The sequence below is a fragment of the Vigna angularis genome, chromosome 4, assembly GCF_016808095.1.
Source record: "Vigna angularis cultivar LongXiaoDou No.4 chromosome 4, ASM1680809v1, whole genome shotgun sequence".
NCBI classification, from domain to species: domain Eukaryota; kingdom Viridiplantae; phylum Streptophyta; class Magnoliopsida; order Fabales; family Fabaceae; genus Vigna; species Vigna angularis.
The window spans coordinates 35,759,336-35,901,331 of NC_068973.1; the positions used below are offsets into that span (position 1 = coordinate 35,759,336).

A 141,996-nucleotide genomic window follows, 5' to 3' on the forward strand; every position below is an offset into this window, starting at 1 on the left:
TTTGGATTTAGGGTTTAGACGTCGGTTCCCCCAATTAACAGACGTCTAAAGTGCTTTAGAAGTCGGAGTGGCGGGATCAGACGTCTAAACAAAGTCAAAAAGTGACTTTTTAAATTTCTGAATTTAGGGTGTAGACATCGGTTCCCCCATTAACAGACGTCTAAAGTGCTTCAGAAGTCAGAGTGGCGGGATCAAACGTCTAAATGGAGTCAAAAAGTGACTGTTTAAATTTTTGGATTAGGGTTTAGACGTCGGTTCCCCCAATTAACAGACGTCTAAAGTGCTTCAGAAGTCAGAGTGGCGGGATCAGACGTCTAAACAAAGTCAAAAAGTGACTTTTTAAATTTCTGAATTTAGGGTGTAGACATCGGTTCCCCCATTAACAGACGTCTAAAGTGCTTCAGAAGTCGGAGTGGCAGGATAAGACGTCTAAATGGAGTCAAAAAGTGACTGTTTAAATTTCTGGATTAGGGTGTAGACATCGGTTCCCCCATTAACAGACGTCTAAAGTGCTTCAGAAGTCGGAGTGGCGGGATCAGACGTCTAAATGGAGTCAAAAAGTGACTGTTTAAATTTCTGGATTAGGGTTTAGACGTCGGTTTCCCCAATTAACAGAGGTCTAAAGTGCTTCAGAAGTCGGTTCCCCCAATTAACTTTTTCGTTTAGTTTTGGCGTCTATTCGAGGGAGCCGACGTTTATGAGTATTTAGACGTCGGTTCCCCCAACTAACAGACGTCTAAAGTGCTTCAGAAGTCGGAGTGGCGGGATCAAACGTCTAAACGGAGTCAAAAAAATGACTTTTTAAATTTCTGGACTTAGGGTTTAGACGTCGGTTCCCCCAATTAACAGACGTGTAGAGTGCTTCAGAAGTCGGAGTGGCGGGATCAAATGTCTAAATGGAAAATGCCACCCTTCCATAACCGATGTCTAAATAGTTGTTTTATTTACGAAAAATGTCACCGGTCATTTTTTAGGTTGGATATTCGAGGGTCAGACGTCTAAAGGGTGACGTTAAAGGTCTTTTTTGCACTAGTGTCATTTAATATCTATGAGGAACATCTTGAGATTCATAAACATGTTAGTTTGAGATTCATTTAATATCCTTTGTCATACAATTCCTATGGAGGCTAGCCATATGTTGCTCAAAATACCATGGTAGTTTGATATAAAAAAAAAAAGAAGACCAACAACATGATGAATACACATTTCTTCACTAAGACCCAAAATTCACTCTTATACCTTTGTCACTAAAAAAGGTTTATGAATATCAAAATAAAATGAGAGAAAATAAGTGAGAAAAAAATATAAGAAAAGCAAGAAAATGCTAAGAAAAATGAGAGAGAAAAATAATCAACAGGAGATAGAAAAAAGTGAAAAGAGTGGAGAAAGAAAGCAAGAAAACAAACTTTCTTTGTAAAAAAGTGGTGAAGTGAGGAGGACATTTTTGGCCAGAAATCAATGTACATTCTTTATAACATAGAAATTATTGCCATAAATACTAACCAAGACAAATGTATGGGTGCATTTCAGAAAAGAGTGATTACTAACATAAAGGAAGTTTAAGCTTATGCCAAGAGGGGATAGTCCTTTTAAAGTATTGGCCAAGATAAATGGTAAGACCTACAAATTAGATTTGCAGGGTGAGTATGATTTTATTAGCATTTTTTGTTGTAATTTTTATCTTTTAATTAAATATAAAAAATGATGATTCATATGATAAAAACTAAATGCAAATATTAATGGATATCAGAGAATATTTATTAATAATTAATGTGAGATTCGATGGTCTTGTCTAATTTATCATATTCAAGGACATACTTGTAATACAAAATTTACATGTATGAAATGAATAGAAAATTGAGTTTTATGATAAGAGTTTTAGAGTGATGTGAATATATTTTTTTTGACCTAAATATCAAAACTATCCTAACCTGATTTATCATTTATCATTATAAAACATTGCAAAATAATGTTTATAATGATCACATGATGCTAACATCTAGCAAAAACATTTATTATGATATTACAGTGTGTTGAGTTTGAAAGTTAATTCAAAATGGGGTTTTACTCCTTATAATAATTCTTTGAAAAAAACTAAAATTTATATTTTTGGTTTTAAATAAAAATCTAAATAACCAATCTACTTTTGGATTATTTGCTAATAAAACCACTATTTATCATTTTTTTAAACAAAATAACAGTTATAAGTTATAACTCTGGGATATTCAGATGCCAAATTAGACAAAGTTAGATGTTTGAAGGTCGGAAAGGAACAAAATGAAACTATCAAATTCATTCAATGCAAACAAACCACTATCCACTACACCAATTTTCCAGATCCCCTTGTCTTCCCCCAACGAATTGCAACATATGATTCATTAACATACACACAATCACCGAAAAAAAATTCCAATTCCAAATTCAGTTTGAGTTTTACCCGTGTTGTTCACGTGTGCCTGATTACTTTCACGGATCTCAGATTCCCGGAGCCAACGATTCCATTGAATTTCCAAGACGGGAAAAGAAAATGTACGTGAAAGCGGCACAGTCATCGTTCCGGGATCGGACGCATGAATTCCACAACATCACTGAGAGGTTGAAGAAGTCCGGATCAGGGCCCACTGGACCCAGCAGTAGCAGTCATTCCAGATCGGAGGAACAGCGATCGGCGATCGCAAATCAATCGGATTTCAATAGAAGGGCTTCCAAAATTGGCTTCGGAATTCACCAAACGTCTCAGAAGTTAGCCAAGCTCGCCAAGTGTAAGCAAATGACGATACGTTTAGTTTAATTGAATTTAGGTTATAATCTTGTGATATGAAGTTATAATCCTGTTTTCATTGATTTTAGAACAAAATCATAGAATGTAAAATTACGAACTTATAAAGTTATAAGCCTATTTTTGTTGATTTTAGATTAAAATCATTGGATGCGTGAGGTCATGAAGTTATAAACCTACTTTAATTTATTTTACTATAGTATAATATGATATGAAGTTATTATGAACGTTTCTATTGTTTTGATTCGTAGTGGCGAAAAGGACTTCTGTTTTTGATGACCCTACCATGGAAATCCAAGAGCTTACTGGTGTTATTAAGCAGGATATCACTGCTTTAAACTCTGCGGTGGTGGATCTTCAGTTGCTGTGCAACTCTAGGAATGAGAGTGGAAATGTTTCTGTGGACACAACGAGCCATTCGAGCACCGTGGTGGATGACTTGAAGACGCGGTTGATGAGCGCCACCAAAGAGTTTAAGGATGTTCTCACCATGAGAACTGAGGTACTTTGTGGTGTTGGTGGTTTATGGTGTTTGTTTTTGTGGCTTAATGTCTAGCTACTAAGATCGTATTGTGTTTTGTTTTAAGAACATGAAAATGCACGAGAATAGAAGACAGTTGTTTTCTTCTTCTGCTTCTAAGGATTCAGCTAATCCTTTCATCCGGCAACGGCCCTTGGCTGCTAAGGCGGCAGCTAGTAGTTCTAATGCCCCTGCTGTTCCCTGGGCTAACGAGTCACCATCTTCATCTCAGGTGTTTCCCAAGTAAGTAAAGTGTTTTTATTTGTATATTCTTTTAGTCTTGTAGTTAAGCATCTGGTTATTGTTCTCTTGACAATTTTTGTGTAATGCATGTAGACTAATTTGTGTGATGATTTTAATTGATGTTTTCTTATCACATGAATGTGTGTTATTATGTCTGATAATTATTGAGTGTATGATTTTTGTTGGAAGAAAGGAATTGGTGAATCTAAGTAAGACTAGTTGGCTTATTAATTAATATATAGTGTAAGTGTGGTTACAATTTACATGGATTTCATTATTTGTTTTCCTTGAGATGTTATTGAAGTCCAACTGAATTTTGCAGTTTTTTTTGCAACCACTTTAGCAATTTTAACTTCCAACTTGTGAACTTTGGCTATCCCTTTGATGCAATTGCATCAAACAAGCATAAGTTACATCCTATGGACTTCAATTGATTGTTTGGTTACAGTTATACTGGTTAAACAGTTTGGCCCTTTCAGACCTTTGGTGGCCTAAACTGACCCAAGAAAACTCAAGTACTTATAAATTTTGCCTGGCGAAGAGAATTTTGTTGGTCAAATAAGCCAGGCCAAAATATAAGTAGGAAAGCAAGCTTGCCATTTTAGCCATTTTCCGTTGTTGGCTTGGCTCAATTCAAGAGATGGGAGTTGAAGTGACACGTATACCCCAAAAGCAGTGGGATCTTGGTCCGAATCAAGAGCATGGTTACTGGGCATGATTTGCGGATCCTTTACATTTAATAATAAAAGCTTTTGCTATGCTCTAATGTTTTAAGGCTGTTTCAGGTTCGGTCAAGTTCTGGCAGGAATTCTGGCTTCTTCCCAAAACTTTTATACTTTTCTCATAGCTTTTAAATCTGTAGGAAGCGAATGGACACGGAGAGTCAACCATTGTTGCAGCAGCAGCAGCAGCAGGATGTAGTTCCATTACAAGACAGCTACATGCAAAGCAGAACCGAAGCTCTTCAGAATGTTGAGTCCACTATTCATGAGCTTAGCAGCATTTTTAATCAGCTAGCGACGCTTGTTTCCCAACAAGGAGAGATTGCCATCAGGTATTTCATATGTCTCAATTGTGTCATGCCTTACTGTTTAAATTGCTTGTTTTGCTGCTTACTAAGTAGAGAAATAGCTTGCATAATAATTTATCTCCTATAAAGTACTAGCAAACTCAGGAGAGTAAAACATAGGTGGATTAGGTTATCTGTCTGCGGGAGATGATTGAGCTGTTTATTTCATGCTGACTCTAATGCTGGATGCCGTGCCATTTAAATTGCTTTCTACTACGCCCATGGTATCTTAGCGTTCCCAAGTCGAAGTGGAGAAGAAAGTCGTGTTAGGCTCTCATCAACGAACATAAAACTACTCTCTCTCTCTCTATATACACACACACACACCTAACATAGATCCCTAATGAATTTTGTTTGTAAATTTGACCTTTAAACAAATGGCACCAGGTGATCTGTGTAGCTGACCTTACCTAGTAGGGTAAGATTGGTTTTGCCTTTTGTTGATGTTATCTCATGATAACTTTATGAACATTCAGATGCTCTTGGTTACTTAGAGGACTTAAATAATACGGTCTTCCTTCATTGCTTGAATTAATTATATATGAATTTGGGCATTCCTCCTCCCTTGCCCCAAAGGGTCTGGTGACAATTAAAAATACTCTCACATCCTTGGTTGGTTGGTTTCGGGGAGGGGGCCTAATTAGTAATTACCAATGAAAGTTTATGTGTTCACTTTGTAGTTTCTTTTCTTGTCCCTCCTTGTTTATGACTTTTTTAAGAATTGTTTTTGGTTTCTTATTTAGTTGTTTATTTCTAGAGTATATTTTGGGATATCTTGGACGTTATTATGCATGGACATTGGAGTTGGACATTGTAGGCTAATTAGTCTTTTCCAGATTTGCTTGTTTAATCTTAAACGGAGACTAGTTTCATGATATCAACTGGTGAAAGCACTAGAGGCAGTGACAGCTTAGTTTTTAATACGCGTGCCTGCCAGTGCTGGGATTTATCTGGTTACATAATTCAAGTTTTGAATACTTCTTTATCAATTTCTTAGTAATAGTATATGTGATTCCTGCTTAAAAGAAACAAACTAGATCAGCACCCGCGCTTTTGTATGGTAGAACAAAGTAAAAAGAGGGAGAGAGAAAGTAAAAACAGTAGGTGCAAAATCAAAAGAAACAGTGAATGGACAATGCACCATATAAGGACATATGGCAACGGTTGGACAAATTCTATGTTACTATAAATGATATATCAAAGTAGAAGGGAGAGAGAAAGTCATGGAACCATGTGTTCAAACTTATGAATTTACCTGTAAAACATGTGTTAACTACATGTATACTTCGATTATTAACATGGTGAATTAACTTTTGCTTGATTTTTGTTTTTATATTGGCCAATTGGGACATAGTGTGGTTAATAGACTTCATTAATATGCAGGATTGATGAAAACATGGATGATACATTGTCAAACGTAGAGGGAGCACAAGGGGCTTTGTTGAAATATCTGAACAGTATATCTTCTAATCGGTGGTTGATGATCAAAATTTTCTTTGTATTGATATTTTTCCTTATGGTTTTCTTATTTTTTGTGGCATAGACATTGGTATGGCAGAGAAATGAAAACAAACACACGAGTGGCAGCCTTCTGTATTTATTTAATTATTGATTTCATATTTATTTCTCCTAATATATATATATATATATATATATATATATATATATATATAAAATCAAATTTGTTTCAAATATATTAAATTGTTATAATTTTATATTTTTATTTTTATATTTCTTCTAAAGTAGGATTTCTTAAATAAATTTGAATACTTTTTCTATTTTCAAATTTGTATGAATTTCAATTAAAAATTCTATATTTTTTATATTTTAAAATTTCTATTTTTCTAGTTTTATAAATATTTAATAATTTTCTATTTTAAAATTTTAATAATTTTCAATTAAAAAAATTGATATTTTGTTATTTTTTAATTTTGTATTCTTCCATTTTTTTTTTCTAAACAGAATTTCTATATTTCCATAGTTTTAAATATATTTTTTATATTTTTTCCAAATAGAAATTTATATTATTTTAAATAAAAAATTAATTTACATTTACAATAAAAAGGTATAGTTGAAGAAATAAAATGCTGTGAGTCTAGTGATAATAAAGATGTGAAAAAGTAACAAAAATCAAGTAAGTAATCCAAATAATTGTGTATGATTTATTTATAACGAATGAGGTGTATGTTTGATTTATTATTAAAACTTTGTATTTCATTTAAATTAAGGAATTGTTTAAAGTCAACAATTATTTGCAGTTTTTTTAATTCAAATACAACTATACTAGAAATCATTAAGGAAAACATGTCACATATATATTTCAATAAGTAATAAAAAACAATCAAAAAAATATAGACAGATCAGCCACATATTTCAATTGATTTTATAAGGTTGAAGGTCAAAAAGAGAAATATTTTAATAAATGAAAGAGGGAGTTTTGTGAAGGAGAAATATGAAAGTTTTTCACTTGTTGACACTTTAGGATTTTCCTATGGAGAAGAACCGGAGAGAGTGTTGATAAATTTTGAGACTTCATTTTCATTTTTACATAGACACATTAATCTGGTAAGAGTTTTTATAGTCATAAAATTTTTAGCAACATTATAATGAAAAGTTAATCAATAAATATTATATATATAAATATAAACTTAGCAAAATGTAATTTTACAGGCCCAATTCAGCCCAATAGCTTTTAACCCCTACTTACCTTAAGCTAAGTTGATTAGTAACGCGGCCGGTCGTCCTCGCGAGACTTATCCTCATGATCGGCCGGCCCTGACGGGTTCACGGCCTGGCCGACCGACTTCGGGCGAGTTATTTTTTCTCCAAGTGTCAAGCGGTAAGGTTGCATGATTATGGGCACACAGGCATCCGACCTACCATACCCAACCCTTCCTATCAATAAGTAGAAGGGTAGTTTTCTAGATCCCATATGGTGGCGCGAGCGTCCGTTCCGTACGACGCCTGGTCCCCTGCTAGTATATATTGTAATTGTCTTTTTCTTTTTTATATATTTCCCATCAATAAAAATAATTTATTATAACACTAAAAATAAGTGCATTTTGCAGTCTATTTCACGTGTTAAAATAAGAAAAGACGAAACAGTTAACAATAACACGAGATCCTATCCCGCGAGGTCAGGGTGAAATGTCCAAACAGAGCTACAGGTTTTGCTGTAACGCAACATTTTCATTTCTAAAACTCTCTACTGCATAACTCTCCCAATTGCTAATACGATCCGATTCCAATTAGATCTAGGGTTTATCTTTCTCTGTAGTTCGCCACCTCTCGCCGGAAACTATAACAGAATTTCCGGCGCCGGCTTCAAGGATCTTGCACTGGTGTCTGATACACTGGCAAAATGCACTCCAAATCGGCGCAGTCATCGTTTAGGGATCGGACGCTTGAATTTCATAGCATTGCGGAGAGGTTGAAGAAGTCGGGATCAGCGCCGAATGGACAAAGCAGCAATTCATCGAGATTGGAGGAGCAGCGATCTGCAATTACAAATCAATCAGAGTTCAACAGAAGAGCTTCCAAGATTGGCTTCGGGATTCACCAAACGTCTCAGAAGCTCGCCAAGCTTGCCAAGTGTAAGCAAATAAAAGCCTATTTTTAATTGATTTTAGAACCCTATGTTTTGATTTTAATTGCTCTGCAGTGGCTAAGAGGACCTCGGTTTTCGATGACCCTACCATGGAAATCCAAGAGCTTACGGGGGTAATTAAGCAAGATATCACTGCGTTAAACTCTGCGGTTGTGGATCTTCAATTGCTTTGCAACTCAAGGAACACGAATGGGAACGCTTCCACCGACACCACTATGCATTCAACAACGGTGGTTGATGACCTCAAGACGCGGCTGATGGGCGCCACTAAAGAGTTTAAAGATGTTCTCACCATGCGAACTGAGGTACTGTGCTGTGTTTGCGTTGTCGTACTTCTCTGTGTTTTTTCTCTAATTGCGGACGACACTGATGCGATGCTGATGTTTTTGTGAAGAACTTGAAAGGGCACGAGAATAGAAGACAGCTGTTTTCGGCCTCTGGTTCTAAGGATTCTGCAAATCCTTTTGTCCGGCAACGGCCGTTGGCTACCAGATCGGCTGCTAGTAGTTCTAATGCCCCTGCTCCACCATGGGCTAGTGGATCATCTTCATCTCAGTTGTTTGCTAAGTAAGTTATGCTTCCTCACCTGTCCCTTTTTACTTGTGTTGCTTGTGCAATAGTATGTGGTAAAGTAAGGGGCATAACAAAGATAAAAACGTGCTAAAACGAAGAAAGTGTTTGATCTGAATTGAATAGATAAAAATTGTGCATGAGCGGATGGTGGGGAATGGCGGAAAGCCACCATATCATATTGCAGATAACATGAAAGTATCGCTGGCAAATAGCAGAATTTGCATAACTGTTTTACGAAATCAATCATATCTATAAAAAATTGTTGTATGCAAATAACAACAGGCTTCATAAAAATGGTACAATATTAACTCAGAATGTTCAATTGTTAAAGATATAATCATGACTGAAACATTAAACAGAGTGGGGATCTGGGACTGGACGAGGGTGTAACATGTAGTTCTACTTCCTGGCCTCTAAGCCGCTGTGGCAGTTGAAACCATGGTACCCATTGTGGTTGCCTGAGCCGTTTTTTCAGATGCTGCGCAGTGGAGTTCCAATCGTGGATCAGTGCATTTCTGCAATGTCATAGTGATGCTACAGTAGCTATTAACACCACCGATAGGAAGACAAGAAATTTGTACTTGGTTGTGAAAACAGTCATGTTTACTTCAATTATGCAAGATAAAAGCAAATATAACAGAATGCAAAGCATATAAAAAATTGAAACTTTTTAAACTATGGTTGACCTCACAAAACTGAATTGGTAAGATAAGATCTACATCTACTTATTATAACTTTGTGATATCTCTAATTGATATGAAATCTTTAACAAGCCTCCTCACACTAAGACTAAACATCTCGAGTGTGGGAATAATAGGAGATCAGATAGTAGATGGCACATTAGGTCCAACAAACTTCATTAAGATAAACTTTGATAGCATCTTATAAAATAGGCTTTAATTCTAATTTAATCTCACAAAATCAACTTGAAATAAGGTTTATATCTACTTATATATTATAGTGTTATCAAATATTTAGTTGATGTGAGATCTTCAACGCAATTCAAATGACATTGATTGTATCGTCTCATTAGGAGCAATACCATTTACCTGACAATCTTCTCTTATAATATATAATTAGGTATCTCTAGACCATTACCCCCTCTCAACTATTGGATTCTATCATGAATCTCCCAAAGTATTAGTTGTAAGATTTTTTTTTCATACCAATGTTCCGTACCTTCCAAATTCAATATCTCATAATTGAATGTCTGGAACAATTTTAAAAATATCTCATAAATATGATAGTTTAATTTTCAATTCAAATACCCATAAGTAAAGCTAACTAGGGACCTTCATGCCAAAAGGTTTCTTGCTTGTGGTGCGAAAGTATGAGAGAGGATCATTGTATGCAACATTATCCTTGCAGATTCAAATTCAAACTTGTGACCAACTGATCACTAAGGTGCAACTTTTCCATTGTGTTAGGGCTCACCCTCTTTAAGAGACCCATAACATAAAAACACGAGTGATTATATGAAATATAAAAGTTTTGTCCGCGATGCATAACATACTAGACATAAAGATAAATGAATATAGTAATCGCAAAAACTACGACATCTTTTCTCTTCTATTAGTATCTGCTCAGTAATATAAATAGAAACTTAACCACTTTATAACAAACAGGATAGTGTGATGAGAAACCTTGGAGACTTACACCACAAAAATTAGCAGTCTTAGTCAGTGAGCCTGAGCCCAAGGCCTTATAAACCCCATACCAGAATTCCATCCATTTGGATCTTAAGTACAAAACCTTTTCAATTAGAAGTTGAAATGTTAAGAATGACCCACAAAAATGTTGAGCCTGGTTCTAGCTGAGAAGCGAGAACTACGGTTACAAGGCACAATTTGGACCCTTGTTTGAACAGTGGTCACTATTATTATGCTCCAATATCAAGGCTGTTTTTGGTCATGACGAATCATATCTGAAACTATGATCTCACACAATTTTCTGGTGGGCCTTTTGAACCTGCAGAAAACAGGTTGATGGGGAGAGTCAACCGTTGCTGCAACAGCAGCAACAAGAGGTAGCCCCATTGCAAGATAGCTACATGCAAAGCAGAGCTGAAGCTCTTCAGAATGTTGAGTCCACTATTCACGAGCTTAGCAACATCTTTAATCAGCTAGCAACACTTGTTTCCCAACAGGGAGAAGTTGCCATCAGGTTTTTATATTTCTCACTCATGCATTGTATAGATGCATATTTATTGTCCTTTGTTGCTTTATTTAAATTGATATATGATTATATTGAAATTACAAGCTTACTTATTTATTTGTCCATTATGATCAAGTGAGCCTGTCTGTTATATTGACTTGACACTGATAAATTTGGCTTTTGACTTTTAACTTATAATATTCTTTGTAGCAAAGCATCACTTTGTTTTAAAGTATATTGGCTTTCAGATATATGTAGGAATGGATATTATAAACTAATTATTGTTTTTCCTTATTAAACCTGTAACGAGTTTTGTTATGATGATATGTTCTGGTGAAAGAGCTACAGGAAGTGAAAGCTTTGTTTTCATTTTTAGGACTGTTCCATCTTATGCGTGGATCTGTCTTTGATTGCATTCTCCTGATTTTGATGCTGCTGTTTTATTAAATTCTTAATCTATGTTTTTTTTTCTATTAAAGAAAAAATGATGAGCAGAAAAGTAGAAATGGGGAAAGTCCAGCAATCCATGTTGTCGAGCCTAAGGGGATGCTTGTTTTAAATTTGGGTAGAATTAATTTTGATAAAATGTATTCTGAATTGATAAATGTAGTTGGAATGTGTGTCCAAATTAATTTCAACTACAATTTTTTTCTTTGAAATGCTTGTCTTATCACGTTGAGAGAAATTGATGAATTTCTGAAGAAGTTCTGGTAACTGGTTTTAACATGTAATTATATCTGTAAAACGTGCTAACTTATTCGCAAAAGTCCATGTTCAAACTCAAGGTAAAGTTTGTAAAATGTTGAGGATGATGAATATTTTCAATTTTTAAAATCTTGCTTAACTTTTTCACTTTTGGAGTTTATACTCGCTTTCTTTATAATTACGAAGATATTGCTAACTACTTTTTTTAATTTATTGATTTTGACTATGATATCAATTTTTTCCCAGTTAAATCTTTGTAATGATTTTTTGTGATAGATGTCAGTCTATTATTATTAGTTCATCATGTCAATTCGCATGTCGGGGTGCTTAATGGGCTATTGCTCAACCTAACTCCAACTGCACCCTAGCCCCTAGGGTTTTAAATCGAACTCCACTAGAATTTAGAAAAATATTAGTAGAATCCGCACTATGCCATACCTGCCCCCTTAAATGGTTGAAGTCAGACAATTAAAATTAATCTACTCTCATAAAGTAATTTCTGTTTACTACTAGGGAACGTTTTGTAGAAAAAAAGTTTGTCTTATTCCGAAAATATAAATTGGGAAAAATATGTTTCGTATGTTTGGTTGACTTTTAAAAAGTAACATTCTTAACGAATGATATTTGGTCAAGTTTTCCATAAAACATTCTGAGGGAAGGAGGCGATATTCTAACTTTCCTGAGTTAAATCATGCGTGGAAACAAGTTAAATATTTTAACAACACTACTCTTTAATTTCTATAAAAAAATATAAATATTTTTGGCAATATTTTTGACAAACCAAATAAAATTTAGTCATTCCTAAGAATCATAATTTCCAGGATTCATGATTTCCAAGAATCATGATTCTTCTGGTGTATGGAAAAAATTCACCGGTATGAAATGTTCTCTTACGCTGTTTCGTTTTGAAGAGAGAAATACAGGGAATAGAAATAAATCGAGAGAAGAGAAATAGGTAAGAAACGGAATTGAATGTTTAGTTGTTTGGTAGAGAGCATAAATAAATGAGAAATAGAGATGCTTGTTTTTTAAAAGTTGTGTAATTTTATTGATTGGATAGGAAGTAAGGAGAGAGATAGAGATGGCTAGAAATAGTGGGTCGCACTATTTTTAAAAATTGTTTCTTCTTTATTCCTCCCCACCCAGTGGTTCTTTCTCCACTCAACCGAAGATAGCATTAGTGTTAAACTACTAAAGGAGAGTTAATATAATTGACTTTTAATATGTTGATACGGGCTATAGGAACCCTAAGTCCACACCTGACCTGTCCCATGGCAGAGAGGGTTTAAATTCACCAAACCCTCCCAATGCAGGTGGGGCAAATTGGGCACTCACGGGTCAGGGTTGGTTAGCCATTAACTAAGGTAGGGGTGTAAGACATGAGTGTGCCCTTCCGTGAGCTTTCTTGTTTTACGACCTTGCTACAATATTTTGAAACTATTCTAATTTGATGTGAACAATTGCATACGTTCTTTGATTGATGATAAGGTGAACCGACTTTTGCCTGTTTCTTGCTTTTATATGGAGACATTGGTGGGGTTGATAGAGGTACTTAATTTGCAGGATTGATGAAAACATGGATGATACATTGGCAAACGTAGAGGGGGCTCAAGGGGCTTTATTAAAGTATCTGAACAGCATATCTTCTAATAGGTGGCTGATGATCAAGATTTTCTTTGTATTGATATTTTTTCTTATGGTTTTCTTATTTTTTGTGGCATAGTAATCCCGATGACAGAGAAATGAAAACGAGGACACAAATGACGCCTTTCTTACTGGTGATAAGCGTTTTGTATTTCATTAATATTTCTTTCTCCAAATCTATATTCATTCCGGCAGATTTTAGCGTAGGACCAAGTTTGTCAAATGTTATACTTGTACGTATCGAGGTTGAGAACTTGGTGCATTGCATATTGTCCATTTATCTTTTTGTGAAGGATCGTGTTTTTATTAACGTAGATATCTTATTTTTATTTTATATTTATCTTTTAATTATAGTTAGTTTGATATTATTTTTTTTTTTATATTTTGAGTTTAGTTTATATTTGTTTTATTATAAATAAAGGACCATGTATATTTAATATTAATCTCATACTATTTAATATATATACATATAATAGAGACTTCATGTCACATTTGTTCGTATATTTATATTTCGAACAAGGAGATTCAGTGATAATGTCTCCGTGAGATCACAGCAAAGATGCTGTAAAATCAGCTTGTATAGCTATACGTAGAATAATAGAAAATAACATATCTTGCAATTTCTTTTACAAGTTAGCTTAAGTGGTGATGTCAAACTTTTCTCTTGGTTGTAAATTAATAGGCATTTTGGATGGCTTAATGTACACTGTTAAAACTGTTTACACTTTCTTTGGACAAATATACCATAAATCCCATTCTAGTGTCAGCTGATACATGGACTCACATGCTGAAACGGTTCCAAACACTACCATGAAAGTGTATGAAAGAGTTTAAATGAAGATTGTTTGGATTTAAGAGAAGTAATTGTTTTTACCATATATTTTTTTTGTCAAATTGCTGTTTAAATGGAGTGATTCTAGTAATATAGGTGTCCTAATTTTATAAACTTATTTTTTGTATTAAACTCTAAAAACTTTTATAATTCTTTTTTTTATATTAAACTTGAATAACAGCATATACAATTAGAACAGTTGTCTCGTATAGTTTCAATTACTTTTTCAAAACTTTATAAAATAACTTTATATTATTTAAGATACTTTAATGAAAAGGGGTTATAAGATTCAAATTTTAAATTTGTGAACTTTTATATGATATTTGCAATAAAAATGTTGTAATAGATTTTTTTATATGTAAATAGAAAAGTATAAAGAAGTGAAAAGTGCGTATATAATGAAAATAAACTAAGTATTTAATTTGTTTTTTATTTTTTTTGGCCTAATTTCTAATTTGGTTCTTTAATTTTATTCGAATTTATAAAAAATATCTAATTATTAATTTTCTTAATTTAGTTCTTTAGTTTTTAAAAAGAATTACATTTAGTCATTTTTTCAATTTGGTGTTTGTTGGTTTTTGCTTGATCATGAATGTGGTTAAAAAAGAATAAATTTAAGATTATGGTAAATTGAGAACAGAAATAACAAATGATTAGTTGAAAATCAAAAGATCAACAAGCAGTCAAAAGAATCAAATTTCATGTCTTTAAAAAACTAAATGACTAAATTTAATGTTTTTAAAGAAATTAAATGATTTGATATTTTTAAAAACTATAGAACTAAATTGGAAAAATCAATAGCTAAACGTCTTTATTTTAATTTAAATAAATCTGGAAAATCAAATTAGGATTTTTTTTAATGTTTCATAACTATTTTTCGTTATGGTGGATATTGTAATAATTAAATTTCTGAATTACATTAACTGTTTTTTTATAATCATACAAATGTATCAACACAAATGTAATAGAGTGTATATTATTGTTAGTATTATGTAAAGGATATCAACAATACTAATTCATGTTATTCAACTGCATGTTTTCCTCACAATATATTAACAACGTTATGATTATTTTTAATTTCCCTGAATTAAATACGTTAGTATATAATTTCACATATGTTTAAATTCCTCAAATTAAAAAGAAGTTGATTTTAATCCCTGAAACTGCATAATTGTAGATCATAAATACTAAACTCGTTTTACTCCTTTAAACCTAATGGTTAGTAACTAAAATTTGCTTTTCAATTTGAAGAAACAAACATTATTTTTCTTTTAACTTTAAGGGCCAAAATCAAAATTATTCTAACTTTGAATGAATAAAAATATAATTAAACCTTAATAACATTACTGCTATTATTAATACAAAATTATCAATAACATTGTCGGTACTAATAATATATATAACTTTTTCAATACTAGTGTGTAAATTTGATGCTCATGATATATATATATATATATATATATATATATATATATATATATATATATATATATATATATATATATATATATATATATATATATTGATATGATCTAAAATAGTGATAATATATAATGTAATCCATGTGAAATGTGTGTTATTTTTCTATCTTAATAAAAAATGATAAAATTATTATTATTATAATTATATAATTAAATAAATTTGTTTAATTTTATTGTAAATAACTTTTATTATTTTTGTAGGTAGTTATATAATTAAAAAAATAATTAAGTTTACAAAGACATTCAAGTGAAAAAATATTAAATTTAAAGAAGCGACCACTTAAAAATATAATTAATAAAATAATTATTTAATTTTAAAAATAAATTTATTTAAAGGATAACATTAAGAAACAAACATAAACCTAAAATAGAAGAATTTTAGTTAAAAAACAAACTCCCGATTCATAAAATAAACATACTTTTATTATTTTAATAATTTTTATTTATAAAAAAACTATCTTTAATTTTAAAACTTAGAATCCATATTTTTGTCAAATAATATAGATAGGAAGATAATTTTTTTTTCTATTTTATTTTTAATAATATTTTTAAATCATAACATAAATTCACAGTGAAAATACCAAAATTTAAAATGTAAAATATATAAAATTTGACATAATAAAAATAAAAATAGAAAAAAAAAATCTGAAAATGACTTCCATGTAGATAAAAAACAATTATTTATATTTTAAGTACATTAAGGGTACGTGTTTCAAATACTTTATTTTACATAATCAATTTTTTTAATTACAATGTAACTTTAATATATTGTATAATAAATAATATGTTTAATTATTATAGTGTTATACAATAAATAAAATTATATAAAATAAAATAATTACTTAACAAAGTTAAAAAGCTAAAGTAAGACAGTTTGAGTTATAAAGTGAGTCATGTAATTAAGGATTTCGTCTTATAACTGGGTTAAATATGTTTTTAGTTCGTAAACTATTGATCATTTCTGGTTTTAGTCTCTCTTTCAAAATAAGGTACAATTTGGTCCTTATTTTTTTCGAAACTTTGGTTTTAGTCCTTGAAAACTAAGACCGTTAAAAATGTGCTGATGTGTCTAACGTCTTTGTTCACATGTCAGCAAAAAAGCAATTACACGTGGACAAAGACGTTAGACACATCAGCACATTTTTAACGACGTTAGTTTTCGAGAATTATTTTGAAAGAGAGACTAAAACCAGAAACGAACAATAGTTTAAGGACTAAAAACATATTTAACCATTCTTTTATACATTTTCTTATCGATTTTACCTTTATTTATATATATTATTTTATTATTTAATCTTTTAAATTTATAATTTAATTGTCTATAATAAAATTATAAAAATTATTTGTTTTATTTATTATATTTTTAATAATTATGATAAAAATTAACTTCCGTTGTTATCATATTATAAAAAAGTAGATATATATACACGTAACCAAAATGTATTTGGATATAGAGAAGATTGGTTCTGTAACCACTTTACACTTATGAGTGTTTATTAGTCATCATTATATAATAATTATTTAGAAAAAAAAAAGTTTTCGTGTACATAATTTTTATTCTTTTAAAAGATGATTTTAAATTAACATAGTTATTTTATCAATTCTATTTAGTTTATTTAATTATTTTTTAAATTAAAATAATTATTTATTATTTTATTCCTTTTGAATGATTATTTATTTAAATTTAACAGTTTTCAAAATTAAGTTAGTTATTTACATTAAAAGAACATACATAATAATAATAATACATGTTAAAAAAACATATTGACCTAGGAGTAATTAACTGCTACTTATCTTATAAAGAAACATTTATTTCATCGAGTATCTTATTGATTCGTAAGTTTAAATAAAATAAATTTAAAAAGTCAAAATTCTATATGAAAAAAGTTACAAGTAATATTAAAAAATACAAAAGTAAAACAAAATTGAAAATAAAAAACCCTATAAAAGCTCCTTTCTGGGGCGTGTTCCCTTCATTTCGTTATCTTCTTGTATTGTTATAACCCTAGCTCGGAAGAAGAAGAAGAAGAACTCGCATTTTTCTTCGTCCTTTGTCTGCGTCTCACTCATCCTCTCTCTTTCTCTCTATATCTTTTCTTCTTCTCTCCAAACCCTAATCTCCCGATTTCAATTCTCACGGTCTTCGCCCACAGCCAGATCTCTAACTGGCACTCTCTTTTCATCGATTAAATAACAAAATTTGGCTAAATTTCATTTTCATATCCTAAGCAACTACTAACGTTTTCCGCTATTTTAACATTCCAGAGAGAACTTAGTTTCTTCCGTTGCTATTTTTTTTTTTTTTTTTGTTGTGATTAAGTTACTATTCTGATTTAAATCGACAAACGGAGTCTGAATTTGGAGCGCGTGAGGAAAATTACAGGTGTTAGGGAAATCGCGTGTTGCGTTGTTGAGGAGTGTTTGATCCGAGAAAGAAACAATGGTGGGAGGTGGAAGCCGGAGGGATGAGGGGTCGTTGGTGTTGAACAACACGAACGTGTTTGCGGCGCTGGATACTCTGAAGAAGAAGAAGAAGTCGGATAAGGAGAAGACGAAGAGCAAGGGCTCGTCGACCAAATCGCAGGGCCAGGCCACCAAAACGGAAGCCCAGGTGTTTTGGGCCCCTGCACCCTTGAACGCCAAATCTTGGGCCGATGTCGATGACGATGACGATTACTATGCCACCACAGCGCCGCCCCAATCGGGGTGGGGCATTTCTGAAACTCATCACAGCAAGGATGATAAACACGGGAATTTTGAGGTCCGATTATTTATTTATTGTTTTGTTTATTATTTATTTCACTGTGTGGTGTGGATGGATGGATGGATGGAAGCACTTGTGTCGGTTCTCTTGAATTCAATTGGTTGCCTTTGTTGTTACAAGATATACTGGTGTTTAGGTTGTGGATGGTATGGGGGTAGATCACATGCTGAATTTACAATGCGAAAATAGAGTCTGAAACATTTTGTTGTTATCACTAGAATTATTGTGCTAGTTAAATTCTATGTGAATTGAAGAGTTAGAAATCAAGTTTAGGATTTGGAAGCTATGACTGCTAGCTTCCTAGTAAACATGACAAATTACATCTGGGATGTGGAACCAAACATGTTATGTGTATAAAGGTTTTGTTATAATTATGCTTTATCATTGGGTAGAATACATGATTTGGTTCTTTGTGCAATTTAGTTTGTCCTGGATTACTTGTTTCATTTGTTGGAAAAATAGAGATTCTTTGAACTTTGGAATGTATTGCAGGGTTTTTCTTTTTGAGGTCAATGTTAGCATGTAAGTATGCAGTGCTGTGTGTGTATATGTTTGCGTTGTATTGTTTATGCATGAATGGATCTGGTCCAGATTTGGTGCTTTATAGTTCATAAGATTTCTGATTACAGGATAGTGAGAGTGAGGAAGATATTTTGGATGAAGGGGATGATGAGGTGGAGGACGAGCATGATCATGAACAAGAAGAATCGGTGAAATCTGAACCTGAAGTTAAGAAGGATGCTGAAGCTTCTGCGCCTCCACCAAAGGAGGCAGAAAGACAGCTCTCTAAAAAAGAAAGGAAGAAGAAGGAACTTGCAGAGCTTGAGGCTCTTCTAGCTGATTTTGGAGTAGCACCAAAGCAAAGTAATGACGGTCAAGACGAGTCACAAGGTAAATGTGTATACTGCATGCCAAATGGTTTTCAAGATTATAGTTTACGTTTTTTGTTTAAGCAATTTGCATTCACAGCTTTTTCTATTTAACTACAAAAAGACAACTTTTTATTCAAACCTCTTTAATATATATTTATTTATTTATCTGAGAAAAATAAATTTTATGTGCGTGTTACGATATAAGTACTGAAGGCTGCTTATTTTTTATGAATCTTGCTCGACTAAGATTTTCCGAAATCGCATTGGCAGGTGGTCCTCAGGATAAGAAAGGTGTTGAGACTGATGGAGATGGAGAAAAGAAGGAAACCAATGTAGAGTCCAAAACTTCCAAGAAGAAGAAGAAGAAGGATAAATCTTCCAAGGAAGCGAAAGAATCTCAAGATCAACCCAACAGTTCAGACACAAACAATGGGCCTGATTTGGCCTCGGGCACTGATAATGTGGAGGAGGATACATCTACCGTTGATGTGAAAGAGCGTCTTAAGAAAGTTGCTTCTACAAAGAAGAAGAAATCTAGTAAAGAAATGGATGGTGCTGCACGAGCTGCTGCTCAGGAGGCTGCTGCAAGGAGTGCAAGGCTTGCTGCTGCGAAGAAAAAAGAAAAGAACCATTATAACCAACAGCCTGTGCGGTAAAAGAACCCTGCTCCTTAACATCAATACAGGAATTTGTATTTCTTGTTCATATGATGATGCCGAATAAACTGTGGGCTCTAGGCTCTGGTGAGAGTGGTCATGACTCTAGTCGTATTCCAGTGGACCTGGGAAATTTTCATCTAGTTTTTTCTTTTGGGGGGAAATTAGTGTTGTTCAGTTGTTCTGGACTTGCTATTTTGGCACAGAAAATTTTAGCTTTAAATATTACCTGAACTACATTGTTGTGTATTGTAGTTCTTGTATGTCCTTGTGTCTGATCAGTGGTGAATTAGTTATGACTGCGAAGTTTATCTTTTATTATATAGAAAGTGCTGTGTTGTTTTATAGAGGCTATTTAACCCCATCAAATCGATCTAATTTGTTTAGGTCCTGTTTTGGGTTCAATAAGAATAGTAGTGGAGAATGTGTTGTCTTAGCCACCGATTAAACTGAGGTGTCAAAATTAGAATAGAATGTAGTTGGTGCAAAAAGCTTGAAGGTTTGTACTCATTAGATGGTGATGCGTTGCATTAAGTTGTAAGCTAAGCTTGGGTGGAGTGATTTGATTTCTTTCATCTAGGGTTCTCTTCCATTCAGGGCATTTTGGATTTTATAATCCTAAAGTGTTTTCCCCATAAATACCATATCAGTAACAACTTGTACCAGAACAAGCTATTTAGACCTGTACTTAGTAATCAAGCTTGATTTCAACTAATTTATTTTACGTTTTACTTTGACTAAGGTTAATTTCAGATCTATGAACACATTAAAAAATAGTTTGATATATATTATGTAAATGATGTATCGTTGTATATCATAAGTTATTATAGTAAAATTCTAAACCTAGGATGTACTTTGACGAAATTAAATCTTCAATTAAATAATATATCACATAAACAATTTAGCATTAATAGAAAATGAAGTACCAACTCGTGCATTACTCGTAAGTGATAATTTATTTCTATATTTTTATTGAATGAAATTGAAGTGAAATTAATGAGATGACGACAGACCCTTTTAGATACGAGTTTTCGGTTACCAATAACATGTTTTTCGGACTGAGGCGTAGTTCCTTTCCTCTAAATTTTCATACAAAAGAAAAACATTGTTAGATAATTTGCTTTATTGTACTTTTAAGAAGATAATATTCAAAACTTATATTTTCCATTGTTAAAGAAGACACCTTGAATACAAAAAAATGTTGAATTATGTAAAAAATTTGTTTTTATCACAAAATCAAGTAATACCGTTTTTATTTGTCACGTACAAGTATACATATGACTTACTATTCTACTTAATTAAACATCCTATGAATAAATATAAATAAACTTCATACTTATATGTAGTATTAGAAGAATACAAATCAAGGTCTGGTAGTTAAAATATATTTATATTTTATTGTGTTTGTTACTAGCTTTCAATAATTAATTTTCTACTATAAGAAACTACATATGAACAGGGAAACATTTAGAAAGATGAACCATATCACTAGTATTAATCAAACCATCAATTGACAACAGTGTAATAAAAGCAATTAAAATTTTATTTATATGAATCACATTCTTTATTGTAATTCGTAGTTTGAAAATTTATTTTAGGAGATGAAATTCCATGACAAATATGAACTTGACTTCCAAATATAATAAAAACATTTACTGTCTAATAAAATAAATACATAAAATAACACGACTTTTAAAATATTTTAATTATACGAAGTTACGTACAATACATATATTCTAATTTATGGTTTTATTAATAATAAGATAAAAAACACGTATATTTCATTATTAAAATATACAAGTTTTCTCACGATTCAGTGTCTATAGTTTATCAAATTTATCGACATTGTGATTTAAATAATAACCTAGTGAAAACATAGATATTATAGCTTTTGTTTCTACGCATTTTGTTTTTAGTTTTAAAAAATAATATAAACTATTATTAAATATTGCAATTAAAAAAAGTTATAAAAGTATATATATATATATATATATAAGATATATATTTGAAAATATTTTTGTTTGTTAGTTCGATATAAGTGATACTGAAAAATAAAATAATGCAGAAACATTATTTATATCCGTCTTGTACGTAGAATAAAATTTTATTTTAAAATTTTGTATACACAAATTGAGAAATTTTATTATATATTGGTACAAACCATAATCAATAATTAGATGTATACACATTTGACACATACATGATTAGATTTAGAATTAAAATATTTGAAAATATAATATTTCTTTATTTTTTTTAATCTAAAATTCTTCCTCTTGCTTCTATAAAAGTGGTTGGAATTGTTAGTTTAGAATAACTTTTATTAACTCCGTTTATAGAAGTTTTTACACGTTTATATAAAATACAAAAATGTTAAGTTATTTAATTTGAAGCAAAATTTAAATAGTTTAAGTAAAATCTTAGATTTTAAATTTACCAGTACTACACAAACTATATGTTTTTCCCTTTGACTTTATTTCAAATATAAGATTTAAAATTTTAAACAAAAGGAAAACCTTTGATTCTTTCTACCTACTACTAGTATGAGTTTTTTCGTAAACGACAGCGTTAAAGGCAGTTTCTTTCTTTTTCATTTGATTTCCCTCAAGAGAAGCAACGTAATATTCTTAGTGTCTCCTTCGATTCTTGTTCCTTCTTCTTACCACCTTACTCACACACACACACAACTTCATTGTAATGGTTCCAACTCCACAACCCACAATCAAGATCTCTCACTCATTTGAGCCGACAAAGCAAACCACATTGATTACTGTTCGCTTCACTTCTCAAGCTCCATGTTCCATTTGGCATGCGTGTTTGCTACTGAATCCTTAAAGGGGCAGAAAACAACAGCTTCTCTTGGTTTATGAAAGAAGGAGACAATGAACACTTCATTTTTCGGGATTAAGCTTCGTGTTTCTTGGGAAGGTAACAACACTATCAAAATGATTTTCCCCAGAAGCAAGAGATGCACCGTGTCTGTGATACATGGTTGTTACCCATTGAGGCAAACTTTTAGATTTTGTGGACAAAATGTAGACTTGTTGAGGAAACACCATGTTTCCGCAAGTGGGTGGAGGTTTAGATGTTTCAAGGAAAAGGAACCACCTTTTTCTTTTAGTGTGAGTTATTTCACATCATTGTGGAAAGAGGGGCTCTTTTTGGTGAGGGCCTCTGTATACACTGTTGTTATCTCTGGTTTGTTATTATTGGTTTGGTTTGGAAGGAACAAAGCCAAGGGTTTCGTTGAAGCTAATATCTTGCCCTCTGTTTGTTCAATGATCAGTGAGTGTATTCAGCATGATGTTTGCTTTGGCAAGGTTACAAAAATCTCGCCATTGAGTGTAACATTGGAGTCGTGTTCGTTTGGGCCACGTGAAGATGAATTCTCCTGTGGCGAGGCTCCCACTGTTAAAGTTCGTTTTCGCCCTCTTTCGAGTCTGTGGAGGGGGAATTTTGTGTTTGATGCAGTTTTGTCACATGCGTGTGTCATGGTGGTGCAGAAGAAGGACTATAGTTGGTTAGGGATACCGTTGTATCAAGAGGGCACTCAGAGGCGGTTGTCAACCGAAGAAGGACTTGATCACCGCACTCGGGTGAGGAGGGTTGCACGTGAGGAGGCGGCAGCAAAACATGTGAACGAAAGGGATGATGCAGCCAGGGAAGCTGTAGAGATGGGTTACTTTGTTTCTGAGGAGAATTGTGGTCCATCCAAGGGTGATGATGATTTAAAGGAGATTGGAACTCATTCAGCAGAAGGAACAAACTCCAAGGGTTTTTTCTGCATGAAGGAGGGGGAACATCATGGTCATCGTTGTGTGGACACAGGTGTCGATTATGACATGAAACATGGTGATTTGGAGAAATCATTTAGGGTGAAGTTCCCCGGAAAAGGACTAAAGTTTTGGTCAAGAATCATTAAAGGGCATGAAAAACAAAAATGTAAAAGAAAGGCTAAAAGGAGTGACATCAGTGCATCTGGTATTGCTCTTAGAAAAAGAATTCTTGAACGTGGTGCATTTGCAGCAAATGCATATTTTCGCAGTTCATATGGGAAGTTTGAGCAGCCTTCATCATCTTCTAGATTTTTTCGTTCTAGAGATCATGATTCGCAGTTGGTAAAAAGTGATGTTGACAAAAAAACTGTATCTGTTGCCAGTACTGACGATAATAGAAACAACGATAACCAAAATGGAACACAACTCAGAGATCTGGGAATCTGGTCTCCTTCTGCAAATGAAAATACCAATGGTCATTCAAATGATTTAAAATTTTCCAGTGATCTTTCTTCAAAAACAAGTGAGAGTAAACACGAACTTTTACAATCTAGCAAGGATGTCTCAGAACATGCCAATGCAAATATTCGTACAGAGAAAAAGGAGGAGTTGGGACATCACGTTGCACAAAGTCCAATTGATGTTAGTGCAATTAAGGGCCAAAAAGGTTTGGTTTCAGTGAAGCAAATGTCTCAGTTGGCTACATATTTTGAAGTTCCGTTCAAGACTTTGATTAAAAATTTTGGCTTCGCCTCTTGTTTAAAAAACATTGAGGGGTTGACATCTTTCTTCCTTTCTGGTCCCATTGAAAAGTTGAAATCTGAAATGGGTCTCAAAGTTGAAGATACTGTTTCAGAATATGTAGATAAGGTAGATGTTCAGCAGTCTGAAGGCCTAAATAAAATTCTTCCTGTTGCATTTGATTCTGTTCATGTTAGAGGTGCAACTGTCATGCTGCTTGCGTACGGGGACAGGGAAGTCAGGTGAGATCTATTATCACTTATTATGAAAATGAAATGATGAACACAACTGTTTACTAACTTATAGTTTTAATATGATATAGGTGTTTAGAGAGGTCACGCTAATTAGTAGAAAGAGAGACATTGAGTTAAACTGTGTGTTCTTTGAGACAACACGAATGCTTTATTTATAGTGAGAAAAAAAATCAACATACTAAATAAATGAGATTTGGCATCCTTTTAATAGTAAAGATACGATATAGGAATAAATAAAAAAAGTTCCTAATAATACGTATATAATTTGGATATTCTTAATTATGTAGAATTTGCTCCTTTTTTCTATAATTATAATAGTGTTCCTTGTGCTGAAACATATAAGTTGTCAGTGGCTAACTTACTCCAAATATAATCAATCCTTGGTCCTCTTAGAGACTTGGTGAATATGTAACCTTTCACTAGAGTTGATTTTAAGCTTGTGCCTGGGAGGTGAAGTCATAGTTGTAAATATTTAAGAGCTGGTTTAAAATTGGATGTGAAGTCTTATTTTGGCTATTATGATCGACATTAATTTAATTGTTCTCTATGCTTTACATTCAGGGTGATAGAGAATGTCAATGGCCATACGAAGTTTCATAACCACTACAACTCTATAAATTTAAAACTTAGTGGAAATTGCAAGACTTGGAGATCAGATGATAAAAGTGAAGGTGATGGCTGGTTGTCTGTTGACGTTTTTGTTGACACTGTTGAGCAGAAATGGCATGCTAATTTGAAAACTGACCATCTTTTTGTCCCGGTAAGGTATATATATATATATATATATATATATATATATATATATATATATATATATATATATATATATATATATATATAGTTACTTTGAATTAATTTGTCATCTTCCTTAATTTCAATTAATTTGTACGGCTGGCATGTAGTTTATGTCTGGATCATGTTCTATGCAGCTCTTTGAAAGGATACTAGATATTCCAATTACATGGTCTAATGGGAGGGCCAGTGGTGAGGTGTTTCTCTAACCTAAGTTTAGATACTTTGAAATTTTATTTGGAAGTGTTGTAATGTTGATTTCAATTTCAGTTGTGATTAAATTTTAGTGTATTTGCTGAGTAATACTTGTTGCCGATTCTCAGTGCTGCTATAAACCTAAATCTGCCTCCTAAACTAGAATAATTTGTTTGAGTAAGACCTGAACAATGGCTTTGTTTGCTGTGCTTCTTTCCCTCCTTATTAGCTTTTATCAACAAAGTAAAACATAGTGCTTTCAACAACATATTTTGGTTTACCTAGATCCTGAAAGATATGTTCCTCTGCATTAGATTGGAACTATGATTTATCATTGGTGAGGCCAACTGAATCTTCAGTGTCCTTGGTTATTACTCTGGTCATATGGTTATCTAGAAAATAGCTTTCTTTTGGTTATAATCTCTTTCAAGTGTATTAAATATTTAATACTTAAAAGCTTAAGGAGTGTTTTATGCCCTTTTATAGCCTTCTCTAACCAAGCATGCCTATATTGTGGGGGTCCTTTGTAACTTTTTCCTGGATATGTGAATGGAAGGTGCTTCCCTTGTCAGCTTCACAGATTCAACTACATAGTTGATTATTATATATTGTATTTATGTTGTTTCATAAACACATCCATGTTATATCTTTTGGCTTAGGTTTTGAAAACTCAAGGATCTGATGTTATTACAAGTTCTTCATACTTTTGATTATTATCTTGGCAATGACAGGCTGCTGCTTGCTAATAACTGGATTTCACCTGCTTGATATATTGATTCCCTATATTTAGGTTCACTTGTGCATGTCAAAGGGTGAAGCTTTTCCAAATCTTTATGGACAGCTTGATGTAACGGGGTTGAACTTCCAAGTGTCAGATGCTCCATCTTGTTTTTCTGTATGACTTCCTCTCATCTACACAAGAATATCTTGTGAAATTCTTTTTTACCACTTGAAATTTCTTGTGGTATATTTTTTTATCCTTCGTTACATATTCGTTGTATTATATATTACTTAACAAAAGTATGCTTTATATCAAAGATGCACTTGAGAAAAATGAGGAGAGAGCAAATATATTTTAGAGATCTTATTCAATTTTCTCTTACATACTCATATTTATTTAGAAACTATACATTAATCTGTGATACAATGAAAGAGAGAAAAATGGTAAAGACAGTTGTTGGACCCTTGGTACATTTATCTACAAGTGGGACCTTATGTACAACTCAACATTTTAATAAAGCCTATTCTAACACTGTTTCTCAAACTGGAGCACACAAATTTTATATACCAAGCATAAAACAAATAAGTTCAATTCAAGGCTCCCTCTAGGATTTTATTAACACTTTTGCAAGTTGATGATTAGAACAAAGAAAGGGAAGGGAGTAAAGAGGTATTACCAAAAATATAACCATAAGCACCTAAGTCAACTATCCATGAACTTTGTCTTTACAAATATTGTAAAATGCAAGCTGTTGACCAACTATGGTTCGTAGATGATTGTGCTAGGTTGTTGGATTTTAACCTCAAATATTACTGATATTCCTCACTAGAAAACTTTGGTTCAACAATCTTAGATTTCAAGATATTGACTGTCTTCAGCAAAGCCATAGAAAGAGTAATAGTTTCTTTAGTATGACCCATTATTTTATAATGTTGAGGACGACTCCTACCACCACCATCAGGTCCTCATCTAATGACATGACCTCCTTTTCCACATGCAGATACCATAGCACAGGATTTAGCAAATTCTTGAAATTTTCTACCTTTGAGAGCTATAACACGAAGAATTCGTGTTCTTAAGCTTTCAATGGTTTAAAGTTCTTGACCTGTTAAGATATGATCCCTAATATAATCAAAATTTGGATTCAATGCATGAAGGATCGTGAACAACTTCCAAGAACATCTTCAATCCTTCAATACCAGATTAACCTTCAATAATAAAAGACATCATATCATGATCTATTTGTTTAAGGGATGCTAGCTTTTGTGCAAAATCATAGAGCCACTGAATGCCATTTGCAAAATTACTCTAAGCTTTTTTCCAAGAGGTTGTGTATGCTTTGATAGTTGAGGGTTCCACAAATTTCCAGAATAGGGCACAAAGTTGAAAGTCCAACTTTTGTCATTATGCAGTATTTTCTTATGAGAACTCGCTAACATTTTTTTCCGAGTGATCATGAAACCAAAAGCCAAAAAACCAAAGTTCGATAGAGGTTGTCCAAGATAAATAATTTTTCCCATTAAGCTTTTCTAATGTAATGGTTGAAGAACTTGAGAAACAGTGTGTTGCCCATAAGTCATTTATGATAAGAAAAGAGGGGGTAAAGCAGGAACTCTACAAAGAAAAAAGGGGAGTCAAACAATCAATCCGTGAGGAAGGGACAAATAGGGGCTGGAATGGGACATATAGAGGGGACAACGTATCCAGCTGTGCTGCACAATGTCACTTTGATGGTTGGAAGATGGCACGTGGGCAAAGAGGCTGTGCATAGGAGGTGGAACAATATGCCCAGGAAACAACAAATATCACTAGGATAGACTCTAACCATGGCTCTGATATCATGTTAGAAGTGGACTTTAAGCCTAACTCAACACTACAAAACCGGTTTGTAAGATGAGGTTTGCATCCACTTATAAAGTATAAATTGGCCTTATCTGTAGTCGATGTGGGACTTCCTACAGTTTCTGCCTTTGAGACCCATGGGTTTGGCTGTCCCCAAAGAGACTCTCCTGATTTGGTGGTCTTTGGAGGAAACTATGGCAGTTTGAAAACAGTAGACAATAGCAGGCAGTGGTTGGATAACATTTTCTTTGCCGGAAAGACAGACAAGCAAAGTGGGATCAACTTGCTCCAATCCCAACTAAAAAGAGACTATTTTTTATAGAGCTTATCCAAGTCTCTCTTAGGTTCTCATATTTATATAGAAATGGTAGATTCATTTTAGATACATTGAAAGATAGAAAGATTAGAAAACAAGCATCTCTGGGCCTAGGCACAACTCAAAACAACTTTTTGATAAAGTCTATTCTAATAGATGCCTAATGAGACTTTTATTTATTATATTCTATATGAATATTAGAAGTGTTGTTTACTTGTTAAATATGTGAAATTGTTGTACCAGAAACAATACTTTAGTTTTGGACAAACAACGATATTAATTGTGAAGACTGGGACGAAAATAACAACATTTGTATGGGTAATTGATCTATCTTATTTGATGTGATGCACTGAATGGATGTCTGAAATTATAATTTACATGGGATGAGGGGTCATGTTTGGTACAAACCCTAGCTGTGTAGGTTTATTTTAGTTTTTGTTTCTGCTAATGAGTAAATAGCCTGCTCCAATTCTTGGTGTGCGACTTTGTATTATCCTAAATGGTTTTAGTTGAAATTTGACATGGTATCAAAGCCTATAGTTAATCTTGGTAAATCATCTAATCTGGCAGGCATATGTGGAGGGTTTTTTTTGGGAAGTCTCACGTGTCTGTCTCAATTCTTATAATGTGACATATCTGTTGAGCAACTTCATTCGATACCAATGGGTTTTAGATTAAATCTGACACATACTAGTAACTGTTGATGATTACTGGACCTTTGGTCTCGTATAAAGTGCTTAGGCATATTGATATTCAACAACTACATATTTCTGTTGCTGGCACACTTTAAATTAAAAGATGTTTTCTTCTCTTGTTTATGTTCTTGCACTTGCAGAACACATCAGGAAGTTTATGTTTTCGTGGTCAAAGTATATTTCTACACAATACAAGTGGCTGGTTTGGCAGTATTCCTCTAGAAGCATCTGGAGATTTTGGCATCCATCCTGAGGAAGGAGAATTTCATCTTCTGTGTCAGGTACTCCCGTATGTGTGTGCTTGAGTTCATAATTATTTATTTATTGTTAGAAGATAGCATGGTTACTGATAGAGGGCTTGGTTTTATACTATGACTTGATCCTATCGGTAGTAATATAAATAACTGCATTAGGTTATTGGAAAATGTGAGTAAACTCTGATAACACATTACTAACTGTCATTCTTGCATTTTTCTAGTCTAAAATTTTAAAAGTTGACATGGTATCAAAGCACTAGTATTCACCTTGAAGATTATTTCTCCATTCTGCTGTATTAGGTCTCTAGAACGTAGTTGTATGTTCTCCTTGATGTTTTTGAATTTAGAAAAGAAAAATAAGAAAAAAATGTTGGACAGGAAAAATTACCGTATTTCTTACTTGTGGAACCCTTACAATGAGAGTAAATAAATTGAGATACTAGGCTGATTCTGTACACTGATTTGAACCTAAGAATCAAGTCAAAATGATTCTTGATAAAAATATTGTTCATACAAGAGGAGAGAAATTATAGCATATCCTGATTCTAGCTGCACCAGAAAATTGCCTGGTTCTGTTTGATTGCACAGTCATCTACGCTCTCCCTGTATTTTGGTGATAGATATCTTAGGGGATTTCATCTTAGAATTTGGACTTAGGACCTATCTCAACCTTACAAAACCTGTTTGTAAGGTGAGAATTGCTAAAGGTATATAAGTTCTATTTAAGCAATATCTCTGGTCAACATGGGACTAAACCACCACCCTTGAGACTACTATTAAAGGATACCCCAAAGTCATTAGTACGGTGGCCTAGGAGTGACTGCAATTAAGACAACTTTCCAACACTTATATTGATGCAAACTGGGTTGAATTTCTTGTGGTAGGAGGTCCACCTCTTGGTAACTCTTTGGAGGAAATCCAAGTTCATTGTAAAGCAAGAACTAGCATGTGCTTACAAAGATCAAGTGCTGAAGCTAATCCTAAGCTATGACTCTCACTAAAGGTGAATTCATATGTTTGAAACAACTTTTAAAAGTTAAAATTGTGTTGTGAGAGTAAACCTATGAAGCCAATTTGTGACAATCAGACATTTCGTCTAACCCAATCTTCCATAAACAAACTGAACATGTAGGAATTCACTGTCACTTTTTTAATGAATACTTTTGGAGAACTTAGCACATACTTCGTCAGGTTCAAGTGGTCTGAGTGATACTGGACTCTATGCTATTAAGCATTGCCTTAGGTTTGAGTCTTATGGATGGAAAAAATGTGGTTAGGAAAAGTAATCCCACAGGTGGCCAGTCAGGTTTTCTGATAAAGTAGTCATTGACAAAGCTGGTAGATACTTCTTACTAATAATATAGTTATAAAAAATTATCAATTGGCTGATTTGTTCTCATGGGGGGGGGGGGGGGGGGGGACCAAAAATATTTTATATCTGCACTAAGCTGGATGCTTTTGATTAAGGGGAAGTGTTGGAATCATAGCTAACTCGATTACAATTAGATTTAGCTCGCTTTAATGCTTATGTTCATTGTAATCTAGGAAACTAAAATAGTTTAATTACCCTTTCTTGTGAACAGTATTCTTTATTAATTATTTCTGTGTAGGTGTATCATTGAACTGAGTATGAAGCGTGCACTCTATAATATTCACGCATAATCAGTCTTCTATTGTTTTTGTCTTCAACTATTCTCACCTCATTGAATTTGAGGAAAAAGTAACAGTTTTTTCATCTTCCCTGATACATTGTTGATCAATTTTCCAGGTTCCTAGTGTTGAAGTGAATGCACTGATGAGAACTTTCAATATGAGATCTCTCTTGTTTCCTGTACGTTTTCTTCAGTTTGATGCATTAACTTAGACATGTTCAAGTTTTCTAGTAGATTGATCATTTCCATTTCTATAATTTTTTTCTTTCTTTATATTGCAGTTTTTAAATCTGAAAACAGTACCATTAAAGTTTTATGCAAGTTTGTCTTAAAGTCATTCATAAACTTAGTTCATTGCTTTCAATTTTTCTTTGTTAATATTTTTTAATTGTGGTCCAACTGTACCATTATTTCTTTATACTCACTATATTTCATAGCTAACACATGGCTTTTGATAAAATTTAGGTTAGATTTTCTAAAGACTTTTGTGAAGCAGTAGCTGTCTATGACTTCTCATAGAAGTTAAATAGAATTTCAAAATTTGAGACATAATGTGCCTGATGTCAATTTCCACTGTCTCCTAAAAAAGTAATTGATTAAATTTGGTCCCCAAAAGTGTCTCGTTCTTTTGTTTTAGTCCTTTGTAATTTGGTCTGAACCAGTTTAGTCTCAAAAGCTAGATCATAAGGTGTGAATTGCCTAAGCCTTTATAAGCTTTACTCTACAGGAAAAATGAGATCTCAACAAGCCCCTACTTGAAAACATTATTGTTAGAGCGGTACAACGAAATGATTGCGTGTTAATAATAAACCAAGAGGGCTGAATTGGTTTCTTTTCGAAAACGTGTGTTTTTTAAAATTTTCTCTCAAATTAAGCTTACTTAGCAGATAATTAAACAAATAAAATAGAGTAAGGGAAGAGAGAAATTTGCACAAATAATTTTTATACTGGTTCGGATCAAAAAAATCCTACATCCAGTTGCTAATCTCTCAAAGAGATTAATGTTCCACTATCACAAAACCAATAAACCTTACAATCACACAAAAAAACATGTTTAAGGTTTAGAAAACATCTCTCTTAAGACCACAAGAGATGATACTCACTTCTCCTGAACACCACAAAGGATGAACACCTCTTCTGAATGCTTCACGAAGGATGACAAACTTCACTTAGCAACAACAACACTCAATCATACCTATAGTGAAAGTTCTCGCTCTTGCCCACACCAAGTTACCAAAATCCCTAGTTTCTTACTTCACTATCGTTCAGAATAGAGTTGTTGTATCTTTGAATGAGAATCTAAAACTTCTATATAAAGACTTCACTCAAAGACACCTTCAAAAATTCGTTGTCAGACTTTTCTCATTGTGATAATTGATTATCTCACCTAGGTAATTGATTATGCATTTAATTAAAGTACAACGACCAAAAATGTACTAAAAAACTCCAACTGCTAGTCGTGATAATCGATTATTTTAAGTCATAATCGATTAGCCATAATCGATTATCAAGTCCTGATAATTGATTATCCAGATGTCATGTGAGTTTTTAGCATTTTAACAAATTTGCTTCGCAATAATCGATTATCTCTTTAGTTAATCGATTATTGCAGAGTCTTTTTGAATCGAAGGAGATTTTAAAACATAAGATACACGGAAACAAAAACTACTCTAAGTCCTATACAAAATTCTACTTATTACAAAACCTTTCCACACACAATAAAAGTCTTCGTATATCTTCTTGCATGTGTGAGTTCAAGACTGGATTTGGACATCATCAACACTTTAATGCTTCATCATTTTGCTAACACTTACAATTTGATCCATATATTTTTATAAAACTGATCCCATAATGCCGTTAGAGTATTCTTCGTGCAAGGACCAAAACAAAAAAGGTATGTGATGTGTAGGGACCAAAATATAGTGTTTCTTGCAAATATGAAACAAAACGGAGTGTTTTTTTTCTGTCTAGAGGTTAAAAGGAAAAATGGTGTTACGATGGACACCATATTTAACACTGTTACAATCTAAATGAACAATAGGAATTGATTCATACATGATTTTCCTTATGGGAACCAACATGTTAGGTTATATTGGGACTAAAAGAAAACTATGATGTGTGGAGACCAACTTTATAATTTAACCAAATTAAGTATTAGCTTATCCAATATCAATTCTTGTATTTCTAATTCTTTTAGGAGTGTTAGTGGGTTGGGATGGGTGGCATTTGGGCAAACCCACTACCGAACCCACTAAAAAGTATTTTGGGTTGGGTTTCTACATTTTTTATGTTAAACCCTATGCAACCCAACCCATTTTTTAGTGGGTTGGGTCCATTGGATTAAGATTTTGAAAAGTTTATTTTCTTTTGTTACAAGTTGTAATTTTCAAGTATCAACCTGATTAAAAAATAACACAATCTTCACAAAAATGAATTCAAGGCTTCGAGTAAGCCAATAAGTCAAGTTATAACAAGCTTATCCAAACTAATTCAAGACATGAAAAGAAAAACATAATGCAATTTGTCCATAACACAAGTATAAGAGTGAGTCTCGAGTCACCCATACTAAACTCATTATCCAACCCGTATAAGATTAAGTTAGTTTTGGTTGGGTTGGGTTTGATCCAATCATAAATGAAACCCCTAACTTAATTTAATTGGATTGGATTGGGGCAGGCTGGGTCATCTGGTAACCCGAGCCAATGAACACCCCTAATTTTTTTCATAATCAAAGTTTATTGATTGCAGCTTGCAGGATCAATGACTGCTCTATTTAATTGTCAAGGCCCTCTGGATACTCCTATATTTGTGGGAACTGGGATGCTTTCTAGGACATCCTCTTCTTTACATGTGGACACTCCTACAACTGAAGCATCTGAAGTACTTGCTAAAAGTATGGAGGCTGGAGCATTGGCAGTATTTGATCGTGTACCTTTTTCACATGTATCTGCCAATTTCACTTTCAACACTGATAACTGTGTAAGTTGAAAGTGATAATAATTTTGCACTGGGTGGTTTAGAGTTTTGACTAGTTGTTTAGGTTTGGTAACACTTCCACTGCATAGCACAGATTGCTGATTTGTATGGAATCAGGGCAAGCCTTGTGGATGGTGGTGAAATTCAAGGGGCTGGGACAGTGTGGATATGCTCAGAGGTATGTTACTACCTGTAAACTATTTAATAGCATTTTTTTTTTCTTTTCTTAGCCATGAAGTAGCATGCTTTTATTTAGCAAATAGTCACCACTTTATTTTTCCAGTTTCCTAGAATGTATAGATGTGTTACCATGTTAGTACAATGGTGGATCACCAACGTTTTACCCACTTTACGATGTTATATTTATTTTTTACTTATTTATGTTAGAGGGGACTTCTTGGAATTTCTCACATGAAAGGTATTCACAAATCAGGATACTAATAGGTTTCATTGATTGGCTAAAACAAAATTTCAGAATGCGTGTATCTTGTCCCATGTGTATGCCTCTGCACCAGTTTTCTGTACAGATTTCCCTCACCCTGCTAGTGTATACTATTTTGTTCTCAGGCTTTGGATGATGACACATCAATAGATGCAAACTTCTCAGGAAGTTTTAACCTTGAGAAAATTATGCTTCGCTATGTTCCCAGTTATCATCACTTGATGCCACTCAAATTTGGGGTTTTGAATGAAAACACAAAACTTTCAGGATCTCTTTTAAGACCGTAAGATTATTCCTTTATCAGCTTTGATTGATTAACATTTAGTAAAATTGTTGCTTATTTCATTGATATTATCAATGACTTCTCCATTTCTTTATTATCAATATTTCTTGTTCTTCAAGTTGGCCTGTCCCAACTTGTTAATACTGCTTTCCTTCTCAGTGAGTTGTTATATAATTTTTTTATTGCAGGAGGTTTGATATAAAATGGACTGCACCGACAGCAGAAGGGTCTCTTAATGATGCTAGAGGAGATATCATAATCTCCCATAATTTCATAACTGTTAATTTTGCTTCAGCTGCATTTGATTTGTATGTGAAAGTTCAAACTTCTTATTCTGATGATTGCCCTCTTAGAAGAGAAGAGTTTAATGCATCGAGAACCATTCCATTTATTGTCGGTGGAGTTGATTTTGATTTGCACATGCATGGATTTGAATTCTTTAGTTTGGTTACTCCTTATATGTTGGATTTTCCAAGACCTTTGGCTTTGAAAGCAGCAGGAAGAGTCAAGTTTCAGGGAAACCTTTTAAAACCTAGTACCACTATTATTGAACAAAATTTTGACAAGAACAAGAAACATTTGCATATGTTGGAGAAAGAAATGCAGATAGTCTTGTTGGTGAGGTTTCAATCTCTGGTCTCAAAGTTAATCAATTGATGCTTGCACCTCAGTTATCTGGGTCGTTGAGTGTTTCTCCCGAATATATAAAGGTGATGAATAAAAGTTTCTCCTCGTAAAAGTTGTTTCATTTTGAGATATTATGAACTTAACAAACTTCCTGGTATTATCAAATTGTAGTACAGTTCTGTTTTTTTGGGATGGGGAGAGGTGTGTTTACAAAATCATGGACTAGGGTTCTAGTAAAGAGATTTTAATTGAATAAATATGGGTGGGGATGGGGGATATAAGTTCTTAGTGAAGGGTTTTAAATTCATGAGCAGTTAATTGGCTAATGACTAATGTGTTGAAAGAGCTGTTAACAAGTAATTGCTTGTTGACTTAATGAAACAGTTGAATGGTTAACTGTTCCTTATTAGCAATATTTGACCACGATTCCTTTTTGAAATATCTATTGATCATTATGTTTGATATTTTGATGGATGAAATCTCGAGATCTATTCCCATACAGTGAATATGTTTCAATTAACTCTCACTCTCCTGTCACAACCAAAATCGTTGAGGATGTTTGGTATATAAAGCCTGGTGATAAGCTTCCTGAACTTGATTTATATGCAAGTGTTAAGTTAATTTGTAGATTTTCGTTGGATCTTGCTTCTTTCGAAAATAAATTTAAAAGGTTGAAGTTGGACTTCAAGGTGAAACTCTTCCAGAGAATTATGCAGGCCCCACTTGCTTATGATTTTTGTCACTTGGTTAAGGAAAGTGATTGATATGAACATAGAGTTTTATGTCTAGGTCAACTCATCCACATATTGATGTGAATTATCTTAAATGGGATATTTCTCCTTTGTACAATTTATAATATAATTTATATTTGTATTTTATTTCAAAAGGATTTTTTCCTCCTCAGATATCCATATTTAAAAATATGTAGTTATTTAGTTAAAGGTATACATCTTTGTGTCTGTAAGTTTCAAATATCCTTATGAGAAACAATTTCAAATTGTCTGGCTTTATTCTACATGTATTAGTTTTTCTAACTTCCATTCTTTATTGGAGTGTAGTTGAATGCCTCTGGTAGGTCTGATGAAAGTCTTGTGGTGGATTTTGTTGGCCCGCTACAGCTTAGTGGTGAAAATGGTCTGAAAAGTGGAACAGTGTTGTCCGTTTCCCTTCATAAGGAACAATTGAGGGCTAATGTAGATTTTCGACCATGTTATTCAGCTAGCTTGGAGGTACCTATATTTAAATATTAGGTCAAATGATTGAATCTAGATATATTTGATTCTATGCTGGCATATTTTCAGGCACGCATTGAGCCCAAACGTTGATGTTGATTTTTTTTCGTTTTTCTTGTACTTTTAGGTATGTCATTTTCCACTTGATGAGCTGGAAATTGCTTCTCTCAGGGGAACTATACGTAGAGTAAGCCATAATATTACCTATATGACTTCATAATTATTTATCATTCTTGTCTTTGCTCAGTCCTATGCATATTTTTATCATATGAAGTTGACCCAGTTTTCTCAGGGTATTATACGGTTTTCAGTGTTCTGCATGAGTTTTTCATGTGACTCAAGATCTTTTAAAGTAAATGCAAGAGGGCTTTGAGGACAATAAATGACTATTAGTAAGATACCCATCTCCAATGCTAGAAGATCAAGCATGAGTTATTTCTAGTTAATATCTCTAGCATACCTGCTAATGTAAATAAAGTCATTTGGGCTTAAAGGATTTAATCAAAACAGTAGGTTCTAATCAGTGTCATCGATCATCACCCAAAAAGCTCATATTATTTGGAGAAACTGTAATATTTTTATTAATAAGGAGGTATCATTGATGGAGGTAAAAGAAATGTACTTTTATTTAAGTATATAAAGGCATTACAAACTTATAATATTTGAAAATTGACATATACACCATAGTTTGTAAAATTAATTTTAAATTAAAATTCCTAAAAATAGGGAGTGTATCTAACATGGGGTATGTGGTGACTTTAAATTATTTTCTCCTGTTTACAATTAGAATAAAAAGCAAACTGGATTTTTGGAAAAGAAAAATGGACATCAAATGAAGGAATCCCTTTCTATAGAGGTATGGGTATTTGATAGGTTCCTAATCAGAAACCTATGAAAAACACACTCCACGCACTCAAAACACACCGCCAAGAATGCTGTATAATCTCTTTGTATTTACCGTCAATCAAGAATACAAGTACAGAGAGCTTAACCTCCCCCTTCAGGACAAACAAGTTCCTGACAATCTGTTATTATCCAAAACCAATCCCCTCTACAATTAAACCCAAACCTATTTATACAAGTCTCTCTCCGCCTTTCCTAACTGCCAAGGCAGTTAGGCTAACTAATGTCTCTTCATTCTCTCATAAACCAATAACCTCCTAACAGTATTTTTAAGATAAAACATAGCAAAGGTGCTCATAGACGAAATATGGATACATTGCATAAAATTTAGAGGAAAGTATTTCTAATATGCAACTTTGTCAATTTCTATCAGATTTGTTGTTTTTTTAACCTTTCGATCTCTCCCTTTTTCTGTTCATTCCTGCCTGAATAATTACATGGTCAAAGCATTATTTAATAATTAATGAAAATAATGTAGTACGTTTTAGCTAGTTGCCTTTTTTCTTTATTTCGGGGAAATATGCAACTTTTGACATTTTTATTTGATATGTTGCTACTTCATTTACCTCTTCACTTCTGCCTTTTTCTGTTCAGTCTTGCCTGAATGATGACTAGGTTGATGCGTTATTAATGGTCATGAAATAAAAGTAATGTGGTTTCTATCTGGTTGCCCTTTTCTTTTTCAGGCAGAAATCCAGCTAAATCTTCCAAAAAGAAGAGGACATGGAGTCATATCTATACTTTGTCCAAAATTCGGTGGGGTGAACGGTGAAGCACTGGATGTGGCAGCTAGGTGGAGTGGAGATGTTGTGAGTTCCTAAGTTCATTCTCTTAGGTTGAGAAGTGAAAGCAGGCAATGTGACTGAATGCATAGTGTATTTTTATGTGGAGTGGGTAACAATTACAACAAAAATAATTGGCTAATTTCTATAATTCTTTGAATCCTCTAATTGTTTTGTTAACCAAAGATATCTATAATATGTGACACATTCTCTCAAGTTGAAGCATGTATAAATCATACGCATTGAGCTAGATAAAAACATAATCAATTATAGTACCCCTCAAAGACTTAGTGAAGTCGTTTGCTGATTGACTATTGAAGTTGGCAAAATTAGTCATTTCATTTTGTCAAATTCAATTTTAATGTAGTAAGAATGGCATTAACTTGTGGTTATGTTGCACTAGTATCTGAACTGCACATTGTGCTTTTTTTTTACTGATTGTCACTTGATGTTCTATTGTTCAGATCACAATTGAAAAAACTGTTTTGAAACAAAGCTACAGTTATTATGAAATACAAGGAGAATATGTATTACCTGGCACTCGAGATTGCCCTGTTGACATAAAAGGAGATGGAATTTTAGAAAGGTTTTTGTCTGAGCATGTTGGTAGTGTTATATCTTCAATGGGTAGGTGGAGAATGAAACTTGAAGTTCCCAGAGCTGAGGTTGCTGAGATGCTTCCTCTTGCAAGGTTTCTATCTCGAAGTATGGATCCTGCTGTTCTTTCAAGATCAAAGGTTGTATATTATGCTTTATAATATATGTCATTAATTGACAGATTCTAAGTCAGTTGATTTAGATACTTTGCTTCTGATTCAATCTTTGTAACATGTAACTTGGTTAATTCAGGAGTCAAGCTGCATGGTTTATTTGTTACTCTTGAAAACCATAGATTACAAAATATTCACATATAAAGGTTTCAAGTTGATTAGAATATACTTTGGCTTCTCTGCTTCACCAGCCCTAACCCACACCAAAAACATTATTTTTCCAGAAAATTGGTAGATATAAAGCTAGAGGAATCCAAATTCAATTTTAGGTTCTTCATGTTGTTGACTTGTTTGTTTATCTTGTGGATTGAATTCAAATCAAGCTCGAGTTTGTCAGTGGTATCTAATTTTTTCTTGTTGAAAAATTTTAAGTCCTTTGAACTTTTTTCCTTGACCTGATAACAAAATATCTCTATTGATTAAAAAATGAATGTTGTTGAAAGGAGTAGTGACAAAATAGGTGACAATTGTACCATTTTGGTGCCATGTTCAGAAGGGAGAAACTGAGAAGGAGTGTAATGAAGGGATACACACATGTATATTCTAATTTATCATGAAGGGATACAATAATAAGGAACAATCAATAAGTATTTATGAGAAATATTTGGTTAGATATTTCTCTATCAAATCATATCATATCGTATACCTATTTAATGTAATCAAATCATCTCTTACACTCCACTCCCCTTGAGCCAAAGCATAGATTTGTTTCAAATGTCATCAACACAAAGTGGTTTGCGTCTAACAAGTGCAAACCTCATCATATATATGACAGTTTTGTAAGATTAAATTAGACTTAAACTACTTTAGTCAATGTGGAACTTGGGTTAGTGGGGTTAGTTCATTTCCATCCATATTTAAGAAGTTATTTGATATGACATTTTTAAATGGGATAAAATTTTGGAGAAGTTATTGAAAAACAAAAAGTAACTTGTTCTAAATAGTTTTACTGAAAATTTAATTTTTGATAACCATTAGCATTAAGTATGCCATGTAGCCAACCCAGTTGAGTGGTGTAAGGCGTGGCTATTATTGTTGTTACTGATGCAGTAATGTTGCTAGGACTTTCTTTTCAGTGAGTATTGTAAGTAGTTGAACCCGTTCAGTTAGGATACCGATTCATTGTTGCAATATTGTATTGCTGAAACCTTTGTATGTGAAGTACTGGTTTTTGGAGGTTTAGTGTCATCATATTGTTATTAATTTCAAGAACTAGATGATGGAAGCCAAAATTAAATCTATTTACTTTACTGGACTTAAAGAAAGTAAACCCAAAAGTAAGAAAATGCATACCTAATTCAACTTAGTCAACAAGAATACACTATAGGATTGAAGAACCCCGAGTATATAAGTACTATATCACTATGCTTCTGTTTCTAATCAGCCTCTGTTTTGTTATAATTGTAAATTAGTAGAGCACTCAAGTTCAATAACATATTTGAAGTACGTTTTTTCCCTGTAATTGTATGTTATATATATTTTCAGGTATGCATCTGCTGAACACTTTAATGATTGTCAGTCACCCATTACATATCTAGACTTTGTGAAAGATTATATTTTATTGCTTGTCATCTCAAAACCTGCTGTCCATACTGTATACTTATATTTTAAGAAATAGAATTCTGATTGTGCATGTTACAATGTCCCTTGTAGGATCTTTTTATTCAAAGTTTACAGTCAACAGGATTATATTCTATGAGCACACAAGAACTGCTTGAGGTATCATCGAACAATCATTATGTTGTATTTTATTTTCAAAGGGCACAATGCTTCATGCATCCAAGTTTGTATTCCCAACATGAAGGGCACATGTAATGTTTATTTATTGAGGACAGAACTTAGATGTACTTCTTCAGGTGCTTTTGGAGCTATTTTTCAATCCAAATTTGTGTTTTACCTCGGTAATCTATGTATTAAAAGTTTGCAACAAACTTCAATATAAATTACTGAGATAAAACGCCAATTCTAGTTAAAGAATAACACCAAAAGCTCCTAAATTGTATCTAAGTTTTGTACATATTGATTCATAATATTCATGATCCAAATGGCTTTCACTGCAAAATTTGATTTTTTTTGTCATTAATGACATTTAACTTGCAGTTAATAAGGGAGCTTCATGTTCCGTTGAATGATGTTGTTGAGCATTTGAGCCTTCCTGGTTTACTTGACCTCAAAGGTTGCTGGCATGGTTCCCTCAATGCCAGTGGTGGAGGGAATGGAGACACCCTTGTAAAAATTTATTTGTTTTTGCATATTGGGAGTTTTGCAAAATCTTCTACTTTTTGAAGATTGCCTTTCTATTCCATTTCAGGCAGAATTTGACTTTCATGGTGAGGATTGGGAGTGGGGAGAATACAGAACTCAGAGTGTCTCAGCAGTTGGTATTTATAGTAACGATGATGGTATACACCTGAAGAAATTTTTTGTCCAGAAGGATAATGCCACAATTCATGCTGATGGAATTTTCTTAGGACCTAAAACCAACCTTCATTTTGCTGTCTTAAATTTTCCTGTTAGTCTGATACCAACACTTGTACAGATCATTGACTCTACAGCAAATAGTGTTGTTCATTCTCTGTGGCAATTGTTAGCACCCATTAAGGGGATCTTGCATATGGAAGGAGACCTTCGAGGAAGTATAGGAAAACCAGAATGTGATGTTCAAATTAGGCTCCTTGATGGTATCATTGGTGGAATTGTTCTTGATCGAGCAGAACTTGTTGCCTCTCTAACCCCAACTAGTCGTTTTCTATTCAATGCCAAATTTGAACCTTTGATCCGAAATGGTCATGTACTAATTCAAGGATCTATTCCTGTTAATTTTTTTCAATGTAAAATGTTACAAAAAGATGTAGAATTAGATAAGAGTAGAGATACTTGGGTTCCTGAATGGATGAAAAAGAACATAGGGACCACAACCACCAACCATGCGAGAAACAAAAAGGTTTCTAGGCAAAGAAATGAAAAGGATTGGAATACTCTATTAGTAGAAAACCTTAAAGGTTTGAATTGGCAAACTTTAGATGTTAGGGAAGTCATGGTTGATGTTGATATCAAAGATGGGGGAATGAAGCTGGTAACAGCTTTAACTCCTTATGCCGACTGGCTTCTTGGCAATGCTGATATCATGCTTGAGGTGGGTGCGGTAAATATTTTTTTTTCAAATAATTATTTGTATTTCTCTAAAGTTTTGACTAATCATTTGACCTAACAGGCCAGAGGTACAGTTGATCAACCGGTGCTTAATGGATATGCATCTTTCCGTAGGGCAACTATATCTTCACCTGTGTTCCGAAATTCACTGACCAACTTTGGTGGAACTGTGCACATGAAATCAAACAGGTTATCCATCACCTCACTGGAGAGTAGGCTAGGTAGAAAGGGAAAGCTACTAGTGAAAGGGAACCTTCCTCTAAGAACTAAGCAAGCAGCCCTTGATGACAAGATAGAGTTTAAGTGTGAAGTTCTAGAAGTGCAGGCAAATAATATTTTAAGGTTGCTTCTTTAACTTATGGCACTAGCGATCTAAATTGTCTTGACTTATTAATGGATGCATCTAGCTGATGTGATCATTAAATCTCAAATATAATAGAATTTTGATAATGTAACTTTTATTTTGTTGTATGTTATTTGCTTATATGATTTTTATTTGAAAAACGTACTTTGTCAGTGGTCAGCTCAACTCCCAGGTGCAAATAACTGGTTCCATATTGCAACCTAACATTTCTGGAAATATTAAACTTAGTCATGGAGAAGTATATTTGCCACATGATAGGGGTGGTGCTTCTACTAATAGATTCCGATCATATCCATCTGCACTTCCCAGTGGCGGCATTGATAAATCATTTGCTTCAAGATATATTCCACGGTATTTTGGCTCAGAATCTGCTTCTCCAATGGCCAAGATTTCTCAGACTTCTGGCTCTGGTAATACTTTACATGCTTGTTGGCTTAGCATGTAGTCTCTACCATTTCCTTATAATAATTCTCTAAATCAGAATGGACTTGCCTATTATTGCAAATGTATCCCTCTCATGCCTCTTTCTATAACATTATAGTTGACTTTGGATTTCTGCACTGTTACATAATCTAATGACTGCATTTATTAAATCTAAATCATGCATATTCTTTTTTTCTCAAATTATTTTGTTGCTGCCAACTATGTGAAGTTAGTATTGTGAATTTGTGATCAATGTAACTAAACAAACACTAGTGAAGCACCACCAAGAAGCTAAGACCATTCTATCCCAGATTAGCAACGTTGGCAAGAAGCTGTCCTCTCTTCTATTGATTTTTCTCCAACCAAAGGCACTGAATTTCTTCATACGTAGCACATTTTGAACAAATTATTAGTATTAGCTCTGCCGATTATTGCAGTTGTCCTCCCTCAATATTCTCACACAATTGAAATCAGTTTATGCATCTTAACTTTTTCATAAACTTTCTCTTCTAACTTTTCCATAAGCACTCACAAACTTAATTGAACTTGAATATAACTACAGGGTTTACAAGTTAATTTGCTGACTATTTTTTTGCTATGCTGTGTAGTTCATGATGCATTTGGAGATGCCAAGATCAATCATTTATGCAAGATAACAGAGAACAAAATCAAGATTAAAAAATAATCAATCATAGTAAACACCCTATCTTATACTCTAAAATATAATATCCTAAAAACATCTAACTCATCACAAATTGATTGCTTTTTCTATACATGTGCTTGTGTTATTTGAAAAATTAATCAAGTTCACTGTGTGTTATTTTTAAGATTGGTTACTTTTTTTGGGTTATGATGATATTTTCCCTTGAAAAAAACCACACGGAAGTCAATGAATCAATTCAGGTGGAAAAGGATACGGAGGAACTGCAGATAAAACCAAATATAGGAATCTGCCTTTCTGATTTGAAGCTTGTGCTTGGACCAGAGCTGAAGATAGTTTATCCTTTGATTCTTAATTTTGCTGTTAGTGGAGAGATTGAGTTGAATGGTCTTGCCCATCCCAAATGTATAAAACCTAGGGGCAAGCTGGTATTTGAGAATGGTGAAGTTGATCTAGTTGCAACACAGGTTTGTGTGATGTTTAATCTCGCAACTTTTATGAAATGTAACCTGCAGTTTCTTCCAGACTAGTTTTGTCTCAGTTTCTTCCCTTACTTTATGGACTCAATTGTTTAGGTTGATAAAATTCATTTAAATGCAGGTGAGGTTAAAACGGGAGCATCTCAACATTGCAAGGTTTGAACCTGATTATGGACTAGATCCAATGCTAGATTTAACCTTGGTTGGAGCTGAGAGGCAATATAGAATTCATCGTCGAGCTAGCAATTGGCAAGACTTTATTGAACAGGATACACTATCACCAATTGAGGTAGATGATAGTGCTCTCTGTCATCTTGTATTAACACATGCAGTAAATCAATTACGAATTTACAAGCATTGTCAATGGCAACACAAAAATTCACTCCTCTCACAATCATTAATAAAAAGAATGAAATATCATAATTGTATGAGCCAATTTAGTTATTTTGTGACCAGTTCACTAACTAAGCATTATCAATTAAGAGTTATAAATTGTAATTATATTTGAAGCTTGAGGTCCCATATCCTCCTTATTGGGTTTAGGATTCAGAATCAACTCGTCCATGTTAGTTTTGGAACAGACCCTTGAGTTGATTAAGCTAAAAAATTTCCAGTTGAAGTGTCACGAGTTACATTGATTGAGGACCACTGTGTGGACAATAACATTCACTTTCACAGCAAATCTCTATGTGCTGCCAGATCCCAAAGCTTCTCTAATTAATTTAAGTTTTCAAGTTGGTTTATAGTTTCATCTGTGAAAGATCAATACTCATGATCTTTCTTTCTAGCATTTCACAGCAAATCTCCATGTGCTGCCAGATCCCAAATCTTCTCTAATTAAATTAAGTTTTCAAGTTGGTTAATAGTTTTTTCATCTGTGAAAGATCAATACTCATGATCTTTCTTTCTAGCAGCATGGTCTTGTTAATTGTTTCAACCCATGCAGGTTGCCAGAAGACTTGATAGCCAGTTAGCAGAATCCATTTTGGAAAGCAATGGTCAACTTGCCTTTGACAAACTTGCAACTGCTACTCTTGAAAAACTAATGCCACGAATAGAAGGCAAGGGAGAGTTTGGCCAGGCTAAGTTGAAGTGGGTTTATGCCCCTCAGATTCCTACTATACTTTCTGGTGCTACAGTTGATCCTTTCACGTTACTTGCTGATAATTTAACATTTGGTACTGACGTAGAAGTCCAGCTTGGGAAACGTCTTCAGGTAGTTATAATCAAATTACTTCATATTTCAAATCATTGCTTTCCAAGAACTGGATTTATTCTTGTTTCAGCCAAATTCTCTTGTCAATAAATCCATATCAGTGGAGGGAAATTGTTAGTTGTAGTACTTCTTTAATAATAAAGCAACAAATGGCAAACTTTATTTTGAACTTTTTAGATATTGTTAGTCACAATATCTTATATTTATCATATTTATGTGTATTTGCCATATTTCCCTGAATTACTCTTCATTATAATATAGTATCCGGTCTATTTTCTACACAAGGGGGAATTACTCCTATGCCTAATTTTCACTATATTCAACAGAACATAGTTAAAATTTAATGGATAAGAACAAATAATGTATATATTAATACACAAATATATAGTATAATTTCTGTGCTCTGTCTAATATATTATCAATCAGTAAAAAGTATGATAGGTATGGCCTTTAAGGTAATTATTGTGAAAGTTAACAAACTCACCAAACAAGACCATTTGTAATTAGATATAAAATATCTTTACATGGTCAATGCATGCATTATTTTCTCACGTCTAATGGTATAGGATTATTATTATTGACTCTATTGCATGATATTCCCTGAATTCAGTACTTCTTTGGTTATCATATCTCTGGTTCTTCTTACATCACACGTAGAATCATCCATTATTTGCTAAATTCTTTCAATGTTGGAACTACAGACTCTAATCGCACATTTCACTAGTAAAAGCTTGTTATTATCTAAACCGATTGTTTGTCTTCTTGCAGGCCAGAATCGTTAGGCAAATGAAGGACTCACAGATGGCAATGGAATGGACCTTGACCTATCAACTAACAAGTCGCTTGCATCTGTGTCTAAAGCATGGCTCATCCAAATGCATTCTTTTTGAATATACTGCTACATCCCAGGACTAACTAACTAACATCTGCACCTTCCTTGGGAAAATTAGTCTCTACCTTGGCAAATGCAGCAGCTTAAATACATTCCAATATCAAATTTACCTCATATGTTATGTTCATAGGTTGGGACTTTTGAGGGTACTTTGTATTTGTAGAAGTATTTTGCTAAGGTTGAGCTTGTTAAAGGGTAGCTGCTAATTTAAGTAATAGTATCTCCCAACTTAGTTTCTTTTTGTAAAGAAATTCAATTGATGAAGAAAGGCATAGACAATTAGAATGAGGAATGCAGTGTAAGAGGTTGTTTCTTTCAACCTCACGAGTAAAAAACCATCGTACCATTTCAGAGATTCGAGGCAAGTGTAACATTTTTCATGAAGAAAATTAAAAAAAAAAAACAATTGTTTTCACATTTAATTTTTTTGACAAAATCTTAAGAGACTAATAATTATAGCTTTTTTTCAAGTAAAAAAAAAGTTATACAATTGATAAGTCTAAATTCAATTTTTTCTGCCCAACCATTTTAGGCATGTAAAAAATTGTAGTTTCTCTTGAATCCTCAAATGTTTAGGTCCTTGGATTGTGGACTAATGGTACTCAAGCATATCCTGTCAAAGATATTTGGAAAGTTTTTTTTTTTTTAATTTCATTAGTTTAACAATTAATTGTTCGGGTTAAATTGAAACTAATTAATTCTGATTATTTATCTTTAGTTTCAATCATTCCTTTACTTTTATTGTTTCAATTTATTATAAATTCTAAACTACCAAACAGGCGAAGAATACAAAATATAACCGATTCCTTCTTTTTATACTAGTAAATTTCAGAACTTTTATTACGACTTAGTATTACGAAACATTACTTATGAAAAGTCTTGTTGATATTTTACGTGAATAACAATTAACCTAAAAAGTGCTAAATATGAAATTGAGACAGATTAAATGATAAGACAATTGCTTTTCCCTAAAAAGTTCACATAATATTACAACAGTTTACAGAATATATATATATATATATATATATATATATATATATATATATATAGTAACGCAATCAGTTAAAATTAAGATTTTAAAACCTCTGTTTTATTATCTAAATTGGATTGCTAAATAAACGATGTTAAAGTACATTTAGGAATGATAAAAAAGAATAGAAAAAACAGAAATAGAAGGCCTCATGTTCTGCTCATCTCTTTCAGAGAATCTATTTCAATTTGCCTTTTTGGACCAACAATTAAATGAAACATAAATTTCATGCCTAAAAAATCACATGAATACGATAAAATAAAAGGAGTTTTCACCAAAATCTCCAGGGATCTTTGTAGGGAGGAACATAATTTTCCGTTGGACTAAGGAGACGAAATGAACCCACTGCCTTTTCAAGGAAAGGCCCCAGCTGCATTAAATATATTCTATGGTTAGAGCTACACAAAAGATAAATTGTTTTAAGAATTGTAGTAATACTTTGGGCCATTTTGAATAAACTACTCCACAAATAAAATGAGTCATAAAAGTAACATGTATCAAACTTCTTGCCCAAATCACAACTTGGTTCTGATCTCTTTAAGAATTCCTCTGGTAAATTAGAAATCAGAGACTGGTCTTCAAAAGGTGAAAGCTAATAAAAAAGGAACTTTAAGTTTAATTACTACCAGAAAATTATGGAACAGAAGATTTCATATGCATGCATTTAGGTAAAATCAAACCATTTGCATTCTTTTTACCTCTTTTAAACATACCATACTGTTTCTTTTTTTCTAAAAAGAAAACCTTGACATTAATTCTCAGGTTGTATAATCACCTTTGATGGATGAAAAGGAAAAAGTCTGACATGTTCTCAGTCAGACCATTGTCAACTTAAAGAATTAGACATGCTTGATCATTTGACTGAGGCAGTGCAAGAAAAGATCATTTTATACTGCTTTTATAAAATGTTGAATCTAATTCTGTTTTTATACTGCTTCTACAGGTTCTCATATATCATTTGAATCAATGAACATAAACATACACCAAGACAACAAAAGAGAGTAAGAGAGAGAGAGAGAGAGAGTACCTTTTCCCACCGTGGGCTGATGGTTGAAGCACTGATAGAGTACAAATAACCTGCAAGCAAGTGCTTAGTAGAAAAAGAAGAGAAGTTTTGAAATGCAACACCAAAAGAAAGATATAACTTGAAAACCTTAAAAAGAGAACAAAGAAAAAAAACGGCGTGTGAATTAGCTAATTGGTAATCCCATAAAAATATAATAAAGAGATATTTCATTTTATCTTGTTTTGTTTTTAGCCTCCATGGTAAGCCGAAACAAGTGTGGCTCTAATTGAATGAGAAATAGAAAATAGAACAAAATCATTTAAAAAGTAGCTTCGAAGCACTTTGCATGCATATACAGAGGACAGTCTCATATTAGATACACCAAGTTAGAAATAATCTATACCAATGAAATAAAATAGAAGATATACCATCTCTTTCAGCTGTTGAAGCAAGATAATGCCGGTAAGTGTTTGATTCATCAGTCTGTACAAGCAGGGTTTATAAACCAAAAGTCATTACACATACCACATCTTTCCATGAAAAAAAACTTCTATCAAAAGGCAGTACTTACTAGTCTCAAAGGTGCTTTACGAACAAGGTATTCATAATACCAGTACTTCTCACCATCAATCTGAGGAGAAGCAAATAAGCTCACTATGCATAAACTTCAACCTAATATATATATATATATATATATACCCTATATATATATATATATATATATATATATATATATATATATATATATATATATATATATATATATAGGGAGAGAGAGAGATCAAATATTGGAAACAAAGAAATAAAGATTGTTTTATGAGGCTTACTTCACTAGAATGGGTATTGAGAACCGAACTCTCTTCTAAACGCTGAGTTGACGTAACTCGCTGCAAAATCTTGTTATCAGAATATGCAGCAGAGGTCAACTGTATTTTAACATCTTGGAGCACCATTTCTCGTTTGTAGTCAGTGAAAATCCTCAAAACAGAGAAGATTAATTTAATTTATAACAAAGTGTTTTACATACCATCCAACATTTATGACCATATACAACTCCCTGAGTTCCAGGTAGGGATAATCCCTATTAACTGGTGAATGATAAATCTCTGAATTTTAATCAATACTCAGAACATTAGTAGTGGCATCTTGTGGTTTGAAATTATTCAAGAAGATTACAATTTTTTGTTTCTAATAAGAATAGTGTTAACACAAAAGCCTTTATTAACAAAGGAGTGGCCAGTTACCAGTGAAGATCTGTCAGCTAACACTGAATCAGCAACATCTTTTGCAGTCCATGTACTCTTATCCTTTGATTTTATATAGCTTGCATTTGGTGGACCTATCTGAATTTAGTATAAAAAACATGAATAGATAACTAAAACTCCTTCAAACAAGTATTAGGTTGAGAGAATACCGTGACAGAAATGATGACATTATCAATAAAGTCTACACGCTCGGACACAATGCGCAGGCGTGCATCAGCTACATGAAATTTACACAGAAATTTTTATCCATAAAAGGAAAATTATGAAGCAAGCATCCAGTATCTTTATGCACAAGATCAATATTCACTAGTGAAAATTTCTACCATTCAAACACTTTAATCACAGAGCTGGTGGCAGTTGTTTTGTAACAAGCTCACAATGAAACATGACCTCTATCCTGAATTATTTGATGAGAGATTTTTGCCTAGCAAAGGAAAAGAGAAACTTACGAGAAAGTGGTGCAGCTGATGAATATCGCTCTGGCTTTCGGGATTCTACCCTTTAAATATATGGAAAGAGTTAGCTTATATAATGATTAAGGAAAAATTCCAGACAACTAGTGGAGATGTAAGCCAAATATAGGAATCTTAGATGCACTAGCACTAAGTTCTATCGGATCAAGTTCACTGAACAAATTAATGTCTTACTGACATTATTAAATGTAGTAAAAAACATTAGATAAAGTTGGAAGTTGAAACTACCCTTATCATTTTGCTTACTATAAATAAAGATATATATAAAATATGAGAAATGCTTGTAACATATTTTCTAACACAACTTCTAACACACTTTTACAGAAAAGTATAAAATCATAAGATTCCCTAAATAATATGTAAGACTCGCATTTTTTTGTGATTTCTAATTCTAATAAATTGTAGTGAATAGTAGTATGTTGGAAAGAGTGTTGCTAGCATTCTCATAACATGCATTTACTTGGCATACCATTTGAGGGAAATATTGTTGGAAGGCGACTCAACAGGGTACAGATAAGAATAGGCGTTTATTTCATCTAAAAACGAAGCCATTGTGGGCTCTTCTTCAGCAAGAGCCACTGCAAGACATAAAGAACAATGATAAAGCAAATGTGTCTCAATTGCATCACATAATAAAACACATGTCAAATGAAATCACACTAGTTCTCATAATCTCATCAAGCAGAAAATTCTCAGAGAGAATGCAAGAGAGGTACCTGAAAGTGGCCATCTTAGAGAAACCGAGGTCAAGCCTAACAACACCAAATCCCTTCTAAAAACCCTGTTTTGCGAAGTGGGTTTTAGAGCACAACATGAAAAACGTAGTCTTTCCTTTGATAATGGGAAATTGTGTGGGTTAAAGATAGCCCTGTTGTTGTTTCTGATTAACAAAAGCAAATGGGTTTAGAAAAAAGAGAGCAAATATGAACATAAACTAAAATTATTGAAAAGGGTTATGCAGAAGAACCTGAAGATAAGGTTATTAGGAAGAAGTGTAGAAGTGGGGAAGAAGAAGGAAAGGGAGAGAGAAGAAGAAGGTAAAACCATTGGTAGCTCTCAGTTGTGTCATCCACCACCACACTGTAACATTATCTCACTTTCAACACTTCCCTTTTATTACAACTTTTTTCTTCTGACATGTTCTTAGCAACACACGGGGAAATAGTTCACAGTAATATTTATCAGATACTATTATTTAATTTAGTTTGCATTTTTTTTTAAAATAGTGATAAAAATCAATTTAAATTATTATTTTTTCATTGTTTAACTTTATATCAACGTTTGGATACAAATGCTTTTGCCATAAATATTTTAACAGTAATGATATAGTTTTGATGAAACAACTTGGTAAGCAAAACATTGCAACATATAAGTAATAGTGAAATCTTGTTTGTAATCTCTTTATTTCTGTAAGCGAATTTTTTTTATGATTTAAAATACATACACACACACACACATATATATATATATATATATATATATATATATATATATATATATATATATATATATATATATATATATATATAAAGAACTTGTCACTCGTTCACCAAAAATCATTTGTGTCACTAGTACTACCATATATTTTTTGATAAAAATAATTATAAATAGTTTGTTTTTCATTTGAAGCTTCATTTAATGTTAGTCAAAATTTTCCATGACTGATTTTCAATTAGATTGAAAATTATACAAAGTTAAAACAAACACATACTAATCTAGAAAATAACAGGACAGAAATATTTTTAGAGTTATCTTTATGATTCCTTATCCATTATAAGAAAAAATATGTATATTTAGCGAACTAACATAAACAAACCATTTCCATGTTAATTAATGCTAATTTTACAAAATTTCCTTTATATATAAACATAAGTATCACCCCAATCGATATGATTTAAAATAATTTAAAAAGTATACTTTTATTATATTAAATGAATTTTATTATTATTATTTTTAACTAACTTGAAAATAGTCAATTTTGCTTATAAATGGCGGTTTATAAATAAATTTTGTGAAAATAAGTTTTTTATTTCACTCACCACAATTATATTCTTTTTAACTAATTTTAATTTTAATTATATACGCGTTTCCAGGGATGGATTGCCGCCAACACAAAGTCCTTTAAAACCCTTTCCTTCTTCCAAATTTCTTCACGCTTCATTTCATTCCTCAATCCCTTTCAGAGTTTCGCGTTCAACTGGTTTGATCTTCTTCCCTCTCATTTCCAATTTCTTTTTCGTCTTTCACGTCGGAGCTAAATTTTTTTTTTTCACGAATCCGTCTTTTACTTGCATTGCCTTGGAAAAAGGAAAAAAAATAACTTTATTGGGGGTTTTGGGAATGGATGTGTTATGAAATTTTCAATCTTTTTGGTTTCTTGTAGCTGAAGAACATTGTAACTTAAAGTTCATTCAGGGTTCCGTCGGTAACGACTGAATTTACTAACTTTGTTGCCTGAATTTCCTTGTTTTTGTGCAAATGGGGCTCCTAGAATCAAGTCTACAATGCCAGGAAAGCCTAATTTGAATCCACCTACACTCTCATGTGTTCCAGTCTCTGGGACTGAAGAAGAACTAGATTCCAAGAATCACAAAGAAGGTTCCGGTAATCACGAAAAAGAAGGTTCCATGAATCACGAAGAAGAAGGTTCCAAGAAACACGTTGGGAAAGACTCCAAGACTCGCGAAGAAGGTTCCAATAGTCACGTAGAAGAAGATTCCAAGGATCACGAAGAAGAAGGTTCTAAGAAAGAAGTAGAAGAAAGTTCAGAGAATTATGAGGAAGAAGGTCCTAAGAATCAAGTTGAAGAAGGTTCCAACAATAACGAGGAGGAAAATCCCAAGACTCGCGAAGAAGATTCCAAGAACCATGAAGAGAAAGATTCCAAGAACCTCGTAGAGAAAGACTCCAAGAACCACAAAGAAGAGGATTCCAAGGATCACGAAGAAAATGATTCCAAGAACCACGAAAAAAATTATTCCAAGAAACAGAAAAAGAGTTCTTCCAAGAAGCTCGGAGAAAAAGATATCAAGAAAAAGCTAGAAATTCCGTTGGTTGAGACCCTTATTCAAACTCGTGTCAGAAAACTTACCGAGTCTTTGCGTCAAGAGGAGCTCGACCGAAAAGCTTGGGTTTCTAAACATATGGCAGAGTGGCATGAGGCAGAAGCTGAAATGGATATTCGATATCTAAAGAAGTCATTTCCTGATATTTCTCAACAATCCCTTAGAGATGTATACCTTGTCAACGGTGGTGATCTGGGAGATACCTTGGACATGCTCAGCCTGCTTGAGGTATTTTTTTTTTATATTTCATTATTTTGTTCAGACTTCGTCATCTCGAAGTTTTGTGGCTTTATGCATTCTTTTTATCTGTGTTGTGTATATTATATGTTGCATGAATCATTGGTTACGGTATGATGCTGAGTGGAAGTTTATATGTGAGATTATTTCTGGGTGGAAATACTTGTTCACAAAAATTACAATTAACTGATACTACACAATCCCATCCCCCTTTATTTTTGAATATTTTTAATTTCTTCCTGAAGATTTTCACATTCAGTTTCCACTGCATTGACACAAAAATTATTATTAAAACTCACCTTGTGATTTGATTTTTCAAATTTCTTTCTGTTTTCATTGGAGATATCTTTCTGTGCAAATGCCTAATTCTGTATCCTCTTTTTGTGATCTTGGGTACTTTTGTACACTACTTTAACTTTCTGTATGATTTATTGTGTTTGCATGCATGGCAATGCTTATAACTTGACGCAACGGAAAACTTGTGTTCTGTGCAATACATTCAGATGATCAAGGGAACTAAAATGTTAAGAACATTCGTTAAAACTTCTCTCACCTATATGTGTTGCAGTAATGTGTTTCCCAGTACAATTAATTGCCAGAATTTTCACCATATTGGTTAACTTAATTAGTCAAAGTCACTTCTCAATGTAATATATGTTCTACTTTTTGTTGTAATTTCTGTCCATTAATTACATCTTTTCACCTTACAGAGTGATGACTTGGGGCCTTCTGAAATACCGGATATCGATGATCCTTCAGCAGATGATGATTCTACTTCACCAAAAGAGAAGCAACCTGAAAAATAAGCCAGTGCTTCGCCAAATCTCAATAAAGCAATCAGCAAGTGTAAATGTAGGAAAGTTTATCTTTGACAGCACATTTTTTTTGTTTGTTTACTTCTGAGCTGGTTGAATATTATTTTGCTTTTGGTAGCGAAAGTGTTAAATTTTGCACTTTTCTTTGTGAAATAATTTTGATGTCTCGCATCGGAGATAGTATAATAAAAGTCACGAAGTTGCAATGCAATTCACCTCACTCAATTCTTGATTTTTTTTTTAAATCATCTCATATATGGACATCTGAAAAATACCCTTTAAGTCAAATGTTCAATTACTATCTAAAAATGTTTGTTTGTTGGACTTTTTCAAACTTAATCTAGATTACTTTTTGAAAATATATCATGGTGTTGATTGGGGGTTAAAATAAGAATAGTGTCATTTTTTCAACATTTTCTTACTAATTCTTCTACTTTTACATTTTATTTCCATCTTCCTCAAGAGGTAAATTTTGACACTAAATATGATCTCGTCTTTTCATGGGATTTTTCATTGTGCTCTTTCCATGGGAATTTGAATTTTCCTTTTATATTTTGTCAATAATTTTTTGGGGGTGAGGGCGTATAAATGTAATTTTTGATTAGAATTTTGTTTTCGCGTGCATTTCATAGTTTTTATATTTTGAAGACATTTAATTTTATTTATCTTTTTGCTTAATATTTTACGAACTTGTTTTTTAATTAAACTTAATACGGTTGGGATTAAAATAAGAGTTTTTCTTCTTTTTCTGTAATGAAGGTGTTTAAATTCTAGTTGGAGAAGGTGGTATCAGTTGTTAAATATATTCTTTAGCAAAATTATATTGGGATGCAACTAATTATGGGATTTTTTATGCAAGAAATAATATAAAAATTATTTATTCTGGGACTTTTGTTTCATGTTAATTTTTCTTTTATAAATTGGGAATATTTCTTTGATGTTTGTTTATTGCCCGTAAAATGTTTCTACCACTAGATATATATGTATATCAGTAGCATCCTTAGATATATAATATTTCAGAAAATATAATTTTGGTAAATAAAAAGCATACCATCAAAGAAACATTAACTAAATTACACTAAAACTTTTCAAATGAATGAGGTTTATTTGGAATTTAAGAAAAATGTTTATGGTTTAAAAGATTTGATAGTTATTCAAATTGAGTTGTGGTTTATTTTTGCCGTGGTTTATTTAGAATTCCCCGTTTAATTTCAACCAGCTCGTTGAAAAGAAAAGAAAGAATACACGTGCACCTCCACCCTTGGAACTGCATCCGAAATTTCCCTTGCAATCGCAAACCGACACTTCAATTTCTAGATTTTTTTTAAATTGTTGTCATTTAATTTGATCGAGCTTTTTGTTCTCTTTTCATGTCACCTCGCATATTCAATCAACCCTCCAAGTAAGTTTTAAACTTTGGTGGACGAAGGGTTGTATATCGCAATCGGGTGTCTGTGAAAAGAGTCTTAATTTGAAGGTATTTGTTGCAATAATAGGGAGATATTCAAGTTTTTTGTGGAAAAAGAAAACATGGGTGTGGATTACTATGATGTGTTGAAGGTTAACAGAAATGCTACCGAGGATGATGTGAAGAAATCATACAGAAAGTTGGCCATGAAATGGCACCCTGATAAGAACCCCAACAACAAAAAGGAAGCTGAAGCCAATTTCAAACAGATTTCAGAGGCTTACGAGGCAAGAAACCTTTCATGCTGTGTTCTTTTTAATGTCAGTTTTTAGCCATTAGAATTTAACAACTCCTGAAATAATTTGGTTGGTGAGAATAGGGAGGAAAAAAGAGAGAAATTAACACACGTTATTTCATTTTTTTTTAAATGCTAGTAATGTCATTAGGATTGTGAAAGGCGAATTGGTGATTTTAAATACTAATTGTAGAGAAATTAAATATTGAAGGTTGTTCTTTTGTGGATTCTGCATCTAAGTGTGTTCATAAATTTCATGAAAGTGAACGTTTTCTAATAGATTGAGAGCTTTATGGCGCTCAATTGTCAGTTTTTTCATCAATATTACTTGAGATGGAGTTATTTTATCAACATCCACGCTAAAAGAAAAAAAAATGTCATTGTTTTTGTATGTTGCTGGAATATAATCCAGAAGTAAATCCTTATCAGTTTGATGCATGTTGTTTTTCCTCAAACTGTAGATGTAATGGGGCTGGCTTTGGTGAATTCAGGTGCTGAGTGACCCTCAGAGAAGGTTGGTTTATGATCAGTATGGAGAGGAGGGGTTGAAAGATAAGCCACCGGACGAACCATCAAATGGGTTCAACCCCAGAAATGCAGAGGATATTTTTGCAGAGTTCTTTGGAAGTAGCCCTTTTGGATTTGGATCATCTGGGCCAGGGAAATCTAAGAGATTCCCCTCTGATGGAGGGACTACAACATTTGGTGGATTTAGTGCAAAGGATAATAATTTTCGATCATATAGTACTGGACGGGGGAATGTGCTAAAGAAGCCACTGCCTGTGGAATCCAAACTGCCTTGCTCTTTGGAGGAATTGTACACTGGCTCTACTAGGAAAATGAAGATCTCAAGGAAGACCGTGGATGCTAACGGGTATGTTAAAATTATCTCTTCTCTTTAACATTTTAAAATAAAACCATTGTTTGATAGATTTCTCAACACAATCATGCGATGAAAGAATAAAATAAATATGAAAAATTGCAGATGGACAGTTCCGGAAACAGAGATATTGACCATTGATGTGAAGCCGGGTTGGAAGAAAGGGACAAAGATTACGTTCCCTGAGAAAGGGAATCAAGAACCAAATCAATTGCCAGCAGACCTTGTGTTTGTGATTGACGAGAAGCCTCATGATGTGTTCAAGAGAGACGGGAATGACCTTATTGTGAACAAAAGGGTATCATTGGCTGAGGCCATTGGAGGAACCACAATAAACCTCAACACGCTTGATGGACGAATTTTAAATGTTCAAGTCACTGACATTGTGAGTCCTGGATACGAGATGAATATTGCAAAAGAAGGGATGCCAATAACAAAGGAGCCTGGTCATAGGGGTGATCTCAAGATCAAATTTGATGTCAGTTTTCCTACAAAGTTGACCCCAGAGCAACGAGCAGGACTCAAGCGAGCACTCACAAGTTGATCATTCTTTTGAATTGAGGCCATTTGGAAGTGTAGTCATCTATTTATCTTCGTACCTGTTCTTCAATGTTTCTCATATTTGCCTACAAAGCTCTTGGTTTTCTTACCATTTGTCTGTTTTTCTCCGTCATTTGTTATAGTTGTCCGTCGTTTTTACTTTTTTTGGGGAGGGGGAGGGGTGTTCTAAGTGGGTCTTTCCTTTGCTGTACTTCTTTGCTGAAGATGTAAATATAATATAGGTTCTAAATTTCACGTAACGGTGGAAACTTAAGATTTGGGTATCTCTGGAACGAATCATGCCACGTGATGGTGGATTCAGATGCTTAATACTAAATCATGATTCTTTTATACAGAGTAAAATGTTGTTTATTGAGACAGCAATACGGAATCGTAACAAAAAAATAGACAACGAAAGGATATGCGAACCACTTTCGTTAATTCAGAACCCGAGTATACCTTTTCTCTTGTACTTTTAAACGCACACGTATATTCATGTATAATTCGGGTGATTATTTTACATAAGAGATGCCATAACTCAAATTAAGTCAAATTTATGAAAATATCCCTAAGATCAAGAAAGGTAGCAACTACAAGTAATACACAGACTACGTTCATGTTTATATTCTGTTCAAAACCACGTTCAAAGACGATCCTAAATTTTCTCTCATTTACATTTGAGAATATTCTATATTATGCAAATGGGAAATCAGAATCACCCTGTATGATTGCTATAGCAAGCAGGGACCGAATCGATAGTCTGCAACTTTCGTTGAATCAGTCAGAGTAATGAAAGAGCCATGAAAATCTAGAAGTAACGTAAAAACTAAAGCATGAAAAATTGTTATGTCCCTCGCATTTATTCAGCGGAACACCTGTCGGTAAACAGAAACAGCAGAAAAATGGTCATTTGTTTAATCTACGAGGTGAGGCTACCAAAAAAAAAAGTTGGAGACCTTACAATAAGCTTACATAATACAGATAGGAAAGACATTAAAAAATTAAAAGAGGACTGAAGTTTACTGCGAAAGACACTAAAATCCCCTACTTCTAGACACATTTTGAGGCCAGGTAGTGCCTTGAGAAGGCGCTCCGTAAGGAGGTCCACCTCTTGGCGGTAAATTGCTAGCCTGGGGAGAAGGAACCCATTGAGGGTCAAAATTTCTTTGGGTATGAGTCACATTCACCGGGGGTTGCAGATATTGTGGTGTCATAATAGGCTGTTGTTGTGAACCCGGTAATGATTGATTCATATTGTGCGGTCGAAGATGAAAGTTATGCATTGTCTGTTGGGGAAGAAACTGATTCTGGGATGTTTGGGGCTGCCATTCAGGTATGTCATCATCATCATCATTCCAGGGTTGAATTGTCCCCCCAAATTTATCCTGCCAGTTTACTGAAGGTGCACTTGGTTTGTTTTGCCCATATTTGTATACAAGTTCTCTCATTTGTTCTACAGGACGTGCAGGTGGTGGGGCTGGGTTAACCGAGTGTGATGTAACCATATTTGATAGTTCCTTTGGTTTTTGGGCTAAGTGTGGTGGAATCGAACTACTGGAGAAATTAAACTCCGGCAGGTCATCCTCGACTCGGGCAGCAGGTGGCCCAAATCCAGGAGGAACATCATCATCGTCATCATTCTCATTCTCAATGGTCTTAAGGTCCGTAGAGGGTACTGCTTTATGGGTGGAATTGGCATTCACATTTATATCTTGCTGTCTCCTACTGAAGTATTGTTGTCTTTTAGAGCTGTGTTTGTGGTGAGTAGCAGTGGTGGGTGATATAGACGTTAAATTAGTTTTTCTCCATACAATAATACCAATTAGACCATTATCAATAGAATTAACTGCCTCTATTTGTTCCTTTGGAAGTATGTTGCTCAGCATTTCAACTGTTTTCTTATGAGGTGGGCAAAAGTAAAGTTCTACTCCATGCACAGGCTCTGCAAATCCTACTCTCTCGTCCGAAATATACGAGTCAGCCACCTGCAAGCAAAAGTATCGTCTCATAAATAACAAAACTATATGCGTCTATGTAGAGATGAGAACCAAACCAACAAAACTATCATTACCTCGCGTAGAGTTGATTGCTCGTCCAACTCTTTCGAAAGGAAATGTGAAACCTGCAATAAAATGAAAATTTTTAATTTCACTTTGGCTCAGAAAGAAAGTGACGCGATAAAGTTTCTCATCAGTTACACAGATTTCCTTCAGAAAAAGTATAACATCAAACTGAAAGGAGTCTAACTCAGTCATTCAGCGTATTCAAATCAATTAGCCACGCTGGTGTATATTTATTCGATGTTACGACATCTTTATGGTCCCGAGCATCTCATCGAGTCACAGTAAGTTTGGTCTTCCACTAAAAACAATAATTTTTGGGAGACTTTTCGCATTATTTTTAATACAGAATTCTTCCTTCATTTTTTTACCCCCTTTTTTCGTTGCGTCAAAATATTATATATACATACATACATATACATATGCATACATATACATACATATATATATATATATATATATATATATTTATATATATTGAAATTTTCGTAGCATATCGCCCAAAGGAGGACATGAGAAACTTAATTCCAGCCACTAGAAATCGTATTATAATTACCAAAATCGATTCAATCACGTAATACATATTCTAACAGTGACAAATTTTCAGAAACTACACAAACACATTTTCATGGTTTAATTACTTGTCACTGCAAAGAAAACCTCAACCTGCCAGTCTCACCAATAAGTCGTCATTTCTCATGCACAATGCCCCACCATTTCACTGCCCCCTTTATCCCATCAGCAAGGAAAAAAAAGCAGAATAATTGTATAACTCAAGATACTTCAAATTAAACAAGTGGTATAAAGTAGCATCAAACTGCGGCATATTTCCCCCATTTTTAATCACTTCTTTCTGTATGGATGGTGGTGAGATTAACAGACAATATTCAAACAAAGCTCTAGCACAACAAAAGGAAACTTGTGATACCATGATTGCACGACTCCTAGACAATCGAAGATCTTGAAGAAATTTCTCAAATGCATCTAGTCGAACCCTTCCCTTGATCTCGAGAAACCCAGGCCAGTCTTTAGCAGCAGTTTTCTCGCCACTTCATAGAGAATTATAATGTAGGATCAGTAAAAATCACAGAACATAAGTATTAATTCTCTTTGAACAGCACAAATAAAGTTCAAAACTATATTTTCCAATATAAATAAATAGTGACAAGTAGTCATCAAACCAAACCCATCCAACTCAACAGATAATACAGTACATTCATCAAAAGAGTTGTTCATAAACTGAAGTAATACAAACCAAAAACCAAAGCAAACAAACTAAAAATCTATTGAACAAAAAACAAATTTATCTTCTTGGATTGGATTGAGTTTCAAATCTAATTTTAAAAACCAAACTTTTGTAAACTTGCATAATTTTAATTATAAATTTTCCAAATAATTCATACTTGGAGAAATATATTAAATTACTATTTCAATTTATCTTTTCATTAGTTCATTATCACACTTACATCTCATTACAATGTATTTCAACTTTATATTTAAATTAATACTGTGTTTATGATTACTGTGTATTTATTGATTTGTTAATTCAGTACATGTTTAATGGCCACAAAACATGAGAAACTACAAGACTTTTTTTCACAAATATATAAACACAAGATTAATTAATTGAACTGAGCTCAACTTGAATATAATTTTTTCTGGTCCAGAGAGAACAACAAATCACATTAACGTATAAAAATTTTAATGCAAAAGTATATGCAGGCTTAAACAAATATGTAAACATTAAGTCCAAACAAACTTGGAAATAATGGAAGATGATTACCGAAATGGATCCGTTCTTAAATTTCACCTCTTTACTACATACACGGTTTAAGAATATTTGTTTCATACGCTATAGATTAAAAGAATGACACTATCCAATTCACGATCTTCACTATCTCAGATGACAAAAAGGAACAATCAAAACCCATATTATCCATGCATTAAAATTCACAGCTATGTAGCAACTTATCATAAAGATATAATCAAACCATTAGTAGACTACCTCTTATAGAAGCTTATGACAGACTGAGTGGTAGATATATTGGGTTGAAGCATTCCCTCCCAGAGGCATTCACCCTTAGTGGGGACTGCATCCTTCGTATATTTATTATCGTTACCGTATCTCCCTTCGGCATGAGACTGATTGCCTTTGAATTCAGTATCGCTGGGTGCAGGCTTCACATTTTCGATTGGCCTTTCCTTGGTACGACCATCAGTTGACTTCATGTCAGCTTGACTCCCACTATATCTCGTATCAGAAGAAATGGTTCCGGATTCAGTATCAGCCTTTTTCTCCTTTTCAGCATCTGAATTTACACGTGTGCTTTGAAACTTGTCAGGGGTGACAACAGCTTGCTCATTTGAAGTTAAATCAGAAGATTTTGATTTAGATCCAGCCCCTGCATCATCCTTGTCTAAAGCAGGTGTCACTTTCCCAGATTCTAGTGGTAAATTTTCAAAAGGTGGCTCAGAATGAAGAGATTCCATGAATTCATCAAGAGAGACAATTGGTGGAAGAAAATCAGGGTCCTTCAAGGCATCATCAGTCATAAGGCCCTGCATTGGATCGGTGCCGTCAGTGGATGAAATGGTAATGGAAAATGTATCATCCTTCTGTAAATTGCGCTTATCAGCATTAATGTTCACATCAGGTTTTGAAGAAGTGCCTTCCACATCCTTTTTTTCTGTTTGGCTTCTAGCCACTGAGGTTGTGCCACCGGAAACCACCTCAACGGATACATTGTCTTCATGTTCAACTTCCACTTGAAATTCACCTTTATGAGTCTTCTTGACCAAACGCCTAAAATCAACATCTGAATTAGGTAAAACCACCATTTGAGCAAGCTCCTCAGCCTTGGCTATACGCCACTGAGAGAGCTCTTTTGAAGCAAGTTCCTCTGCAGTCATGGAACATAATTGTTCAGGAGGAATTTGACCAAACATAACCCTTTCTCTAAGTTCAGGGTTATTGCGATCTTTTAAATTAAATAAAAGAGACCTCCCTTTCTCTTTGTACTTCTTATTCACACCTCCAAACAGTTTGAACAGTTCTGCTTCGATTTTTGAAGCCAAAAGTTCAGGTAAAGGGACCTCCTCCTTGCAACCTTCACCTGTTTCCTCAGGTTCTGATCTCTGCTCTATATTAGTTTGACTTTCCTTTTGATTTCCCACGTCAACCATATCAGATAATACCCAGGAAAGACCATTTCCCTGCAAAAGATCATCTTTCATAAAGAAACTGTCACTAAAAGGAACATCATCAGTAGTCAAAGTGTAACATGACTGGAAATCTTGCTTATCACAGTTCAAGACTTGCATAGAAGTCAGTATGCTTTCATTGTTTGATGCATTTGTGGATCCTGCTTCATAGTCCTTGTATTTTTCTGGAAAATCTTCTTTGAATGATGTACTCTGCATGTGCTCTGTCTCCACCCGCCCAACTGAATCAGCCTCAACAAAAGAGGAATTCACTGATTGAGAAATACTTTGCTCCAGTGGACCATTGATGGATGTAGGTGTTGATCCAGAACATTGAGCGTTGTTCTCTAATTTACCTTGAGTATTGGTAGCTTCACCAGTTGGTGTATTATTGTTTGGGATCTGAGGTTTACCTTGTTGAGAAACCAAGGCCAGAGCAGCAGCTAATGAATCCCTCATCTTGGACCTAACACTTTCAGTTGATTCAGTTTGAACCTTGGAGGACTGCTTTATCTGAGTATTCTGAGTTTTAGAATTCACAGACCGAGGTGTACTGGCTTTACCGGAGGTGCTATCAAACTGTGTTTTTCTCTTGCTAGAAGCTGCCGAATGCTGTGTCCTGGAGGCAATTGACGAGGATTGCATCTGCGGAGAACCTCTATTTGATGCATTAGGTACTTGCTGCAACCAAGGTCTGTTTCCCATTTGTACAGCCCGCTTGTTAAAGGAACTACTGGATGATAGTTCCGTTGGTGCCTTGCGCTTGGGAGTTGCTGGCTGCTGCTGCTGCTGAGGCCCTGCGCTATTTGGAAGCCTCCCCATTTGCATGGACTGTTGGTTAGGGGAAAAAATTCGATGCATTCCTGGATTAATCGCTTGTGCTTCTACTCGCCCACTCTGCATGGTGGAAAGGGGCATGCCCTGAGACCTAGATTCACCAGGCACAGCTCTCAATAACCCAACATGTTCATTTGAGGTTCCCATAGGCTGTGAAACAATATCACTGGACACAGGAACCAAAATCCCCATTTCCATCTGTCTACCTGACGAATCAATCTTGTTCATAAGCGGCTCCAAACGAGCTATTTGCATACTGGGCATGGGCTCTGAAACCAGATTGTTAGACATTCCTGACCAGTACCATTAACCATAAATTGACAAACACACCTGAAACTGAAACAGTTTATAACACGTCACACACCCTTAACCAATAGACCATCAAATAAGCCACACAACAAACAAACAACAGATATCTAATCTAACCTAATACTACAGCAACCACAACAACAGTCTCGTTCAACAGAATACACAATACCAGCCCTAGTGTTGAATCAATGAATTACATGGTGGAACCCAGCATCAGAGCACCGATGAAATTAAATTGCGAACCACAATTAATTAATCGATTGATAAAAGCTTTAATTGAATAAAACCTAAAAAGAAAAACAACTCTTATCAATTTTCTCAGAAACGAATTCTTGCAATTCAATTGAATGTCGTACAAGCGAAAGAAGTATTATGAATGGCACAAACAAGTGTTACAAGCGAGAAAAGTAGAAAACCAATCGATAGAAGAAAATGAATAGAGAATTACGACATACCTTGATGAAGCAATGTTGTGATGAAGTGAACGGAAGTGGTATGTATGAGCGGCGCTGAAAGCTGAGTGCAGCAGTGAAAACCCTAAGAGGATGTTGAACGGAGAAAGAAAAAAGACGATAACGAAGATACCCAAAGAAATAAACAAGTCACACAATATTAACCGCATCTCAACTTCCTGATTCTTCTAAAGTTTACCCTTAAAACGCATCGTTGCATTGTCTTTTTCATTCATTTTTTAGATTACATTTTAAATAAAAGCCTTCCCGAAGTATTATATATTATTACATTTTAAATTATACCTACATTTAATTTAAATAATTTATGCATAGCGTTTAAATTTTGTTAAAGTTTATATCTGAAAACAAACAAAAATAAAGGGTATGATTATATTTTATAAATAAATAAAACTATGTGATAATTTATAAGCATGTAACATTCTTATAAAATTATAATAATTGTAATATTAATATTTTTGAAGTATCAATAAATACATCAACTCTATAAACTAAATAAAAACATTTTTTTATATATTATAGATTAATTATTATTATAGTATTGTTATTAGCAAAAATGTAAGAGCCTGAAAATGTAAGGCTATTAGGCCCTACAGTCTGGCCCAAGAAGCTAAGGACACTAGGAATTTAGAAAAGGTCTCATTTTCCAGCTCTGAGTTCTTCATCCGGTTTCTTTTTCTCTCTCTAAGTTCAGCTTCATTCTCTTCTTCTTGTTCTGACTTCTCTTTACTTTTTCACCACTTCCCACCGTTGAAATTTCAAATAGGTAGTGTGCTTTCGTTCACGGAGTTGAGAGCTTTCCCTTCATCTGATTAAAATTTTGCTTTGGACGGGTAAGTTATCTTTCTTTGTTCCTCCCTTTCCTTTGAACCTAGGACATGCAATTTTCTAGTTGCATGAAATCAATGGATTTCCTCTCAAGATTCTCTACCTATTCTAACTCTAAGAGATGTCTCTATACCCAATTTGACGTTTTGTAGATCCGATTGAACTTGCTTCTATGCAAGAGTACTGATTTGGGGTTTCCTCTAAAGAGTGATGTGCTTGTAAGGGGAGCTAATTATTTTTGTATGAATTTATTTTATAAAAATATATGCATATGAATGTTGAACTGATGTCTTGTGAAACTGTTTTATGACTTTTATTGTATTGGGTGTTATAACTGAAACTGTGAAATTGTGCATGTGTTGTGATGTGATGAATTTAATCTGTTTTGAATGAGTTTGTTGACTGAAATTGATCTTGTTGGAAGGTCTGGAGTAAGGGTTATCTAATAGCATGTATATGGGCATCAAATAGATGTACAGGTACTGTTTGAGGTTGCTGTGAGAGGAAGTGAAAATATTAAAATTGAGCATTTCAGATTTAGAGCATAAGATGCATAAAGTTATCATGTGTTAAAGTTAATTTCTAGTCAATTATAATTTTAGGAAATCAGTCACTGTGTGTTTGAAATTTAAAGTAAGGATCCATATATATATATATATATATATATATATATATATATATATATATATATATATATATATATATATATATATATATATATATATATATATATATAATAATATAAGGTAAATATATATATTTATAAGATAAAATATGTACTATATATATATATTAGTTTAATGGTGCATTGGTATTTCCAAAAAATAACTCCAATATCCATTTTGCACCTTATGATTTACAGGGTGGGCAGTTAGTTATGATTAATTTAGAATCGAGAGTAGCCTTGATTGCAGCAAAACAGGTGCCTGAAAGGAGAGTTTGATATGCTTCTAATATAATATAAATATTTATATTTACAAGATACTGTACGTATCATATATATATATATATATATATATATATATATATATATATATATATATAAAATAAAGTAAGGATAGTTGTTTCTTATATTGAAACGTGAGTGTTAATCAATAATTATATTACTTGTAGGTATGTATAAATTAATGCATTTTATGAGTTGTTATGGGTTAGTTAGAGCTGTTTGGTTCTTGGCATTGATTAACTTAGGTTCAATTGTGGAGATGTTATTTTTATAATTTGTGAGTGGTGAGTAATGTATATTGTTGATATTGTGTATATGTTGATTGTGGCAGAAAGTATATGATTACAAAGTGATGAAAGTATAATCCAAGTTGTAAATCAAGTTCCATTTGTGTAGGATCTCTTGGTGAGATCCTTAGTGTTTTAGAATGAAAGTAGGAGCTCAGTCTTGGGAGTCATTGGGCAACTTACAGGAAGTATAATCCAAGTTGTAAATCAAGTTCCATTTGTGTAGGATCTCTTGGTGAGATCCTTAGTGTTTTAGAATGAAAGTAGGAGCTCAGTCTTGGGAGTCATTGGGCAACTTACAGGAAATATTGACTGTCCCCACACATCACCATGCCCCTACACATCACCACGAGATTTTCCAATGTGATTACTCCAAGCTATTATTATTATTATTATTGTTATTATTATTATTATTATTATTATTATTTTGCTACCAATTACTAATGTACCGTGTTTAGTAATTTCAATGCCATCAATTATGTCAGGTTTATTTTAGTTTTGTTTTTTTGCTCATTTCTTTTTCTTTGCAAATTATTTTATTGACATAATAAATAATTTAATCTACGTACCAATGTATACTATATGTTATATTAACAGATTAACAATTGAAAATTAAAGGAATAAAAGACCAATTTTATTTGTGAGAGGAACCAGGTCAATGATTTTATATAAAATTAAATCACTAACAAAATTGGTAGAAGAGAGAGAAGAAGAATAGTAGAAGTGAAAAAAAAAAGTTGTTGTGTTACACAGAAAAAGTAGAAGAGAGAGAAAAATAATTAACGCCGTTTGTACGGATTTAACAGAAGGGATTTCATTCATATAAATTTGATTAAGTAAGGACGTAATTGACGCACTTCTTAAAGTATGGACTAATTTGACATTTTCGAACGAAACTGGGGACAAAATAGGGTATTAAACCTTAATGTTATATTAAAGTTATATCATACAAAAGAAATTATATGAAATCAAAAAAATTAACAATTATTTTTAATTTACATGATTCTCTTAATTTTTATCTGCTCTCTTATGTTCCATAATGTTTTAAATTGCTTTCTTTTTATTTTATTTTTTACGTCAGCACCTCTGATTGTGATTTAAAAATATTTTTATCGTAAAATAAGAAAATAATTTATGTATATGAAAAATATCAATTATATTCATTATATATTATACTCTCTTCAATGTTAATTTAAATAATTTAGGTGTACATAGAGGAGAGAGTGGATGGATTATATATTAGGAAAATAATTTTAATATGTTGTTAATTATTAATTATATTATTATAATAATAGTTATCAGTTATGTCATAGTGTACTGCACAATATTCAGAGTAAACTCGATAAAAGTTTTTTCGTATATAATTATATATATATATATATATATATATATATATATATATATATATATATATATATATATATATATATATATATATATATATATACGTATAACAAAATTTAATTGATTTGTGATAAAAAGTTATTAGCAAATGATTGCTTTCCACGTTACATGCGTTATTTGGTAAACTTATAGCATTCTAAAAATTAATTTATCTTATACTATAAACTTGTTAAAGAATATATACAAAATTTATAATTATATTTCTAAAAGACTGGAGATACTAATATCTTATTTAAGATATAAATTTATAATTGAATTTCTATAAATAATGAATTTAATATAAGTTCTTCCCGACCTAATTTTGTACAACTAAACATAGTGTGCGAGAATTCTCACATGGTTTATCGTTCATGTTATCTTGCTATTTGTTATTTAATGGTATAAGAAAATATTTATTAATATATAACTTACACAACACGAATCACACAAACCATACAACAATCAAATATATTTATACTCATTTTGTATTTTATTAAAAAAAACATATATATTAAATAAGTTAAAGAGATCGAAAAAAAATAGCTTTAATGAAAATTAGACAAAAATTGAGTTGAATTATGGTGTTATTTTAGTTTCAAGAAAAATATTACTTAAAATCAAGGTTATTTTTAGCTTTATTTTAACTTAAACAAAGAAATATTTCGCTTGAGTAGATATGAAAACGAAAACAAGACCTCTATTACATTTTTTTTCAAGTAAAATTCTTTTAATTGACGAAAATATCATAATAATTAATCGCAAAATTAATCGCCTTCAAAGCTATTTTAAAAAACATTTTAAATCATATAACTGCTTAATAGTTTAGAAGATAAGTTAAAAACATGATTGACTCATATATCATCTTTTACTATTTGAAATTAATTTCTTTTCCTTAACTCATGATATGCATGTTCACACTATAAGATATGTGAGTGGATGATGAGAACATGCTAGGTGTTTTTTTAAGAAAGAGTATGTTAAAGTATTGTGTAGGTAAGTTGGTGAGAGTTATTTATTGGCCAAATGGTCATGTGTTCATATTCTATGGGGTTCATAAAATGTTTTATTTTTGTTTTATTATGTCATTATTGATGTGTGTCGCGCAAATTGGATGCATATGATGATGTGTGTATGTTGTGTGTTGTAAATTTAGAAGTAGTTATTTGTGTCTATAAGAGGTGGTAGAATTATTGATGTAGTGTCTGTTGTGAGCAACAATAAAGTTTTTACTTATAAGTTCTTAAAGAGTAAGAAGATAGGTCCAAAATTATGGTGAATGACAACTCAAACTGTCTTGTTTTGGTTAAACAATTGTACTATTTTTATGAACATATTTTGTACGATAGGATACAAGAGAACGACACATGTGTTTGGAACTGGGTGTTTTAAATTCCTATTTATACGGTTGGCTTATTTTAACACAAATAATTGGTCTTATTACTTTACATCCATCTACTTTTAACATGCTATTTTTTGGGTTCTTACATCAATGCTTTCAAATTCAAATTTGAAAAGAAAAGAAGATTTAAGATGAAAGATAAGATTTTTTTTAAAAGGAAAACTCATGTGTGTTTTTTTTTCTGGATTATAAAATTTGTATGTTAAAATATTTTTTTAAAAAAATAAATAAAAAGCGGAAAATATCAATAAATAAATCTTCAGCGACTAAAATTTAACAAATATAATTGTTTTCAAAATAACATTTTCAAGTAGTAATTAATATATTTTCCATAAACAATTATGATATTAAATTTTTATTTAATGTAATTTTTTGTACTTGATAATTAGTATTATTTAGTCTAATTGAATAATGAAGAATTAATACCTTATTTTTCTTATTATTATTATTTAAGGGTTCATATTATTTGTAAAATTAATTAAAATATACTAATAGTGAAAAAAATTATTGAAAACTCATAAGAAAGGTTCTATTGACTGTGATTAATCAAGCATTAAAATCAAGTTAAACCCCTTTAGTTATTCTTATTTTTGTGGGTTTTTCTCAGTTCAATCTCCTTTTTATTAGAATCTCCAGTTTAGTCTTAAAAAATGTTAATTTGAGTTAATTGGACCCCTACCGTTAAATTGGCTATTAAGTTTTTGATGAGCCGGGACGTTGATGTAGCTAGTTTTTCCCACATCACTCTTGCCACGTTAGCATCATCAACCGCATAAACCCTAATAGGGATTTCGAAATGGGATTAGGGTGGTTGTGTAACACACCTTACGGAGTGCCACTAGAAAATAACAAATCCGAAATTTTACGCCAGTTTTTTTTTTAACATCGCGGAACTAAACCATCATAAGTCTAAGTATCTTAAAACATAAGGTTAAAACCTTACAAATATCAAATTATTTATTCAAAGACATAAAATTACTTTTAAACATGATAAGTCCCCCATAGTATTTCCCATAACTCTCGTCGTGCTACTTCATCTCTGCCTCATCTGCAACGCCATCTACTCTCGTACAAGTACGATCATCGTAGGTGGAAACCACAACCACAACATTTCAGGGTGAGTAACGAAGAACCTAACATAGCATATAATTTCAATATCAAAATATCACAACTTAGATTTTCCTAGTCACAACCTTACATTACAACGCAATATTCAACTCATAACTCAAATCATCACCACTCAGACTATCAAAGTCACAATATTAATAACTCAGATCATTACCACTCGGACTATCAAAGTCACAATATTAATACCTCAGATCATCACCACTCAGACTATCAAAGTCACAATATTACAATACATCACAGTATTAAACTCACGACTCAATCATTTACTCAAGCTTCTGTTGTTTCCTTGAATTTTGTCGTACCAAACCTGTTTCGCAAAACAGGACGATTCGAGTCGTCTTTCATCGCAACTTCAGACCTATCTCCCCGACTCCTCAAGGAATTACGAGTAAAAACTTCAGTTAGGCGCACCCACCGAGCACTATACTCACACGAGCCGAAGTCATTAGGCGAGACATCCAACCCTCTCTAGTCCCCGCGCATGAGGAAAGGGTGACACTCGAATCTCAGTCTCCACAGAGACTCAACACACTATCGTATCGTAATACGAACACCATCGATTCGACAAAAATTCTAAGGAAATGACAGAACACTTGCTCTCACAATTTTACCATCACAACCATCACCATCATATATAAAGTCAACTAAATTCATTGACTAACAAATAATTAAATAACTTAATTTAATTATTTATCCTACTGCCGCACCCCTCTGAAATTACTAATTTCACACTTCCATCAACTATAACAACATTTTTAGTGCACCCCCACTTTTTACTAAATTCCCAAAAGCACATAATTCTAATACACCCCTTTTTCTCTAAACACACTCCCTTCTTTCCTCTTCCAACAATGGAAGAGAATTCCCAATACCCTCTTACCCACACTCTTGGTTAAAGAGTGTAGATAAGTGCTCCCAACGAGTAAAATTGAATGTTGTCAACACTGACTTTTGCTTGTTATTTTACTCATAATTCTTTGTACATAACTCCAAATGAGTTTATTTCTTTTTTATTGGAAACTAGACTCAAAAATATTTCTTTGGACACCAAACTCGAAATTTTTGGACAACAGGTCTAGCTGCAGTAAAATTATTAAAATCGGAAATTTAACCACGCTCTGGTCTGCTTTGCTTTGACCTTTGATGACTATTTTGCTCATTACTCCCTCTACGGAACTCCAATTGAGTTGATTCTTGATTTGTTGGAAACTAGACTCAAATATATTTCTTTGGACACAAAACTCGAAATTTTTGGACTACAGGGCTAGCTGCAGTAAAATTATTAAAATTAGAAGTTTAATCACGCTCTGGTATGCTTTGCTCTGACCTTTGATGACTATTTTGCTCATTACTCTCTCTACCGAACTCCAATTTAGTTGATTCTTGATTTGTTGGAAACTAGACTCAAATATCTTTAATTTGACTACTCATACGACTATTTTGGACTTCGGGAAGGGTCTCAAATAAATCTCAACATATTAACTTTAATCCCAACACACAAGGAAGAAAGCATGCAACAACATTATATTGTTACCTTCTACCCATCATACACTATGTTATATCCCAAGTTAAACCCCTTACCTCAATTCCAAGCTAGCTTCCAAAGGCTCTTAGGTTTCCTTTCCTCACTAGACAACAAGCTTCCACTTCTCTTGGTCTCCTACAAGTAATGTCCAAAAACTCCAAGGCTAGGGTGGCTCTTCCTTTCTCTCCCAACTTGGTTGCTCTCCAAAATCTCTTTTCCACTCTCCATGCACACTCACATCAACCACTAGACCAAGCTCCATCCACTGATATAATAGCGCAAACAATTATACTTAAACACTCTTTCAAACTTTTTTTTTCGAAATTTACTATGAAACCAATATTAATTTAATTTCCTTCCCTTCCTTAAATATTTCTCAACATTGTTTTTCATCACAATTTATTATATAATACCACAAAATAAAATACTTAAGGTAAGAAATCATTTTATTTATACGGGTCTTACAGGTTGCGCGATTTGATGATAGCGACACTGGAGCACTGTGTGTGGAGGAATCTCGTGATGAAAGAGGAACTCGCGTCTTAGGGTGGCTGTGCGATTTGGTGATAGCAACACTAAAGCGCTTCTGCGTTGCGACGGAGGGGTGGTTGTTCATTGCAGGGTACGTTTCTGGATGAGGGAAGAACTCGCGGTGGAGGTTGAACGTCGTAGAGGGGATTGCGATTAGGGTTCTTGGCATCTGGTTTGAAAGAGGATAGATTGTTTGCAGGTTCTTGGATCGTGGTGGTACGAGAACACTCACGGTGGCTGCTTGAACGTTTGTTGGCCTTGTGATGTTTGAACGGCAACGAGGGAGGTTGTGCGATTTTGGATTTCTTGGCTGATTGATTTTCTGACTCTCGGTGGTAGATGGTTTCACGGTGGTGAAATTGTTTCAAAGAAGAAACAGTGGTGGAAGGAGATGGAGGCGTTGTGGTGGTCCGAGGATGGCGCGAATCACGACCATGAATCTGGTTCTTTCTAGTTGTTGAAGGTGGTAGCGGATAATGGGTTTCTGCGTTGCACAACATATGACAATGGCATATGAATCTAGGTTTTTATGTGAACTGGCTAATACTAATAATGGCATATGACAATGGCATATGAAAAAGGGGTTTTTGTGTGTTAAAAGGGGGTGTTTCTCTTTCTTTTTGCCTCTACTTCTTCTTCATCATACCAACTTTTTTTTTCTGCATCATAATGATTAATGATTACACTGGATAACATATGGGTGATTAATGATTGCAATAAGTGCCTTTTTAAACGAAATTATTGGTGTATGCAGAAATGCGGCTTGCTGGGGCAAGGCGAACGAAGAGTGATGATATTGGTGAAGATGATGCACCAAGTACTTCAGGAAGGCAGTGTCTGGAAGGTGCAGATGGTGACTTGCTTCATGTAGATGTTCCAAAGGTTGTTGATGGTTTAGTTCCTTGTTTTTATTTTGTTGGAGATTCTCTGCTAGTTTACAATTAAAGCTTGTTGAAACATTATTGATACAGATTTTGGTTTTATTTATTTATTTACTTGGATGTGCAATACATTGGTCAATCTCCCCTTCTACTTATGAACCAACATTTGATTGGGAAAATGAGAGGGCACTAATATTTGGACAAAGGATACCATAAACTCCTATATCGCAGTATGACATTCGTTAGATGTTGTTTGTGAGTAGAGTATATTTTGATCTTCATTTGCTGTTGTTTTGACACGGTGCTTTGTTGGTGAGGAAGATGATGTTAACGTGGCGGGAGTGATGTGGCAAAAACTAGCCACGGTTCCAGCTCATCAAAAACTTAACTCTGGTAGGTCAGTTTAACGGCAGGAGTCCAAATTGACTCAAAAAATTAGCATTTTTTAGGACTAGATTAAAGATTATAATAAAACCGATATTGAATTGGGTAAAATCCATAAAAATAGGAACAACTAAAAGAATTTAACCTAAAATCAATTATTAATAAATTTGACATATATTAATGAAATAATATAATAATAAAATCCTTTTTAACCGTTACTAGTGAAAAGATGTGATATAGATATGTATGATTATTTATTTTTTGTTTTAATTATAAACTTAAATATAAATATTTTTTTATTTATTTTATTTGTAGCTTTATGATTACAAATTTATTAAATTTTTAAAAACGACTAAATAAAAAATAATTAAATTCAAAGAAACAATTACTTAAAATTGATAGTCATCATTCTAGTTTAAAAAAATATTTAAAGAGTAAAATTAAAAAAAAAAAACTGGGACACCAAATATATATATATATATATATATATATATATATATATATATATATATATATATATATATATATATATATATATATATATATATATATAAAAGTTGATTGATTGCAACAGTTATTTTAAAAATCATATATAAAATGCTTTTTATTTGTTGATGGTATATAAATCTTTATATATAATACGCATAAACTAATAAATTTATCCATATCAAATAAAATTAGTAACTGTAAATCGTAATATTAAAAGATATTTTAAGAAAAATGTTATTAAAAATTATAATTCAATTACTCAATTTATCTATGAATATTTGAAAAAAAATATTTCATACCCTACTTCCCATAGTAACAGACACTATAATAACCATAATAAAATAAGAACCAAATTTTTAGTTTAGATTTTACTCGTTTTTTCCAGGTGAAAAATAAACTGTTAAAGTGCTGACCATTCAAAAGACAAATATTTAAGGTTAGATATGCTTCTTATTATGTCATAAATCCAAGTTTGTAAGGGGATATTCTTATTGGTCTTTATTATATATATGTGACTATCCCTTGTATGATTATTTACATATATTCTTTTAAACTAGTAAAAAAACTGCTTTTTAACTCGCGTTATAGGCTTCGGTTTAGGTGCAACCGAAGTCTATCAAAATGCGGTGGCATTTTTGCAGTTTAAGCCAACTTATACGCCTCGGTCCAAAATCAACCGAAGCATATAAGTCATATTACCTCGGTTAAAGTAATGACCGAAGCCTAAAAGCCCACCTGCCCCTGACAGTCTCTGAAATTTGAAATAAGTGCAGAGCCTATGGCTTCGGTTCGTTCAGAACCAGTGTAAAATAGTGTTTATGCCTCGGTTTAAACGGAAACCGAGGTATATAATCATTTCATATTTTTTTTTTCATTTTTTTTAAGAACTATAGGCCTCGGTCAGGTGTAGAACCGAGACCTATACGCATGTATGGCTTCAGGCGAGCAAGAACCGAGACCTATTCATTTTCCAGATCTGATTAACAGTCCCTCGCTCTCCCTACCTCGCTCCCTCACTCTCCCTCCCTCTCACTCGTTCTCCCTCACTCTCCCTCCCTCTCACTCGTTCTCCCTCACTCTCCCTCCCTCTCACTCGTTCTGCCTCACTCTCCCTCCCTTTCACTCGTTCTCCCTCACTCTCCCTCCCTCTCACTCGTTCTGCCTCCCTCTCACTCGTTCTCCCTCACTCTCCCTCCCTCTCCCTCCTCCCTTGCTCTCTCACTCCCTCGCTCTCGCTCCGCCGCTCCCTCGTTCTCGCTCCGCCGCTCCCTCGCTCTCGCTCCGCCGCTCCCTCGCTCTCGCTCCGCCGCTCCCTCAGTCTCGCTCCGTCGCTCCCTCGCTCTCGCTCCGCTGCTCCCTCAGTCTCGCTCCGCCGCTCCCTCAGTCTCGCTCCGCCACTCCCTCGCTCTCGCTCCGCTCCCTCAGTCTCGCTCCGCCGCTCCCTCGCTCTCGCTCCGCCGCTCCCTCAGTCTCGCTCCGCCGCTCCCTGGCCCTCGCTCCGTCGTGCCTCCCACCCCGCAACCCCAACCCCACCACCAATCGCCACCCAACCGGACGCGATCTCACTCCACCAGCTGACGCGATCTCAGATCTAGTGTTGTTCGTGGACCGCCTGGTGCGGCCCGTGCCAGTGGTGGAGCTGCTGGCCTAGCACCCGGTCCAGCCCCCTTCCGAGCCCTCAATCACCGTGGATGAAGCTGTTTTGGGACCGTCCGGCTCCGCTTCGAAGGCCGAGGATGACAACGTCAATGAGGATGAAGGCTGGGTTCTACCAATTGAAAAGGTGACTTCTTTGTACTGGGAAATGGGGGAGAAGGAAGGAGCTGGGAAATGGGGGCCGAGGATGGCAGCGTCAAATGAGGATTTTCTTTCATTTTTTTCCATTTGTTATGCTGGTTTTATCTGTTCTTAGATGTATCCTTACTCTGATTTATGGTTTTATCTGCTCTGTGATGTATCTTATTCTGATTTTTGGAGTTGGTTTGCGTTTTGGAATTATAACTGAAAATGCTTGAGTTCGAATTCTGCATTGAGACATGTAAGAGTATTTATGGATATTTAAAAGAAAATTATAAACTTATTTAACAAACTATTTTGATCATAAAAAATTATTAAAAAAAAATTCGTATAAAAACATATAAAAATGATACCAGGTTATAAAAAATTAAATAATTATTAAAATCTAAAATAACTTTATAAAAATATATATATAAAATTGAATCTTCAATCAAAGTTTAAATAAATTCAAATAAAATACAATACATTATTATCATAAATTTCAAACAAATTATAAATAAACTTAAATTTATATAAATTCAAATAAAATTAAAAAATTAAATATTAAATCACGTTTAATATAATAAAAGTTTTTCTATTAGGTATTTCGATTAACAACTTCATTTTGTTACATTGATTCATGAAAAATAAACAAATCAAAAATACTATATTATTATTTATTTTTTAATAAAATATTAAAGAAATTATCAACTTCATCAATGTTCATATTATATAAAGTTCCATGTTATCCATTTTTAATCTTGAATAACAGGAAAAACATAATAAATTTATTAAAAATACATACGAAAGTATTTTAATAAATTAGATATTAACAAATATTATTATCCGTATTTGTTTTATTAACAAGTGGATATAAAAAATACTTTCATTATTTGTGAATATTTATTTATAATATTCATTTCTTATTTATTACTAATTTTATCCACAAATATATACAAGTATCAATTTTTTTGACATTCTTAACCATAATTAAGTCAAGTAGGAAAACTCATTTATCATAAAAAAAAAACACAAAGTGAATAATGAATATAGTATCTAATTCAGATAAACTTGGAAATTAAGAATTAACACATTACTAGTGTAGTAAGTAATGAAGTATTATAATAGGTAATATGTAGTGATTAATTCCAAAATTATAGAAAAGAAGATGTTTTCCAAGACAATTTTCTATTCATGAACAAATTTGAAAAATCTAGTTTTATAAAAAAAGGTGTTTTTTTGATAGAAATAAAGATTGTTCTCATAGAAATGGTTATCCTGTAGCTAGACATTGGACAAACAATATGTATCAGTGCTAGAAAATGTTATAAATTTTTTGAAGCATCCAGCATAATACTTATTGCATCTTCTCCAAATATTCTACACTCTTTTTCCTTTCTTACAGTCATAACTCCACCTTCACCAATAATCCTTCAAATATTAAATCCAATATACAACCAAGTTGTTCTTTGAAACTCAAGCAGAAAAATCTCTAACTCAAGCAAGCCTCCCTGGAATTTTCATCAAGTTGTTTTGGAGCTTTGGTGCACATTCAACTTCTCCTTTATTCAAAGTCACCGAGAACACCAAAGTGTTAACAAGATAATAGATCATAAGAGAAAACTTTTTACTTCTTGAAATTTGATTAATCACTCACTTATCATATAAGAAATAAGTGTTGAGTTCTTATCTTTTGGTTAAAAACATTATCTGATACATTTTATTCGTTTAAAAGCATAATAACCCAACCTTAATACTTTAGATTGAATTGTAACTTGATTCACCCAACTTAAGATATAGACAATTAATATCATTAACAACAATCTCTTCTTTAATAATTGTCCATTTGAGAATCAAATTTATAAGCTTAGTTTTAACACCAATTTTTGAATAAAGTGTTTATTATTAAGCTAAAAGTTATAATTTCTATTTAAGAATGATAAGTGTCTAAAATTCGTTAATTCTTATATCAGTTTAGACATTTATCATGTATTAAATGATTATATTTATAGGAAAAACAACCATTTTACTTTAGAATGAGATATTAAGAAGAAGAAAAACAAAAAAATTGATGAATTTTTTATGATTTGCAATAATTTCTCGAGGAATTTAAGGATGATGCATGATAAGTGTGAAAAAGAGTTGTTTTTATACTTATAAATGAACTCAATCTTGTAATTATTCATGTTGTTCCTCATTGAAAAGTTGTAATAGGTAGTAGATTGTTATGTAAAATATTGTACAGGAAATAATGTATTATTTAGATTCTGTCAGCCAATTTTCGCAAAGCGAAAGCCAAAATTCGCACTGCCAGAAAAAGAAAATTCGCATAGCGCACCAGTACCTGTGCGCTGAGCGAATAACATCAGTTAAAATACAGCAGTTAAGAAAATTCGCATAGCGCACCAGTACATGTGCGCTAAGCGAATTAATGAATTTAAGTGGCTTTAAAAGACGTGACAGAGCGACAGAAACATTCTCTTCTAACAGAAGCTCCGGACAAAAGAAAGAAACGAAAACATCTCAGGAACTTCCAGAGACTACTTCAAGGCATCAAGACACCATTGTTGCAAGGGATTGCTTCAAATGTGTACGTTTTAGATGACTAGGAGTATTTAAATTTCTCTTTCGTTGGGATTGGATGTAATGAATTCACTGTGATGCAATTTTCCTGTTCAATATATCGTTGTTCGTTCATATGCTCTATCTTGAATTTATTATCATTGTATGAAAATATGATGTTATTTGAATGTCTTTGATTACTGGAAAGTAACTTTGAACATGAACGTAGATAGGACACTTAAGTGATTTGGGATCTAGGGATAGACTCAATAACTTGATCATTCTTAACATTGGACTTAATGCAAATTGTATATTAAATTGACTAAGGGATTATCATTTTAATATATTAATTTAGAACTAGTTGCTAAGGGATTAGGACTAGTATGCCTTGATCTGAATGTTTGAATGAAGTAATGAAATATTGAACAGAGTTTTATATTCATATGATTCATGACATCCAATTCCAACGAAGTTTCTTTTAAATATAATTCCTTGCACACCAACTGTTTGATAAAAATACCAAAAAGAGTTTCTTGTGTTTTTTGTACACTTTCATGTCTAATTGAGTTATAAAAGGAAGAATTGTCATGTGTTGCACAAGTCCCTTGGGAGAACGATACTTTAAACTTACTCTATATTACTTGGAACGATTTGGTATACTTGCCAATAAGTTATCAAGTTTTTGGCGCCGTTGCCGGGGACTTGTGTTCCAACACAAGGCAATTTGGACATTTATGACTCTTTTAGACTTTGTTGTGAATTTTCCCTTTTTAATGTTGTTGTGTATGTAGTTGGCTTTAGTTTTTTAAGACTTTCCATTGATTTAGTTTGAACTTAATGCCTGTCTCGGGGTACGCTTTAGAGCTTGATGTTGTTATTGAAAGTTCTTAGGAATGAGATTTCAGTAGCGGAACTAACTAAATCAAACCAGATGTGCAAATCACCAGGGATGGGGTTGTGTGTTTGGATTCACTGTTTTTGAACTTAAGGCAAGTTTGATGGACGTCTTACACCAAGGGATTGGGTGAGGGTTTATCATACTTAGGTAGGCACAACAAAAGGGATCTGAGTGTTCTAACTTTAGAAAATAGGGAAAGTGGAATTCTTTGCCAATTGTATCTATGTTTTGTTTGTGTTTCTTTTATGCAATTTGCCTACAGATGTTTCTAGTTGTTGGAAGATCCTAGGGATGGGCTTTCAACAGCTGAAAGGGGAGTACTAAGTGATCTTGCAACAAGAGGGATCTGAGTGAGGTTATTTAAGAAATCCATTTCAATCATTTTGCATATTGGAATTGTTGTTTGGTTGGTGTGCTCATGTTCTGCAATTTTGTTTCTTCTATTCCTTATTTCTTTGTTTGTGTTTTTATTTTATTTTCCTATTTCACTTCTCTCTATGTTACTTTTTGCAAGTGCAGGTGCAGATAGAGTTATCTTCAATGTTTAGTTATGTTATTTATGTTTTGTAATATGTTTTGAACTATGTGTTAGTTGTAAAGACATGTGACTTTGTGATTTAATGGTTATGCATTGTCTTGATTAAGTTGATGTGATTCTTGAAAATGATAACACATATGACTGTGGTTGCAATGTGTTTCATATATTTTTATTTGTGTATGAGTATGTATGACCAGATCTGTGAGTGTTGAGAGCATATATTGATGGAGAGATATTGAGTTGTCTAGATATGAAATTGGTTTTTGCATGATTTTGATTCTACGTATATACACACATTTTTTGGTTAAGGATGAAAAAGGCCCTGTTTATTATTGATTATATAGCTACTTGGCCAGATAGCCAACCTTTAGACACTGTGATACATTTGTGAACCTTTTTGAGCCTTGAAAATTTTTTCCTTCCACCTTGAGCCTATTAGATGATATCCTACCTTACACCCTAGAAGAGAACATGTATTATGCTTTAAAAGAAGTTAAGGTTGAATTCAAGTTTGTGGAAAGAAAAGATCAATAAAAAAAATATGATAAAAAAAAAGAAAAAAAAAAGCTCAAAATGAAAGAAAAGGTTGAGTCGTGAAAGAAAATGGTATGTGATGAATGATATATTTTGGGATTTGAGTACTGGATTGGGAATTGAAGTTGTTCTCTTCTTAATAGGTGTCTTTGAATCCAAGAAAAACCATGATTCTTTTTCTAGCCAAGCCAAGCCTTAACCTGAAAAGACCTTTGGACTTAACCAATAGTGTGTAAAGTGTGTGAATCAAATGAAATGCAAAAGCTGATGAAGTTCTATGTCAATTCTACTGTCATGTGAGGACAAACACTTGAGTGTGAGTAATGATAAATGCTGATCTGGTTGTTCATATTCTATGCACTGATGATTTTGTGAATGATGCACCATGTCATACTTGTTTGAAATCTTTGGGAACGCATGTGATTATTCTGCTGTGCGGAGTCATTTTATCAAAATTTCAAATGTCTGTTGTGATGTTTATTTTCTTATGTGATTTCATGAGGGCATGAAATAGTTCAAGTTTGGGGGAGTTGATAAGTGTGAAAAAGAGTTGTTTTTATACTTATAAATGAACTCAATCTTGTAATTATTCATGTTGTTCCTCATTGAAAAGTTGTAATAGGTAGTAGATTGTTATGTAAAATATTGTACAGGAAATAATGTATTATTTAGATTCTGTCAGCCAATTTTCGCAAAGCGAAAGCCAAAATTCGCACTGCCAGAAAAAGAAAATTCGCATAGCGCACCAGTACCTGTGCGCTGAGCGAATAACATCAGTTAAAATACAGCAGTTAAGAAAATTCGCATAGCGCACCAGTACATGTGCGCTAAGCGAATTAATGAATTTAAGTGGCTTTAAAAGACGTGACAGAGCGACAGAAACATTCTCTTCTAACAGAAGCTCCGGACAAAAGAAAGAAACGAAAACATCTCAGGAACTTCCAGAGACTACTTCAAGGCATCAAGACACCATTGTTGCAAGGGATTGCTTCAAATGTGTACGTTTTAGATGACTAGGAGTATTTAAATTTCTCTTTCGTTGGGATTGGATGTAATGAATTCACTGTGATGCAATTTTCCTGTTCAATATATCGTTGTTCGTTCATATGCTCTATCTTGAATTTATTATCATTGTATGAAAATATGATGTTATTTGAATGTCTTTGATTACTGGAAAGTAACTTTGAACATGAACGTAGATAGGACACTTAAGTGATTTGGGATCTAGGGATAGACTCAATAACTTGATCATTCTTAACATTGGACTTAATGCAAATTGTATATTAAATTGACTAAGGGATTATCATTTTAATATATTAATTTAGAACTAGTTGCTAAGGGATTAGGACTAGTATGCCTTGATCTGAATGTTTGAATGAAGTAATGAAATATTGAACAGAGTTTTATATTCATATGATTCATGACATCCAATTCCAACGAAGTTTCTTTTAAATATAATTCCTTGCACACCAACTGTTTGATAAAAATACCAAAAAGAGTTTCTTGTGTTTTTTGTACACTTTCATGTCTAATTGAGTTATAAAAGGAAGAATTGTCATGTGTTGCACAAGTCCCTTGGGAGAACGATACTTTAAACTTACTCTATATTACTTGGAACGATTTGGTATACTTGTCAATAAGTTATCAATGCAGTTGAATTCTAAAATTTGTAACTGAGCGTCAATAAGTGGCTAAAAACAGATATGAAATGTGACTTTTACATCTGAGCTACAAGAAAATGGGGCTCAACATTTAAGGCAATGCATGACTAAGTTATAAGAAAGTGGTGGGCTGCAGAGAGAAAAGAAAACCCTCCATGGAAGAAAACATTCTTAGCTGAACCCCAAAAGTTGGACTGAGCATCGCCTAAAAATCTTTACAAATAAAGACCCGTGTTCTCATTTTATAATTGAGCAAATGATTAAATAAGTAGTAGTAAAGTAGGAATAGGTCTGTGAGCCTAGAGAGATATGTTCTTATTGTAAATTATGTCTAGATGTTATTGGAATTGTAATGTAATATTCTATGAGTAGATAAACTCTCTTGTGTCCAAGTTTGATGTAATCAATTCTAATTCTATGTACTTCTATTTCTTGGATATTTATCTATGCTTTCATTCAATAGTTTGTAGTTTGATTTATGCTTAATGTTGAATTGACAACTCATTTATTTAACTGGTTTAGATTGATTTGAAAAACTGGTCTCAAATTGCAGTTTAATCAAATCATCACACCCATGCTAGAAGCTCTCATAAGATATAAAGGGTGTGCTAGATCAAAAAGTCCTACATTGCAAGAAATTCATTCAACCAAAAATGAAGGAATCACATTGAAGCTATTAGGTTCTAGTGATTTAGGAATGAACCTGAATCTACCTAGAAGAGTACTCCCAAAACATTGAATGATTTGCATATTAAATAGATAAGATAATAGGTACAGTAGAAAAAAGATGAGATGAAATTCAATCATAACCTTCTCTCCACTTAATTTATATCATTGTCTATATTTACATCTACTCTTTATCAAAATCCAAAAAAACCTAAAAGCTTATTATTAATATATTTATTAAATGGATAAGAAATACCACTATGTGAAATTGATTACTAAGAAAACCTCATCAAACAGGGTAACAATCAAAACAATATTATTCAATATTAACTTGACCTATTTAACCTACATCAAGATATTCAATGTCACCTGGACTAATAGATTAAGAAGCGACACTCTGAAAACAAATAAGAAAATGGTTCACCACTTAAGATGTGACACTAAAGATAAAAAAGTAACATATATTTTTATTCAATCAAGTTATCAAGATTAATACAAGAGTTATATGTACATAGAAAGATTGTGGTATAGAAAGATTGTGGTGGAAAGGAACTAGCTTTCATTCCCAATCTCATGTCCAAATAATTAGTATTTGAAACAACTAACTTATTCTTGTTAAAATAAACTGTTCTTTTTGGATAGCATCACATAAAAGTTGGTCAAAATATTTACCAGTAGAAAAATATACTAACACACTGGTTTGATCTCAAGCAATTCACCTTATACACTTAATTGTTGAAGTTTGTAAGGTATTAGATGATGACGACTTTTAAATTACTTATTTGGATTGCAACATCAACATTAAACTGTCTAAATTGTCTATGATGTATAATTTAAGTTTCTATTAAAATTGAAAATTTTATATTATATTTAAAATGTTTATCTTGCAAGAATCTTCTTTCTTTTGTATTTTTTTTCCGTCTTAAATCTTTCTTTTAACCTAATCTTTATCTTCTTATTTCTCCTTCAGATTTAATTCTTAGCTTTTTTACAATATAATTAAGTAACTTATGATTAAATAAATTTTGTATTTAAATAATTTTTTCATCATGGAACATTGGCTTGTAACAATAACACAATTATATTTATAACACAGACAAACTCTTTAGCAGAAAATGCAGTATCAGTTCTAGTAAATGTGTGGTTGGTAGTTTTCTGTGATATAAAAAACCACTCAAAATTCATCTTATTATATATATACTAGTAATGGATTAAAAAGATATTTATTTATTAAGATGAAGCAGATTCAGTTCATTAAATGACTAATAAACATAATTTCAAGTGTGTACCCAACTGTGCAATACTTGTGTGTGTTTTTCCTAATTTTGGTTTAACAAGTTCCTAGAAACCAATAATGATCATGCTTAAAAATCACTAATCATAACATTAGGAGGTAGGTATAAGTATTTAGATAACTTAGGAAATTACCTAGAATAATTCATATGATTTGGTGTAAAGAACGAATAATTTGTTAAATAAATGTATATATTTAAGAGATAAAACTTAAAAGCTAATCAGAAACAACATCAGTAAGTGAAATAATTGTTAACAAAGATAATCATTCATGCGTATACTTTCATAGATTTAGACACTCAAATTTACTTTTCTTTCACTCAAATTATATGTAATCATCACTTTAACAGATGACACATAGCTAAAATTACTTTTGTTTTAATCACAAAAATAAGGAGATAATTTATCTCTTAATTCTCTCAAACTTAATTAAAATGAATGTAAACTTAAAATGAATTCATGTATATATATATATATATATATATATATATATATATATATCAGTTTTGAGATGAAAACTTATTTGATTTACATGTCAGATTAAAAAAAAATCAAATAGACTAAAATTTGAGTAGATAAACATATATGAATTAGAAAGAGTTTATAAAACAAGATTTACATCAATAATCATGATTTGCTATTATTAGAACCATAATATCCAAACAAATGCCTTTCTGTAATTTTCTCGTCTGCAAGAAACCATGTCAAGTCCCTAGTTTTACAGGCTTTTTTGCCTTTTCCTTACATAGACACAGTTACACGTGTTGGTGTCCAAATCCTATTCAAGTTTCTGATTTTTTTTTTTCCTCCTTCAAACCCTAACAAAATAACTAAACTTATAGATTAAATTAAATACATAAAGTGATTAGAATTATAGAATATTAGAAGAAGTGCCACTACTGTTTGATGATTTGATTAAAGGCTCCTAAACAAGAGAAAAGAAGTTAAAACCAACCATTACCTGTAGTTTTCTTGTTAATTTCCGATCACATTATTCAACAACAGAATAAGAAGAAACAGTGAGAGGATTTCATTATCTAAAAAGTTCACATAACAAAACTTCGTGATCTGCATCTTCTCTACATTCTCTCTAACCATTTGTGCCCTAGAGAGAAATTAGAACCCCCTCTTTTCCCCATTCAGTATTTTACAAATTTTCTTTCTTTCTTTCTCACATTCCCGAGAAAAAGAAGATCCCATACGCCGAGTTTCTAATGATAAATCGTTAATTATTCCTCATCCTTTTTTGGAAGATGTATTTCATTTGCATTCCTTAACATCTCTCTCTTTCACAATCTTCAAGATTTGATTTTTCTTCAATGCATGCTGCTAAATAGCAAATTTTTTCTGGACCCTTTTGAATTTTTCTTCTCAATTTCATGCAACCCGTCTCACATTGTTTGTAATTTCTCCTACTTTCCTTGACCGAGATCTAGGGTTTCACCGCATGTTTCTCCCTCATTCTTCCCCTCAAGCAGAACTCATTGATTTTCGCGCTACATTGATTTGTCTTCTTTAATGGGTTTCGTCTAAAGTTTCCAAATTTACAGTTTTCACCTTCCGGGTCGCCATGCTGAAGCAATTCCTCAGCAGACTCCCCCGCAAGACACCAAAATCCGACTCGGACGAGTCATACCGAGCCGACCCATCACGCTCGGACGATTCCCCACGCGCCGCCGGCAGACACAATCGCACGCACGGCGTCGCCGCCGCTTCGAATGCTGCGAAACGGACATCCTCGTCCGCTGTTTTTCCGGCGAGCACGGTGTCGGTGATAGAACCTCTGGTACCTTTCAAAGATGTCCCCAGCTCGGAAAAGATGAACCTTTTCGTGAGCAAGCTGAGCCTGTGTTGCGTGTCCTTTGATTTCACGGACCCTGGTAAGGACACGGTGGAGAAAGAGGTGAAGAGAAGAACCCTTGTTGAACTTGTTGATTTTGTTTCCTCTTGTGGGTCCACGAGGTTCGGTGAACCTGCTATTCTTGCTGTGTGTAGAATGTGTGCTATTAATCTCTTTCGCGTTTTCCCGCCAAATTATAGGTCCAATCGTGGTGGTGAGAATGATGATGATGAGCCATCCTTTGATCCCGCATGGCCTCATTTGCAGCTCGTGTATGAGTTGCTGCTCAAGTTTATAACCTCTAACTGTCTTGATGCTAAGGTGGCCAAGAAGTACATCGACCATTCTTTTATCTTGAGATTGTTGGAGTTGTTTGATTCGGAAGATCCTAGGGAGAGGGACTGCTTGAAGACCATTATGCATAGGGTTTATGGCAAGTTCATGGTGCATAGACCCTACATAAGGAAATCCATTAACAACGTGTTTTTTAAGTTTGTGTTTGAGACTGAGAGGCACAACGGGATTGCTGAGTTGTTGGAGATTTTTGGGAGCATAATTAGTGGGTTCGCGTTGCCATTGAAGGAGGAGCATAAGATCTTCTTGTGGAGGGTTCTGATCCCCTTGCACAAGCCCAAATCTATGGGGGTATACTTCCAGCAGTTGTCTTACTGCGTTACACAGTTTGTCGAGAAGGAGCCTAAGTTGGGGAGCATTGTCATCCGGGGGATGTTGAAGTATTGGCCGATAACGAATAGTCAGAAAGAGGTGATGTTCCTGGGTGAACTGGAAGAAATTTTGGAAACAATTAACATGGTAGAGTTCCAGAGGGTCATGGTACCGTTGTTTTGGCGGATGGGATGCTGCATTAACAGTATGCACTTTCAGGTACGATTTTTATTCACTTTTTAGCTAATTTAGTTATTTTCATGCTTTTATATAGGAATGGAATCTATGACTTTCAACTATAGTTTGCATGGTGCTATCTATTCTGGCTAAGCACATTAGCAAATACTTCTTTATAGTCTCTACAAGATGTGGAGTAGAACCGTTGCTATAATATAGGGATGCGTTTCACACCCAGCTAATACAGACTCACGCATCAGTGTCATTTTTGCTGTGTTGGAAAGAACAATGGGGGATTGGAGTATGTACCCATTTGCTTTGTGATGACACAGAAATCCTGTCTGAATCAAATGACACATTGTTTCACTGCCTGGCTTTTAGTATAAGCTACTCAACAGGCTTCAGAGTCTGGTTGATCCATCCTTAATGGGATTGATTCAGGAATATGTACATCATAGAGTAGAGACTAATAATAACAATGCTTAGCCTCAGGTTCAAAGTTCAAAACGTACTGCAACCTTTGTTGGGAGATTTTTCTGCCAAGGTTATTATTGAGTTGATTGCATTAATTTTGTTTTAGAGGTCACTTTATAGGATGTGAAACTGAAGTAGTTTGTAGTCATTCTTGTTTGATTAGAGCTGTCCATGTTTTCTTAAAGTATGTTTGGCAACTTTCTTGTCTTTTCAATATAGGGACTGGCAACGGATCTAATTGCTGCAATTCCTCTCCATCTTCATTTGTTTTTGTATCTTCTGAGAATCACTTTGTTTCCTGTGACGTTTTTCTTAACTGCTGAAACATAACCCTTTTCTGTTCAACATGACTTGTTTCAGGTAGCTGAAAGAGCCCTTTTCTTATGGAACAACGATCATATTGTCAATTTGATTGCTCACAACCGACAAGTGATCCTGCCAATCATGTTTCCAGCCTTAGAGAAGAATTCTCAAGGCCACTGGAGCCAAGCAGTGCTCAACCTAACTCATAATGTTAGAAAAATGTTTGCAGAGATGGATGAGAAGCTATTCCTGGCTTGTCATTCTCAGTTTAAGGAAGAAGAAGCAATGCTAAACGCAGCAGAAGAGAAGCGGAAGGAAGCATGGAAACAACTAGAACATGCAGCCAGTCTCCAGCCTGTGATTGGAAATACCGCAGTTTTAGTGTCTCCAATTTGATAACCTGTAACTTATGTATGAATGTATCTATGTCAGAAACTCAATCCCAATCCCTTTCATCCTGATACGGTGGAAAACCGCTAGAAAAGTGGTAAATGGCTGTTATCTTTAAGGTTCCTACATGCATTTGATGCTTCTAGCAGCCAGATGTTGTACCTCGTAACATGCTTTTGATTGCCACTGTATGGTAGTAATTTATCTGCCTCCTTCTGATAAGTGATGTGAAGGACTATGCAGTGGATCAAACCATTTTCTGTATAAGCCTATTTCCAAAATCTGCTGTGCTTCTGAGCCTTTCTCCTTAATCACCAGTAATTTCCATACAGGCATTGCATATTAAGATATGTTAATAAACTAATGAATTATATACATTTGATTAAGGTTCCACCTCGTTAGTATTTAAGACTTGTGTTCCAATGTCACGGTGATGTAACAATTTTTTGTGCACTAGGAAGAAGATACTAAAATGGAGATGGAATCTGCACATAGGAATGATATAAATTAAAATATGTTAGTTTTTCTAATGTTCTTGCTTCAAATTGAAAAGTAGAAAACAGTATTTCCATAAAGTGCGACATTTCAATCATTCACTTGTCTTGTCTGGTTCTTCTGATGAAAACTTTTATAAATCTAAAGTTTCTTGAATACACGCTTTTATAATAATGACATGGTTATTGTTTCTGATTTCATTTCTTTAATAAAAAAGGCTTAATTTATAATGTTAATTACCAGACAATAAGTACAGCAGAAAACATCAAAATTGCTCGAAGATCATTGAAAATAAAGTTTGACTGAAGCCATTAGTTATTCAGAATAAAAGTCGGTCGTAATTTCAGTCAAACTATATTTGCAATTTTGAAAAGAAATTAACCAGCGACCACACTTGTTGGATCAGTATTCACGAAGAGAAAATTATGAATTTTGCAACCCCACCAGCGAAAAGCTTCTTTTTCTTTGGCGTTAAAAGCAAAAGCAGGACTTACATTACAGTGGCTACTTGGGTCCAGTATATTCTTTTTTATGGACCTACACTGGAATAAGGGGGGTCTCAATTCCTGAAACGTGTTTTCAACAATTTGTCCAAATTTCAATACTTAAAGATTAAAATATAAAGCAAGTGCATGGTTTAAGAGACTCAATGTGGATTAAGTCAGATAATAATTACAATAAAGCTAATGTTGTACGATTTATAAATAGAAAATAAATTGTATGTAATTTAATTTGCATTACATACATAAATGTTTGTTTCGGTACAAAATATTGAGACCAACTATAGGGCTTTGTTGCATCATGACAACCTTAAAATGAAGCCTACTTGGTGTTAGTACATCAACTCACTCTTTGAACTGTATCATCGGCAAAAATTGTTTTACAAAGAAATCTGACCACCTTAAACATGTAACAATTACGGAACAGACAGCAAGTGGGTGATTGATGACAAAAAAGAATGGTAAAATATATGCAACTGATGATGATTATCAAGCATCACTGCCACAAACTGTGAAGTCATCCATTAGTCTTTAGGGAACAGCCAAAAACATTTACACTTGGCCCTGGAAGAGTGACTGCACCGGTTTTGGGGACAAGTTTGCCACACAATTGAACTGTCACAGGAAACAAAAGTCACTGTTATTTAATTATCTCAACACCTTTTTTCAGCAACGATAAGGACGTGCATATTATTTTGCCTGTTCAAACGGGGAACAATAAACAGGTAAAATACAGAATATGAACCCCTTAAACACTCCATTTTCCAAATAATTATGTAACTTGACATGGATTAAGTAATACAGATGAAGACTATAAATTGGTCCTGCCATTACCAAAGCTATACTTTATACATTTTTTTTTTCAGTTGTTACTTGGAAAATTTTAGAATTAATTTATTCACAACATATAGAAAAAAAATCCATGTTTTCATCTACTCAGTAAACATATCTTTTTCGTTTTGATCCCTACGTAAAATTAATTCTAACACTGCTACAACTTCAACAAATGGTATTTACAACATACCCATGAAGATATATTCCATACTGACATATTTGACAATGACAAAAAAGGTGCCTGGAAAATGAGTACAATAATATTATGTCTCGTGATCTTTAGCAATTTTGGTGAGGCTGAGAAGTGGGGTTAAAAAGTTTAGTCAACTGAAAGAAGAGTGGTTGAGATTTTCCGAAAATATTTACAGAGAATAAAGTAAACTATTAAAATGATTTGAAATTTTCTTCTAAGTTCAAATAAATTTGATTGAACTTCTTCCAAATTGAAAATACACAAGTTGATTTCATTTTAACTACTTTTCTTTCTTCTGTGGTTTATCTAAACAGAATTAATTAATGTACAGAATTCCAACCTTCTGTAGTTTATACTTATCGCGAACAGCATTGAGGGGACAGCCTTTGGAATTAAGTTGCAAATCTTGCAGTTCAAGAACAACAGTTTTGAGCTCTGAAGCTTTGTAGTTTGTATAGTGCTCCAAAGTTGGATTCTGCAAATACATGCGTGAGACTTTTAAAATTTGTTTACTTCTACATAACGGTCAAAGGTGAATATTTAAATTGCAACCAAGCAATCAAGAGTTCATACCCATGGATGTTCTGAATCGTTCAGGGTCCATCTGGCAAGGAACACGGCAGATGCAGCTACAAGGGAAGGAAGAAACTGGAAGAAGCTATATTCAACAAGAGCAAGCTCTGCTAAATAATTTGCCAAAAATTCCAGTTCAACACAAGGAGCCTGTATAATAGAACGAAATCACCAGTTCATGACCTTTTCAATGTTTAATAAATTGTGGATAAATAGTGTATAACAACTCTAGTACCTTGTAAGAAGATTGTGCTGCTTGGATGTATCTCCTGAAAACCAAGAAAAGATAGTCATAATTCAGCCAAGGGAGGTTTTCCAACAAAAAATGGATTGATGAAGCATCTCAAGAGAAAATTGTTATTACAGTAAGATATACCATATTTGAATTACTAAGAGGATAAGATAATTGCACATGACTTTAATTGGTCATGTAGCTAAAGACTAATGATTTCAATTAAACATTTCTACTTTAATTCTTATGAAAAAAATTAAAAAGTCATACGATCTTAATTTTTTCTTAAGAAATGATAAAAAAAATACTCAAAATTAATAATATTCATTATTTAAAAATAAAAAGTTACAGGTACCTTTAACGAAACATACAAATAAACACAAAGTAAAATGCAAGCATTTTAGGAATCATCAATTATCTATCAATTTTGTCAGTTCAAGTCTTTCTCTATATCATTCACTACCGTAATCTGCATTTTTTAAAACTGAAATCCCAAAAATAACTCTCAAGAAAATCTTAATGCCTCTGTTTTCTTTCTTTGGAATCAACACATGAATCGCTATTAAGTTAATTCTACTATTTGATTTGATATGACTACTACACTAATGCCACTATAGCGGGCTACTTAAAACCATGTGTATTCCTATGTAAATGTAAATACTGCACACATACCTCAGAAATGTTTTGATTGTGGGAACAGATAACAGAAAATGAATCACATTCAGTACTTCTCTCTCCATTTTCAGTACCTGTCAGATAAAGCCAAGTGTTTGTATATATCAATCATCACGAACACTACACAATAAAGAAAAAAAGATGAAAGATTCAAGCCGTGCTACCAAATACAGTACCTCTTCCTTTGTGTATGTGTTATCTGTGATGAAGCAGAATTCTTCCACTCGAGGTGGGCACATCTCTTCGTACTTTCTTCAAGTCACAAAAGAAAAGAAACACATCTAAGATCAATTTTTGATTTATATAAAAAAAATAATAATAGACATGATATCATAAATTATTATACTTATCAGCATCTCCAAGTACACTCAATCAGAATCAAGTGTTGCATGAATAATATTAGAGCTTCATTATGTATTTATGAATGTCTAAACAAATAATCATTACCAGTATGTTAGCCAAACTACAGAGAGAATAATGAGAATAAATTACACTGTCAAAAACCAGTAAATACTGACATTGTACTTTTTAAGGCATCTCAGTTTTATCAATTTAAGGAGAAGCATCAATATGTATGTATCAGTTTGAGCTTGGAAACTTCAATATTAACCAGAACCATTACAAATTTCGGTACTTACGATGCAATTAGCATGCTAGTAACACCCAGCAACTGTAGTCTTTGCTTCTGAATGAATTTAGTTGATAGATACCGATCAATGAGGTTCACTGTCAGGTAAAGGGCATCTGGAACCAATCTGTATTCCTCAGAAACCTGAAAAGAGATAATAATAAAATTACAGATTGTGTATTTCAGGAGCATGATGATGAAATGTAGATATTCATCTTATTCCCAAAGTCCTATAATTCACCACATTTGGATTGAAATGCAGTAGATAAAATCCATCGTATGTACTCAAGTTTACAAATCTACATAATGCTGCAACCATGAGACTAACCTCCACAAGCCAATCTACCAGAATTCCACGCATGCTTGGATTAATATCTGTCTGCAACTTCTCCATGTAGTTGGTCAATGGTTTCCTTTCAAGCTGAAGTCATCCACCAAAACTCACTGTCAATTTTGTTGTGGTCAAAGTATTCTTCTCTTAGCATTATAAGAGTGTTACTTTGTAAAGTTCTTTTATCAACCAATATTAGTTATAATAATACTATTATTTTACTAAGTGCTATCCAATAATACTTGGTAACAGTGGATGTATTCTGGGAAAACAGTATTATAATGCAGTCAGACTGGGACAATAGCGAAAGCAGCAGCTTATGCTTATATAACCATTCATAATATTGTTTAACAGAAGCTACTGAAGTTGTCACCAGTTAGTTACATTAACTAATAGTGGCAACCCATCAGAAAAAAAGCAATTACATCACTACATCACAAACCTCTGAGACTCGAATGTTGTTGTACATGTCAGAGGCATAAGAACTCCAAATTTGAGGATCCCTTAACTCTGAATCAATGTCCACTATATCAAGGGAGTTTGAGGTTCCTGACTTCTCAGAAATCACATCTACATCTGTATAATCCAACAAGAGAAAAAAACAGTAATTACAGGATCCTAACTTAGATAACTATTTTTATTCAATATCAAACGAGCAATCATGTAAAATAACACTGTAACTCTTTGAAGTAGAAAATTCTTTATATAAAAATACTATTGTTTCCATTCTCCAACTGTAAGGATAAGAAATGCAGTTCAAATAGTAACCTATGTATACAGTAAATTAAGTCCTTGGTATGTTCAATCAGAGTTATAAAAAAGTCCATTCGTACACTTAGAGATTTAGTCTGTCTTATTACACACCTAAAGTCTGTTGCATACGGGCAGTAACACTTGAGATTTTGGAAATACCATTTTTTGTAGAGCTCTGGACTTCATCGGACTTCACAGAATCTTGCATTGACGGCTTGGTGCCTGGTATAACACGTTCACTTATGGAGTCATCGGATTCTACCATCCTTATTGTTGATAAATCTTCAACTAACTTTGCTCTAACATTCTCTTGTGTTGATGAGAATTCAGAGGTAATACCTGAAGCTAGTTTTGTGCTTTCCTTTGTATAAACTCCTTTGGCCTACACAATAGATGGTCAACCAGCATCACCAACATAACATAAATGATTTTCATACTTTCGTGTAGATGAACTTACAACTTTATAGAATTATAAATATTATTTTGTCTTGAGCAAATAAACGATACTGGATCAAATGTTTCTATTCTTTCTAAGGAGAATAATTCAACAGAAACAAATCTTTACTTCCCATATCACTACAGTTGTAAAATATTCATGATTTGAGCTCTATCTTTGATGACAAAGTGAGTGGTGCATGCTTACCATAAATTTTGATGCATTAGTACACTTATCATGTATATTTGTTACATCTGTCAGAACTGCCCTTCTCTTATTTTGGATAAGAGCAGGAACAACCACAGAAGTTTGATCTCCAGAAGCGGCTGCTCTTTTGGAATTTGCTCGAGACATGTTTTTCTGTTCATTTCCAGAGGAAGGTCTTGAGGGGGGAGGAGGAATTCCTCTCATAGCTCTAGTCTTTGCTCTGGTGATACGGATTGGACGTTCTTCATCTTTGGCACACGCTTTATCTACTTTATCCATTGCTTGGGCCTAGAAGAAGAGCAACCCAATTGTCTCAAATGAAAATCTAGCTCATACCTGTTCTTCAAACACCCATTTAACATCCCTTCGTCAGATAATACCAACATTTTAAAAAAGTACATAAGAATAGCCTAATGTTATAACATGAAGCACAACAAAAGGCTTAATCTTTGACTTGATTTTGTTTAAAACCACAAAACATTGTGAAATGGTAATTGTTCCACTATGACTACACTCCCCTGCTAAGCCACAAGTCAAAGCCGAGAAATTCCCACAAGGTATGCCCCAGATCTTTTTGTCTTAATATTTATGCTTTCTCGTGACACAATTTTCTTCAGCGTTGAATGAAAAATGCTGATGCTGACAAGTTGTTGAGAAAAGGTGTATGAACACATTCGCTCAACCCTGACACAAATACAAAAGTAACCACTGAAAACAATTTTCAAACAACACGCGATCAAAAACAAAATCCCTCATCATCTTCATTCTGTTTAGTATTTCACTCGACTCAAATCCGAAAAATTATCAGAAAAACACCCACATGCTTAAAATCTCCCCCAAAGGAAAAAAGTAATCAAATTTACGTAAATTTAACAAAGTAATGCAGCTGGAACCAAGATCCATGTGGTGAGACAGAACATCCTTAACAGACTGGAATAAAAACCTCAAAAGAACAATATACTCATAAACATAGTATAGATTGAAGAAAGAGAGAAATAATTATAAATAAATGATACAAGGTTTGTTACCTTTGAATGGGAAGTGAGTGTTGAAGAAAAAAGCATAGTGGTCGAAGGAGAATGAGAATGGTTGATATATTATATGCAGAGGAGCGTCAGTGAGAGCGGGCGGGATAGGGACACAGTTCAAAACTTGAAAAGTGGCGACCTTTCACCTTTTCTCATTACGTCAAATCAACTAAGTAATTGAAATTTCTGAAAAAGACAAGTTTTGTTTGTGTAATAGTTATAATTTTCTACAACATTTATTACACAGCTAAAACTAATAATATTATTAATTGTTAATCACAATACTCTTATGAAATGTTTTTAAATTTAATTAAAATGAATGTATAATGTATAAAAATTATACTTGAAAATGGCTGTGTAAACTGGTTTTATATTATCATTCAACTTCTAATTATTACATATTAAATTTTGTAATCATTACTTTAAAGTCATGTCAAAATTGTTTCCATTAAGTTGGGATGATCGTATCCTAGAACATGAAAATTGAAAATATAGTTTTTATTATGATGTTTACCTAATTCTAAAAGGACAAGTGCATAAAATATTAAATAAGATATTTGATATTATAAATTGGGGTATAAAAAAATTGAATTAACCAATATTTTTATATCTATTTTAATAATATTTTATTTCTACGTATAATGATTTTTTATTTATTTGAAGAGTAATGGTAAAAGCCAACACTATTCAATCACAACTAGTTTGTTTATTTGTTGATTTTAAGAGTGATTACAAATTAAAATTCAAGTGAACATTTTATATAGAGAAATATTTTTTAATAATTGTTAACTCATTTAAGATTTATAATTAATAGGACAATTTAACAAGATTTTCTTTTCAAAAACACTGAAGGAGTTGTTTCTTTAAAAGTTATATAGTTTTAATTTTAAGTTAATATTTTATTATTAATTATTTAGTCAGTGCTATAAATTAACGTTTTTGTTAACGTGCGTGTAAAATTACGTTAATTATTATTTGTTTTTATGAAAATGTCTAGTATAATTGGATTTTAATTCTTAAATAATTTATTGAATTATTGAAGTAGTTATTTTTTACATTTTGACTTGTTTTATACAATGAATAGTGGAATTATCCAACTTTTTACGGTAATAAAAAACTAGTTAAAGCAATTATAGAAACAGTTCTAATAAAGTAGTTCTCAATGTGAAATTATAAGAAAATGCGTAAAAAACAGTTACAAAATGTGTATCACACCATGCTCAATTGTTATAAATATTATTAACAAAATAATTTAATTTTGAATTATACTAAGGTCTCACCTGGAAAATTTTGTAAGCTTCAATTTTTTTTTTATAATTTGATATATTTACCCATTATTATACACATTTTTATAATTCAATTTGAGTTTGGACCTAGCAAATGCAAACATTTCTTATAACGAGTTAAAAAATGGATTCTAATTAACAAAAAATATTATGATGTTTTTCTTTTTTTTTATTATGGATTCTTCAAAGAAAAGTACAAAAAGTTAATATTCATAAATAAACTATACAACAAATTTAAACACTGGTCCCAGACAATCCAAAATTTTAAGTAAATGTGTTTATGAATCCATAACAAGAACTCGAAGATATCCAATCCTTTCATATTTTACTATTTTCTATAACAATATATGTTATATCCTTGTGTTTAGTGTACTCGTATCATCTTATTTAATCATTAATTATATTTTTAACAAAACACGGTTTTAATAATTAACTATTTATTATAAATACTAAAAATAAATATATATATATATATATATATATATATATATATATATTAGATATATAAGTATATATATATATATATATATATATATATATATATATATTAGATATATAAGTTTTTAGTCAACTTTCTGTTATATATTAGAATATCGCGCTCTCATCTACATTTATATGTCAAAAAACAACAACAAAAATTAATAAATTACTCATTTTTAAAAAAAGTAATTTACATTGTAAACAAACATATTCAAAATCTCAAATATATATTAGTAAACAATATTTAGAATATAGTGTTAAGTTTAAATTTAAAGAGTAACACACAAAAACAAACATATGATATATTTTTATATAATAACAAAGACTAAACGTATATTTTTATATGTTTTTTTAACAATTTTAATATATTTTTTTAATATATTAACTTGGTTATATGCTGCTCTTCGTCGTTGATGATGAACATTAGGTTAGGGAGACAAAGCATCACGTGGTAGAAATTTTTCCTTTTTAGAAATTACTTAAATGTGATATATTTTTTAAAAATTACGAGAGTGAATAAATTGTATAAAAGTGACAAAATTTTGTTATAAATAAGTTGTGTCATGCTATCAAAACTTTAGTTCAATTATTTTTTAAAGTTGAATTTTTGTTAAATTGATACAATTTCAATTGAAAGTATTTTTAACTAAAATCATATTAAATTGACATATTGTTTATCAAAAATTATTTAAAATTGTATCAGTTGATATGATTTCGTAATTTTTTTTTAAATTTATCTCATTTTGAAAAAGAAAATACACCATTTTACAGTTTTAATATTATTTATTTTTAATTTAACTGATTTTAAAGATTTTAAACATTAAATAATTATATTTAAATTTTTTTATCACAAAAGAGATTATGGCAATAAAAAAAGCTATCACAAAGTATGAATCCAAAATTATACCATTCAATACAAAATAAAATAACCCAAATTTAACAGTTAAAAACAAGTTAAAAAAACCTTGTTACTAATTAGGTACTATAAGATTCAGATAATTTTAAATTAAGATTAAGAGGACGAGAATGTAATATCACCCAAGTCTTTATTATCTCTTGCACAAAGGGATGCCTAATGTCATAACAAAACAGTCATAATAAATTTCTAATTAATTAATTAATGTATCCAATAAGATAAATAAAAATAATATTTATTTTTATATATATATATTTTTTAATTATAAATAATAATTTAAGTTTAATTTATAATAATTATTTATTTAGAATATAATAATATTACTTATTTATATCTTTTAAATAATATAATAAAAATATTTTACTTTTTTAATTAAAAAACGTGAATTTGTATATCAGTTCGCTTTTAGTTCCTATTTAATACGTTAGTTTAACAAGTTAAGCAGGACTAATCAAAGCAATGATAAACTGAAAACATCTATTCCCTCAAATTTTGACAAGTTAACTTGTGAATTTACATAACAAAAGTTATTTTTCCATTCCTACTTAAAAATCTTTATCAGAAAATCTTAAATTGTCAGGACTTAAATTTAAGTGGTCAATAATTATTACAAAGTGCTGCTAAAACATTTTTAGAATATTAATTAAAAAATTAAAAATTGTTAAAGATATATGATAACAATTAAAAAAATTAGAAAATAGCATACTTTTGTACTACTTTTTATTTATTTTGTTATTGTTTGAGAAAAACTCATAGACTTGTGTTTGACCAGTTTATTTTTCTTCTAAAATTAACTTTTAAGTTAAAGCTAAAAGAACTCAAAGATGTTTGTCAAATATTTTTAGCTAAAGTTTTCCTTTTAGTCAAATGTTATCTGGGTATATATCTTTTATACAACTTAAATGTTGATTTATGTAAGATAAAAAAATTTGATAATTAAAACTATATTATAAAATAAAATATTGTGAAAAAAATATAATTTACATAAAATTATTTTAATAATAACTGAATAAAAAAATTATATTTTTTTATACATGTCAAAAGTTACTTGAGTTAATAATATTTTATTTTCATGACTAAATAATATATAGCACGAGTCAACATTTTAGCTCTTTTTCTTTTCTTGTTTTACTGTCTTCCACAGGAGAAATTTGTTAGAAGATTTAACCATAAAAATCAGAATTTATGGAAAGAGTTTGAGTTATAGTAAGACTAATTTCTCACTGCTTTTTCATTAGAGGAACCAAAGAAAACACATAATCAATTAAAGGTAGAAGATCGAATATTTTGAATTTATATAAAAGAATCATCGAATTTCATCAAGAAATACATTATATACTCAATAGCACATTGATGCTATGAGATGGCTAACAAAAAGAGGGAAGGAAAACTAACTAAAAGAAAATACAAAATCCAATGATAACTAAACAGACACTTCAACACTAAGAAATAGTATGTTAAACAAGATTTTACAATGTTAATCAGTAATGAATACTTCATTGCTATCTATGTAACATAATATGTTCTTCATTCTCCAAGAAAAAAAGTAGAGAAACCAGTAAAACTTTGTTTAAAACCTCTCTACTCTTAAATCTTGAACAGTACAATTTTTTAAAGATATGCATTTCAACATGCCTCTGCTGAGAACACAGCTTGTTTGCTGGTTTAGACTGGTGAATCCAATTTGTCTTCCCATAATGAAGAGTTTTGGTTTTGACTTTTATGTCCAAAGGATTCAACCAATCATTCCAAAGGGATATCATAATCTCATCAACAACAAGCAAACCTGTGATAAAAATTATCCTTCAGGCTTTAACATTTATACGAAATACTGTGCAAATTATAATCTAAATCAGTTCTGCAGGAGAAGAAAAAAACTAAAGTAACACTTAATCACTTGGAATCCTAACTCTATGAATTTACAGATTCTTCCCAAGATACTATCATACCATTGTTACAAATGACTCCATATATCTAAAATCATGAAAAAAAGTGTATAATCTCATTTGGGTATGTGAGGAAGTCTGAATCATAAAGAAAGGCGTTTGAATTATCGATTAGAAAGACAAGGATAATAGTAAAAGATATACACTTATGAAAGTAAAAGAAATCACCTCAGAAAGATCAACCACTTCAGTTGCCACAGTTTTGAAATCCGAAAGCTTGAGGGTTGGGTGTCGTTTCAGCAACATTTCTGAATATCACAGGTTCTACAAAAACTGAAATCAAGCTTTGAGAATTTTAGAGAAACGGAAATAATATTTAAAAAGAAAATTGGGAAACAAGAATCGAAAGGGCAAAAAAGCAATTACCAAATTTAAACCCATGATGTACAAATGAAGTTGAACACGATCATGAATGAGAAAAAAACTTTATAATAATGTCTATCACCAACTACAGCTGCATAGCTCCTCATTATTGGGATATCATAAACTAGAGTCATATTGGGCCAGAAGAGCCCAAAATTCCTCTCACAAGTTGGGCCGGGCTTTAAATTTTCATCAAATAAAGCAAAAATATAGGTATCGAAAGTCCTGTTAGGCATGAGTGGTGTTCCAACTCCAGAATTGACGTGTCGTATGAGATTTCCATTGTACTCAGAAGCAATCTTCGGGTCAACACCAGTTTGGGCCGGATCACCAAGGGAGGGCCAGCCCGTTTCGGCAATGACAATCTCAACGTCCTCAAAACCCAAAACCTTCAGGGCAGAATAAACAGCATCGAGTTGCGCGTCCAGCATGTTGGTGTATCGGAGATTGGTGTTGTCGTCGAATACACCCGAATTGGTCCGAAAGAGTGCATAATCAAGGTTGGTGGCAGAGGATCCGAAAAAAGGGTAAGGGTTAACCATGAAGGGTGCATCGGAATCTTTGAGAAAACTAAGCATGGGTTTGATAATGTGCATGTCGTAGCCTTGTCTGAACTTGGCCGATGAGGGAGGGCTTGAGTTTGACAAAATGCCCAAAGAGTGTGGAGTTGAGACTTTAACGTTGTTGTCCAACGACGCTGTGACGAGGGCCACGTGAAGGGTTTGCATGGCGGGTACGAGGTTGCTGATGAGGAGTTTGTTGGCGGTGGAGAGCACTTCGTTGCCGACGAGGATTCGGATTAGTTTGGTGGCGGGGAGGAACGGTTGGACGTTGGTTTTGAGCCATTGCTGTGCGAAGGTTAAGTTAGTTATTTGGGGGATTTGGTCGTTGGGGACAGTTATGGTTACCTCTATGCCGGTGTTGGCAAAAGCGTGTAGAATTTCATGGTTGGCGTCGAAGATTCTGACCCTGTTGATTGTGGTGGATTTGGAGAGGAATTTTGCTACCTCAGAAGGTGGAGGAAGGTTGTTTGCGACTGTTCCATAATTAACACCGATTTTTGCAGTTGCATGTGCTTCTGTGAGGTGGTTAAAGATGAGATGAAGAATGAGAAAAAAGTTGAAATAAGGGAATGGAAAATTGATGAATTAACGTGATGGGATTACCTTGGATAAGAGCGAATGCAACGAGAAGCAAAGTTCCATTGAGTATTGAAGCCACCACAAGAGGGGTTTGCTTCATTGCTTCTTAGATGTGATAGAAAAAGTAGTCAAATGGATAATGGTTGGTTAGTTGAGTCTATGATGAAGTAAACTTGATGAGATGCTTTGCTTTGGGTTCCGGTGAGGGGACATCTTTTTTGTGTTGCTTCTCTTTTTTGCTTTGAAGATTACATAAATATTCATACTGGAACTTAGTAAAATCATTGCAGACATTGAAAGTCTCTTATATTAGAAATCTTGGAACTTTGAAAAGTTTTGAAAGTAAATCTATAGTACTCATTAAGTTTGAGCCCTTTTCTGGCACTGAGCGTAAGAAAATAAGTTATTTTCTATGTTGGGATAAATGAAAGTAGGGTTAGGGAAACTTGTTATAGAATTCGTTATATTTTATATTAACCTATGAGTGTAAGGAAAGTAAAGAGGAAGAGAAGGGAATAATCTTTCCTTGGGAAGATGAAGAAGGTTTTGTGAACTTGTACGTAGAAAGACTCTCCTTCCTAACAAGCAATCTTGCTCTCTTAATAAACATAAACAAAGGGAGAAAGGAAGTAATGGATATACAATCATTCCTTCCATCATTCAGAGCAACCTCGAGAGTGTGTTAATTTCTTCTTCAAAATATAAATAAAATATCACTTCTTTTAAATATTCTTATTTAAGAATTTTTTTTAGCCTATTTAATGATATTTTATTCCTACATGTTTTTAGCCTAAAGTTTATTTTAAGGTTAAATTTCACAAAGGATACAGAGATGACCCCATTTCATTTGTACAATTTTTTTCTTCCTTCTTTCTTTATAAACTAAAGCGCAACCTCCATTGCAACTCCCTTCATCGCTGAATGTCACCGTCCTTGCATCGATTTTGTTGTTGAAGCTACGCCACAGTTCATCACTATCTTGCATAAAATTATGTATGTATAAGAAGTTTAAACAGTATATATGATTTGAGATTTTCAATTTTTATCAGAAAATAATATATATTTACATTCTCATTGATCTCAACTTTTAAATCGTGTATATCATAACAATATATATTTATTGGATATTAATTGATGGTTTGACTTGAGATTGGATCAAATTTCAACAAATGATCGAAAATCAATCAAATGGGGTTTTCTTTAGTGGGCTAAGCAACACCACAACGTATGCACATGTTTCAATAGCCATATTTATCTTAATAATCAATTAGAATTTCAACCTTCATAAAAAATTCAACTGGGGTTCATCATTTCTGATTGTTTTTTAATTATTAAGAAAACGCAAGAAATTTCACGGTCTAACTCATTCCAAAATATTTAAGTGAATAATCTCACCTTTTTATTTTGTGCTAATTTCATTAATTAATGTTAACCATCAATGCCAAAGCTTACCTTCCTATACCACTCATTTTTTGTTTGTTTGATGGTTTGGGGGTAAACTTCTGAGTTTTTTACTTTTAATAGTAGATTATAAATTGAATTTAACTAGATTAGCCACAAAACATCTTAAGAGATGTAATGGTAACTATAATATTTAACCAATTTATCTTTTATATATAGAACAATAATGGATGAGAGATGAGAGTCACGTATGGTATTATGAGCAGTTGTTCTCAGTTCTTGGAAAACGTACGTAATACTTACTCCTATCTCCTGAATATATATATATATATATATATATATATATATATATATTTTCAGGAAAGTGTTTTCAATGCACACAAAAAAATCAAATATTTATTACTGTACCGTGAGGGCCGACCGACCATGACATCACCCTATAATTAAATATGCCCGGCTTGAGTCAATAATGTGTACCATAATAGACGGACGGTCACACGAATATACCAATTGTCAAGTCAAGACAGGATACCTTCAGCAAACAGTAAACGCACTAAGACAATTGGGCTGAAGCAGTACCGGACGGTTGTAAGCAAGACGTCCGGCCTCCTACGAAGATTAAGGTAATTAGTACTTAAGGGTATTAGGCCGAGATTTAGCATTGATTAAGATCTCATTAATCTCGAACCCATATCGAAAACTATAAATACAAGTCAAATATAAGTGGTAGGTGGTCGCATTTTACTGTGCATTTAATACTGTTACATTGGGCTACCGAATCAACAACTTACTGACTTTAACATCGAAGAACATTTGGCAGGTACACCTCCGAATGGTGAAGTGAAGACAAAGACTTGAGTTGGTCATCGGATGACTTCATCGAAAAAATTGTGCAGATATTGAAAGTGACTCGACCTCATACCCAAAACAATTACTAAAAATAAAATAAGCCAATATCAATTTTAAAAGTTAACCGGCCTTTTTTTACCACATATAATTCAAATGATGATGTCTTAGAATAACTGCTATTACTGAATATGGATATAAACCTGTGTAATGAAGTTTTCAATACCTTAAATAACCCCCAATTTCGCAGGAATTATTAGAAATGAGTTTATTGAAGATATAAATGTCTTGAAGGAGAAATATTGCAAGCATCATCATAAAACATAGTTTTATATTGCCAATCTGTTGGATTTATGTTGTTGTTCATTTGGTTGGCGTATATAATTTTATGGTGTGATTTTTACGTCAATCAAAGATAAAATTCAATTTATCATATATAAACCGAGCAAAGCTTACTTTACATATACCAAGTGTATTTTGGTTTTACTCGTATTTGTACGGTATATATTTTCATATTTTATCTTTATGTTCAGATACCGTGATAAATTTTCGTCTCAAAATTATTGCAAATCCGTGTGACTTGCAAATGTATTTTCACACATATAATTTAACATTACTGTATTGCATGATTGTCGGTTTACCATAAACAAAATAATCACTGATCAATGAGACGTATAAATAAAACATCACTAAAACTGAACGATAAGGAGTCGGATTAATCGGTGAATAGTCAAGGTAATTAAATTTTAATATTAAATAACTTAAAAATATAGTATGATTGTTAACAGTTGAGTTATAATTAAATTATTATTAATAAAAACTTATTTTAAAATCTATAAATATAAATTTAAAATGTTTGTTAAATGTAAAACTGATTTTGATATCAGAGTAATTTAAACAAGTTATAAAAAAACTTAAAGTTAAAAATAACATTAAGTAGTTAATATTGAACGGTTAGTCTCTTATACTAGACAAATCTCATTGACTAAAAGAGTGACATATACTAAAACAAACATACCTAAAATTTCTCTAACATGAAATTTTCCCGAGAGGACATCAGTTTCCTGAGAATGCACGCATGCTGAGTTAAAGAAACGAAGGACATGACCAAAAGTTTTCAACTTGATGTCGTTTGTCCCTAATGTAACACTTTGCAAACGTAAGATAGGTGAAACAAGATTTAAATAGTTCAGAAAGTTTGATTCATTAATTTGCTGAACTGTAAGGACCCATAGAAATTGCTAGAGTGAAAAAAAGGGTTCACCACAAAATGTGTTAGGTAGCAACAAGGAGCAATAATTGAAAATTTGAATCCATGGCAGCAGAATAAAATATTTTCTGTAAGCAAAAGTAAGAATCATATCCCTCGATTATGTAAACCAGTATTGCTGGTAAAAGTAACAATCATATTTATTCATGCAAGGGCCATACAACTCTTTTTCCTAAGCTTTTTTAAACTCAGATATTTCATTTTGGTCCTGCATATATTTATTATTGATAATGGGAATGAACGATAAATAATATTTTTAGAATTTGACCTGTTTGGTTTTTCTCAACATCTTGTCTTATACTATTGCTTATGTCTTATAATTTTGTCTTTCCTTCCACATGTTTGAGATGTATCAGATTTCCTTTTAATACCATTCTGCCCAAAAGTATCTTATCTTTGTTTTTTATTTAATGTATGAACAGTAGTGCTATAACATACTTTTACATTCATTTGACACAGAGTACAAGAATAAAATGATTATAAAAGTGTAAGTTTTTGTATCTTTTCGAAAAAAAGAAAATATAGTATTAAATGAATGTAAAATATTTAAGTGTATCAAATAATCATTTTTCTTAATGTATACTGCCATATTCTTTCACTGCTACTTTTTCTAGTCTATCTATCTGTTCAATTTGTAGTAGTGCCAAGTACAAACTTTGTTATTATCCTCTGTAAATTTACTAAAATTATTTTAAGCAAATATGCTTTTAATTCTTTTTTTTTTTGTAAAATTGGATTTATTTTTGTCTTAAATTTTATATTATTTTCATTTTTAAATTTTATTAATAAATAGTTATGCGTTGTTTGATGAAAAATATTATATTTTTTTTTATAATTGGAAAAGCAGTATTAAAGTTTTGAACATATGTAAAATATAATTTCCCATTATTTAAGAAGTAAAAATATATTTAACCTAATTGTTTTTTAAAAGTATTACAATAATATTATTAGAATTGTAATAGTTTTATCTATAAAGTCGTTTCAATTAAAGAAATAAAATATATTGAAATTATCTTTTATTTCAATTATTAATTAAAATAAACCTTTAGTAAAGATGGTGTCAAATGATAATTTAAATAAACATTTCTTTTTAACATTTAAAGCATTTTTTACATTGTATGAAAGTAAAAAATAAATTAAAAAAGTTAACATTTATTCTCCGAGAGAATGAAATAGTGGTTAAAAAAATAATTTACATTGATTGAAGGCTTGTATTATGAATTCAAAAGTGAGTCTTAATATCATAAATCTATTAACTTAAAGTCTTAAATTAAAGATAACAATGTTAGTTTCTTTTATCAGTTAGACTGATATCTCATTAATAATAATATTGTGTGAATAAACTAAAAATAAATGTGTTGTTAATTATGTCAATATGTATTTCATATTTTACTAGGACAGCCAAAAGTTTCAAATTTATGTTTGTAAAAGTAAAAGGAAAAAAAAAATAGGAAACAAATTTCAAGGTAAGTTTGACCGGTTGTTATCTCGACTTTAGAAGAAAATAAAAGAAAAGAAAAGATAGAATAAAACTTAAATTTTTTTACCTATTATTTGTCATACCTTATTTCAAGTAGTTTTTATTTTATAATATATATAGATTAGATATATATTAATGGAGTTGTGTAGAAGGAGGACAAGTGGCTGGTATCATGGTCTCATTATTATTAGTGATGTCACGTATAGAAATGTTGAGTTTATAGTGACACTTTCCAATAATTTGTCAAATATATTAAATAGCTATTATTATTATTGATTGCGAACTATGCTATAATAATATATATTCCTTTCTATATATAGTCTACACTAATTGTTAGGCACTCACTCCAATGCCTATGCAAATTCTCATTCCTTTTTTAAAAAATCATCTTTATTGGTGATTTTTGTTTTCCTATGAGTATTTCTTGCAAATGAAAATAACAAAAAGTAAAATAATTTTCTCATAAAATAAAACTTGTTTGTGTTAGTAAATAATTGATTTTAAGGAATGCTTAATATAAGCTAATTTATATAAATTTACTTATCCATAATACTTTTTGTATAGTTTATTTTTTGTGTTGTTTAAAATAACAATGCTATGCCGGCTAGCTCAAATTAAGCTAAGTATTTCTAAAAAAAACAATTATTTATTTAAAAATAAAATAATGTTTTTATCAAAAAGACAAAAATTAGAATGTTTTTTATTAAAAAGAAAAAAAAAATATTTATTTTAAAATAACGAGATTAGACGCAGAGATTAAAAAATGAAATTTATTCATTTTTTTAAAATAATTTTTTAAAAAAAATAAACACACCCAAGTTAACTTAAAATTACCATTTTTTTTCTTAACGAAGGAGAAAACGAAGCAAGAACTAAAACGCTAAAGAGTAATTATTTATATTTAAAAAAGACTTGTTCATGATACCTTTTTTTTAAACAAGGTATGAACATTCAATAAAAACTATTTCATAATATTAAATTTCTCAGTTGCAAAACAACCTGTTGATAACATTTTTTTATTAAAAAACGAGTAGGCTTTTAAATTAATTTTAATTTCTATTATAAAAAGCATATTTTAAAATTAAATTTGTATTAACTTTTCATTAAAAATTATTTATTCTGAGACTACAAGTTTTAATTTTATCTATTTTTAAAATTTTAATATTTGTAAATATATGTCCTTTGAATTTGTATTTCATCACAACTGATTCTAAAAACTATATAATTTTTATTAATTAATAGTTTCAGAGACGCATAACGTAGAATAAATATTTCTTTTATACAATTAAAATTTATATTAAATCAATTTTCAAATATAAAAATCATATTCCAATTAAAATTTGTAATAAATGTTTTAAAACATTTAAGTTCTATTAGATTTATGATACATAATTATATAACGCATAATTCTATTTTAAATTATTGATAATTTTTTTAAAACGTATTGAAATTCAAATTAGAGTTAAAATAATTAAAATAACAAATTAGAGTTAAAATAATTAAAATAACAAATTAAAAGAAACAAGAGATTAATAAATTGAAAAACTCGTTAAAGTAAAGATCCCAGTGAGAGTTAAAAGTATTTTGTTCAAGACAACTATTCTAAGTTATACATAAAAAAAAAAAAAATCCTTTTTTTAAATAAAACCGAACTGTTAATGGATAAAAAATTAACTACTTATTTATTTTAAACATTAACAATCATTTTTTTAATCTAATTGATTTTCTCAGATATCAAAACATTATAAAAAAATTATTAGTTTGAAAATAGGAGAAATCATTAAACAGTAAAACAATTTTTATTTTGTTTGCTAATTCCAGTTTGTTTATTTCTAATGTTTAGTGTTTTTTAGTAAAGATAGAATAAGTAAAAGAATGATTTTTAAGCAATAAATTATTAGACTTTATATTAGTATTTTAACTTCAACTTCATAAGGATCAAGTTCACTGTTTAATTAAGAGGGAATTCACATAATATTAAATTTAAGTATGAATTAGGATAAAATGAAACAAATTATACATATATTTTTTTTGTAATTAAAATGCAATAATTAAGTTGTTTAAATTTGTGTAATTTGACATGAGGAGGAATTGGATTTTTGAAATCTCCAGTTGATGAAAAAAGGAAAAAGAGGAAAAAAAGTGAAATTGTGAGTATTTAGAAACAGGGAAGAAAGTGTAGAATGGTGATTGAAGTAGATAAGAAGTGCAGTTAGATTTAAGAAGGAAAGAGAATGTAATCACATCACATTCTAAAAAGATGCATCTTTTCTCCAATTGGAGCATGATTATTAGTTAGCTCAATTATTTGGCTCTCCAATGTGAGAAGGGAAGAACAAAATCTGACAAAAGTCACAACAAGTTTATCATTACATATATACCCACTCACACACACACACTCACAACACAACCAAGGACAGCATAACAGAGACAGACATGCGCCCATTAAAATGAACAGAATACATTAGCCCAACAACATTTGCGAACAAAGAAAGAACCTTTTGCTTTTTTTTTTTTTCTCTCTCTCTCTCGGAAAATGACTGATTCTCTCTCCATCTCTGTCTTTTATCTTTCTTTTTTAAGAGATCGTGCTTTTGCTTCTTTTTCTTCTTCTTGGTCTTCTTCTTCTTCCCACCTATTCACTCACTCACTCACTCTCTGTGTTGGTGAGATGGGTATGTCATGGCTGTGCTGCTGAGAATGGCTCAGCCTCACAATGGCAACACCAGCAACACTGTCAACCAGACTTTGGTCCTTCATGACTTTCTGGGCATGAAGCCCGCAGCTGATTCTCCAAAAACCACCGATGTAAGGTTGTCGGAACCGTCTGCCTCCGCCTCCTCCGCTGGTGGGCGTGGCCCTTTCTCAGCCACCTCCGACATCGCTTCTGGTGAGTGCTATTTTGTGGTTTCACTTTTCGGCTTTTGTAATCAAAGGTGAAATTTTTTAAAAAAATAAAAAAAAATTGAGGGCCGTACTCAGGGCATTACCCTTTGCCTACAAGAGCTTGCTTTCGTTAGCATTGAATCTCATCTTTCACTGATGTTTTCTACCATCTTTTTTCTTTTGGTGGGGGTACTTTTCTGATGGATTAGTTTAGTGAGATCAGTACTGGGTTAGTTTAACTTCACATGGTTTTTCATAGTTTTTTCCCTTTGCTTTGTGCTTTTTTTTTTCTTCACTCTCTAATGTTTTTTGACTTTTTACTAGCTAGTGTGTTTGGTTTGTTTTTCCTGGTATGTGAATATATACTCTAATGTCAGGGGTTTCAGTGCGGTGTTTGATTTGGCTATTTTATTCTCTCTTCTGGAGTATAATTTGGTGTACTAAGTGGGAGGGTTGAATTCGTGCTGAAAATTTCTGATGTTTTCAGTAGAAAAGTGTAATGTTCTGTCAACATTTGTGCATTGGGGCCATAATGATGATACGGGGTTTTAGGTATTTATCACAATTATTGTGATTGTGTTGTTTCATTTTCTTTTCTTTTATTGGCCTTTTCATCTATAAATGGACATTCTGACTCATTTTTTTGAATTGTTGTTGAAAATGCAAATTATTTATGGAAATTTCTATTATCTTTTGAGGGTTTTCGTTTCTATGAACGTAATGTTTTTCGTCTCATCAATTTGGTAGAGAAACAGGTAGGAAACCATCTTGAGGGAGTTCCTTTCTATGGCCCGAGGAGTGATCTTTCTGGTGCTGAGATCAGTAACAGATTAGTGGGAAGCAAGAGAAGTAATTCTGATTCCGCTTTTACTGGTTCCTCCAGAGATGCCTTCCAAATGGTCCCTGATTCATATCAAAACTCACATTTGATGAAGGTTGATTTTATTTATTGCTTAATTATTCTTTCCCAATTTGCTTAATCTTCAAAAATGAATTGAAATACTTCTGCTTTTGTCTTCTTTGCTTTACATCTTGAGTTCTGATTTTGCACAGGTTCTCCGGCATGCAGCTGGAGATAGGTCTAGAAGGCCTAATGACGAGGAAATGTTACTTGGTATGCAGTCAATGAAACAATCTTCTTCTCAGATATTTCAGCCTCCCACCAGCACTAAGATTGATGCCAATAAGTGGGAACGATCTATTCTCATGAATGTTGGCCCTTCCATGCAGTATCCACCCCGTGGAGGGCAATTGGCACCTTTTGTCCACCAAATGGCCTCAAGCAAGATCAGGGATACCAATGCTGGCCCTTCCTTCATTTCTCAGTCTGCTGCTGATGAAGGATCTAGAACTGGAATCAAGGGCCCTGGAATTTTAAGTTCTATAAATGTTGCTGCTATGGGTGCTGAGAAAACTTCTTCTGCTGTGATGCTTGGTGGCAGCAGGGCAAAGCCTGGAAGTAATATCATAGAATCATCCACGCCTCCAAGGTAAATCTTTCTTGTAGATACAGTTGCTGAATTCCCCTTGGTTCTTTTGTTTTTTTCTCCATTTACATTTGAAAAGGGAGAAGTTCCTTGACTTTATGCATTTGGTATTGACAGCAGTCAACCCACCCTAACTTCTGCCAGCCGTCAGATGACTATTTTTTATGGAGGCCAAGCTCATGTTTTTGATGATGTCCATCCTCATAAGGTCTGACCTCTGATTGTTAGCATGTCATATTTGTATGTTGCATTTAGTGTAGTAACAACAATGACAGTAGTCTTAATTAAGATGAAATCACAGGGATTAGACGATATATATACCATTGATCTCAGTTAAAAGTCAAGTTCTTAAGAATATTATTCACCATATGATCTCTTTTCACATGACTCATGTTTTTTATGATTTCCTCCAATGTCCTTGTTTGGACCCCCTCTATCCCTTTTATGTTTCAATCACCAAATGCTTTAATTTACTCATTTCCAACTTTTATCTCTGTCATTTTCTTCTTGTTTATTGCAAAAATCATATACTCTGTTTCCAATGTTTGTTTCCAAAGTTCAAGTTTATAATTACCTACTTTGATTCCTCTGTCAAAACTCGTTTGCTTGTCAGATTTGTATGTTGCCCTAAAATTTTTGCCCAAAAATTTAATCTGTGATTATTACAGGGGTATGTATAAAACTATTTGCATGATTTCGCCTAATAGCTTAACCTTTTGGGATTTTTTGCTCATGATGTGATACTAGGGCCTCCAAAATTTTAGTGGTTCGGTTTGTGCATAATGCTAGCTCAAAGGGCTCTTTTGTGGGGGTGTACGTGTTAGACATGTGATATAAACCATTCATCTGTCTTAACTAAATAGTTTAAGCTTTTGGGATGATTTGACAATCACTTATGGAGACCACATTTTCTTCAAAGCCATATGGCAGTCAATTTTAAGTGCTCATTCGAACTTTTACTATCATTCTGGTTTATCTGAAAAACATGTTTTGATATTAAGAGTTGATTTCCATACCACACTTGTACTGTAGTTTCTACAATTTATTTTAACTAGTCACTGCACTATCTAGTTTTTGTTTTGAACCTATAATTGCTGCTTGATAAGACTTGATACCAACCAATAACACTGCTGAGCCAATAATCTGGCTAAGATGCTCTGCCCACTTTCCTGGATTGAAAACTATGGATTTATTTTGAGTCTATTTACTATAATAAATATAGATTACTGCTTTGTCTTCTGGAAGATATCCATTCACTGCAACTAATGTTCCTATTTAATAAATCCATGTTAGTTAAGCATAGTATATTGATGAATTTGGAAAAGTCTTAGTTCTTGGCAGTTGCTACACATTTGATTGCTAGGAAAAGTCTGCCGATGACCATTCTGTTGAAGGTCTATTTGAGAAATTTTCATCTATTTGATATCTCCAACAACCCTGAGCTTCCATCCATGTTTTGTGAATTTATCATGTTTTCCCTTCTAATGGGTTCATTTGTAACAATAAGAAGAGAAAAAAAGTTAGTCAACATTTGTGAGTTTTTGTACAGAAATAAGGTTATTGGCCTGTTGTTGGACAAATAAAACATTCTTTAATACAATAGATGATTAAAAGTTATATTCCCAAATTAGTATATGGGTATGCTATCACCATTTGCTACTGTAATGAGTTGTTCTCTAGTCATTTTGAAATACGAATATAAGAATATAGAAAATGGAGTCATGTGACTAGATAGAAAATGGAGTCACGTGATCAATTGTTGCTGAATCAAGAATCCAAACACTTTGAGACACAGTAGAACATTATTGAATGTACTCTTACCTTTCATGGACATGGTATACAATCTAGAGAACTTACTCATTTATTCAATCATAATTCTCAAATGACTAAGTCGTCCTTATAAGCTTTCATACCATACACTAAAAAGAAAATTACAAAATAAAGATATAACAAGGAGAACCTGTTTGGCAAAAGAACCAAAAAACTCATTTACTCAAATCACAACCACATGAGACATCAACACCTCTTGGAATGGGCTCATGAGATTCTGTGTGTTGTGGTGGTGAGTGGGTTTTGCCCGAGTTAGGTGTGTGGGCTCAATGTGCCGATAATGATGGTAGCACGTGACAATGTGTTGCAACTCTATATACGACATAATTGCAAATGTTGCGATCGTCGAAGTGGGGCGCATCTTTCTGGCTTACCATTGACGTTAACAACGGTGATGATGACTATTTATGTGTCAGTAGAAACAAGCTTTCCAAGATTTGGAGCTTTGATATCACTTGTTGGGCAATCCAAGAGCAGAAAACAGTAAAGGGATCTTTGCCAATGGGCCATGAACCAACAACACTAGAACTTGATATCACCTTCAACTTGAAATCTTAAGGTTATAAGTTTGTGGGTCTTACTTGTACCACCACAATTGGATACATCTGTTTAAAATTTTTATTAGAAAGACTATTGATACAGGGAATCTGGATATCTAGGATCTATCACCCCACTTTGTATTTTACTTGTTTGAACCAGTCACCAATAAACCTTGGCCTCTGATGCCTACTTCAACTATGCAATGAAATGCAAAATTATTTTATTAATAACAATCACACCGATTACATTCTCATCACTTTTGTTTATAACAGTCAAGTTCAAACTCTTATCAATAAGAAAATGAAAATATGTTAAAATGAATAGAAAGATTCTAAAGATATTTTCTCCTAATTAATATGGAGATATTGTGAATATTTTTACTCGGCTCATAGGTCTGGACGCCTAGAATGAAACAACCTTCTCTAGTAGCGTCACTAACAATTCACTATTTGGAGAACAATATGAAACCATTCATGAGCTTCCACATAATAGCTTAAAAGTTTGGAATATATAGTTCATAACAATATGCTCTTTGACCTAAAATGATATATTAGGAGCAAGTGGATGCAAGTCTGGGATGTCATTGATTATTTTGTGTTCCAAAATTTGTTTGCGTTTACTATTGGTTTGCATCATTTTTGTCTCTTATATTATAGATTAATTCAATTGAGCAAATATGCCTTTTATGCTTATTTTTTTTATATAAATCTCTCTTTATTTGCAGATATATTGTTAACATTGAATTGATTACTGATTTGTTGGTTTTAAACTAGTTATTGTTATTGTAAGTGAGTAGCATTGTTGGTCAAAACCGATTGGAAATTACATAATTGAGTAAGAAGCTAGTTGTATAAAATTTTATGATTTTCAATAAAATTTAACCAATGGTAGAAATTGTATTGCTAAAATTTGTCTTGTAGTTGTGCAACCACCACCCTTGATTTAAAACTAATTTACAAGATTGTTCAATTCAAAATGATAGACACATCCCCACTTGATGCACATTTTCACTTACAAGAATCTAAGTATCTGTGCTTGTTTATAATCATTACCTTGATTATAACTATTGGGAGTTTTTTATGACTACCCGTCTAAATGCTCACAATATGTGGAGCTTTGTTGACCCAGGCTTATCAAATTAGGAAACGCAGGCTTATGACAAATGTCAGATGTCCAATTCGGAAAGTGTTGAAGCATTTGTCCAAATCTCTATGTAAATATTGCAACTTTGGTTTTTGTGCCTTCTCTACACTTTTGCATGATAACTTCAAGGTGTCCATGCATTTTTAGCAATTTTGCAATTTTCAATTTTACCAAAAGTAGAATAATCTACTCCTTGTTGGATTTGAGATAGAGCCAATTGATCCTTCTTTTGATTTTCTGCACTTGCTTCATCTGATAAGCCCAAGTCAACAAACAAAGCTCCAAATATTGTGAGCCTTTAAATGAGTAGTCATCAGTAACTCCCAATAGTTGTAATCAAGTTTCCTATCTAGTTTGGGACCTGACCATATAATATTATAATTGAATGCCATATCTCACTCTCTTGTAATATATCTTTTATGTCCATGAGAACTCTTGTTCCTCACTCACGATATATTTCTCTTCTCTATATGTGTTTTTTTGTATATCCACACTCTCTTTTAGACTCACAATAGCAATGCTCAATTTAACCAGTTCTGATACTAATTTGATATCAGTTGGTCATAATAGCACTTTTAACTTTCTTTCACACTCACCAGTCTTAACTTTCTTACACACTCACGTACATAAATTGTTTAGAGGAAAAGAGAGAAGTTAATATTGAATGTTTTGTATTCTCTTACTCTGATCAGAAACACAATACATAGCCTTTATTTAAGTTACAACAAATAATAAATAGAAACAAAAAGAGAAAAATTAGGTAGACTTTCTAATGATCTATAAATAAAGGAAAATAATAAGGAATGTCTTCAAAGCATAAGACTCGGTACCCAATTTGATTGAATTCTTTCATGTTTGTTTATAATCATTACCTTGTCATTGAATGGGATTAGGTGATGTGTGTACACATTTATGACATGTTTCATGAAAGGAAAATCAAATAATGTAGGCACGATACAGCTCATAGAGTTTGGAATCCTAATCCTATAAAACCAGTTTATAATAACTAAATGTTCTATCAATATGGTGGGGGCTTCTGATTTCTAAGTGGAGAAAAGAGGCGAATACCTGTAAAATGGCCATTAATAATTTTATCTGAAAGAGATATCTGCTGAAAGTTATTGTAAACGTGAAAAATCAACAGTACTGTGTGCAATCCGAAGAATTTTGAAGGGTTGTCATTGTAATTTATTCTAAAGTGTAAAAAACTTGTGTAAATAGTGTATAAATAGCCAACTACAGCAACCATCACCAAGCAAGCATTATCACACTATGCGGAATTAACTACAATACAATCACTACATGAAGCAGTTGATCAGAAACAATTGGAAAATCTGTTTTCATTGTTTCACTTGTTTTCCAATGTCTGCTGTCCACTTTGCATAGTAGCTAGGTTTGAATATTAAGTGTAAGCAAGCTATGATATTTTTGCAAGTTTTTGAAAGCATGTAGGTTGGCTTGGCCTTCACAGCCTCCTAATTAGACTATCTATTATTTTCACTCTGTTGGGTCATTCCACTTATTTGAAACTTGTATGCATACAAAATAAGCAATATGGTTTTGTGTTTTATCATGACTTATGCGTGCAGGCAGATGTTATAATGGCTTTGGCCGGGTCAAATGGCGGATCTTGGTCGACTGCCTTCTCGCCTAAATCTGCTATAAAAATGGTTAGTGATGGGAACTTGCACAGTGGAGAAAATGAAACAGGTGGAGTGAATAATGTAGCCTTCCCACAGGAGCTTCATGGGAAACTGTCTATTACTGCAAGTTCTAGCCATGCCATGGGGCCTGGTGATCGAGTAACTACTCCTGCAGGTATGATTTGGCTACATTCTTTTTGTCATATGATAGCTCTCAGTAGTGTTGTTTTTTACACTCTAACCTCATAACAATAGGAGAATACTAAAACATCAAAATCAGTATCAATAAATGTATTTTGAAAGCACAACAGATAAACAGTACAAGAAAACCCAGTAGAGAATCCAAATTCATGTTGACCTTATTCGGCTATGCTTTCTAAATTCAGCATATCAATACAGTATGGGGATCATGGTTGGTCCAAAACTAAAGTGGTCTTTTTGAACTGTTGAATTTGTTACTGTTTGACATTGTCGAACATCTGTTCATAGGGGCACACCAAGGTAGCGTTTTTGCTAAAGATACCAGAAATCCAGTTCAACCATCAGATCCCAGTTCTGAAGACAAAAGAGGACAATGATAGAGTTTGAGAGCAAAAGGTTGTGTTTTTATTTATTGGGTGGCTTAACAGTTTTCTCTTATCTTGATTCTCTTTGGGGTATCATTCACTTTCGTCAAATTTTCTCCAGATTTTTCAACCCCCAATTCGGTCCTTCTCCCCTTTTCCCGATGTATGTGGGGAGCAAGTGTAGGATGATTGTTTAAAGAAGCTAAATAGATACACCAAATATGATTTATGGAATGCTTTGAACATTAGAAATATCTTTATTGCAAACAGTCAACTTATTAGGAGTTGATCTTTTTTGCGAATAACTTCGATGAACACTGAGTTATGCCATTACTTCTCGTCCATTTAAATACTATCAAAGAAGGTAAAAATATGATTCTACTTCTGACTTCTGATCATTGTTCACTAAACTGCACTTTATAGGCACATGCATGGATCAAAATCACTTCTGTAAATGAAAAAAAGATTTAACTTTGTCTAACTCGTGGGTGAGATGGTTAACACCATAAACGGTGGCTTTACTCCTTTATATAGGTGACAAACACCTTCTACTTGCATCCTTCAATTGCTTTGTGGCAAAAAAAATTCCTATCTTTGGCTTCACATATATGATGCACAATACTATATTACATGTGTATTTCATATTTCACGATGTTTTTTGAAAAATAATAAAATACGATGTGATATTTTGTATATTAAAAAATATACATATTTTTTAAAAAATGATAAATATATAATAATTATTATTATTATCTAAATTCAAATTAAAATAACATATTAAACTTTATCAAAACACAAAAGTTATAAATTATTGTTATCATAATAGAAATTTGTAGATTAGAGACGTGGCATATAGATGGGCAAGTTGACACAAATTAAAGTATTGGTAAAGGCTAGCAAAGGCTAATGGTGTACATTACCAAAATTTAAGTCCAATATAAAGATATTAAACTAATATTTTAAGATGAAGTAGAGTTTATCTTAAATGCATTCATGTTGATTTGGTTTTTTTTACTTGTACTTTCTTTAATACTATATACAAAAGTATATACTTTTTCTTCAAAACCTAATGCCTTCCCATTTTCATCCACTGCCGCACCTCACTCCCACTCTTCACGTTTCATTTTCTTAATTCTCTCTTTCCATCTTCTTTCTCTCTTCCTTTTACTTTTTAACTTTTTCTTCAAACCCTAATCTTTTCACCTTTTCACTCCACGGCAGCACCACACCCCACTCCCACATTTCATTTTCTTAATTCTCTCTTCCCCTCTTCCTTTTCTCCTCCTCTTCGTTTCTTAGTACGCTTCTCTTCATGCTTCTTTTGGTCTCATCAACACTTCAAAATCGAGGTATGTGCTGCTAAGTTGTGTGCGAAAGAGAGAAAGCATTGGAGACCTCAAGAGGAATGGGTCTTCAACGGATACCAAGATCTGTTGAAGGTATTAGGGTTTTCTACAGATGATGATATGAAATGAAAGGCTGGTCATGAAGAGGATTGGTGAGAAATTGTTTGGGTATACGATTATGAAATGATATGCAATAAATATATACCACAACCAGCTTTCGCCTTTAAAATGTATTGTTGGAGAGATTTGTTAAGAGCAAACATGAATTCAGGAAGCAAAACTGCATGCATGGGTATTATTGACAACACAAAGAACGCTTCCAAGTCATCTATGATTCCTATAATTTCAAGAGCGAAAGGAGCAAAGCGTTCTTTATCCAATGAGACGTGGAAACACTTTATTCTCTTCTCTAACTACATTCTTGCTGTTCCGTGGATCTAGTTTATGCTTCAAACAAAACTAGGTTTAAAAATTGCATAGGCATTCATCATTAAATCATGAATAAATCAACAGAGTAAATGATTTCCCACTGTAGTTTAATCAATCACATATATTAAATTTATTGAATTTTATAATAATTACTTTAGAGTTACACTTGACACAATTAGTCTAAAAATCTTGAAAACTAGCCTCAAGAAAGATAACGAGTGTTTGTGCTTGGGGAGAGAAGTTTGAAGGACGGATATCAACATCCATTTCTTCTTCGACGAATGTTGATATCCGTGCACGGATATTGACGTCCGTATATTCATTCGTTTATATATTGTTGAAGGGCAAAAGAGGAATTGGGAGGTGCAGGAAGCAGTGTGTGGTGGTGGAGGGAGTAACTCTCTAAAATTAACCCTGTGTTTGTTTCAACCAATAGAAAGCCCAAATGCTCATTTGCATCACTAAAACTTTGATGAAAATAGGTCTTTTGCTTCCTGTATTCCCACAATTACTAATTACACCTCCACAAATTTTTAAAATGACTATTTTATCTTTTATAATGGTGATTTTTGTTTTGAAAATCTTTTGGGACAAACTATTTGAAATTTTGAAAATATGATTTCCAGAACAATTTCTGAAATAGGATTTTCAGAATAAAGTTTTCAAAACAAGTTATTTCAAAAGCTTATTCTATTATTTTTTCTTTTCTCTGGTAGAACACTGTAATTGCGGATACAACGGAGAAGAAAGTAAACACAATGATGGCAGTGAGTGTAGTTACGGCGGCAACATGGTGCAACGAGAGAAGGTTTTTCAATCCTTTTGCTGTTAATATAAGGGTACATATAGTAATCATGGGAGTGCAGAAGCAAATGCCAGAAAGTAAATAAGGAGATGTTGTTGGTTTTGGGGCCCCTGGATCTGCTCAAAGGAAGAAGCAAGAATATATATATATATATATATATATATATATATATATATATATATATATATATATATATATATAAATATGGCAAGTGTTTTACAAATCTCTCCAACAACACCAATATAATAAAATTTTAGTTTTTTAAAAATAATTAGAATATATTGTTAATATAATTTTTTTAGAAAATTTTATAATGATTATTTATGTTTTTAATTTATATTTTTAAATAATTTTCTGCATTAAATTATTTTACAAAAATTATAATTTTTTTTTCAATTAATTTAATAATTAAATAAAAATTATTATATTTTTTCATTCTATCCAGAATAAAAGATATATAGTGGGTGCACGCTAAATTAAGCGTTACATTGTTGGCCAATAAATTAAATTATTTCATTTTAAAGCGAGTCTCAATTTTTCATACATAATTATAAATCGCATCTAATTTCTTTCCTGTGTACATTCACATGAAACCATAATATAATAAAACCAATGATATAATAATAATTAGGAACTTAGAGATACTTGACATGATATTTAAAAAATAAAAATAAAAGTATAAATAAGCGTAAGAAGTTCACATTAAAAAAATAATTTTAAAATATAAGTTTATGTTGGTAAACAACATTCTTAAGTCAACGTATCTTTAAACTTTTAACAGTTGTGTATACTGAAAAATATTGAAGGAGGGGGTTATACAATTCAAAAGTCTCCATAATTTGTTTTTTATGAGAATGTTAGTAAAATCAAATAGAATTATTATGAGAGACATTCCTTTTTCTAGATTTTTTTTTTCTTAAATATGTATTTTTTTAAAGTATAATAATCTACTTATAATTAAGTTTTATGAAAATGAATTTTATCACTCTAAATAGTAAAAAAGAAAAGAAACAAAAAATTCCATTCTCACCCTTTCTGAATTAGCACACTAATAATAGAAAAATAATTATTTAATGGTTGGTGGTGGACACAGCTAGTGTTGACGATGATAAAGAGTGAAAAATGAATAATTTGGTTTTGTTAATCATGTAACACATGAGTCACACCAGTTCCACTTATTTTTCATCATTCAACAATTTTGGCTTTTGAGAGCTGCATGCCAAAAAATCTGTCTTAATCTTCTCCACTTGGAATCAACAGATCTGAATGGAAGTTTAACTTTCATATTAAATAAAAATAATAATATCAAATAAAATATTCACAAATTAACTATTTTAAGATTTTTAATTCAATATGTTATGGATGCCTTATTTGAAGTATATGACAAAATAGATCACTTTGGATGAATCCGTTCATCAAAATTTGACAGGTCAGATTAATTTTTTAAATTTAATACTACATTTTAATTTAACTTATCTGTCAAATTGAGATGTCAATATGAGACAATTCATTTCTTTAATGAAAATAAAATAAAATGTAATTTTAAATGTCGATTTTTGTATATTATATTATTTAAAAGAGGTGGATATAATAATGTTATAATTTAAGTTATTCATATTTATGAGTACAATTTTAACCATTAATCATAATATAATAATTTAATATGTAATAATTATGGAATTTGTTTGATTTAAAACATTAATTAATTAAAACTAGTGCTGTCAAAATGCGTTGGAACCCGCGAGCTAACCCGGTCATCACGGGTTTGAACTAGGTTGGGTTTGAAAAAATGTATTTTTTCAATGCGCACTAGTTTTCAACTCGGCTCACTTGGAACTCAGCTTACCGGATTCAACCCATTGGTTCACCAACTCACCTAATTTAATTTAATTATTTATTATTTTTTGTTTTAATATTAATAGTTAGTATTTTTTTTTTAATTTTGTAGATGGTGATAAAGAAGATGCTTCAAGAGAGAAAATTATTATAGATTTATCTATTCAAGACTCTAATATTATAAATGGACGTGATACAAAAATTATCAATATTAAAAACTTATTTGTTCGTCTTTTGTATTTTTTATTCATTTTGAATTGCCTTTGGAGTTTAACATCATTTTAGTGTGACGTTTATTTAGATTTAAATTAAAAAATTATAATTTTTTTATTTTAAAAAACACTTATAATTAAATGAGATAGTGAACCAACCCGTTTAATCCATCAACTCGTGATGGGTCGGACCGGATTCAAAATTCAAAATTTTTTTAACTTGCTAATAAGTGAGCCGGGTTGAGTTAGTTCACTAAGTGACCAACCCGTGATGAGCCAGACCGGGTTGAACCGGGTTACCCGACATATCTAACTGAAACTGAACAAATATTTATAATGCACGTTTAACATTTATATATAATTCTTTTCTAAAAAATATAAAAAAAAAAGTGATAAACCACCCTATTAGTTTATCCGTTCATCTTTTAACAAGACGAATTAAAATTTCTAATTCATTTTCTTGTAACAAGGTACTCCAACTTAATTTATTTTTATAAATAAGATGATGAAATCAAAATAAGTTGGACTACATTTTTGACTGATTTAATTTAAGTTTCTAGACTTTGTCATTTTCTATAATAATTTTTTGAAAAATTAAATGGAGTTGTTATAGGTAGTCTAATCTAATTTTTGACTCGGTCTATTATAAGTTAGTCACTTAAGTTAATTCCATCAGTTAATGGATTAAACATTTTAGTTCATTAATTACAATTTTGTTTCTTTAATTTAAAAAAAATTATAATTTTTTTAATTAAAATCTAAATAAAATTCAATCCAAATACAATTTAAAATCATATTAAAACCTAAATAAAGTCCAAAATCATAAAAATGTAATACAATTTAAATACATTTAAAAATAAAAAACATTTAAATTTTTTATTTTTTAATATAATTTAATATTTTAAATTGATGAATAAATTAATCAACCAATCTAAATTACCACAAATTCAACTAAAACAAACTAAATTCTTAATAAATTAGGTTACTTTTAATTCGTACCAAAATTTGTAATTTCCAATTCAATTCAAATTTATAGAATTTTGACCCGTGAATTTTAACATCTTTATCCAACCATATCTCATAAATAATAACACCGCAGACAGAAAAACAGATAAACAAAATAAATGTTCCTCGGCAATGTAATATTAATTAGTTTTGAACTGTAACCTGATGTAGTTAATTAATGTAATGTCTCGGAATCACTCTTTTCATTTATTGATTTGAAGCAAAGGAATCAATAGCACACTTCTTAATGTGTTGTCAGCCTTAAATAATATTAATTAAGTTCAGAGAATTAGCCACTTGAATAACATGCAATCTTTCTCTTCACCAATAACATCTCTCATCTCCTGCAACAAATATACTTACTAGACAAAACACGTTACTTTCACCCTCGTTTGAATGATAAGACAACAATATACAAAGGAAACAACATGCAATAGAAGATTCTACACAATAGAGGCTATACTGTTTGCATTATTTATTCAACAGCTATATATGCTTGATGTTGTAAATATATATACTTTATTTTTTTTTTCATTTTTTCCCTTTAATCTTACTTAATTATTAAAAATTTAAGTCTTAATCTAAATCTTATATTAAATAGAAACAAGTAAATAGAATTCTATATAAAAATAAATTATCTATTAATTCATTGTTTCAAAAATTTAGACAAAAAGTAATATTAATTTTTTATGTGATTGAATCAGATTTTAGCAAACTTTCTTAATACTTCCAATAGTGATATGGGATAGTTCGTTTTTGGTAACCGGCTAATTAATTAATTTATAATTAAAATTTAGCCAAAGCATGTACTTAATTTTTTAATCACCAATTTTCTGCGTTATTTTTTTACACAATCATGCACACGCTGTAGTAATTAACTTATCGGTAATTATAAGAATCTGACGCAAGTAAAACTAATACAAGAGATAAGCATTGATGGGTCCACTTATTTATTTTGTTTCCCAAGAGCAAGAAACAGACGCAAGCGACCATTTTCTGAAGTTCTTGAAAACCAAAGTATCTGATATAACAGAAAATAAAAATACTTTTAAGTTGAAAATACTAAATTTTTTTATTGAAGTAATTAAGAAGTTATCAATGAAACTTATTTCTTTTTATCCGTTCACTCATATTTAAAAGGATAAACTGGAAAATCAATGGCTTTTCGTTCTGTAAATTGCAGAGGACAACCCAGACATTGGCTTTCCGTTTTATAATGTTTAAGACTTTGGGATGCTAAAATCTCTCCCAATACTTTGTTCCTTCCTTTGTCATTTTCATAAATATTTTCCCAAATACCAAAACACCTACCCACCACCTCTTACACCTGAACCATCTTAACCCAAATTTCTTAAATATATATAAAATTATATTTACACATCCTAATTTAACCTTAGAAAATTATTTTTTACTTTGTGTAAAAACTAAAAAAATAACATTATAAAATTAAATTTCAACTAAAATAAATTTTTATAACTTTTATTATATATATATATATATATATATATATATATATATATATTGAGATAATATATTTAAGTTTACTAAGTTGCAAAACCGAATAAGGTAAAATTTATCTTGATAAAAATACTATAATTTGAATTTACCTTTTAAATTTGAATCCGAATTTGTCTTTTGCTTTGTAATAGAAAAATTATTATTTGATATACATTAATTTTTTACATTAATTTTACATTACTTTTTTTAAAATATAAAAATTTATACTTTTATAAGCCTTTTATTCGTGTAAAATGAATGTAACAGTGTCATGTTCGTCTTTGTAATAACAAGAGCCAAACTTGTCCCAACCGCCAACTTTGTGTGCCTATATATATCTATGTATCTTTCTACATCTCTGCATATGAGCTTAACGAAAATGAGTACTCTGAATGAAGCATACGAAGCACACCCTCTTACCCTTGATAATATCATCCCATTAGACTTTTCTTCTTCCTCGAGTTTACCCGATTCCCACACATGGTCTCAACCCATTGACGATGATGATGGTGATTTCTCATCGAACGATCCTGCATCATCATCCATTCCCATCATAGACCTGATGGATCCCAATGCCAAGAAACTCATAGCCCTTGCATGTGAGAACTGGGGTGCCTTCCATTTGAAGAATCATGGCATACCCTTAGATGTTTCTCAAGGGGCTGAACAACAACTCCATCGCCTCTTCTCTCTGCCAACTGAGCAAAAGATGAAGGCTCTCAGATCCCCCACTGGTGCCACTGGATATGGCGTCGCAAGGATTTCACCTTTCTTCTCCAAGTCCATGTGGAACGAAGGTTTCACCATCATCGGTTCTCCCTCTCACGATGCAAAAAAGTTATGGCCTGATGATTATCAACAATTCTGGTAAGTTCAACCATGCAACGTTAAACTATGTTATGTTTTTCAAACGCACATGTTGTATGTTGATTACAAACAAACACTGATATACATATATATATATATATGATACTGTGCAGTGAGACGATGGAGAAGTATGAGAAGCAAATGAGGAGAATAGCAGATAGACTGGCAGAAATGATGATGGAGGTGTTGGAGATTTCGGAGAAAAAAAGGAAGTGGGTTGGTGCAAGCGACGTGAGTGCAGCTCTGCAGTTGAATTTCTACCCAACTTGTCCCGAACCGAACCGGGCCATGGGTTTGGCTCCTCACACTGACACTTCCATCTTCACAATTCTTAAAGCTAAATCGAGTGGTCTTCAAATCTTGAAGGAAGGAAAGTGGATCCCTGTGCACCCTCACCCCAACACTCTGATCGTTCACACAGGCGATTTTCTGCGCATCATGTCCAATGCACGCTTCTGCAGCCCAACTCATCGCGTAGTGCCGAATGAGAACGACGAACGTTACTCCATTGCTTATTTCTATTCTCCACCCACAGATTACGTGGTGTCTCCGTCGGTGACCGGGGATCTTAACTCCGTTGCTCGTTTTCGTGATGTCACTGTGAAGGAGTTTATTGGGATCAAGGCTCAGAAATTTGGAGAGTCCCTCTCTTTCATTAGCACTTGAAACGTATTTCATAGTTTATCTTTATTACCTGCATCTTCTGGCTTTTTAGTAAGACTAATAAGTTTGGTAATATCAACATCGGTTGTCATCACTTCCTGTGGAATTCCAAAATAAATACAAATTGTTGGAATGGTTGACTAATTAGCTTATGTTTAATTTTAATAATATGGAACGTTGGTAATTAAGATCCTGCACAGTGAAGAATACTCATGTATTTGTTATTACTTCTCAGCATGGTTGTTTTTGTTTTCTTCAAAAAATCATTTTTATTTATGAAAAAAATACAAAAAACTAATATAAGTATTAAAAACTTTATTAAGTTATGTTTCTCATGGAACTAATATAGAGGTACCTTCACAGATGAAGATGAGTTTGAGTTCCTATCAGATCAGGACAATGGAACAGGAACAACTCAAAGAACCACTAAAACTATCAATGAAAGATTGTGATGCTTAGAAATTATAAGTTTTTTTATTGACTGTAAAATGAGATTCGTGGTAGAAATTATTTGCTTTGATTGGTAGAAAGTTAAAAGTTAGCATACATATGGAATTAGTAATGACAAATAATTTAGATATTATCCATCCTCGTTTATGTTTTAGACAGATAATTTCTATATTTTTGATTGGATATGGATATAAATATGAATAATATTTGATTAATTTTTTCAATTATGTATGATAATGATAAATATATGTATATATTTATTTGTCTTTTCTTCATTCTAATATTTAACTTGTTTTGTTTAAATTAATATATATATATATATTATCTTAGTATTTAGTTTTATTATTTTCTTTTTTCTTTCATTATATATTTTTTCTATCTCTTTTAATTGTTTGATTTATTCTTTATTAATGAATTTTACTTGTATCTTAAAAATACTTTAAAAGTTCAAAAAAATAAAAATGTATGTTAAATTTTAATTATTATTAGTTTACATTTTTTTGTGTAATTTCATTTATATCAGTGTTTTAAATTTTTATTATAGTTTTTTTAATTTTATTAATCTCATTTCATTAATATTTGTAAAATTAATAAATATTTTAGTTATTATGAAATTTTATTTCATATTATAATTTAAAATGTATAAAATTATAATTTATTTCTAAACATTTAGTATTAAAAAACATAATAGGTCTTTTTAATTAATTGATAATAAAATAGTAAAAATATAATACCTGACTGCACAGATAAAAGTATATCAAATAGGTAGAGATAAGGATATGATAAAAATGTTATACTTTTTTTTAATCATAGTCATTAACTTATTATTAATTATAATACTCTTACTCATGTAAAATTAATTAATGCAATAGATAAACATTGATGGTCCACTTATTTATTTAGTTTCTCGAGAGGCAAGAAACAGACGGGATGGACCGTTCTATACAATTTTTTAAGTTGTTGAAAACAAAATATATGATATAACAAGAAAATAAAAATAATTTTTACGTTTTTTCAAGTAAGAAGTCATCCATGAACTTATTTCTTTTTATTCTTTGACTCATTCAAAAGGATAAACTTTGAAAATCATAACTTTTCGTTCTGTAAACTGCAGAGGAAAAGCCCAGACATTGGCTCTTCCTTTTTATAATATTTAAGACTTTGGGATGCTAAAATTTGTCATTTTCTTTCATTTTTTCCCAAATACCAGAACACCTCCCAAGAAATCCAATACCCGCCCCTTTTATACCTTAACCATTTTAACCTAATCATTCTATTTTAATACATAAAATAATATTAACACATTCTATTTTAATCTCAAAGTTAATTTACAAAAAATAAAATTTAACTCTACCTATAGATAATTTAGTTTTGTTCGATACGATAATACATTTTTTCACAAGACATCGAGTATAAAAACTGAAGAGATTAGAATCTACTTCATGATTACAATAGTTATATGTTTAAACTTAAAGTTTGTTTCTACTTTATATACTATATTTTAACTTTTATCTACATAGAATTTCTTCTAAAATGTTTTGATACTTTTTCATCATTAAGCCATATAGGTCACGAGTTTATCAAGGAGAAGTGTTAGATCTTAAAAAAAAATATAAAAAGTGTCATAATAGATGTATAAATTTTGTTTAGAGTGTGAAATACATAAAATATATACTAAAACTAAAAATATACTAATTTATACACATAAAAAAGAATTGGGAAGCCAAAGCTCTTTTATAACTCTTCTATGCTCATCATTGTTTACGAGAGAATTCATTAGAAAGATCTAATATTGATTAGATTTAAATTCAACTCAACTCATATAACGTTATTTTTAGGGTTAAATATGTTTTTAGTCGTCGTTTTTTATTTTCGTCCCTCTTTTAAAATAAGATACAATTTGGTCCTTATTTTTTTTAAAACTTTGGTTTTAGTCCTCGAAACTTTGGTTTTAGTCCTCATTTTGTTGACTAAATGAGGACCAAATTTTTAACGGTGTTAGTTTTCGAGGACTAAAACAAACGTTTCGAAAAGAATGAGGACCAAATTGTACCTTATTTTGAAAGAGGGACGAAAACCAGAAACGACCAATAGTTTAGGGACTAAAAACATATTTAACTCTTATTTTTAACTCAAAATATTAAGACAACGAGTGTATAAGTTATCAAATATTTAATTTTATCATTTTTACTTTATATAAAATTTAGAATTAAATTTGCAATTCCAAAGAATAATAGTTTTAATGACTTAATCACTTAAAACTCTAACATATTATTAATGCAAAATTTATTTAAAAGAATATTTGTGAATTAAAATTTGAAATCTGAATCCAAATCTTTCTTTTGTTTTGTAGTAACCAGAGCCAAACTTGTCTAGATCGGGCACTTTGTGTGCCTTTATATATATATATATATCCTTCTACATCTCTACTATCTGATCTGATTTGGAGTTTGAGCTCAATGAAAATGAGTACTCTGAATGAAGCATACCAAGAACACCCTCTTACCCTTGGTGATATCATCCCCATAGACTTTTCTTCTTCCTTTAGTTTACCCGATTCCCACACATGGTCTCAACCCATTGATGATGATGATGGTTTCTCATTGAAAGATGCTGGATCATCACCCATGCCCACCATAGACCTCATGGATCCCAATGCCAAGAAACTCATAACCCTTGCATGTGAGAAATGGGGTGGCTTCCATTTGAAGAATCACGGAATACCCTTTGCTGTCATTCAAGGTGCTGAAGATGAACTCCAACGCCTCTTCTCTCTCCCACCTCCACAAAAAATGAAGGCTCTCAGATCCCCCGGTGGTGCCACTGGATATGGCATCCCAAGGATTTCACCTTTCTTCTCCAAGTTCATGTGGCACGAAGGATTCACCATCATCGGTTCTCCCTCTCACGATGTAAAAAAGTTATGGCCCAATGATTATCAACAATTTTGGTAAGTTCAACCTCAAACAAACACCTTTTAGCTATCTTATGTTTTTCAAACACACATGTTGCATGTTACAAACAAACACTGATACTGTGCAGTGACAAAATGGAGAACTATCAGAAGGAAATGAATACTTTAGCGGAGAGTCTGACAGAAATGGTGTTCGACGTGTTGGAGATTTCTGAGGAAAAAAGGAAGTGGATGGGTGCAAGCGACCTGCGCATGGCTCTGCAGTTGAATTTCTACCCAAGCTGTCCCGAACCGAGCCGAGCCATGGGTTTGGCTCCTCACACTGACACTTCTATCTTCACAATTGTTCATGTTAAAGAAAGTGGTCTTCAACTCATGAAGGAAGGAAAGTGGATCAATGTGCAGCCTCCGCCCGACACTCTCCTTGTTCACGCCGGCGATTTTCTGCACATGATGTCCAATGGACGCTTCTGCAGCCCACTTCATCGCGTTGTGCCGACTGTGAGCAAGAAACGTTGCTCCATTGCTTATTTCTACTCTCCACCCACAGATTATGTGGTGTCTCCATCGGTGACCGGAGATCTTGATGCTGCTCGTTTTCGTGATGTGACTGTGATGGAGTATATTGGGATCAAGGCTGAGAAATTTGGAGAGTCTCTCTCTGTCATTAGCATTTGAAATGTGTTTCTTTAATTTATCTTTGTCTACCTGCATGTTGTAGCTCTTCAGTTACACTAATAAGTTTGGTATTAGCAAAATAAATGAAAGTTGTTCCAATGCTTGACTGCTTAGCTTATGTTTGATTTAATAATAAACAACACTGATAGGATTTAAGAAAAATTATAACAGTGAAGAATACTATATTCTCAACATTGTTGTTTTTGTTTTCTTAATATTTATGAAAAAAATACAAAAACTTAGATGACAACTAGAACCATTCAAAACGTTATTAAGAGAATATAGTCTCGTGTTTGATTCAAATGGGCTACAAAATTCGGAATGAAACAGATAAGTTATAGATCCTCCTGGATCTAGTATTGATGTTGCTTCACAGATGAATGAGTTTTAGTTCCTATTAATTAACTATATTTTTAGTTCTTAAAATTTAACATACACAAATTTTTAAAAAAATATATTTTGACATAATTTTTTTTAACAATATTTTTAATACAATACAAGTATTATTTTTTATTGCTTTATTATTTATTTATTATTTATGCTAACATATTTTAAACTTAATAAAAAAATAACACATTTACTGTATCAAATATTTTTAAAAAAACTTATATTATTATTTCTTTAAAAATTAATAAATAGAAATTTTATAATCCAACTATATTACAATTTTTTAATGTGTCAAATAGTATTTTATACTTATATTAAGTTATTTACAGCCTATACAAAAAAGAAAAAATAACATTATTATTAGATTAAAAACACTATATTTATTTTTTTAAAATAGAAAAAAGGTATTATATATAGGTTAATTAATTTCATTCTTAAGAGGATGTGTTTTAAGTGCATTTATTATCTTTATTTCTAATATTAATGATTATTTAATCAAATATTTATTATTAAACTAAAAATTATAATTTTTATCAGTAAAAGATTAATCTTGTAATAATAATAATTTAAGTAATATGTAATATTTATTTATGACTTGTTTCACCCAATTAATACTTTTATACAAATAATATCATCTATCATAATCAGAAACAGTTTTAATTATTCTTTTTATTCATCAACTAACTTTATTTTTACTAATATTATTACATATATTTAAACATTTTCAACGGCTTATTCTTAAAAAAAAGAATAAAAAAAATAGAAAAAAGGTATTATATATAGGTTAATTAATTTCATTTTTAAGAGGATGTGTTTTAAGTGCATTTATTATCTTTATTTCTAATATTAATGATTATTTAATCAAATATTTATTATTAAACTAAAAATTATAATTTTTATCAGTAAAAGATTAATCTTGTAATAATAATAATTTAAGTAATATGTAATATTTATTTATGACTTGTTTCACCCAATTAATACTATTATACAAATAATATCATCTATCATAATCAGAAACAGTTTGAATTATTCTTTTTATTCATCAACTAACTTTATTTTTACTAATATTATTACATATATTTAAATATTTTCAACGGCTAATTGTTAAAAAAAAGAATAAAAAATGAAGGGAAACGTTGGAACTTAAACATATTTAAAATAATTTGCGTTTTTTTTAGAAAAATATTATATATATACAAATTTTCATTCAATGTTTTTTTTTTCTTAGATAAGTTGTCTCTAAATAACCAATTCATCAAAGACAATAAATATTGATCATCATCACCTTAACTAATATTAGAAGTTGAGACTTTTGAATATCAATATGAAATGAACTTAATTTATAATACGAGGGTAAGGTTAGTTAATTATATATATTATATTATAATATAGTGAGGTCGGAGTTGGAGTTACGGAGAGCATGTAAAACACTTTGAAATTGATATGAGATGAAAACTTGGAACATTCATGCATATTGTAATGCAAGACTGAGTCATTATCTGTAATAAAAATTCTGGTATTGTTATAGTTCTTCAAAGACGTGTATAAAGATTTGAAGAAGAAAAACATTTACTGGTTAAGAAGACTTTTGACTACCAAAACATGTGAAAAGAAAGGAGATTCGTAGACGAAAAACCTACAATAACACTATCCCAATTTCAAACCCCTTCATCATACTTTTTTCTGAGAGTTTCATCACTGAAAACACAGTGTTACTACCGAGGGTGAGGGACCGAGAAGATTTGGACCTAACCGATCGGATGTTCCAAACCTGGCATGTCCGATCGGAGTTCGTAGACACAACGTAGTCGATCGGGTAGTTGTGTAAAATTGCGGGTTGGAGACAACAGTTGAATGCTCATGAATGTGTGATTAATGAGGTAATGATCATTGTCGAGTATTTAAGGTACGCATTGAAAGCCATTAAAAGGTAAATTAATGGGGAATATTCCCTGAAATTATATAAATACTAGTCAAAGGAGAAGGTAAACTCTCTGTTCTTTTGATAATTATAGACTTGCGAGAGCCCATTCTGACTTGATCGTCAGAGTGTTTGCTGCAGGTCAACCCATTCACACTGATATCGAGCACAGAGGAGGCAAGAGAAGGAAGACCGAGCGGAGGAGGAGGAGTGTTTCCGAGCGGAGGAGGATGAGTGTTTCCGAGTGGAGGTAGCAGGAGTTTTCCCCGGTCCCATTCAGCAGAAACATTTTGGCGCCCACCGTGGGGCCCGAACCCACGACCACAAGGTTAAGAGCCTTTCGTTTCCCCTTCTTCTTCGGGAGGGACTTGGAAGGAGGAGCGGGATCGGCCACAGTCTCGACCAGAGGCGGAGGGATGGAAACCTGTGGCACTCGACGAGGAGTCACAGGTTTAGCAACAACGTAGGGGGCTTGGGATGAACTTGATAGTGGCATATTTTGCTATGAATTCAGTATTGAATTAGAGAGAATATCAACTCTTTCTCATCCTTTTTACCTTGTAAATCCTTGTTTTCATTTAGTTTAAGAAGTGGTTTCATCTTAAGCTTTAATTAGATAAATTGATCATTAACCCCTTTATTTATACAAGTTAATTAGTTGGAAGAAGTCTCTGCATCAAATGAAGAGTGCTGGAACCAGAGAAAACAAGAAAACAGCAAAAACAGCAAAAATATGAAGAACCAGAATCTGGAAAAAAGTTAGCTGGAGCGCCCTTTTTCCATGGGCGCTGGAGCGGGCTCTGCACCAGGACTGGAGCTAGCTGGAGCGCCCCCTACAAAAGGGCGCTGGAGCGCCCCCTACAAAAGGGCGCTGGAGCGCCCTTTTTCCTGTTTTCGCGCGCTGGAGCGCGGTCTCAAGCGCGCCTGCTGCTGATTTGGCAGATTGGGTTTATTTAACCCCAAATTAGAAGAGCTTTGACATCTTTGGCATCCCAGACACAAATTCTCTCAATTGGAGCGTCCAGAGGCGAGCTAGGAGCTGTGGGAACAGCCCTTCTTCATCCTTGGGTCCTCCTCCTTCTTCCATTTCCACCATTGTTGTAAGCTCAAGCTCTCCATTCATGGAGAGCTAGTTTCATTCTTGTTGGGGATTGATGTAACCACGGATCTCTTATGTAATTACAGTTGTTTTGAATGATTATATGCCTCTTTCATTGATTGTTAGTGTTTAATTCCTCTACTTAAAGCTTGTATGAGTAATTCAACCATATCATGATTTTAGGGTTTGCTTGATATTGGGAAATATTGGGTGAATCTAGAACTGGATTAAACACCTAAAGGAAATTGTATCTAGGGATAAAACTAGGACCTTTGGTTGTCTTGAATCTCAATTCTTAAAGCGGATGAACTTGTTAGGTTTTCCAAGGGATTGGAGTTTAAGAAGTAAGTCTAGGCTCTCTCTACCAAGGGATTGGGTTTGAGTAAATTAGAAGATTGACATTGGCTAATTAATGAAGAGGAAGTGATTTTCTATACATAAGAGTGAAGTAGGTGAAATCAACCCCCAACAATATCATTCCATATCATTTCTAATCTTTCCATTTCTAAGTGTTTGCGTTATCAAAGATCACTTTTACCATTTACTTTTTATCTTTACTTTAATTGCATGAAAAGCCCAAAAACATGGAATCATTCTTTAGTCTAAATTAGTTAGATATTATACGATTGTCTAGGACACGAGTCTCTTGGGAAACGATATCCGGTCTTACCGGTTTTATTACTTGAACGATTTGGTACACTTGCCAAAGTCTCAACAAGTTTTTGGCGCCGTTGCCGGGGACCCGTGTTAAATTAGACTTTTGTGTAATTTTTAACCGATTTAGACTTTATCCTTTTGTGTATAATTTTCTATTTTGTTGTAATTTTTATCTTTATTTTTGGGCTAACTTGTGGCACGAGTTTGGTTGTTTTCTAGTGTATGCAGGGAAACATTCGTACAAGGAGGACTGTGTCATCTGAACCACTCCTTGTGGATCCTGAGATCGAGAAAACAGCTCGTAGAAACAATAGTGACACAAGGAGACAGCGAGCTCTAAGTCAACAAGCTGCCCCGCAATCTTCATTTCCTTTCAACAATCAAGTCATAGAATCGTTTGATTCTTCTTCTGTGAACGGGATGGCTGGCGCAGGACCACCTCCAAGGAGAACCATAGGGGACTCAATCACTTACATAAGCCCGAGAAATTTCTCAAGCATTGTGAGGCCCACTGTGAGTGACAAGCTGGCAGAAATGAAGCCTGCTCTACTCCAGCTCATCAGTTCAAATCAATTTTCTGGCCTAGACAATGAAGACCCCCATGCTCATTTGGTCACTTTCTATGAGCTATGTGGCACTATGGGTGTACAAGGGGAGGATGAAGAAGCATTGTACATGAGACTCTTCCCATTCTCGCTGAATGGCAAAGCAAAGGCTTGGCTCCAGTCACAGCCTAATCAAAGTCTTACAAGCTGGGAGGATGTGGAATATAAATTTCTAGCACGCTTCTTTCCACCATCAAAGAGCACAGAGGTGAAGGCTGCCATTGCTACCTTCGTACAAGGAGTAGATGAACCACTTTGTGAAGCCTGGGAAAGATTTAAATCTTTATTGAGAAAGTGTCCCAGCCATGGATTCAGTCTAGAAATGCAAGTGCAAACTTTCTGTAATGGTTTGCAACCTCATACAAAGATGATATTAGACGCATCCTTTGGTGGTTCAGTACTTTTTAAGACTGCTGATGAAGCCATTGCTGTGATAGAAAATATGGCTTCCACTGATTTGAGGAGCCAACATGGGAGAATTCCAGCACAGAGGAGAGGAGTGTATGAACTGAGTGCCCAGGATGCTTTACTTGCACAAAATAAGATTCTGGCCCAACAGATGGAACTCCTAACTCAACATATGGCCAAACTACCTCAGCAGTTGCATGCAATGCAAGCTCAACCTCAACCACATCATCAAGTAATGAGATGTGATTTCTGTGGAGATAGCCACCCCAACGGTCATTGTCAAGCTCCTAGTAGTTCCCAAAATGAAGAAGTCAACTATATGGGAAATCAAGGACGGCAAAACTTCTTCAACAATCATTTCCCCAATCCTTCAAATCAAGGGTGGAGACAAGTTCAAGAAGCTTCTAGCAGTAGAAATCTGTATCAACCTGCCCAACATTATCCACCTCAAAGTGATCGGACTTCAAAGCTAGAAGACACATTGCAGATGTTTATGCAGCAGTCCATCCAAAACCAGAAAAACACTGATGCATCCATAAAGAACCTGGAAGTGCAAGTTGGCCAATTGGCTAAGCAATTAGCAAACCAACAGGGTGGACATTTTACTGCAAATACTCAACCCAACCCGAAGGAGGAGTGTAATGTAATATTCACAAGAAGTGGGAAAGAGGTTGGAAGAAAAGAAGAAGAAGAAGAAAAGCCAGAAGAAGAAGATCAGAAAGAAAATGAAGAAGAAGAAGAGATTGTTGGAAGAGAAGAAGAAAATAAAAAAAGTGAAAAAGAGAAAAACCAAAAAGAGAAAGAGATAGCAAAACACCTTCCTTATCCTAAAATACCCTCTAAAAAAGAGAAGGAGAAACAATTGGCTCGATTCAAGCAAATTTTCAATCAGCTTGAAGTTACCATGCCCTTGACCGAAGCACTGCAACAAATTCCTGCTTATGCGAAGTACATGAAGCAAATCCTCAGCAAGAAGAAGTATTTATATGAGGAAACAATTGAAGTACAAGGAAATTGCAGTGCCATCATGCAGAAGACTCTTCCTCCAAAATTTAAAGATCCGGGGAGTTTCACTATTCCATGCACCATTGGAAACTATGATATAGGGAAAGCTCTTATTGATTTAGGGGCTAGCATCAATTTGATGCCCCTATCCATGCTTAAAAATATTGATGGTCTTGAAGTCAAGCCAACAAGAATGATGCTTCAATTGGCGGATAGATCTATCAAATGTCCATTTGGTGTAGTTGAAGATGTGATAGTCAAAATAGATGAGCTCCAATTTCCGGTGGACTTTGTAGTTATGGACATGGAGGAAGATGCAAAGATACCACTCATCCTTGGAAGACCTTTCATGAAGACAGCCAAGGTTGTCATTCATATGGAAGAGGGAATATTGAAATTAAAGGACCAAGATAGAGAGGTAACATTCAATGTCTTTGAAGCTGGGCAGCAAAATCAAGACAAAGAGACTAGTCTTAAAGCTACAGATGAACTTCTATTAGTTACTAGTCTAACAGAGCAAGCTGCCAAGTTGGTCAAGAGGAGCCTTAATTGCTTCTCTCCAAAAGTGAAGGGAGACGAAGAAGATAAGGAAGAGAAACTAGCTCACCAAAACCCTGTGATGGAAAGCGATGAGCCCAAACTTGGCAAACCAGTGAGATTCAAGAATAGGTTATGGGTCATCAAGAACATAAAGATAAATGGAGTGCTTGAGATAGAGGCTCCATATTCTAGAAGAGTGAAGTTGGTGACTAGGAAATTGCTGAGAGGATGTTGGTGTCATGACAAGAAGAAGCATTCCAACATCAAAAATCAAACCTGAGCTTAATGGTGTCAAGTTAATGACGTTAAACAAGCGCTTACTGGGAGGCAACCCAGCTTTCTAACCCTTTCTCTATGTGCGATTTTTTTATTTGAGTGTGTTTTTATTGTTTGAATTTACTTTAGAATGTTTTGATTTGATTTGGTTATTTTGGAGCATGTTAGTTTCAATTGTAGTTTTTGTGTTGTTTATGGTTAACTTGTGTAATGTTGAGTTTTATTGTGTATTGTTGTATTTTAGAATTGTTCAATCTGTTTTTATGTGTTCTAGTGTGATTGTGTATGTTCTGAATGGTTATGTTTAGTTTAGGTATGTTTAAAGTGTAAAATTTGAAGCCTTGAGTTGTAGAATTAGAAAGCTTTGGAAGTGTGCACCTAAATTGGCATTCTTGCACTCAATTTCAATCCTTATGGATTTGATCAAGTTTGTATAGTGAAAACATGTTAATCTGGGCTGAATTGAGCATCAAGAAGTGCCAAATTCCAAAAATCGTAGGTGTAGTTGTGAAATTCTGCAAATCTGCAATCTGGTATGGCGCTCCAGCGCCCTCTGCTCAGGGGCGCTCCAGCGCGCTCAGCACGAATCCAGTTTTTCTGGCATTCTGACCCATAGCTAGCTCCAGCGCCCTCTGCTTAGGGGCGCTCCAGCTAACTTTTTCCAACCAGACCAGATTTTTCAGCAACTCTATTTTTCTCTTCTGCTTCAAATTTTTCATGCTCCAGGCTGTGTTTTGTGATTTTTCTTGCATATTTAGTATGCGTTTGATCTTGTGAACTCATGATCATGTGATCTAATGATTGTTTGTTACAAATACATACTTTGTGAGCTCACATTTGCAAACTTTATTTTCAATCTTTTGTGCAGAAATGACTTCTTCATCCAACTCCAAGAGAATAAAAACAAACGCCGCCACAAAGTAGAGATGTCAACAGAGGAATATGCGACCCAAGTAGCATGGCTTGGGGACCAACCCAATTTATTGGGGGAGGTGGTGCAGAAAATGAAGGAGTCTGACAATGAGCTACAAATCATGAGTCACAGGACCTTTTATTTTGCTTTCTTTTACTTTGGTTGCTAGTTAGCTTTTGTTTTTCAATTTTAGTTAAGTTGTTTTAGTTATCTGGCTTGTTAGACTTATGCTGATTCATAATGCTTATGGTTTGATATGAAATGATGCTTGAGATGGGTCAATTTAGTTCAAATTGTATTGCTTCCTTCATGAAAAAGTCTGAGAATGCTGTATGCTTAACTGAGATCATTATTCATGGCAGTTGCTTGATGTTATTGTGGAACCTCGAGTTGACCTTGTGAGATGTTGTGCCTTAGAATTTTCTTGTGAATGCTATCATATTTGATCACAATTGAATTTGCCTGAGTTTCTCTGATTTGAACCATTTGCTTGTTAGTTGCACATGATCAAGGCCATCTTGCTCTCCTACTTCTTCCACATATTGCCAAAAGAAACCAATTCAAAACCTTTCGACCTTGATTGATAAATGACTCTTTTTGAACCTTAAAGCCCAAATGAAATTTCCCTATTTTCCTTACCTTGAGCTAAATAGAGAAATCATATGTACTACAGGAGAATGATTTAAGTTTGGGGGAGTTGTTATGAAAGGATGAATTGAGAAAAATTTGAAAGATACAAAAGTAACAAAAAGGAAGAAAGAAGAAGATAAAGAAAAAGAACTGAATGAAAGAAAGTTGGGATATAAGTTCGACATTGGTGGTAATCTAAGTGAAGCAAAAGAGAACTTTTATTCATGATTGTAATTGTTTGATCTCTTAGCTCAAGGTGCTTTGTTATCCAGAAAAACCATGTTCCTTCTTAGCCCAGCCACAATACAAGCCAATGAAAGTCCTTGTGATGTTGACTTACTTGTGAATGTGTTTAATTTGGTTGAAACAAATGGCAAAGTTGATTTGTGTGACAGTTTGATAGTAGAGTGATAGACACACATCCTTATACACCGGTGCATTAGAGTGAAACACTATCTTAAGTGAGGATTGGTTCTACATAATTCAGTAAAGCATCTTGCCATGACTGTTGATCTCTTATAAACTATGGCATTTGATTGATTGATTGTGTTGTGAGCATCATAGTGGAAAACTAACATGATACACATTTCTAGTTGTTTCAAGTTAAGCAATGTATTATGAATCCAGCTGTTATCTTTGTAAAATATGTTTTGTTTGACAGTCAGATACCTTTTGCTTGAGGACAAGCAAGGTTCTAAGTTTGGGGGAGTTGATAGTGGCATATTTTGCTATGAATTCAGTATTGAATTAGAGAGAATATCAACTCTTTCTCATCCTTTTTACCTTGTAAATCCTTGTTTTCATTTAGTTTAAGAAGTGGTTTCATCTTAAGCTTTAATTAGATAAATTGATCATTAACCCCTTTATTTATACAAGTTAATTAGTTGGAAGAAGTCTCTGCATCAAATGAAGAGTGCTGGAACCAGAGAAAACAAGAAAACAGCAAAAACAGCAAAAATATGAAGAACCAGAATCTGGAAAAAAGTTAGCTGGAGCGCCCTTTTTCCATGGGCGCTGGAGCGGGCTCTGCACCAGGACTGGAGCTAGCTGGAGCGCCCCCTACAAAAGGGCGCTGGAGCGCCCTTTTTCCTGTTTTCGCGCGCTGGAGCGCGGTCTCAAGCGCGCCTGCTGCTGATTTGGCAGATTGGGTTTATTTAACCCCAAATTAGAAGGGCTTTGACATCTTTGGCATCCCAGACACAAATTCTCTCAATTGGAGCGTCCAGAGGCGAGCTAGGAGCTGTGGGAACAGCCCTTCTTCATCCTTGGGTCCTCCTCCTTCTTCCATTTCCACCATTGTTGTAAGCTCAAGCTCTCCATTCATGGAGAGCTAGTTTCATTCTTGTTGGGGATTGATGTAACCACGGATCTCTTATGTAATTACAGTTGTTTTGAATGATTATATGCCTCTTTCATTGATTGTTAGTGTTTAATTCCTCTACTTAAAGCTTGTATGAGTAATTCAACCATATCATGATTTTAGGGTTTGCTTGATATTGGGAAATATTGGGTGAATCTAGAACTGGATTAAACACCTAAAGGAAATTGTATCTAGGGATAGAACTAGGACCTTTGGTTGTCTTGAATCTCAATTCTTAAAGCGGATGAACTTGTTAGGTTTTCCAAGGGATTGGAGTTTAAGAAGTAAGTCTAGGCTCTCTCTACCAAGGGATTGGGTTTGAGTAAATTAGAAGATTGACATTGGCTAATTAATGAAGAGGAAGTGATTTTCTATACATAAGAGTGAAGTAGGTGAAATCAACCCCCAACAATATCATTCCATATCATTTCTAATCTTTCCATTTCTAAGTGTTTGCGTTATCAAAGATCACTTTTACCATTTACTTTTTATCTTTACTTTAATTGCATGAAAAGCCCAAAAACATGGAATCATTCTTTAGTCTAAATTAGTTAGATATTATACGATTGTCTAGGACACGAGTCTCTTGGGAAACGATATCCGGTCTTACCGGTTTTATTACTTGAACGATTTGGTACACTTGCCAAAGTCTCAACAACGTAGGGGGCTTGGGATGAACTCCCGCCCGGTTTTCTCACATCGCCTCCCCGTTGAGCGAACAGGCGGGCGAAAGTGCTGTTCTTGGAAGGATCCATCTTTGATAGGTAATCTGCAAAGCGGAAGAAAATTTAGATAAGTTCCAAACGGCTGCTCAAGGAAAGGAGATAAAAAATAGCTTACCGAACACATTAGATGGAAGATTTTTGTTGCCCAAAAATTTGATCAGAACACGACAAGAGGACTTGGGGGGTAGTTGACAAAGCTGGTTTATTAAGTCCAGGTCCTCGGGAGCCATCTGGGGTTTAGGCCAGGAGAGGACTTTTCGCGGATCTCGGGTCCAGTAGAAAGGGAACTTGGCTTCTCCGGTCGGGGTGCAAAAGCTCTGGTAGTCGGTTTCCGTCGGCACGACTTTAAAGAAGTGATTCTTAAAGTCTTTATAGGAACTGTTGTAGAGGGTCAACAGGTGCTTATTCCCGACCGTCCGGAAGGAAACCCAAGGTTTGGATGGGTGAGGTTGAACGTGAAAGAAGTAAAGGAAGGCGGCAGGAGTCGGATTGAGGGCCAAACCAGAGCAGATGGCGGAGAACGCCTGCATGAAGGCCCAACCGTTCGGATGAAGCTGAGTGGGAGCCAAGTTGAGTGTTCTCAGTACACTCATCTGGAAGTCCGAGAAGGGCAGAAGGACCTTCAGATCCTTGAACATAGTGGCATAAACATAGAAGAAGTCAGTAGGGTAGTTGCCCCGACCGTGGCAGACACGCTCGGTCCTCTGACAGATGGCTAATTTGAAGTGTTTGGCGTTGGCGGCAGTCTTGACCAGACAGATGTGCTTGATTAAGTTACGAAAGGCCTGGCGATCGTAAAAAGAAGAGGGAAGTTGCCTGACTTCATGGGGCACCCAGTCGTAGCCGGGAATTGGTGGCCAAGCTCGGGGCTTCCCATCCCAAGCGCTGGTGGAGTCCACGTAGATGGCAACTTCGTCCGGAGCGTCACTGTCAACCAGGAGATTAGAGGAGTTCCCGGAGGGGGAGGCCCTAGCACTGGGACCGGAAAATACAGCCAAGGAGGGGGAGGAAGAGGATGGACTGGCATTGTCATTGTCAGCGTACCCCCTACCCTCATCGCCGGAAAAATCAGAAGACATGATTACTTGAGTGGAGAACCGAAGGAGCAGAGGAAGATTCAGAGGAAGGAGAAGATTCAGAGGAAGGAGAAGATTCAGAGGAAGGAGAGGCTGGCGACGGCGAGGAGATTAAAGTGAAAAATTAGGGTAAAAGAATGGGTATTTATACCGAGGGTAAAACTGAATCAACGGGTACATCCGAAGCGCCAAACGTCAGGAGATCTGACGGCCCAAGTGACTTGACGTTTCGACCACGAAAGGATCTGACGGATCAGGCGATCTGACGTTTCAGTTCTTCACATTTCCCGCCTAAAGGTTACATGCGGGACTTTACAGTTATCACCAAAGCAAGTGTTAAGACTTGTCGCAACAGAGAAAGATACCGGCCGAACGGAGATCACTACAGCCGAACGAAGATCACTAAACCCTACGCAAAAGTATTTTTTGCTAGGGCTTGGGGGACTTGTGTTACTACCGAGGGTGACAACCGACCGAGAAGATTTGGACCTAACCGATCGGATGTTCCAAACCTGGCATGTCCGATCGGAGTTCGTAGACACAACGTAGCCGATCGGGTAGTTGTGTAAAATTGCGGGCTGGAGACAGCAGTTGAATGCTCATGAATGTGTGATTAATGAGGTAACGGTCATTGTCGAGTATTTAAGGTACGCATTGAAAGCCATTAAAAGGTAAATTAATGGGGAATATTCCCTGAAATTATATAAATACTAGTCAAAAAGAGAAGGTAAACTCTCTGTTCTTTTGATAATTATAGACTTGCGAGAGCTCATTCTGACTTGATCGTCGGAGTGTTTGCTGCAGGTCAACCCATTCACATTGATACCGAGCGCAGAGGAGACAAGAGAAGGAAGACTGAGCGGAGGAGGAGTGTTTCCGAGCGCAGAGGAGACAAGAGAAGGAAGACTGAGCGGAGGAGGAGTGTTTCCGAGCGGAAGAGGAGAAGTGTTTCCGAGCGGAGGTAGCAAGAGTTTTCCCTGATCCCATTCAGCATAAACACACAGATTTTTTCATAAATAAAATTTATTGATTATCAACGTATGTATCAATGTATATTACCGTGAAATAGTAAATCCAAATCGAAAACATATTATTTGATTCTCATTTAACTTTTGAAACTGTAATGCATTTAAATCACCATTGTCTTATTCATTCACACCAATAGCATATGACACGCTTCCAAATGAATACAGAAGATGGGCCAGTAATATAACATGCAACATTATCATCTTCTGCAACATAATTTAACAAATCAAATTCAATTGTTATAATTGTATAAATACATATAGATGGACCAATAACATAACATGCAAGATTTGTTCCCATTCAATATCATCTCTGTCCAATAACATAACATGCACCATATATACTTAGTAGTAATTAACACACCCTTAAATTTCCTTTCTTCATTTTAATATTTTAAAACCATCATCACATTTTTTTTAAATTATTCTGTTACATATTACTTTTAAGTATTTGGACAACAAGACAATCTTTTAGAAAGTAACACTATAAAAATTTATTAAATAACAATTAGTTTAGAAAAATATTTAATCATAATATTAAATAAATTAGATATTTTATAAACAAAAAATATTAATTTCTAAAATAATGTTTGTCCTACCCATTCCAACATACATAAACATTTTTAATCTGAAACTCTCACACCTACGTCTATTAATAGTAATATCCATGTATCATAGTTAATTTCGACAGTTTGATATTATGATGAAATATCATTGTGATATTATTAAATACACTTGTATTATATAATTGAGGTAAACATTATTCC

At 32.9% G+C, this 141,996-nt stretch overlaps 14 protein-coding genes across 20 annotated transcripts; 10 read left to right on the forward strand and 4 right to left on the reverse strand.

The window, feature by feature from the left end:
* The first annotated feature begins 2,227 nt into the window (after positions 1–2,227).
* On the forward strand, positions 2,228–6,216 carry LOC108329971 (syntaxin-32). Its single transcript, XM_017564396.2, has 5 exons — positions 2,228–2,762; positions 3,031–3,281; positions 3,367–3,542; positions 4,405–4,596; positions 5,995–6,216. Exons 1-5 carry the CDS (start codon positions 2,528–2,530, stop codon positions 6,152–6,154), a joined length of 1,014 nt encoding a protein of 337 aa, XP_017419885.1. The 5' UTR covers positions 2,228–2,527; the 3' UTR covers positions 6,155–6,216.
* Positions 6,217–7,686: 1,470 nt separating this feature from the next.
* LOC108331963 (syntaxin-32) lies at positions 7,687–13,628 on the forward strand. 3 transcript variants are annotated; one of them, XM_052877102.1, is made up of 6 exons: positions 7,687–7,778; positions 7,864–8,204; positions 8,273–8,523; positions 8,613–8,785; positions 10,766–10,954; positions 11,425–11,604. In XM_052877102.1, the coding sequence occupies exons 2-6, from the start codon at positions 7,973–7,975 to the stop codon at positions 11,600–11,602; spliced, it is 1,023 nt and encodes a 340-aa protein (XP_052733062.1). In that variant the 5' UTR covers positions 7,687–7,778; positions 7,864–7,972; the 3' UTR covers positions 11,603–11,604. The 3 variants fall into 3 exon arrangements, with proteins under 3 accessions (XP_052733062.1, XP_017422492.1, XP_052733061.1); XM_017567003.2 differs by lacking the exon at positions 11,425–11,604 and adding an exon at positions 13,214–13,628 and having other exon boundaries at positions 7,720–8,204; XM_052877101.1 differs by having other exon boundaries at positions 7,720–8,204.
* Positions 13,629–17,574: 3,946 nt separating this feature from the next.
* LOC108331975 (histone chaperone RTT106) lies at positions 17,575–20,244 on the forward strand. The gene is made up of 3 exons (XM_017567031.2): positions 17,575–18,368; positions 19,001–19,262; positions 19,514–20,244. The coding sequence occupies exons 1-3, from the start codon at positions 18,048–18,050 to the stop codon at positions 19,897–19,899; spliced, it is 969 nt and encodes a 322-aa protein (XP_017422520.1). The 5' UTR covers positions 17,575–18,047; the 3' UTR covers positions 19,900–20,244.
* Positions 20,245–22,475: 2,231 nt separating this feature from the next.
* Positions 22,476–46,755, forward strand: LOC108331787 (protein TIC236, chloroplastic). Its single transcript, XM_052877103.1, has 24 exons — positions 22,476–24,655; positions 25,229–25,427; positions 25,597–25,656; positions 26,445–26,549; positions 29,369–29,509; positions 31,254–31,316; positions 33,886–34,116; positions 34,208–34,291; positions 34,681–34,838; positions 35,027–35,373; positions 35,406–35,548; positions 36,524–36,694; positions 36,825–36,884; positions 38,287–38,409; positions 38,847–39,119; positions 40,806–40,871; positions 41,253–41,381; positions 41,464–42,288; positions 42,367–42,647; positions 42,823–43,079; positions 43,979–44,220; positions 44,354–44,521; positions 45,179–45,448; positions 46,217–46,755. The coding sequence occupies exons 1-24, from the start codon at positions 22,779–22,781 to the stop codon at positions 46,361–46,363; spliced, it is 6,420 nt and encodes a 2,139-aa protein (XP_052733063.1). The 5' UTR covers positions 22,476–22,778; the 3' UTR covers positions 46,364–46,755.
* A 653-nt stretch (positions 46,756–47,408) lies between these two features.
* Positions 47,409–51,242, reverse strand: LOC108330862 (psbP domain-containing protein 5, chloroplastic). The gene is made up of 11 exons (XM_017565442.2): positions 51,082–51,242; positions 50,831–50,994; positions 50,584–50,692; positions 50,091–50,140; positions 49,791–49,858; positions 49,621–49,719; positions 49,204–49,263; positions 48,948–49,007; positions 48,805–48,859; positions 48,398–48,447; positions 47,409–47,740 (listed from the first exon to the last, which is right to left on the reverse strand). The coding sequence occupies exons 1-11, from the start codon at positions 51,159–51,161 to the stop codon at positions 47,642–47,644; spliced, it is 894 nt and encodes a 297-aa protein (XP_017420931.1). The 5' UTR covers positions 51,162–51,242; the 3' UTR covers positions 47,409–47,641.
* A 968-nt stretch (positions 51,243–52,210) lies between these two features.
* On the forward strand, positions 52,211–54,449 carry LOC108331214 (uncharacterized). Its single transcript, XM_017565861.2, has 3 exons — positions 52,211–52,314; positions 52,606–53,407; positions 54,127–54,449. Exons 2-3 carry the CDS (start codon positions 52,619–52,621, stop codon positions 54,220–54,222), a joined length of 885 nt encoding a protein of 294 aa, XP_017421350.1. The 5' UTR covers positions 52,211–52,314; positions 52,606–52,618; the 3' UTR covers positions 54,223–54,449.
* An 820-nt stretch (positions 54,450–55,269) lies between these two features.
* Positions 55,270–57,606, forward strand: LOC108331501 (uncharacterized). The gene is made up of 4 exons (XM_052877104.1): positions 55,270–55,633; positions 55,728–55,926; positions 56,426–56,808; positions 56,920–57,606. Exons 1-4 carry the CDS (start codon positions 55,602–55,604, stop codon positions 57,356–57,358), a joined length of 1,053 nt encoding a protein of 350 aa, XP_052733064.1. The 5' UTR covers positions 55,270–55,601; the 3' UTR covers positions 57,359–57,606.
* A 575-nt stretch (positions 57,607–58,181) lies between these two features.
* LOC108331500 (uncharacterized) lies at positions 58,182–64,384 on the reverse strand. 2 transcript variants are annotated; one of them, XM_017566210.2, is made up of 5 exons: positions 64,217–64,384; positions 61,420–63,721; positions 60,343–60,463; positions 59,426–59,476; positions 58,182–59,339 (listed from the first exon to the last, which is right to left on the reverse strand). In XM_017566210.2, exons 2-5 carry the CDS (start codon positions 63,714–63,716, stop codon positions 58,389–58,391), a joined length of 3,420 nt encoding a protein of 1,139 aa, XP_017421699.1. In that variant the 5' UTR covers positions 63,717–63,721; positions 64,217–64,384; the 3' UTR covers positions 58,182–58,388. The 2 variants fall into 2 exon arrangements, with proteins under 2 accessions (XP_017421699.1, XP_017421698.1); XM_017566209.2 differs by having other exon boundaries at positions 61,420–63,788.
* Positions 64,385–84,917: 20,533 nt separating this feature from the next.
* On the forward strand, positions 84,918–88,071 carry LOC108332153 (serine/threonine protein phosphatase 2A 57 kDa regulatory subunit B' kappa isoform). The gene is made up of 2 exons (XM_017567316.2): positions 84,918–86,665; positions 87,458–88,071. The coding sequence occupies exons 1-2, from the start codon at positions 85,511–85,513 to the stop codon at positions 87,794–87,796; spliced, it is 1,494 nt and encodes a 497-aa protein (XP_017422805.1). The 5' UTR covers positions 84,918–85,510; the 3' UTR covers positions 87,797–88,071.
* An 886-nt stretch (positions 88,072–88,957) lies between these two features.
* LOC108330883 (cyclin-A2-2) lies at positions 88,958–94,804 on the reverse strand. 2 transcript variants are annotated; one of them, XM_017565473.2, is made up of 12 exons: positions 94,676–94,804; positions 93,648–93,983; positions 93,164–93,386; positions 92,694–92,827; positions 92,249–92,341; positions 91,931–92,064; positions 91,469–91,544; positions 91,290–91,366; positions 90,621–90,654; positions 90,386–90,535; positions 90,153–90,287; positions 88,958–89,400 (listed from the first exon to the last, which is right to left on the reverse strand). In XM_017565473.2, exons 2-12 carry the CDS (start codon positions 93,924–93,926, stop codon positions 89,338–89,340), a joined length of 1,398 nt encoding a protein of 465 aa, XP_017420962.1. In that variant the 5' UTR covers positions 93,927–93,983; positions 94,676–94,804; the 3' UTR covers positions 88,958–89,337. The 2 variants fall into 2 exon arrangements, with proteins under 2 accessions (XP_017420962.1, XP_017420963.1); XM_017565474.2 differs by having other exon boundaries at positions 93,648–93,988.
* A 3,836-nt stretch (positions 94,805–98,640) lies between these two features.
* On the reverse strand, positions 98,641–101,019 carry LOC108331252 (glucan endo-1,3-beta-glucosidase). 2 transcript variants are annotated; one of them, XM_052877105.1, is made up of 4 exons: positions 100,833–101,019; positions 99,670–100,744; positions 99,472–99,567; positions 98,641–99,143 (listed from the first exon to the last, which is right to left on the reverse strand). In XM_052877105.1, exons 1-2 carry the CDS (start codon positions 100,906–100,908, stop codon positions 99,675–99,677), a joined length of 1,146 nt encoding a protein of 381 aa, XP_052733065.1. In that variant the 5' UTR covers positions 100,909–101,019; the 3' UTR covers positions 98,641–99,143; positions 99,472–99,567; positions 99,670–99,674. The 2 variants fall into 2 exon arrangements, with proteins under 2 accessions (XP_052733065.1, XP_017421385.1); XM_017565896.2 differs by having other exon boundaries at positions 99,472–99,576.
* Positions 101,020–108,206: 7,187 nt separating this feature from the next.
* LOC108331937 (protein TIFY 8) lies at positions 108,207–116,154 on the forward strand. Of its 2 annotated transcripts, none has more exons than XM_017566966.2 (6): positions 108,207–108,695; positions 109,439–109,626; positions 109,745–110,181; positions 110,296–110,386; positions 115,281–115,509; positions 115,824–116,154. In XM_017566966.2, exons 1-6 carry the CDS (start codon positions 108,488–108,490, stop codon positions 115,910–115,912), a joined length of 1,242 nt encoding a protein of 413 aa, XP_017422455.1. In that variant the 5' UTR covers positions 108,207–108,487; the 3' UTR covers positions 115,913–116,154. The 2 variants fall into 2 exon arrangements, with proteins under 2 accessions (XP_017422455.1, XP_017422456.1); XM_017566967.2 differs by having other exon boundaries at positions 108,208–108,695; positions 110,299–110,386.
* A 7,250-nt stretch (positions 116,155–123,404) lies between these two features.
* LOC108331189 (gibberellin 3-beta-dioxygenase 1) lies at positions 123,405–124,719 on the forward strand. The gene is made up of 2 exons (XM_017565835.1): positions 123,405–123,897; positions 124,011–124,719. Exons 1-2 carry the CDS (start codon positions 123,410–123,412, stop codon positions 124,561–124,563), a joined length of 1,041 nt encoding a protein of 346 aa, XP_017421324.1. The 5' UTR covers positions 123,405–123,409; the 3' UTR covers positions 124,564–124,719.
* A 2,702-nt stretch (positions 124,720–127,421) lies between these two features.
* Positions 127,422–128,715, forward strand: LOC108331096 (gibberellin 3-beta-dioxygenase 1). Its single transcript, XM_017565719.2, has 2 exons — positions 127,422–127,960; positions 128,053–128,715. Exons 1-2 carry the CDS (start codon positions 127,470–127,472, stop codon positions 128,600–128,602), a joined length of 1,041 nt encoding a protein of 346 aa, XP_017421208.1. The 5' UTR covers positions 127,422–127,469; the 3' UTR covers positions 128,603–128,715.
* The last annotated feature ends 13,281 nt before the right edge of the window (positions 128,716–141,996 follow it).

What these genes read in the sequence shown, in the direction of transcription:
- LOC108329971 (XM_017564396.2), top strand. Translation starts at nt 2,528, where the DNA reads ATGTACGTGAAAGCGGCACAGTCATCGTTCCGGGATCGGACGCATGAA. An exon ending in TCATCTCAGGTGTTTCCCAA is followed by an intron (nt 3,543 to 4,404) that starts GTAAGTAAAGTG and finishes TTAAATCTGTAG; the next exon opens with GAAGCGAATGGACACGGAGA. An exon ending in CAAGGAGAGATTGCCATCAG is followed by an intron (nt 4,597 to 5,994) that starts GTATTTCATATG and finishes ATTAATATGCAG; the next exon opens with GATTGATGAAAACATGGATG.
- LOC108331963 (XM_052877102.1), top strand. Translation starts at nt 7,973, where the DNA reads ATGCACTCCAAATCGGCGCAGTCATCGTTTAGGGATCGGACGCTTGAA. An exon ending in GCTCGCCAAGCTTGCCAAGT is followed by an intron (nt 8,205 to 8,272) that starts GTAAGCAAATAA and finishes ATTGCTCTGCAG; the next exon opens with TGGCTAAGAGGACCTCGGTT. An exon ending in TTCTCACCATGCGAACTGAG is followed by an intron (nt 8,524 to 8,612) that starts GTACTGTGCTGT and finishes GTTTTTGTGAAG; the next exon opens with AACTTGAAAGGGCACGAGAA.
- LOC108331975 (XM_017567031.2), top strand. Translation starts at nt 18,048, where the DNA reads ATGGTGGGAGGTGGAAGCCGGAGGGATGAGGGGTCGTTGGTGTTGAAC. An exon ending in ATAAACACGGGAATTTTGAG is followed by an intron (nt 18,369 to 19,000) that starts GTCCGATTATTT and finishes TTCTGATTACAG; the next exon opens with GATAGTGAGAGTGAGGAAGA. An exon ending in CGGTCAAGACGAGTCACAAG is followed by an intron (nt 19,263 to 19,513) that starts GTAAATGTGTAT and finishes TCGCATTGGCAG; the next exon opens with GTGGTCCTCAGGATAAGAAA.
- LOC108331787 (XM_052877103.1), top strand. Translation starts at nt 22,779, where the DNA reads ATGAACACTTCATTTTTCGGGATTAAGCTTCGTGTTTCTTGGGAAGGT. An exon ending in TTTCTCCCGAATATATAAAG is followed by an intron (nt 35,549 to 36,523) that starts GTGATGAATAAA and finishes ATTGGAGTGTAG; the next exon opens with TTGAATGCCTCTGGTAGGTC. An exon ending in CTAGGTGGAGTGGAGATGTT is followed by an intron (nt 38,410 to 38,846) that starts GTGAGTTCCTAA and finishes TCTATTGTTCAG; the next exon opens with ATCACAATTGAAAAAACTGT.
- LOC108330862 (XM_017565442.2), bottom strand. Translation starts at nt 51,161, where the DNA reads ATGGTTTTACCTTCTTCTTCTCTCTCCCTTTCCTTCTTCTTCCCCACT. An exon ending in ATCAGCTGCACCACTTTCTC is followed by an intron (nt 49,859 to 50,090) that starts GTAAGTTTCTCT and finishes AATTTCATGTAG; the next exon opens with CTGATGCACGCCTGCGCATT. An exon ending in TCAATACCCATTCTAGTGAA is followed by an intron (nt 49,008 to 49,203) that starts GTAAGCCTCATA and finishes GCTTCTCCTCAG; the next exon opens with ATTGATGGTGAGAAGTACTG.
- LOC108331214 (XM_017565861.2), top strand. Translation starts at nt 52,619, where the DNA reads ATGCCAGGAAAGCCTAATTTGAATCCACCTACACTCTCATGTGTTCCA. An exon ending in ACATGCTCAGCCTGCTTGAG is followed by an intron (nt 53,408 to 54,126) that starts GTATTTTTTTTT and finishes TTCACCTTACAG; the next exon opens with AGTGATGACTTGGGGCCTTC.
- LOC108331501 (XM_052877104.1), top strand. Translation starts at nt 55,602, where the DNA reads ATGTCACCTCGCATATTCAATCAACCCTCCAA. An exon ending in ATATTCAATCAACCCTCCAA is followed by an intron (nt 55,634 to 55,727) that starts GTAAGTTTTAAA and finishes TTGCAATAATAG; the next exon opens with GGAGATATTCAAGTTTTTTG. An exon ending in AGATTTCAGAGGCTTACGAG is followed by an intron (nt 55,927 to 56,425) that starts GCAAGAAACCTT and finishes TGGTGAATTCAG; the next exon opens with GTGCTGAGTGACCCTCAGAG.
- LOC108331500 (XM_017566209.2), bottom strand. Translation starts at nt 63,743, where the DNA reads ATGTCTAACAATCTGGTTTCAGAGCCCATGCCCAGTATGCAAATAGCT. An exon ending in GTCATAAGCTTCTATAAGAG is followed by an intron (nt 60,464 to 61,419) that starts GTAGTCTACTAA and finishes TTCTCTATGAAG; the next exon opens with TGGCGAGAAAACTGCTGCTA. An exon ending in AGCAATCAACTCTACGCGAG is followed by an intron (nt 59,340 to 59,425) that starts GTAATGATAGTT and finishes TTTTGCTTGCAG; the next exon opens with GTGGCTGACTCGTATATTTC.
- LOC108332153 (XM_017567316.2), top strand. Translation starts at nt 85,511, where the DNA reads ATGCTGAAGCAATTCCTCAGCAGACTCCCCCGCAAGACACCAAAATCC. An exon ending in TTAACAGTATGCACTTTCAG is followed by an intron (nt 86,666 to 87,457) that starts GTACGATTTTTA and finishes GACTTGTTTCAG; the next exon opens with GTAGCTGAAAGAGCCCTTTT.
- LOC108330883 (XM_017565473.2), bottom strand. Translation starts at nt 93,926, where the DNA reads ATGGATAAAGTAGATAAAGCGTGTGCCAAAGATGAAGAACGTCCAATC. An exon ending in ACTAGCATGCTAATTGCATC is followed by an intron (nt 91,545 to 91,930) that starts GTAAGTACCGAA and finishes TGTGACTTGAAG; the next exon opens with AAAGTACGAAGAGATGTGCC. An exon ending in ACACATACACAAAGGAAGAG is followed by an intron (nt 91,367 to 91,468) that starts GTACTGTATTTG and finishes TTTATCTGACAG; the next exon opens with GTACTGAAAATGGAGAGAGA.
- LOC108331252 (XM_052877105.1), bottom strand. Translation starts at nt 100,908, where the DNA reads ATGAAGCAAACCCCTCTTGTGGTGGCTTCAATACTCAATGGAACTTTG. An exon ending in TGCATTCGCTCTTATCCAAG is followed by an intron (nt 100,745 to 100,832) that starts GTAATCCCATCA and finishes ACCACCTCACAG; the next exon opens with AAGCACATGCAACTGCAAAA.
- LOC108331937 (XM_017566966.2), top strand. Translation starts at nt 108,488, where the DNA reads ATGGCTGTGCTGCTGAGAATGGCTCAGCCTCACAATGGCAACACCAGC. An exon ending in CACCTCCGACATCGCTTCTG is followed by an intron (nt 108,696 to 109,438) that starts GTGAGTGCTATT and finishes TCAATTTGGTAG; the next exon opens with AGAAACAGGTAGGAAACCAT. An exon ending in TCGAGTAACTACTCCTGCAG is followed by an intron (nt 115,510 to 115,823) that starts GTATGATTTGGC and finishes ATCTGTTCATAG; the next exon opens with GGGCACACCAAGGTAGCGTT.
- LOC108331189 (XM_017565835.1), top strand. Translation starts at nt 123,410, where the DNA reads ATGAGTACTCTGAATGAAGCATACGAAGCACACCCTCTTACCCTTGAT. An exon ending in GATGATTATCAACAATTCTG is followed by an intron (nt 123,898 to 124,010) that starts GTAAGTTCAACC and finishes GATACTGTGCAG; the next exon opens with TGAGACGATGGAGAAGTATG.
- LOC108331096 (XM_017565719.2), top strand. Translation starts at nt 127,470, where the DNA reads ATGAAAATGAGTACTCTGAATGAAGCATACCAAGAACACCCTCTTACC. An exon ending in AATGATTATCAACAATTTTG is followed by an intron (nt 127,961 to 128,052) that starts GTAAGTTCAACC and finishes GATACTGTGCAG; the next exon opens with TGACAAAATGGAGAACTATC.